Here is a 144,179-nt window from a genome sequence, read left to right as displayed (position 1 = left end):
TCTGGTTCTGAGCTTCCCCCTGGGAGGTGGAGGGAAGGCTAGGCCCCCACAGGCCTCCACCCTTCCTGCTGTGGTTTTCCCAAAGCCCTAGGCTTTGTCAGTGGCAGGTTGAGCGGTTCAAATGTGCTAATACATTCCCTGGGGACACCAGACAGTGGGACTTACCCTCAGGGCTGTGATTGGCTAGAGAGACCATGGGAAGGAGTTTGTGGTAGCAGCTGTGTGTGTATGTGATGTGTATTCGTGTGTATTTTCACACACTGCATGCCTGCTTGGGAGATTGTGTAGTATCATCCTGCTCAGACCACTGGGCAGAGACAAAGCATCTTCATCCAGGCTGGAATGAGGATTAAGCCAAGAACAAGCCATGTCCCTACTTGTTGAGCTAGTTAGGGAGCCCACCTGTCCACCTTTCCATCTTGATCTGCTGGAGAAGAATGAATGAATGGAAGGGAGACTGTACATTTAACTGGAGTGGTGTCTATTTGAATCATCCCACACTTACAAATTTTTACATTTCCTCCTCGGATTCCTCAGTAGCCCCCTCCCTCATTGAGTGTCATTTTAGCCTAGGCCTGGCCAGACATCAAGGCTGGACATAAAGGACTGTCCAGGCCTCAGGGGACACAGCTGTGACACCATCCCTTCCCACCCCTTCCCCCGCCCCCCTCCCCCGGGTTACTATTGCAGAATGCGTTTACTCTGGTCACATTTCTTCTTCCCCGCTGGTCCCCATCTGTCCTTGGGATTGGATAAGGATGAGGATGAGGATGGTGGGCAGGATGGGGGAGGGGTGCGGGGCAACTGAAGGGTGAGGGAAGCACAGCCCAGAGGGCCAGATGACAAACTGCCCTGTCCTACCTTGTCTCAGGCTCCTCAGCCTGCCTCTCCCAGGCAGGACCAATAGGCTGGGCTGGGGGAGGGGCTGGCCCCAATGAGGCCAGGCCTGCAGCTTAGGGAAGCAGGGGCGAGCCTGAGGAAGAGTCTGTCCTGAGGAGGGCCACCTGAAGCCTAAGGAGGGCTCTGCTGCACTTCCAGAAGAAACTCAGGCCAGAGTGGGTTGGGCCCTGGGAGTTGATTATAATGTAGAACTTTCCATGTTCAGTCATGGAAATGTTCTGTTGTGACAACCAGTATTATGGCTGTTGAACACTTGGAATGCTGCCTTTGGCAAACGTGTGTGTGTGTGTGTGTGTGTGTGTGTGTGTGTACTGGGATTTAAACTCAGGGCCTCATACCCTCTCAAGGCTTGTGGCTCACTTGAGCCACAGTTCCACTTCAGGCTTTTTGGTGGTTCATTGGAGATGAGTCTTATGGATGTTCCTGCTTAAGCTGCTTCAACTCGCATCCTTAGATCTTAAAATCCCGTGGAGCTAGGATTACAGCCATCAGTGTCAGGCTTTAATTTTACAGTCTTAATGGATTTAAATAAAAAAGGTCACACGTTGCTAATGCTGCCATTTGGACAGTCAGGATTTGAGGCTGGCTTCACAGGGATATGCAATGCCCTTGGGTCCAAATACTATCCCTGTCCCTCTATGACTGTGTGGCCCTAGTATGCTGTGACTCCAGGCTGTCCCAAAGGAAATGTGTGGGTCCTTTATGGTTAGGGGGTTACTTCTGCCTATAGAGTGGGCTGAGCTGTCCATGGAAAATTCTGGGCCACTAGCAGACACTCCAGTGGGGAAGGAATGACTGAGGGCCTCTAGACTTAGAGGCATTGCAAGAACTTCCTTGGGATGTCAGTACAGAGGCTTCTTGGAAGAGTGGGTGACTGGAGACCCTCTATTTCTTCTGTAAAACCAAGCTATCTGGCAGGGATGACACTGAATGCTGACTATGAAAGTTTTTGCAAACACTAGAAGGCTGGGAGGAAGAAGGGGCTTACTCTTCAAGGGTGCCGGCCCCTGGCCTGGCCTCTCAAGACCACAACAGATGGTCACAGCTTGGCTGTGGCCCTGACCGAGGACACAAGGCACGGATTTCTGTGCTGCCCTTCCCCCGCCTGGCCCAGCATGCGTGTGTGTGTGTGTGTGTGTGTGTGTGTGTGTGCGCGCGCGCGCGCGTGCAGTCCAGATTGGTCAGCTTCACTCAGGCTGACCTCCTGCTGCTTGGCATTTGACATATGAGGAGCCCCCCCTCAACCTACGCCCACCCCAGAGAGGTGCCGCGCTGGCGGGGAGGCCTCACTACCTCCAGGAAGCTGGGTCCCAAGGGCCCTGATCTCTTTACCATGTGTCTATGGCCTTTGATGGGAATTCCATCGCCTTTTTTTTTTTTTTTTTTGTCTTCTTTCAGAGGCCTAAGGAAGGTGGGGGTAACAGCAGGAGGAGGACAAAAAAGAAAAAGGAAGCCTCTGGGGTCCTGGGATGGGTGCTGTTGTCAGGTTCCAGTTAAGGTTAAGGCTGTGCAGTTTCTCTGGTGTTCTCAGAGAAAAACTCCACTATAGGTCTCTTCCTCCTTTCCCATTCTGAGATAATTCCCTGGCTTTCTCTCATATCTTGTATGAATTTGAATTGAGTTGCCCTGATGTTTTCTTTCATTGGCTGTAGAGGCAGTTTCAAGTCTCTTTGACTATATTCATCCATCCATCCCTCCATCCATCCATCCATCCATCTATCTGTTAGGAATTTACTGTATAAAACTTGTGCTAGTGGCTTACATCTAGAATCCTAGCTACTCAGGAGGCTAAGTTCTGAGGATCATAGTTTGAAGCCCAGGCAGATAAGTCTGTGACTCTCCAATTAAGCAGTGAAAAGTTGGAGGTAGAAACTTGACTCAAGTGGTAGAGTGCTAGCTGCAAGCCAGAAGGTTGAGTGAAAGTGTGAGAGCCTGAGTTCAAGTCCCAGTACCACCACCACTGAAGAAAAAAATAAGGAAAGAAAAAAAGACCTGGCTGGGTGTCAGTGGCTCACACCTGTAATCCTAGCTACTCAAGAGGCTGAGCTCTGAGGGTCAAGGTTCGAAGCCAGCCTGAGTAGGAAAGTCCTTGAGACTCTTTTTTTTTTCATATATTTTTTATTGTAATTAATAGAAGGGTTACATGATATTTGCCAGATAGATGGTGCATTAATTCCTATACATTGATACCCTTTCACATGTCTTGGTCCCTATTTCCCTCCCCCCCTCATCCTCACCCCTCTGCTTGAGACTCTTATCTTCAATTAGGCACCAAAAAAGCTGGAGGTGGAGCTGGTGGCTCAAGTGGTAGAGTGCTAGTCTTGAGCAAAAGAAGTACAGAGACCACATCTCATCCCTGAGTTCAAGCCCCAGGACTGGTACCAAAAAAGAAGAAGAAAAAGAAGGATCTAACTCTGTGCCAGGCACTGTCCTAACTGCTTGAGATTTAGTAATGAAAACAAATCTCCTGTCCTCAGGAAATGTCAAGTGGGTATACGGACAGGAAGAAGATAGGTGGGTCAGGCAGGACATGTGCTACAGAGAACCTCAGGTTGAGGGGACTGCCTCTGAGGCAAGGTGTCATTTGAGCAAAGGCCTGAAGTAAGCAGCCCATGAGAATACTAGAGAACAGGATCAAGGTCCCTGGGGTGAAAGGGAATGCCAGGAGGCCAGCATGGCAGAAGGGGATGAGAAATCCCCCAACTGTGATGGCAGCTAACAGGAACAGCTCATTCGGACCTGGTCAGCCAGGGCTTTGAGGGCTTTGGTTTTTTTATCTGAGTGCGGTGGGAGCCGCCACTAAGCTTACAGGGGTTGGGGGAGAGAATGTCACGATGAAGGAATCCCTCTGGGTTACTGGGTTGAGAATAAGTATGAGAGCTGGGAGGTGGTGAGAAGTGATTTCGTGTGGATACATTTTGGAGCCAGGCCTGTGGGAATGGTGGAGCTGATGTGAGAAAGAGAAGTGAACGATGATGAAACCCAGGTTTCTGTCTGAGACGGAGAGACAGAGGAGAGGAAGGGCAAGGAAGCCAGAAGTTTGCTATATATTTTTGGACACATTAATTGTGCTAGTTGGTAAATCCTTGTAGTGGAAGTGTCTCGAAGGTTGCCTGCAGATCCCTTCCTGGGAAAGGGCCGTGGTCAAAGCTGTGGCTTGGATGCTCTAATTGGAAGGAAGGCAAAGGCTAGAGCCCAGGCCTTAGAGAGATGGGGCCGTGGAGGTGGAGGGTAGCCAAAGAAGAAGAGGGGAGACCAGAGAGCCTGTCAGTCATGTTTCCAGAAAGGGTGGTTGATTGGGTGAGATGTTGTGTGGGAAGGAGGAGGTTAAGGACACAGGTAAGTGAAATTCTGGGTGTGAACGTTGTTGGAGGGAGAATGGGAGAGGAAGGATCGGAAACTGTGATAAGCAGCTGCTAAGCTTTCTTGGTAGGGGAATGAGGTAAACACTAGAGAGTGGAGTTGGAGTGAGATCTAGAGATTGTTTCAGCCCCTTTCTCTTCCCCTCCCCCCCGGAATAATAATAACAGCATACTGTATTATGGTTGATGGGCGTCCAGTCTGGTTGAGAGGAGGAGGAAATTGGTTCTGCAGGGAAAGGGAGAACCAGAGAAGAATGTTTTTCAGTGCTAAAAGAGGAAGGGATGAGGCTGGTGGGCATAAAGCCTCTGGCCCCCTCTCCTCATGCTCCTTCCTCATCCTCGTTGCAGCTGCCCAGTCTGTACCATTCATTGTTCCAGCCTGGAGAGAAGGGAGGACCAGAGCAGACCCTTTCCCCTTAGAAGTCTGCTCCTGGCCATACAGGCCTGGTAACCACTTGTGCAGGTGGACAGCGCTGGCCCTGAGGGAAGAGCCCCTCTTTCTGGGGCTGGCCGTGTCTCCTCTGTGGAACTGGAGCTCAGTTTTGCCTTCTGCAAATGCCTCCCTCGATGTAGTGAGGAGTGAACGAGAGCACTGGCATGGGGATGTGTGTCTTCCTTTCCTCTCAGGAGGGGCACAGCCCTGCACACTCCTATGCTGCCCACAGTCATTTCAGGAGCTGCTTGCTGCTTCCTGCAGCCCCCAATTTTCTCTTTGTTTCTCTCTCCTTATCTCTCTTTCTTACTTCCCTCCCTTTTCCCCTTTTTCGTCTGGTACTGAGTCTTGAACTCAGGGCCTTACCCTCTTGCTTGGCTATATCTCTCACCTTTGGTACTCTAGCACTTGAGCCACATTACTGCTTCTGGCTTTTTATGAGATAACTGGAGATAAGAGTCCTGTGGATTTTTCTGCCTAGGCTGGCCATAAACTATGATCCTCAGATCTCAACCTCCTGAGCAGCTAGGATTACTGGCATGAGACACCAGTGCCCTGCTTCTTTTTCTTTTTTTTCTAATACATTATAGGCCTTAAAAACAAACAGATAAACCAACCAAAACCATAACATCTATAAACTAATTCCTGTGATTCTTCATTAGCACCAGAAACTAACAGTTGTCTGTGTTCTAAAAGAAATACTGATTTTTTTTTATTTGAAAACTTAACATTTTATTAGGATTTGAACTCTGCGTCTCCTGCTTGTTAGGCTAGTTCTCTACTATTGTGCCATGCTTCCAACCTTGATCTTTTTTGCTGGTTAATTGGAGATGGAGTCTTAGGGACTTTTCCATCTAGGCTGGTTTCAACCTGTGGGCCTCTGAATCTCAGTCTCCTGAGTAGCCAGGATTACAGGTTGAGTTGCCAGCCTCCACCTCTAAAATTATTATTTTTTTGCCAGTCTTGGGCTTGAGCTCAGGGCCTGAGCACTGTCCTTGGACTTTCTCAAGGCTAGAGCTCTACCACTTGAGCCTCAGCACCACTTCCGGCTTTTTTCTATGCATGTGGTACCAAGTAATTGAACCCAGGTCTTCGTGCATGCTAGGCAAACACTCTACCACTAGGCCAAACTCCCGGCCTCTAAAACTATTTTTAAATTGACAACTAAGAACTATATATACTTGTGGGGTATGTGCTTTGATATGTATACATGTATACATATCATAATTTGTTTGGCATATTGTTTAGGGTATAATTTTTGTCAGTCCTGGAGTGTACCTAGCAAATTTTGCATTCTTTTGTCAGTATCTTCTCATTCCCTCTTACACTCTTTTTTCCCCTTATGCCCACCCGCCTGCCCTCCCCCTCCCTTCCTCCCATCCTCTCTTTCTTTTCTCCCCTTATTTCCTTTCTTCCTTCCTTCTTCCTTCCTTCCTTCTTCCTCTCTCTCTCTCTCTCTCTCTCTCTCTCTCTCTCTCTCTCTCTCTCTCTCTCTCTTTTTCATTCTTTCTTCCTTTTTTATTTTTTTTGCCAGTCCTGGGACTTGAAGTCAAAGCTTGAGCATTGCCCTTGGGTTTTTCTCAAGGCCAGAGCTCTACCATTTGAACCATAACACCATTTCCAGCTTTTTCTATGTATGTGGTATTGTGGAATTGAACCCAGGTCTTCATGCATGCTAGGCAAGCACTCTATCACTAAGGCTAAACTCCTGGCTCACCTACCTTCCTTCCTTCTCTCTTTCCTTCCTTGCTTCCTTCCTTGCTTGCTTCCTTCCTTGCTTCCTTCCTTGCTTCCTTCCTTCCTTCCTTCCTTCCTTCCTTCCTTCCTTCCTTCCTTCCTTCCGTCCCTCCTTCCCTCCTTCTCTCTCTCTTTTTCTTTCTTTCTTCTTTGGCCTGGGCAATGTCCCGGAGCTTCTTTGCTCAAGGCTAGCGCTCTACCACTTGAGCCACAGCACCACTTCTAACTTTTCCTGTTTCTGTGGTACTGAGGAATGGAACCCTGGGCTTCATGCATGCTAGGCAAACACTCTACCCCTAAGCCACATTCCTAGCCCTCTGTCGTTCCTTTCTTATTGACCAAATCCACCTTAGCTTCTGTTAGCTGTCATGTTGGTGGGCATGGATCAGTGTGATGCAATTCTGCCCCTCTAATAGCACATGGGGCTGACATCCCAGGAGGCTGGGAGACTGCAACTGCATTTTTTTTTTCTTTTTTTTTTTTTTGCCGATCCTGGGCTTGAGCTCAGGGCCTGAGCACTGTCCTTGGACTTTCTCAAGGCTAGAGCTCTACCACTTGAGCCTCAGCACCACTTCCAACTTTTTTCTATGTATGTGGTACCGAGGAATGGAACCAGGTTTTTGTGCATGCTAGGCAAGCACTCTACCACTAGGCCAAACTCCCAGCCCTCTGACACTCTTTTTTGGTTCTCTGTTTAAAACATATTGTTATTATAAAGGTGATATACACATGGGTTACAGCTATATGAGTCAGGTGAAGAGGACATTTATTTTTGGACAATGTCACCCCTTCCTTTTTAGCATTCTTTGCTCCTTCCTAGACATACAGTCTTGTCCACATTAGGGCCTGGGCCAGGTCAGGCCCAGAGCATCGTGTGGGTCCCGTTCTGTCAAGGGCTGTCCTCTGGCCTAGGCCTGGGAGAGCAGGTTCCCTTGAGGTGTGCACAAGAGCTGAGGCAGGTGACCAGTCCTCCAGAGTTCCCTGGTCACTCTTTTCTTTTATAGTAGGTGGGGGCTGGCATGAGGGGTGGGGCCCAGAGGAGGGGCACAGGTCTGATCAAGCTCTGCCAGGGGCTGCAGACCCCCTAGGGCACCAGTTGTAAGCTGTAGACAAAAAGCCTGGGACAAAAGGCCTGTGGGAGCCTTGGTGAATAGATTAATGAGATCTCGGAGCAGAGGCCCCACAATGGGATTCTCCACTCCAGCCCCTTTGTCCCAGGCTGAGATAATGGAACCAGAGGAGGCTTGCCCAGAAGGGGGCATCCGCCCCTGCTCCACACAGGCGTGGAGCTGCCTGTCCAGCTGCCCCTCCTCTCCCTACCCCTCACTGCCTTTTGGCTCAGTCTTCTGCCTCCCCAGTGGGTAACAGAATCCATGATTAGAATTTCTGTAAGATCTGAAAGGGATCTTGAGGATTGGAGGGACATGCTGACACTGTGGTTGGAATCCATTCCCATTCCTCCATGTGTAAAAAAAAATCTATCTATCTATCTATCTATCTATCTATCTATCTATCTATCATCATCATCATGATCATCATCATCATCTATTTTGCTGGTCCTTGAACTCAGGGCCTGGGCATTGTCCCTGAGCTTTTTGGCTCAAGACTAGAGCTCTTCCACTTGAGTCACAGTTCCACTTCTGGCATTTTTAGTAGTTAATTGGAGATAATAGTCCCATAGACTTTCCTGCCATGACTGGCTTCCAACCATGATTCTCAAATCGTAGCCTCTTGAGTAGCCAGAATTACAGGTGTGAGCCACAAAGCACCTGGCTTAGTATTATATACTTTTTAGGGACCCCCTTTAGGGGTTCCAGCACTTTGAGGTCCACTACCTTGGAAAATCAGCCGTCTCCATTGAGGAAGAGACTGGCACTTAAGGAAGTTGCATGTGTTGCTCATTGCCACAGTGACAGCCTAGTGTGGGCTGTAGGATGCAGGGCAGAGGGGCGCAGCCTCACCACCTTTACCAGGTCTGATCCATCACAGGAGGAGTGTGGATCTGAGGAGCAGAAGATGGAGGTTGTGGTGGGGGATGAGTTCTGTATCTCCGTCTTATCAGGATAAGAGTACTGATCTAGGCATGGCACAGAACAGGGAGCTAGGGAAAGGCATAGGTGTGTGTGTGTGTGTGAGAGAGAGAGAGAGAGAGAGAGAGAGAGAGAGAGAGAGAGAGAGAGAGAGAGAGAGAGAGACTGTGACAGAGAGACAGAAACAGAAACAAGAGACAGTACTAGGGCTTGAACCCAGAGTTTGGGAACTGTCCCTTAGCTTTTTGGTCAAGACTGGTGCTCTTCCACTTGAGGCCAGCTCCCACTTCTGGCTTTTTGGTGGTCAACTGGTATCTTACAGACTTTCCTACCTGGACTGGCTTCAAAGCTTGATCCTCAGATCTCAGCATCCTAGAATAGCTAGGTTTACTGGTGTGAGTGACCAGTGCCAGCTGGGGCTGCTCTTTGTTCTCAGGATGGCAGGGAACTTTGCTTCTTGAAAGAGGGGAGGGGTGGCTTGTTCAGCATCACTGAGCAAAGTTGGGTTTAGTTTGTACTACTTTGTACCCTCTGCTGGACTGTCACTTTCTTAAGCATATTTCTCTCTCCTTCTCCCCTCCCCTCTCTCATCATAGTCACTTTGCTTAGAATATATTGGGCCCCTTGACAGATGGAGAAATTGAAATTCATTGAGCCCAGGATCATATTGTGTCTAGGCCTGGATTCAAACCAGCCCCCACTGCTCCTCAAGTTCTAGGTCTTCCCTTATCTCCAGTTGAGTTGACCTAGGGGGAGTACAGTGTGGTCTGTGAGCTCAGCTATGGAGGGCGTTCCTCCTTGGAGATGCTTTGGCAGGAGCTGGAGGGTAGGGGAACATCATTCTCTATCCAGGCTGTCAGTAAACGCCTGAGAGTGAGCTACTGTGAGGACATACCAGGTGGCATCTCACAAGGATGCACACCTTGGAGATGGGGAGATGGCAAGGATTCGCATTTGCTATGGGAGGAGGAACCACTATTTGGCAGGGAGGAGGGATAATTGATTGGGCTAGGTCCTGGCCTGGGCCAGATCGCATCAAAGGCTGAGGTAGGTAAGCGTCTTATGTTCTGCTTGGTGAATGTAGATGTAGATAAATAAAGGTGGCAACAAAAGCCTTCATTGTTTATTCCTCTGGCCAAAATGGGGGAAAAAAAAAGACTGAGTGAAGTATGTAAGACACCCAGGTTAGGGACCAGTGGCATGGCTGGTGTCACACACAAGATGGCTCCCTCAGATGGGGCCGAATGCTGGAGAAGTGACTGGGTGATTGTGAAGGTGGAAGGATGTGTTCCGGGCTCATGGGATTCACCGGCTCTAAGGTGAGCCATTCCTAACGATGGCCAGACCAGAGTAGATGGCTTGTGGGTGAGAAGTTGGGAAGACTGTTAGAGGCCAGCAGCGAGGGACTGAAGGACACCAAATGCAGTGTGGGGCAGCTGCAGCCCATCTAGCAAGGCAGGGAGGGAAGGAAGAGTGTGTGGATGGTCCAGAGTGAGGGTCTGTTTTCACTGTGTCTCTCTTGAGAGAGGGCTGTTTTCCCCAGCTTGGCTAGTGTAAAATACATGAGGTGGATGCTGACATCCAGGAAGAGTCTCTTTTCTCCATATTTAGTAACCGGAAAAAAAAGCAAGCAAACAGCTCCAACTCCAGCCCAACCCAGTCCAACCAGCTCTGGGGTGGACGTAAGACATACTCCTTGGGTTGGTCTAACTGACATTACTTAGCATGACCCTGCAGCTATTTCTCTTGTAACTTCTGACCCCTTTTGATACCAGGTAACCCTTGCTGACCCTTCTCAGCAAAAGTCAGTGAAGGCTGGGAAGTGTTACCACTCCCCCACCCCCATATATACTCCCAGCTGATCTTTCTGCCTTTGGTAGCCCTGTCACCTCTCATATAGTAGGGAAGCAAAATCGCCTTGCTGACTTTCCCTTTGGGGGCATCAAGACCTTTGGCTCACACTTGCTTTCTGGGAAGTGGGGATGATACTAAGTCATTTGTTTTTGCCGGTCCTGGGGCTTGAACTCAGGGTCTAGGTGCTCACTGTCCCTGAGCTTCTTTTGCTCAAGGCTTGCCACAGTGCCACTTCTGGCATTTTATATGGTACTGAGGGATCAAGCCAGGGCTTCATGCATATTAGGCAAGCACTCTACCACTAAGCCACATTCCCAGCCCTCATTTTATTTTCAAAGACTGTCTTATGTCATTGATGTCTGGTCGCTGCCACAGGAAGTAGTGAGATTAGCAGAGGTGCACCTGTTGACAATCAGCTACCTGCAAGTAGGACCAATTGCAGAGCCTGAGATTTGACTCCTTTCAGTCTCTTCTTCCATCCTGCCACTTTTTGCATATACTCACCTCCAAGGCCCTAGAGACACAGAGTGGCTTGATGCATAGGCTCAGTGTGTGGCACAGAGCTTAGCACTTTGCAAGCGTCCTATTCCTGTGGGGAAGGATTCACACTGTAGACAGGGCAGATCTGTAGATTGTAATTTTCCAGAGGGTAAAGAGCAGTAAAGAGCTTCAAGGAAGGGACTGGGCCTGTCATGGCCCTGGCTTAAAAACATATTTTTTTTGGGGGGGGAGGCAGCGTATGTTACCCAGGTTAGCACTGGGCTCAGCCTTCTGATGCCGTGAGTACAGATAGGAACTGTGATGCTCAGCTAGCTCTGGCTTTTTGGTGGCTGCCTGTAATCCTAGCTACTCTGGAAGCTGAGATCTGAGGATCATGGCTCAAAGTCAGCCTGGGCAGAAAAGATTCTTGTCCTCAATTAACTAATAAGCTAGAAGTGGAGGTGTGGCTCAAGTGGTAATAGTACCAGCCTTGAGCAAAAAGCTAAAGGACAGCACCCAGGCCAAGCACTGGTGTGGGCACACACACACACACAAACTTACTAGAGTAGTTGGGAGTGTAGCTCTGAGTGCTTGCCTGATATGCAAGAGGCCTAGCACGGCAAACAAAAACTCATTACAAAAGAGAGGGGTGGGGGGAGAGAGAGGGAGAAAAGCTTGAAGAGAAACTCATCAGAAGCTTGGATCTGAGGAATACTGATCAGAAGACTGTCTTTGGGAATGCTATGGGCTCACTTTGTAATATCACCCTAAGCTCAGGCGGGCTTCCAGGCCTAGTCCATGCTTTCAGGCTCTATAGTCCGCTCACCAATGCCTTGATGGCTGGTGACAGTACAGGAAATAGCCTTGGGACGTGTCTATGGTGTCTATGATACAGATGTCAGGAGAGACATTGTTTATTACATCTCACAGATCTTTACTGAGGTCCGCAAGAAAAGTTTATGGTTTCTGTGCCAGGAACATTTTTGCTTCTTTCAAGAAATGGTGTTTTATATTGTGGGTGGCTGATCACATCTCCATTTTCATTTGGTGAGGAGAAGCTCAGAGACAAATTTGGACCCCAAGCTTTATTTCCCAGTGCTGGGGATGGAACCCTGGGAATGTTATGTTAGGTAAGCACTGTACTACTACACTGCCGGCCTGGACTTTTCCTCTCATCTCCAGAGTGTGTTTATCCGTCCCAAACAATGCTTTTACTTTGTGGGAAAGATAAGTTTTGGGAATAAGGCAGGTACAGGAGAACCTGTCAGGGCTCACATCCATTACATGTAACATAGTCCAGAGTACAGGAGCTCAGACCTCATCAGGCGCAGGCCAAAAGAAACCAAGTGGCAAGGAAATGCGCTGCCTGTCAGCACCTGGGGATTCCCAGGTGGATGAGACGCTGCCACCCTGGCAGGAATCTCTGATGTGGGGAGGAGATGGAGTTAAGAGGGCAGTGCAGACCGAGAACAAAGTATTGAAGAATGTCAAATTCCTGGGCCAGTAGGCTAGAGTCCTCACAGGCCTCACTGGTCTTTACATCATCCTGGAGCTTCTGCAGGGCCACGGACATAGCGCTCAGTGGCAAGTGTCTGTCGTCCACTGCGTCTCCGGGGTTCCTGACCCTTCCCACTGGGATCCTCCACTCCTTAGGTCCTACAGAGCAGGGCCGGTGTTGTCAACACTTTAAAAGGAAATCCTAACCTACAGGGTGAAGTTGGCAGGACCCACTTAACGCAGAAAACGAATCTTGGGGTCTAAAGGGGTGTCTGGTGGCCGCGGGGAGGAGGGCAGAGAGTGGGAGAGAGGGGGAGGGTGGCTGCTGGGCACTGTCCCGAGCCAAGGCTAAATGATGGTGGCCAGGACCTCACCATCTTCCCTTCCCTCTTGCCCGCAGCTCTGTTGAAGATGCACTGGACACCTGAGCACGCCCAGCCCCTCAACCAGTGGCCAGAGCAGCACCTGGACGTCTCCTCCACCACCCCATCGCCTGCCCACAAATTGGAGTTGCCCCCGGGAGGCCGCCAGCGCTGCCACTATGCTTGGGCCCACGACGACATCTCTGCGCTCACCGCCTCCAACCTCCTCAAGCGCTATGCGGAGAAGTACTCGGGGGTCCTGGACTCGCCCTACGAGCGCCCCTCCTTGGGTGGCTACGGCGACGCCGCCTTCCTCAATGGGGCTAAGGGGGACCCCGAGCCCTGGCCAGGGCCGGAGCCGCCCTACCCCTTGGCGTCCCTGCACGAGGGCCTCCCCGCAGCCAAGCCCAGCTCCGGGGGAGGCTCTGCGGGGCTCGGGGGCTCCCCGATCGTAGCCGGGAACCTGCCCGACACCCTCTATGCCGGCAACGCGTGCGGGGGTCCGTCGGCGGCGCCCGAGTACGGGGCGGGCTACGGCGGGGGCTACCTGGCGCCAGGCTACTGCACGCAGACGGGCGCCGCGCTGGCGCCGCCGCCGCCCCCGCCGGGGTACGGGCCCCCCGCCCCGCTCTACAACTACCCCGCGGGGGGCTACGGGGCGCAACCCGGCTATGGCGCGCTCCCGCCACCCTCGGCCGCGCCCCCGGGCCCCTACCTGCCGTCGGGCCTGGCGGCACCCACGCCGCTGCCCGCGCCCGCGCCGCCCCGGCCCGCGCCGTACTCCTTCCCCGCGGCCGCCGACGCCGGCGCGTCCCTGAAGCGCAAGGCGACCGACGAGGGCGCCGACGACCGCTACCGCAAGTACGCCTACGAGCCCGCCAAGGCCCCCGGCGCCGACGGCGCCCCCTACCCCGCGGCGGACAACAACGGCGAGTGTCGGGGCAACGGCTTCCGCGCCAAGCCGCCGGGAGCCGCGGACGAGGCGCCGGCCAAGTTCCGCGGCGGCGTCCCGCTCAAGGTGCTGGGCTCCCCGGCCTACGGCTCGCAGCTCGAACCCTTTGAGAAGTTCCCAGAACGGGTCCCGGCGCCGGCTCCCCGAGGGGGCTTCTCGATGCCGTCCGGGGAGCCCCCCAAAGGCGTGGACCCGGGCGCGCTGGAGCTAGTGACCAGCAAGATGGTGGAGTGCGGGCCCCCGGTGCAGTGGGCAGACGTGGCCGGGCAGGGCGCGCTCAAGGCGGCGCTGGAGGAGGAGCTGGTGTGGCCCCTGCTGCGGCCGCCTGCCTACCCGGGCAGCCCGCGCCCGCCGAGGACCGTGCTGTTCTTCGGGCCGCGCGGCGCCGGCAAGGCGCTGCTGGGCCGCTGTCTGGCCACGCAGCTGGGCGCCACGCTGCTGCGCGTGCGCGGCGCGAGCCTGGCGGCGCCGGGCGCCGCGGAGGGCGCGCGCCTCCTCCAAGCCGCCTTCGCGGCCGCGCGCTGCCGCCCGCCCGCCCTGCTGCTCATCAGCGAGGTGGAGGCGCTGCTCGCGGCCCGGGACGACGGCGGCGCCGGAGCCGCGCTGCAGACGCCGCTCCTGGCCTGCCTGGACGGCGGGTGCGGCGCGCGGGCCGACGGCGTGCTGGTGGTGGGAACCACGACGCGGCCCGGGGCGCTGGACGAAGCCACCCGCCGGCGCTTCGAGCTTCGCTACTACGTGGCGCTGCCCGACGGCGCGGCGCGGGGGCAGATCCTGCAGCGGGCCCTGGCCCAGCAGGGCTGCGCGCTGGGCGAGCGGGAGCTGGCTGCCCTCGTGCAGGGCACCCAGGGCTTCTCGGGGGGCGAGCTGGGGCAGCTGTGCCAGCAGGCGGCGGCTGGGGCCGGCCTCCCGGGGCTGCAGCGTCCCCTCTCCTACAAGGACTTGGAGGCAGCGCTGGCCAAGGTGGGCCCGAGGGCCACCCCCAAGGAGCTAGACTCGTTCGTGGAGTGGGACAAGATGTACGGCTCCGGACACTGACGGCGCGGGGGAGGCCCCCGGCTGCCTTCCCGCCCCCTCCGCCTGGAGGCTGGGGGCGGGGGAGAGGGGTTCTAGGCCAACGAGGGCTGAATGTGGGGTGGGGGGGCGACGGGAGGGCTCTGCCGGTGGATTTGCTTTTGGTGGGAAAGAAAAGGCTCCTGCCCAGCAGGCAGATCCATGCTCCATGCCATATGCGCCGTGAACTCAGGTTTTTCCTATTTATTGTGGACAGGAAGGGTGCCATCTCTGCCTGGTGGACAGGGCAGACCCGGCCAGGACTGGCACCGAGGGCCTAAGGAACTGCTGCTGTCTCCCCTTTTGTTTCCTTGCTCACCGAATGGCACCCTCCTTCCCCACTCCTCTCTGCCATTTGCTTAGTATTCGCTCCTGTGGTCCCCATCCCACGTTCGCCCCTCCTTCCTGTCCCCATCTCTCCATCTATCACCTTCTGTGCTTCTATGTCCAGCTCACTCTGGGGTCCCTGGGCGGGGCTCCCCTTCCCTGTGCTCCAAGGCCCCTCCCCACCTTCTGTCCCTTTCATTCACTGCAGTGTCCTTTGGCAGATCTGAAGGTCCCCCGGGGCTGGGGGGGGGGGGGAAGAGTCTCCCACCCACCCCTCACCCCCTACCCAACTGAAACCTTGGGTCTTGAAGATGGGGACTAGCAAAGAAAGAAAGAAAGAAAGAAAAAGAAAAAAAAAACCCAAAGAAGGGTATTTGTTTGTTTGTTTTTTTGAGGGGAAGTCCCAGAAATGTAGCTTGTTTAATATTTTTAGGCCTCTTATTTTTGTAAGATGTGTAGAAGTTGCTGTTTTTATTTTGACAACTCAGGAAGAAACTGACCTCAAAAAGAATGTTAGTCTTTGGCTGCTCTCCCATGTGCCCCCCACCCCACCCTAGGGGAGCAGATCTCCCAGAAAGAGAAACCCAGGACTCCGCAGAGGAAGGCCCAGCCGCCCACACACCCTGCTGTTCCTAGGACCCAAGCAGAATGTATTTCTCAGGGCTTCAGGAGGAGTGGGAAGGGCAGGATGGAGGGGGTTAGGTCTTGCTCTCTTCCTGCATCATCCCCCAGCTTTCAGCGTCAGGTTTCCAGTAAAGAGCTATCTAGAATTGGGTTATCCTTGTCCATTCCCTGCCCCTTAGAAGGTGACCCAGGCCAAAATAATAATAATAATAATAATCCCTGGCCTCTGCCTTGGTTTAGGTGCCCAGTAACAGACTAGAAGGATTTCTTCAGGAGAGAAAGCAGTGGGATCACAAGCCTGGTTGAACATAAAATCCTCGACTAGCCACAACTGCCTTCTCTGCTGGGACCCTCCGGAGGCCAGGCGTCCTCACTGGGAGGTTCTGTGGGCAGGACACCTCCCTGCTCCTGGGAGTCTGGGTCTAGAGCTCTGGGGCCTGGAGGTGGACAGGTGTTTCCTGACATCTTAGCACCCCTCTCCCATTCCAGCTTGGAGTTCTTCCTCCATATTCCTCGCCTTCCACCTGTGTCACCTGATAGGGCTTCTGTTGTTGACCTCATGAGCCCACATCCTAACTCTGATCTTTGGTCCCAAAGGGGGAATCACCCCCACCTCCTTTTCTCTCTCTCCAGTCTCCTCTGCATCTTTTGGGCTCCTACAGTTCCTACAGTCTCCTGACTTTCCTGGAAGAGATGGGGTCCATGTCACTCTAGGGTGCAGAGGGGGACCTACTTCTCCCTGGAGCCAGTCAGTTAAGCGCCAGGCTTGGTACCCCAACGTAGTGTTGTTGCCAAAGACCCCCAGAGAGCAGGGAGTGAGGAGCGCCTCTCAGGTGTGTGTTTGAGTAGCCAGAGAGTGTGGGGGAAGCAGGGTTGGGATCCTGGCTGTCCCTTCAAATCAGGCAGCCCTGAGGGTGGGTAGGAGCTCAGGGACCCAGCCCAAGGGTCCCCACTGCCTCCTCTGCTAGGCCCTTCTTGTTCCCCAGGCTTGGGAGCTTTGCACAAGAAGATAGCCCCCAGTCTATGGCACCTACCTCAGGGGCACAGGGCAGGGGGGCAGGGCAGTTCCAGCCCTGGCAGTGTGGGGGCATACCAAAGAATCCAGGGACTGGTTGTGGGCGGGGCATTCTGGCCTGCTGCTTCCCCCACTCACATTGGGCTTGGGATCCGCTCCTCCAACTGCAACCATTTCTACCTCATTTTGCTGCGTGGTGTACGTGGACGTATTTATCTCCTGTCTGATGATGCTCTGCAGTTGTGGTCTGTCTACCTCAAAAGAGACTGTATTTTAAAAGAAAGTATTACACAGTATTAAAGCAATGATGTGGTTTCCAGAGGATTTCTTGGGGTCTCTGGGCTGGGGCATTCAGTGTGGCTGTGGCTGTTTTCTGTTCCCTCAGCAGAAAGTTCTCATGGCATTCCATTATTCACTTTCACAGCCGGTAGCTCTGGGCTCTGGGCACTGCGGTCACATGAGAAGCGTTTCAGGTTAGGGACTCTTGCAGTTCTGAGCACTGAGACTAGCCAAGCTGTCTCATGGAGCTCCAGACTCTCACAGGATGAGGAGCACAGAAAGCCCCCAAGTGTGTGTGAACAAACTAAAACTATACACAGGGGAGAGGGGATGAAGAGAAGGGGACATCTAGACATCTAGAACCCAGGGCTCTCTTCCCCTGGAGTCCTAGGGTCTAGAGCTCCCAGGCCAGAGACCAGCAGGCTAGGGGCCCTTCCCCTCTCTTCCTATGCGATGCTCAACTTTAAATTCAAGGCCTGCCACTGAGTCATACTCCTAAACACTTTAGGCTTTCTTTTTCACATAGTCTCTTTCTCCCACCTCTTACTTCACTCCAACTTTGAACTCTAGGCCTTGCATCCTTATATAGGTTTCTTGCTTACAGTTGCTTTACCATTTGAGCCATATCTTCAGCCAGGTATTTTGCTGATTATTTTGAATATGGAATTTCAATGACTTTCCTGCCTAGACTGGCTTTGAACCAAGATCTTTCAGGTTTTACCCTTCTGAGAGTCTAGGATTTTAGTCGTGAGCCAGTGGTGCCCAGCTTGGGCCCCCCCTTTTTTTTTGCCAGGGCATCCTGGGACCACCATACTTCCATCTCTAGCTCCCCTGCAGCTGGGAACACAGACCTGTACCACCACACCCAGGAAGCCTTCTGAGAGCCACACTCTTCTTCCAACTAATTTTCCTTGACAGGCTCTAGTCCTGTGCCCCATCCTATTTTACAACTCTCATCCTTGGGTCACAGGGAGTCCCTGCTTCCTTTTCTGTCTCCTCCTTCAGCATCCAGCCTGTTCCTGCCTGCCCCTGGTGGAATAAAGCTAGGGTCATGCTTATTGCCATTGGGTGGAGGACAGGGTATAGTTCCAGCTGAGTTCCAGTGTTTGTCACATGAGACTGTGTCTTCCTCACCATCATCTGGAAGTCCCCAGATTATGTGTGTGCATGCACGAGTGCCAGTCTTGAGGCTTGAACTGAGCCTTTTGCTCAAGGCTAGCACTCTAGTACTGGCTTTCTTTGGAAGTTAGTGGAAGCCTCAGGGACTTCTCTGCCTGGGATAGCTTCAAACTGCAGTCCTCGGATCTCAGCCTCCCGAATAGCCAGGATTCCTGGTGTGAGCCACCAGCACACAAGCTCCCAGATTTATCTTTGAAGCTCCTGATCAAAAGGGGATGGGAACAACTAGAATCACTTGCTGAAATAGCTCTGTGGAGATGCCAGAAACTTTTTCCCTATACTTTCTTGACATGTTGGAGTGATCTAAGCACAATGATTGAAAATGCATTAGAGCTCAGGGGCAGCAGTGACTGAGCCAGGCTCTCTGCTTCAAGCATACTGCAAGCAGGCTAGAGGCCAAGTTAGCACCCTCTAAAGGGAGGGCGGGGGAGGACCTGGACCAGAGAACTGGGGGGGTTTCAGTGACCCCAACTCCTCAGCCCTAGGGGGTCCATATACCTACTCCTCCAGTTTATCATATAGCTACTGTGAACAGACACTGAATGGCACCCAGGGCACAGAAGTAGTTAGGTATAGTTGCTGAGATCCTATAGCCCAGGTTGAGAAAGCTCAGAAACATCATTTAGAAATACAAGTGGATAAGAGTGCTAGGTGAGCACACCAACCTTCATATTCTCATACCTGACACAATGATCTGATCTATAAAATACATCACAAAGACACTGACTTCCAAAACAGTGCTTTGATGAGCATGCGCAGCAGAGATCTGGACACCTGGTGGTATGCCAGGCTGGTAGCCCTGCAGTGTGGAGGCTGGAAAGAGCATGTGTGCCTCCTTCCCGTGGTGTGATGTCCGCAGTGGTGATTGGATAAGAGAACACAAAGTAGGGGCAGGAGTGGAGAGAAGTCAGATTGGAGGAGTGGGTTGGGACTGAAATTCTGAGCTGATGTCAAGTGAAGGAGGGAAATGGGGAGGAGAAAGGACATGGAAAGGGGACTCATTTGCAAGCCTTCACACCTGGCCTCAACACACCTTTACAGAACATTGAGTATGCACGAGTCTCTCTGGGGGCCAATAAGAAGACCTCACAGTTTACAGGGAGAGGCAGTAAAAAGGTAGAGCTGTTGGCTGGGGTGCCCCTGAGGTGAAGGGGTTCTGATGGGGACAAGTGGCCAAGGTGTAGACCAAGACATGAGAAAGGAGAGTCAGTTGAGACTCCATGGGGACATGAGCCAAGTTCAGGTGAGAAGGTCCCAGAGTGGGGGTATGGGTACCCAAGAGAGGCGTGCATGACATATAGACAAGAGATGAGGGCTTGCACGAGCGCAGGGTTGGAGGAGAAATGGGTCAGGTCCTCCTTAGCTGAGAAAATCCAACTGGGTCCTGAGGATGACATTGAGCAAGGGGTCTCAGGCTACTGGTGGGCAGGAATGAGGGGTGGCAAATGAATTAAGAGGGATGGAGGACTGGAGGATCTGCTTCAATATGTGGGCCCAGAATCCTAGCTGTCTAGAGAGTCTCACCCAACTACCAGGGACTGGAAAAAACAAACATCTGTCATTGCAGTCCATGCATTTTATGACCTGCAACCAATGCATGATGCACGTGTTGGAGGTTCTCTTCCCGGTCCCTGGGTGCCATAAACCCCTTCTCCAACCTAAATTGGTTTTCCTGCTGGATGATATTCACGCCTGTAATCCTGGCTACTCAGCAGGCTGAGATCTGAGGATTACAGTTTGAAGCCAGACCGCAGGAGTAGAAAAGGCCTTAAGATGTATCTCCTATTAACCAGTACAAAACAGGAAGTGGAGCTCTGGTTCAAATGGTAGAGCACCAGCCTTGAGCACAGAGAAGCTCAGGGATGCCTGGCACTGATGGCTCACGCCTGTCATCCTAGCTACTGGGGAGGGGGGCTGAGACCCGAAGGTCGCAGTTCAAAGCCAGCCCAGGCAGAAAAGTCTGTGAGACTCTTCTTTTTTTTTGGGGGGGGGGGTTCATGGGGCTTGAACTCGGCCTGGGCACTGACCACACAACCCTTGAGCCACAGCCCCACTTCCCGTTTTCTAGAGGTTCATTGGAGATAAAGAGTCTCAGGTCCTTTTGTGCCAGGGCTGGCTTTGAACCTTGATCCTCAGATTTCAGCCTCCTGAGTAGCTAGGATTACAAGGTGAGCGCCCGGCTGTCTGTGAGACTCTTCATCTCCAACTGATCCCCAGAAAACTGGAAGTGGCAGCGGCAGCATGGCTCAGGGGCAGCGCCCAGGCCGAGTTCAAGCCCCTGGAGGGGCGCGTGCGCGCGCACACACACACACACACACACACACACACACACACACACACACAATCTGTCCTCCTCCTCACTGGGGTTCTGGAATGTTCCACGCCTCCACCCTCGCACAATCCACGGGGGCTGACCCCCTCTTGGGGGCGTTCGGAGCCCCCCCCTCCCGGCCCGGCCTCTGGCGATGGCGGCCACGGCAGCCGTCCTGATGCTCTTCGGCTGGACCCTGGCTCCAGCCGGGGCCCTGGACGCCATGGGGCCTCATGCTGGCGTCCGTCTGGCCGAGCTGCTCACCCCGGAGGAATGCAGCCACTTCTGGTCTCTCCTGCGGACCCCCGAGCCCGACGTGGACGAGGAGCTGGCCCGGCTCTCCGAGGACCGCCTGGCGAGGCCCAATGGGTCCCTGACTCGGGCGGCGGCGGGGTCGTGGCGGCGCCTGCTGCGAGGGCTGCGGCGGCGGCGGCAGCGGCGGGAGGCGGCCAGGCCCGGAGCGTCCGGCCAGGCCGGCCGGTCGATGCTGTGGCTGGTGGCCTCGGACGGCTGCCGGGAGGCGCTGGCGGCCTGGCTGGCTGCCGAGGCCCCGTCCCTGCCCTGGGACCGCGTGGCCCGGGCTCTGCGGCGCTGCGGCCGCCCCGACGTGGCCCGCGAGCTGAGCAAGAACCTCCACCAGCAGGCGACGCAGCTGCTGCGCAAGTTTGGGGGGCGCTATCTGGAGCCTCCCAATGCCGCCGCCCCCGCCCCGGCCCCGGCCCCGGCCCCGGCCCCCGCCCCCGGCCCCCGCTCCCGCCGCTCCTCCGGCTCCGCACTCAACTGGGACGAGCTGAGGCTGATCGTGGAGCGCCTGCCGCAGCCGCCCTACGACCGGAGTCCCGCGGGCTGGGCCGGGCCGCTGGCGCTCGGCTTCGTCACCGGCTTCGTGGGCGCGCTGGGAGTCGGGGTGCTGCTCACCCTGCTCACGTTGTGGGTCACCGGTGGCGACCGCGACCCCGCGCGGCCCCGCGGCCCCGCCACTCCCCGCCCCAGCCTGAGGTCTGCCCGGGCGCGGGGCTGCGGGGAGGCGGAGCCGCTCCTGGGCGGCGGGCGGCTGCGGGTGGGGCTGGGAGACTGACGATTAAAGCTGTCTTAAAAACCCAAGCGCACAAGGGCTCCCGCGTTAGCCTCGCTACTCAGGAGGCCGAGATCTGAGGATCACCTTTGGGAGCCAGTCTGGGCAGAAGAGGCCATAAGACACTTAGCAAGGGAGCGAGCCCTGCCCCGAGTTCAAGCTTCGGGACACACACACACACACACACACACACACTCTTTCTCACACACCAGGAACCAATCAAAACTCCTTTAGTGGCATACACAGGTCAGTTTTGAATCCCAAGCCATCTAACCTGAAAATCTGACCCCGGAGGGATAGTGTGTGTACCAGGGTGTGTGTGTGTGGGGGGGTGCTGGCAACCATAACAAGATACACAGGTTAGTGGGGTCCCTGTGCACTTAGGCACGGCCTCCTGAAGTCCCACCTTTCTGGCCCACCTGAATAGTTAGGGAGTTGGGGTGTGTGTGTGTGTGTGTGTGTGTGTGTGTGTGTGTGTGTGTGTGTAAGCCCCATCAAGAAGCCCAGCCTAAGTGAGCCTGCCAGTACACAACCCTTCCCTGGGCCCAGGGGCTTGTGGTGAAAGAAGCCAAGACAGAATGACAGGCCAATCCAAGAGGAGAGTTGAAAACAAGATTGACGTAACCCTTTATTGCAAATTCTAAAGTAAAAAGATGTACAGTACAAAGTAAAATTGAAATTCCAGACTATAAACTTCCAATCCACTTATACATTCTCATTTCTCAAGCATTTCTGCCATTTCCGCATAAACAGAACAGGGAACAAGTCGAGGGGGTGAGGGAAGAAGATACAGCAGGGGAAAAAAAAATTAAGTGTCTAGAATAGTCACAAACCCCAGAAGCAAGTGAAAGAAAGAAAAGACGTTTTCTCGACCTGCTGTCCTGGTGATGAGAAGCGGGGGTGGTTGGAGCAGTGCAGTTTAAAATGGCTCTCAGAATAGCAGCATTTATGGTACCATTTCATCTGAAGTTCAAATAATACTTTGCCCTTTCCTAGTTCCTTTGCCTCTGTATCTCAAAACGCTTTACAAAACATTTAGTTAAAGCCTCACAACACCCCTGTGAGGTAGGTCAGTATTATTATCCCCATTTTACAGATGGGGAAACTGAGGCACAGAGAGGTTAAGTGACTTGCCCAAGGCCACACAGCGAGCCAGTGATTGAGCTAGGGATAGAACAGTGCTGTCCCTTTTCTATAACCACTGGACCACGCACCCCTTTACCTATATACATTCTTCACACACACACACCACATGTGCACATCTTCCCACCCCACCCCACTTAGCCTCTATGTACAAGCAAACAGCAGTGGGGGGGCAGGGGCAGGGGCTGCCTCAGGAGCATTTAAGTGAAGAAAATCTTGCCAGTCATGAAAAAGGAGTCCAAGAAAGCACAGAGCTGAGCCACACCGCAGACTCTGGTGCAAACTTTGGCCCCCTCCCCCTCCCAACCAGCCTTCTCTCCTGATGGCCCCCTCACTGATTAGCTGCAGTGGTTTCTTTAGGGGGGCAGGGAGGGGGAAGTACCTGAAAATGAAGGAAGCTTTTTGCAAGACTTTGGGCAACATCTGAGAAAAGAAAGCCCAGGACTCAAGTCACAAAGCATGTCACCTCCACAGCAGGCCTGGAGGCGAAGGGCCGAGGTGCCCAGGATGCGGACTGACCGACCAGCCATCTGTCTCCAGCAGAGCGACTGGAGCGGACGAGAGTGGGCACTTCGAGACCTCCTGAGTGTTCCTGGACCAGGAGACATGGCCTAGAGAGGGATGTCCCCAAAGGGGGGACACCCCGGTCCCTGCACGAAGGTGAACGGGACAGCCCTCGTCTGCTGGCCTGTCTGTAGGGGTGACGGACAGGCTGGGTGCTAGCTAGCAGAGGAGGGTGCTGGGCACTGGGCTTGCCCTCCGGTTGGGGCATGGGGGGAGGGGAGCTGTGGATTTTTTTTTTTAAACATACTGATGAAAAAGGCAGAAGTAAGGCTGGTCCGGCTGGGCTGGCTGAGGTTGTCTCTGGAGGCTCTGCCAGGTGGATTAGGTGAGAAAGGGGATTTCGTGGGACTCTAAACACTGGCCCAGGGGGATGCCACATGCAATGAGTGAGTGGGGGTCAGGGGTCAGGACCTGGCTTTTCTTTCCAGTGTCTACTTAGCCAGAATTTTTAAGAGTCTCTGGTTTCTGTCCTCATGTTCACCTCCTTTCCCCATATGTGCTAAGGTCCCAGTTCCCAGACCCCTCCCAAGACTCAAGAATTGGGATAGTCAAGCAACAAACACACACCAAGACAGGCGTCCCTTGTACAGTAAAAAGGGTCATTTTTATTTTGCTTTCTTTTGGCTTATAGTAGTGATTTACTTTTGTTTTTAAAATTTTTATTATTATGTTTTATTTTAAATCACGTCTCAGTTTGGGCAGCATTGGCCTCCATGCAGTCACTAATACACTATTGGTCTTTTACAGTTTACATTGGTTGTGGCAAAAAATAAAAGAAGCCATCTGGGTGCTGCCGCTTGCAGGGGCTTTGACTGGAGCATGTCTGCCTCAGCACAGTCAATGTCTGATGCCCAAAGCGGCTGGTTTTCTAGAGGCGGGGAGAGCAGGGTATGTTGACTTAGGAAGCTTCTCCTGTTCTCACCCTCTGATTTACATCATGGACTCTCCTCATCCTAAGCAACAAGGTTTATGGAAAGAAGGGAAAAGTGTTTTTCACACAAACCAGCAACCATGTCAGCTGCTGCTCAGGTGGCTTTGGCTCTGCATTTTAAATGAACAAAAATCACAACATCTTTTTGCTTTTTTTTTTTTTGTTTTGTTTTTTTAAAGGTGGATTGTGGAGTATAAATACTGCACCAAGGACCCGGCTACAAAAAAATAAATATTTGTATTATATTTATATATCTATATATATATGTGCAGTGATACTGTGGCTGCTGCTGCTTTTTGATTGGCTTCATTAATATTTGGCAAAGCATTGCCACTTGCCCACTCTAAGACGAGCAAAACGCCATGGCTGATTCTTTCAGTTCAGTGCCTGTTAACTGCGGGTGTAAACTGCTGGTGATGGTGTCATTTTACTACCAAAGTGTGGAGCAGGATGGGTGAGTGAGAGTGATGGAGGGAGTGAGTGAGTGAGTGACAGGGTGAAACTTCAGAGTGAGGGTGGCTTCTTTCTATGAAGCTGGCTGATGGGTGTCTGATACCAAGGTCCGGATGTTACTGAGGAGTCAGCCTCTGGGCTGGGGTCAGGAGCTGGAGGGCGCATCAGGTCTCAGAGGACTCTTGTTTCTAGGCTCTAGTAGCTGAATGACATCACTAGCATGGCTCTCGGTCTACCTAGCGGGATCAGCGCCCATCTCAAGACCTAAGAACAATTATTAAGGTTAGCCAAATCTTGCATAGAAGTGGTTAGAATTTATTGCACATTGGAACAAATACATATATACATATGTAGGTAGATATATGTATATATATTTTGTTGTTTTGGAAAAGACCATTATCAATAAAAAATTTTTTTGTCTGTCTGTCTGGTTTGGGGATGTACATTGGCTGACAGCATCTAAGTTCTAAGAAGAAAGAAAAGTATAAAAAATAAAGATAAACATGACAATGGCATAAGCCAGAAGCCATTTCCTATTTAATAAGTTAATCATTTGTATTTACAAAAAGGCATGCCAATAAAATAAAATTATATATTACAGTATTTATAATTCTCTTAAAAAGAATAACCACACATGTCAGCGTCTGTTTTGTGCTGTTTACAATGTCGCCTGTACATGGCACTATACATTCTTCCTAGCAGTTAGCAGGGTGCCGAGAGAAATGTCGGTTCCACTTGGCCTGAGGTGTGATAGAGACCCCTCTGGCGGGCTGTGGAAGCAGGCTCAGGAGGGCTGGACGGCTTCTAACGGCCCAACAGGATCAAAGCTCAGCCAACTGACCTGCTGTGGTTTGTTCTATGCAAAACTAGTCGAGTGGACTGTGAGATTACATCCAACGTGCTTCTACTGCAAGGCAGATTGGTGTGTCTGATTATGGGTTGGTTCTCTGTCACCTCTAGTATATGGTTCAGGAAGAATTTATTTTGATTTGGTTCACGTGCTAAGTCTTTCCTCACTCTCTGAGTGGACTTCTTGACACATTCGGCCGCAGCATCTTGGCTTTGAAACCTGGTCATGGATTAAGAACTATTTTGTTCATTTGTTTGTTTATAAAGCAGCAGGAGGTGGGATGGAAGATGGGATGCTCCCCCAGAAGCCACCCTGCAGTGACAGTGGGCAGGCAGGTTACTAAGCACAGAGCAGGCCAAAAGGGAAGGCGCTGGGGGAGGCTGGAGTGTCAGAGCTAATGCTGTTGCTACCTCTCCAGAACCAGTGCAGTCAGGAAAGCAAGTAGGCTTGGCTCAGAGGCCCTGTCTCTACCTCAGGTCCTACCAGTGACTGCTATGGTAACAGTACATGGAAGAAACCCCAGCCATAGCCCAGTGCTGCTGCCCTCACCCAGGTGTGAGGCTGGCAAGGGAAAGCCCTGTGCAGTGGAGAGATGTGAACCGCAGGAGGAACGGCATAGGTAAGGACTGTAACAACCCCTCTGCAGAAGAGAGAGGCCGGGTCAGCATATCTGAACCCCTCTCCATTATTGACCCGAGCCCGGAGAAAGCCACAATGCAGAAGGACATGACACTGAATGAAGTGAGCACCCCAGAACCCCCAATGAAAGGTTGCTTTAGGTTCCCCCAAATACCCCCTAGAGATAACATGCTACTCTGAATAGCACTCTTATCTCGATTCCAAGTGTCAGTTCTCCAATATGAAGGCTGAACCATCATCATAAATATTGCAAGATACAAATGAACTTTTTTTTTTTAGCCCTAGGATTTGGTTTTATAGTGACATTAATAGTACAAGCCATTCGGGATCAGAGTCTCCCCATGTACTCGACACAGAACAGCATTAAATAGTTCACTTGCAAAATATGCAACAATGGCTGTATGTTAGAGATGTCTGTTAAACATAGACACACAACGGATCCATCTGCTTGTTGGACTGTTTGTTTTTTCCCCCTTGTTGTTGGTGGGGTGGTCAATTGATTAGTTATGTTTCCCTACCCAGAAGGTGTATGAAAGACTTCTAAGAACTCAAAGAATTGCAGCCGGTATGGAACTCTTACCATTTTCTCCGAATACAGTGAACGGAGCGGGGCTGGGTCCTGTCCAGAGGCTGACCCAGGGCAGGGGACAGGAGCAGCAGTGTCCTGTGGTATATGGATCTCATGCATGACTTCTGATCACGGCATGCCATCATGCAAATCGTTTCTACGCATTGAACAAGCACAATGTTTGGAATCGGCCTGAGCAAGTCCTCCTCAGCCTGAAAAAAAACCTGATGGTTTTCCCCCACCCATCTCCAAACCACGTGAAGCCCATGTGGAGAAGATGTGGTTTATGTCAAGGAAACTGACAACTGAATGACATGGGCTAAATGGGAGTGTGTGTGTTTTCCCTTTTTGCTGCTTAGCTTAACTAATGTCAGAGTGCAAATATAGTTTGCATGAACAAACAAACTTTTTTTTTTTAAAGTAATGCTTTCTGCTTCTGAGAATCAACAAAATGAAAAAATAAAATCCATTTGGCTGCAACGGAAATGTGCTGGTCCCGGCAGCCTCTCCTGTTTTTATATCCTGTTAGTTTTTGTCCTAAGTTGCATTGACTGAATGTGGAACATGCAGTAACCACCTGCCCAAGCAATAGAAAATCTGTGAGTCCAGGGAGCAGGGTCTTTAGCCCTCGGCAGGTCACTGCTCAAGATGCAACCGTGTCACAAGGTCACGGGAAGCAGACTACGTTTGGTACAGATCTTCAGGGTACAATGTGCCCACTGCTGTTCTGCATGGATAGTATTCAGGAAGTTTGTAAACACTCTTTCACTTGCAAGTGTTAAACCGGTATATACCCTTTCATTTTTGCTCTCCTCTAACACTTGGATTCTCTGACCTCTTTTTGTCTTTTGGCTCTTTCCCGTCTTCCTTCCTCTGCCCGCTGCTGCTTCTCCTTGTCGGGTTTAGTCACACTGTCATAGGATGGGAGGGAGGCTGTGGACGGGGTGCTCTCCTTTTTCTCCCGGTGCGTGCCTCCGTTCTCCAGCTTATTGGAAGTCATCTTTTTGTAGATGAAGCCCCGCCTTGCCAAATGTCCCCGGTAGGCACGCTGCAGGACCACGGCAGACACCTCTTCCTGCTTGCGCCGCAGTGTGGTTGTGATTGGCTCGTAAGACACTTTGGAAGGATTTGATGCCACGAACCGCTCCTCCATCTGCTGGCGCAGGATGTCCAGCTCGCCGCTGTCTCCCAGGACCCGCTTGGTAAAGGCAAAAAGGATGTCCAAGCAGTGGATGCGATCGCCGCTCACCATCGGCAGATCCATGGCGATGAGCTCAATGGTGTTGGGCTTGGGCACACGGAGAGGATGTTCCAAGGCATCTGCAAAGTCTGCCAGCTTACAGTACTCGATGAACTGCGTGGCGTCAGGGTCAAACTTCTCCCAGATCTCATAGAAGGTCTCAAAGTCATCCTCGCTCAGGGGGTCTGCGCTTTCTTCTGTGGCTACACTGAAGTTCTCCAGGATGATGGCGATGTACATGTTCACCACAATCAGGAAAGAGATGATGATGTAGCTGACGAAGAAGAAGATGCCCACGGATGGGTTCCCACAGTCCCCCTTGAAACCGCTCCCTGGGTGTTCCTTGTCCAGGTTGCAGTCAGGGGGCCGGTTCAGGATGGGCAGCAGCAGGCCATCCCAACCAGCTGAGGTGGTGATCTGAAACAGGCAGATCATGCTGTTGCCAAATGTCTCGAAGTTGAACATATCGTCAATGCCAGCCTCGTGCTTCACATACGCAAAATTGGACATCCCAAAGATGGAGAAGATGAACATGACCAGGAAGAGCAGAAGGCCGATATTGAACAGGGCAGGCAAGGACATCATTAAGGCAAAGAGCAGGGTACGAATCCCTTTGGCGCCTTTGATCAGACGCAAGATGCGCCCAATACGGGCCAATCGGATGACTCGGAAAAGGGTTGGGGAAACAAAGTATTTCTCAATGATATCAGCCAGGAACATTCCTAAGAGAGGAACAGAGGAAGTTATTACAGAGGTCGGAGATGCCCTTTCTCTTCTTTCACCTGGCACAGCAGAAATAGTAAATTGAAAAGCCTTTGTAGACTGAGTGCCTTCCAGTCAATTTGAACTGTTATTAAAAAAAAAAAAACTGTTTCAAAAATAGAGGAAATAGTAGCATGGATCTCATGTGTCTAAAACACAGGTTTAATAGAAGCTGGAGTTCTACTATATTCACTTCCTTTATTTTGGCTTTAATCCCTAGAAACATCCATAATTGTGAGTCGTTCTAATGGATGTCCTAGTTTTTTTAGTTTTATTTTGTATGAACCTAAAAATGACACAGAGCATCCTATTATGTTTAGGAAATTATACTTGGGATTTTTTTTTTTTTTTTTGGCCCTGGTATGGGAACTTGAACTCGGCCTCATGCTCTTGTTTTTTTCTTGGCTTTTCACTCAACGCTGTTGCTATACCACTTGAACACACATTTCACTTCTGGCATTTTGCTGATTAATTGGAGATACGAGTCTCCTGGACTTTCTGGTAGGACTGGTTTTGATTTCAGCCTCCTAAGTAGCCTTAAACCTTTGTTGCTGTTGAAGGATAACACTCTACTGTTTTATAGGGTTAACTGGAGATAAGAGTCTCATGGACTTTCTGCCTGGGCTGGCTTTGAACCACTATTCTCAAATCTTAGCCTTCTGACTAGCTATGATTATAGGTATGAGCTACCCGCACCCAGCAAGGCCAAACATTATAATCTTTTGAGATCTGCCTATTTACAGCACTTTTTTTGTTTTTGGTGATACTGGGTCTTCATGTTAAAATAACTTTACATTCTTCACTCTAACAATGGAATGGTATTCCCTTTTATGAACATGTCCTCACTAATTTGCTTTCCTACTAAAAAAAAGACTAGTTTATTAAGTGTGCATGTACAGTTTTCCAGGTTGTTGCCACCAGATTTCCAGTTCCACAATGAAAGGAGGTCCCAATTCCCTCACTCCCTTTTAGCTTTCATGGCTTGTTCTACTGATGCCACCACTTTTCAAAGGATTTTCTTAGCTCTGAAAGAATAGCTTTGTTGTCTCATTCTCCCATCTCCCCATGCTACTTTACAAGCCTAGACAATTAAAAGGCTTTCTCAGCACTGACTTTCAACTTAGAGCTCCTGGATTTCAGACTGAAAGGCATAAATCTGAAACTAGTTTCAGCAGGTAAAAATACCACAGTAATAGTAGGATACAGAAATTGAGGGTGAACGTGTACAAATCCCAGGGCCTTTTCTATTTACAGCTTTCCACAGGCCCCCTCAACCAGGTTGCTTGTCTTTATAACCAAAGAGCAACAAGGAGAGCATGCTGGGAAATGAGGATGGAAGGGAAGTGAGGGTGTTCTCCCTTATCCCCCGATTCCTCTTGCCACCCAGCTCCCAGTAGGATGACATGAAGCGGTTAAGTGAACTATGCAAGCTGTCTCTCACCTATTAAGATTCACATAGAGTCCTTCATTTGAAGATTTAAGGCCAGGAAAGGGCCAGTGGTTGGTTACTAGTAAGTTCAGAGGAGGGGCTAGGTAATTTCTGCTTTCTAGACAATTTCTATCTCAGCCAGGACCTAAATAACTTCACAGTTTTCCTCTTTTCTTTCTTGCTTTTCCTACTTTTTGTTGTTGTTGTTGTTGTTGCCAGTTCTAGGGCTTGGACTCAAGGCCTGGGCACTGTTTTTGGATACTTTTTTTTTTTTTGGCCAGTCCTGGGCTTGAGCTCAGGGCCTGAGCACTGTCCTTGGACTTTCTCAAGGCTAGAGCTCTACCACTTGAGCCTCAGCACCACTTCCGGCTTTTTTTCTATGTATATGGTACTGAGGAATAGAACCCAGGTTTTTGTGCATGCTAGGCAAGCACTCTATCACTAGGCCAAACTCCCAGCCCCTGTGTTGGGTTTTTTTTTTTTAAAGAATTTATTAACGTTGATTTTTATATCATATTTTAAATGACAAGTTTAACATACAAGTGTTCAAGGAGGGAATCTCTATTTACAATCACTGTGACTTAGTATTTAGAACTTTATCACAATTAGGCTAAGGGTTTGTATGTCATAGAAACATTAATTTATGAAATAAAACATTATGTCTATAGGTTTTTATGTCTATATAGTTATGTTTATATTTCCATTACCATGTCCATAGCTTTGGGTATGCAGTTATTGAGTCCTCGCTCTTGTACTCTTTGGATTTAATAGCCACGTATTAAGGATACCATGCGCCTTTTGATCCTTAGGTCTTGACTTGTCTCACTCAACATGATTCACTCTAGATTCATCCACTTTCCTGTGAATGCCATTATTTTATCTTGTCTGTCGGCTATGTAGAATTCCATTGTATATATATATATATATATATATATATATATATATATATATATACCACATTTTCTGTATCCATTCATCTGCAGTAGGACATCTGGATTATTTCCATCGCCTGGCGATTGTGTTGGGTATTTTTGAGGTAGGGTCTTGTTTTATGCCTGGGCTGGCCTGGGCTGCAATATTCCTATCTGGGCACTCTCCACTTGCTAGAGATGATAGTCACTGAGTGAGATGGAGTCTCATGAATGCCTATGCTCTGGCTGGTTTCCAACCATTGTTTCTTGATCTCCTCTGCCCAAATAGCTCAATGCTCAATTTTTTTTTGGCCAGGCTTGGGCTTGGGCTCAGGGCCTGAGCACTGTCCTTGGACTTTCTCAAGGCTAGAGCTCTACCACTTGAGCCTCAGCACCACTTCCAGCTTTTTTCTATGTATGTGGTACCGAGGAATCGAACCTGGGTATTCATGCATGGTAGGCAAACACTCTACCACTAGGCCAAACTCCAGCCCCTCAATTTTTATTTGTGTGTGTGCTAGTCCTGGGGCTTGAACTCAGGACTTGAACTTAGGGTGCTGTCCTTAAACTTTTTTTTTTCCCCCCTGTCTCTCAAGGATAACATTTGAGCTATTGTTCTATTTCTGGCTCTGCGGTGATAACTGGAAATGGAGTCTCACAGACTTTCCTGCCTGGGCTGGCTTTAAACCATGTTCCTCATAGGTACTGGGGTGGTTAACAGCATAAGACTATGGGACTGGGGCCGGGAGTTTGCCCTAGTGGTAGAGTGTTTGCCTAGCATGCACGAAGACCTGGGTTCGATTCTTCGGTACCACATGCATAGCAAAAAGCCGAAGTGGTGCTGAGGCTCAAGTGGTAGAGTGTTAGCCTTGAGAAAGTCCAAGGACAGTGCTCAAGTCCTGGGCCCAAGCCCAGGACTGGCAAAAAAAAAAAAAAAAAAGACTATGGGATCGTGGCTGGCTCAGGCTAAGGGGAAGCCAGCTGACTTCTGGGAGGCACAGTTACCCCTGCAGTCACCAAAGCCTGAGGCTGGCTTCTGCTAGTATAAGTCAGCCAAGCCACCCATTCTGGATGCTCTTTAGGAAGGCAAGGGCATCCTGGGAAGTCAGTGGGCTGATGGCTTCTCTGCCTGCTGGCCAGGAGGCACACCGAGCTATACTTTGAGATGAGGAAAATGATGAACTTTGGGGCCACCTTGAGCTTTGTTTCTGTCACTTCCCACATGACCTACCTTGGCCATTTCCACCATAAAGATGATAAATTCTCCTGTTGTGGGCTGTGAACATATAGCACAGCAAACTGGCCTCACCCAATGCACAGTAAAACATTGCCATCAAGCCACAGTGGCACATCCACAACCATAGCCACTAGAATTTCCCTAAACTTCCATTACTATCCACCTGAACCACCTCATTTCATACTTGTAGTACAGTCACATTTGAAAACAACAACTTCCTTTTTGTGTTCTGTTACTCTTGAAACTCCTTGAAAGCAAAACCTAATCTGATCTTTTCACCCTCAGTCACAGCATTGACAGCCCAGCGCCTCTGGGACACTCAGGGCAATCTCACTGGCGGTGGGCGCACCCCACAGGCTCCAAAAGACCAGGAGAGACCGCAGGCTCCAGCTCTGAGGACAGTGTGCCCACACTCATATTGCAAGCCCTTGCCCCCCTCTCCCCCCCCCTGCCCCGCCAGCCCATCCTCATGCAGCACCCGGTCCTGCCCCCACTCACCCACAATGGAGAGGATGACCACCACAAAGTCAAAGATGTTCCAGCCAATGGTGAAGTAGTAGTGCCTCAAGGCAAACATTTTGAGCACACACTCACAGGTGAAAAAGATGACAAAGACCAGATTAATCCAGTAGAGGATGTTCTCCATCTGCTTGCTCTGAGTGTCTGTCTCCACCATCATTGTCACCATGTTAAGGCAGATGAGCATCATGATAACAATGTCAAAGGCTTGTTGAGTGACAAAATCAAAGACAATTCCTTGGATTTTGTTCTGCAGAGGAGGAAAGACATCACAGGATTCAGGAGCAGGCTTGAGGGAGCGGACACAGTGACCAGTGACCTTCGGCAGTCTGTCCGAAGCACAGAGTGCTTCCCTCAAAGCTTCCTCAGCTTCCTGCTCCTCTCATAAGCCCCTAACAGCAAAAACACCTAGAAGTTTTCCTACCTCCCTGGCAGTGCTTTCGTAGTCCCATCCACAAGCAATCCCTCCTACGACTTCTGTGGCTGAGAATGTCCCCACTGCTCACATGATACTTGCATACTCACCCCTTTTTTTTCACCATCTCTTCTTGACTCATAACTGTCCCAAACTTACATGTCCAAAATGGAACTGAGTCCTTCCTGCTGTCCTTATCTAACTTGTTGCTCTCTTTCAGTTATTCATCCAGTCTCTCCAGCTAGAAAGTTGAGGGTTATTCCTTCCTTCTTCCCTCCCTTCCTTTTTTCCTTTTTAAACATTTTTGGTGATACAGGGGTTTGAACTCAGGGTTTTCTTTCATGCTAGGAAACAGCCTACCACGTGAGCCATGATGGATTGATTATTTATTTATTTTTGTTCATCGTGGGGCTTGAACTCTGGGTGTAGGAGCTGTTCCTGAGCTCTTTTGCTCAAGACTAGTATTCTACCACTGTGAGCCACAGCCTCAGGCCCTTGGCTATTCTCAAGATAGGGGACTGCTTTAGGCATGAGTTGGCCACGGCATTGATCCTCCTATATGTGCATCTCTTTGTTTCTGGGATGACATGTGGTCACAACATTCCCAGCTGTGCTTCCCTTGTAGTTGGGATAACAGCTATGTGTCAACATGCCCAGACAGTGGGTTGAGATTTTGCTTTCTGAACTTCTGTTTGCCCAGCCTGACCTCTACTGAGATCCTTCCAATCTCTGATTCCCAAAATTTTATGTATTACTTTTTGCCTAATGACTGATACATAGAGGGAATTCTGTCAGGTGAAAGACAATGTGTGTGTGTGTGTGTGTGTGTGTGTGTGTGTGTGTGTGTGTGTGTGTGTGTGTGTGTGTGTGTGTGTGTGTGTGTGTGTGTGTGTGTGTGTGTGTGTGTGTGTGTGTGTGTGTGTGTGCTAGCACTGGGGCTTAAACTCAGGGCCTGGGTGCTGTCCCTTAGCTTTTTCTCTTAAGGCTAGCAGTCTAACACTTGAGTGAGCCATTCTGGCTTTTGGTTAATTGCAGATCAGAGCCTGAAAGACTTTTCTGCCCAGGCTGGCTTCCAACCAAGATCCTCAGATCTCAGCTTTCTGAGCAGCTAAGATTACAGGCATGAGAGGCACTGACACTCAGTGTGGAACACTTATTATCTATTCAAACAAAAGAATTCTACTTTTATATCTACAGATTGAGATTGCCAGGAAAGTTTTTATTTTAGAGGTTCTGCTGTTTTTATGTTTTTTTTTAATTGCTTTAAACAGGGGTTACAAAGAACATATTTTGAGGCTTATTTTCAAAACAAGAGGACACCCAAAAGGGGGTGAGGTAGAATCTCAGCCACTCAGTTCAAGAGAGGAAATAAGGGGGCCAGGAGTTTGACCTGGTGGTAGAGTGCTTGCGTAGCATGCACGAAGACTTGGGTTCAATTCCTTGGTATCACATACATAGAAAAAGCTGGAAGTGGTGCTGTAACTCAAGGGGTAGAGTTCTAGACTTGAGAAAGTCGAAGGGCAGTGTTCAGGCTCTGAGTTCAACATCCAGGACTGGCAGAGAGAGAGAAGGGGGGGAGAGGTGGGAGGAGGGAAATCAGGTGTCTTTAACTCTCCTGCTACTACCCCTCTGTTCTGACAGCCAGAAACATCATTTTAGGTTCCAGATAAACCCTGCAAAGATAACACTATTGGGTATAGATGCGGACACAGTAACAATTCCTTTTTTTTTTTTTTTTTTTGAGACAGGGTCCTACTATGTAGCCCAGGCTGGCCTTAAATTTTGCTCTTGCTGTTTCAACCCCCCAACTACCAAAATCCCATCTTGAACTGGACAGAAAGGAATTGGCTGGCATTTCATTCATTTTCCTTTGTTCTTTCTTTCTTTTTTTTGTTTTTTAGTCAGTCCTGAGCTGCACTCATGGCCTGAGCACTATCCTTGGACTTTCTCAAGGTTAGTGCTCTACCACTTCAGCCACAGAACCACTTCTGGCTTTTTTCTATGTATGTGGTACTGAGGAATCGAACCTGAGTCTTTGTGCATGCTAGGCAAGCACTCTACCACTAGGCCAAACTCCCAGACTTTTTTTTTTTTTTTTGGCCAGTACCTGAGTTTGAACTTCCAGCTTGCTCAGTTGGTACTCTACCACTTGAATCATGCCTCCAACCAGCTTTTTTGCCAGTCCTGGGGCTTGAACTCAGGGTATGAGCACTGTCCTTGAGCTTTCTCAAGGCTAGAGCTCTACCACTTGAGCTACAGCACCACTTCCAGCTTTTTTTTTGTTTTTTTTTTTTTTCTTTTCCCAGTCCTGGGCTTGAACTCAGGGTATGAGCACTGTACTTGGACTTTCTCAAGGCTAGAGCTCTACCACTTAAGCCTCAGCACCACTTCTGGCTTTTTTTTTCTATGTATGTGGTGCCAAGGAATTGAACCCGGGTCTTTGTGCATGCTAGGCAAGCACTCTACCACTAGGCCAAACTTCCAGCCCCTCCAGCAAGCTTTTTGCTAGAGATACATACAGTCTGTCTGAATTTTCTGCCCGGAACCTTTATCCTCCAGTGTCAACCTCCTGAGTAGGTAGGATTATAGGCATGAGCCACCTGTGTCTGGCTGGTTGTTTCTTAAAAGATCTCACTATCTAGGCAACAGCCAAAGTGAACATTTTAACTCTCCACGCTTACAAGGCAAAGCTGCCGTCTTACTTATCCTTTGGATGGGACAGCTAGGAGAGGACCAGCAGCATTAAGCAGCCATCACTTACCTTGTCCAAACAGTGCTCAGCCTGCTCAGTGTACTCACCAAGGGACGGGGAATGGGTTTCTGTGGCTTCTTTGAGCCCAGCTTTTTCATGGCATTGTAGTACTTCTTCTGTTCCTCTGTCATGAAGATGTCTTGACCTCCAAAGTAAAGGAGGGAAAAAGGGACAATAATCACAACTGGCTCTGAGTGCTAAGGCTGGAGATTCACTGTTACACAGTGAAAGATCAGACTTTTCCCTTCCCCTCCCAGAAGCAAGTTTAGCTGACAGAAGACCCAAAGTGAGGCACACCTTTGATAAAGACTAATTCTGAGACTCGAATTTTTAGCTTGAGATTACTGTGATTTGTCTGGTCAGGTAGCAAAGAAATGGATTTCAGACCTTCAGGAATGATAAGCTTAAGGAAAGGCTTGGAAGGCAGCCATATCTCACAGTCTAAAAAAATTATTTGTTTTGGACTGATTTCCTGATGAAATTCTGGGAAAAAAATTTCTTTAGGCAGTATGTATTTCCTTTTGTGCTAGGACTAAGGCTTGAACTCAGGGCTGTATTCTAGCTAGGCTTTCTTGCTCATAGCTGGTGCTCCATCACTTAAGCCTCACCTCTAGTCTGTCTTTGAGCCTTGTTCCTCCAGATCTAAGCTTCCTGAGTAGCTAGGATTACAGGTGTGAACAATCAGCTTCCAGCCTGAACTGGGGTTTTGAACTCAGGGTCCTACCACGCTTTTTTTTTTTTTTTTTTTTTTTTGGTGGGGCTTGAACTCTGGGCCTGGGCACTGTCCCTGAGCTCTTCAGCTCAAGGCTACTGCCCTACCCCTTAAGCCACAGCACCACTTCCAGTTTTCTGGTGGTTAATTGGAGGTAAGAGTCTCACTGACTTTAGTGCCTGGGCTGTCATGGAACCGGGATCCTCAGATCTCAACCTGCTGAGTAGCTAAGATTACAGGCGTGAGCCACTGCACCTGGCCCTAGAAAAATATTTTTTGTTTTTTTTTTCCAGTCCTGGGCTTGAGCTCAGGGCCTGAGCACTGTCCTTGGACTTTCTCAAGGCTAGAGCTCTACCACTTGAGCCTCAGCACCATTTCTGGCTTTTTTCTATGCATGTGGTGCCGAGGAATCGAACCCGGGTCTTCATGCATGCTAGGCAAGCACTTTAACCACTAGGCCAAACTCCCCGCCTCTAGAAAAATATTTTAAAAATAAAATATTTTAGAATAAAGGAATGCCTAAACTCTGGCTATTGGCCCATTTGTTTTAGATGATGATATTCAAAATTTGGCAAAAATGGAAATTCTGGCTCACACAAGACTGTTATTTGACTTGCATGGTCAGGCTTGACTTAAAATTTGTTTTGGAATGACTGCTAACCATGTGTGATGCATAAGGGAGAGGACTTCCAGAGGGAATGTCCTCAAGTGTTAGCTGGGTAGTGGCATCCAGGGCTGTGTGGACGGGTGAATCTGCCTCGAGCTGCAGCTGTTCATCTATTTCTTTCCATTGGGTCTCTGTGACAGAGAGCACTCTCTGCTTCCTTCTGGTGGGAGGCCCGCACCAGTCGTAGATGTGGAGAAAAAAGGATTGCTAGTCAATGGTAAACCACACTCTACACACAGCCCTGAACAGAAAGGGTCAGTGAGGGCTAATGCCCAGCAGGGCCAGTGCCACAGTGAGGGGCATTTTTTCTTTCCTTTGGAGACAAGGATAGAGTGCCCCTCCTGCGGGTGGTCTGTGACCACTGGCAATGAGGGGAGGAGACCTATCTTTTTCTTTTGTTGATTGAAGTTATCAATGATGACACCAATGAACAGGTTCAGGGTGAAGAAGGAGCCGAAGATGATGAAGATGACAAAGTAGATGTACATGTAGATGTTGTCTTCATACTTAGGCTGCTCATCAGCCTGGCAAAGGGCAGGAGAAAAGGACAATGGTCAGCTCAGCTCCCAGTTTGGGAATTGGGTGGGTGGGTACAGCATGTAAAGTTATCAGCCTTAACTCTTCCCACCCAAGCTGCTGCACAAGCTGGGGGTGGAAGTCTTAGATTCCTTCTGCCTGACTCCTCGTTCCCACAGGCAGCTCTGGCCTGTGAGGGTGTGCTGTCGCTGGGATGCCAGTCATGAGGCGAGGGGGAGGGAAGGCTGGCTATTAGGAACTGCACTTTCCTTTCAAAGCAGGATTAAAGAGTAGACAGCACCACTGGGGCCAAGGAAAAATCAACTGTCTACTTGTCTGGAGCCAAGTAAAGTGAGCGAGGATTTACTGAGGGGAAAAGAATCTATAATCAATAAAATGAGCAATTCATGTCCAAAGAGAAACTTTACTCCTCTTTGCTGCTCTTCCTTCTCCTCATCTTTCTTGGTGACTCACAGAGCTACTTGCTTTCTGTCCTTCTAAGATGTGTTTGATCACAGATCCTTACCTTTCGGGAATCTACAGCTGCATACATGATGTCCATCCAGCCTTTGAAGGTTGCCTAGGAAACGGAGTCAATTATTAGACTGTGCTGAGTAGGGAGTAGATGAGAGTATAGGCAGGGGGCCCCAAGGCCAGGCTTAGGGTTAGCAAGAATTCAGGGCAGGGTTTGGATGCAGTCTTACATGGACACAGCATTTTCTTTTGCTCATACAGACCACAAGAAGGCCTTAAATACGTCCTTGAAAATAACACTGAAGTTTGGTAAATCATGATAACTGTATCAACTTTCACACAAGACCTTAAAATGGCTGCCTAAGGGGAGGGAAATACACACTTATGAGTGAATGGTAAGAGAAGGTGCTTCAAACTTATGACCTCCACTACCAAGGACTTAAATAAGCAATAAGAGGCTCAGAAATTCAGTTGCATTAAAAACTAAGTAGGGCTAGAACTTGTCCTTTATTAATAGGGCTAGGCACAGTCCAGGGAGTGGCAGCACCAGTTCCACTGCAGGAGAATGTTCCAGTTCTCCTTCAGTCTACAGTAGCTAGCATGGTTCTAGAAACAAATATGGGTAGAAAATGTAATATTCTGCATGGACTATTTGTTCAACCTGATTCTAGGGTTTTCAGGGCATCAGGAGGCCTGGTTTTATTTACTGAATGGCTCTACTGCCAAACACAGTGCCTTACATATGGTAGGGATGCTCAGCACAATGTCTGACTTTGCTGGACAGTATGTACTGGTTTCTGGAGTTACTCCAATTCAGATTCAATTCATAGGTCCAATTTCTTTTTCTTTCTCCCTTGCTATGCTAGAGATAGAACTCAGGTCCTTGTTCATGCTAGGCAAACACTCTTTCACTGAACTACACCCTCAGTCTCAGGGTCCAATTTCTGTTCTGTGTGTCTGTCTCTCTCTTTCTCTCTGTCTCTCTCTCAGGCTTGAACTTCGGGACTGAGTTATATCTCTGAGCTTTTCTGCTCAAGGCTGGCATTCTACCTCTTGAGCTACAGCTCCGCTTCCAGCTTTTTGGTGGTTCACTGAAGATGAGTATCAGATTTTCCTGCCTGGGCTGGCTTTGAAGGAGATTCTCAGATCTCAGTCTTCTTAGTATCTAGGATTACAGGTGTAAGCAAGCAGCTCTAATTTCTTGAACTGGCATAAATAGCAAAAAGAGGTTTGGGCTGGGTAAAACACAGCTCATTCCATTTACTTTGCTTACGCCATTAGGTTAAGTTACGAGTTTCATCTGTATTATTGTTGCATTTAATATTCCCAACAACTGAATGATGAAGTTATGGTAATGATTATGAAAATACATAATATCAATCACCACTAAGCACTGCTATGTGCTAGGCATCGTGGTAGGAATTAAACACAAATTCTCTTAACCACATAAAGCAATGTTATCAACATTCAAAAGATGAAGAAACAAAGGGTCAGAGAAGTTGAGTCATTTGTCCCAATAAATATCAGGAATGGCTCAAAGGCACCTCCGTATGCCTAGGAACTTTCATAGCATCATATCAACCCCCCCCTCCAAAAAAGAGTGAGAGAGAAAGAGAAGACCAGGCATGATGGTATGAAATTAAGCAAAGAGATTTATGTATATAACTTGAATTTCTTACAATGACACATTCACTTGAGACCTGGGATTGAGCTGCCAGAAATAGCAGTATTGTGAGACTGTCAGATTCTTTAGTAAACTTTACTGTAAATTATCAGGATTTTCCTACTCCATCAATATAGGCTTTCTTGCTGGGCAATGGTGGCTCACGTCTGCAATGCTAGCTACTCAGGAGGCTGAGATCTGAGGATCTTGGTTTTAAGCCAGCTGGGGCATGAAAGTCCATGAGACTCTTATCTCTAACCACTAGAAAGCAGGAAGTGGTGCTGTGGCTCAAAGTGGTGGAACACTAGCCTTGAGTATAAAAGCTCAATAACAGGGGCTGGGAGTTGACCTAGTGGTAGAGTGCTTGCCTAGCATGCACGAAGACCCAGGTTCGATTCCTCAGTACCACATACATAGAAAAAAGCCAGAAATGGTGCTGAGGCTCAAGTGAGAGAGCTCTAGCTTTGAGAAAGTCCAAGGACAGTGCTCAGGCCCTGAGCTCAAGCCCAGGACTGGCAAAAAAAAAAAAAAAAAAAGCTCAATGACAGCCTCTAGACCGCGAGTTCAAGCCCCATGATCACCACCACCACTATTACCACCAATAACAAAAAAACCCAAAATCTGTCTGTCTGTCCGCCCAAGGCTTTCCCATTTTGGTCTATTGCACATATTTTTTTTTTATTTCCTTTCTTTCCCATTTACGCTCTGACTTGGGGAGAGAATGTGTCCTCTCTAGTGCTTTCTTATGCTGTATCCTTCTTTCCTTGTTGCCAAACAGAACTCTGCCTCTGAGCTCAGGACAGATCCTCTCTGAGGGAGATGTCATAGCAGTTGGAAATCTACAGGAATGGTGTATCCCTGAAACTAGTTTGGGGACTGACTTTGTTCTCCCAGCCCTATGAGTAAGAAGGCCTTAAGTCCCCAGGACTGCAGTGACAACACTTACTACTTGAAGAAGAGCCAGGTATCCTGCGCCAACATTATCGAAGTTGATCTTCACATTCTTCCACCTGATCTCCGTGTTGTTGCCTTCCATGAGCTTTTCACAGTCTGTCTTATTGTTGACAATTTCAATGTCAAAGCGGATTTCGGAAGTCTCGTTAAAGCAGTAGTGGTACTTTCCCGCAAACAGGTTGACTCCCATGATGCTGAAAATCAGCCAGAAGATGAGACACACCAGCAGCACATTCATGATGGAGGGGATGGCGCCCACCAAGGCATTCACCACCACCTGCATTGGAAGGGGAGGGTGCTGAGTGTTGGGAGCATGTGAGGAAAGCAGTCTTTTGATTTTCAGGAGGGGAATGGCATTTTGTGTGGCTTGTTCTGTTAGAAAAATGTTTTGTTCTCTTTGGAATTACAGTAACTGGACAGATCCAGAAGTGGGATCTCAAATTTCTAAGTCCAGGAACTATATTTTGGGGGAATTTTAATAAATTCCACCTTTATTTTGACAAACACAAACTCCCCTACCCAAGATGACCCTAGTCTTTTCTAGTCACCAACCTGGGACTGAAAAAACAGATTTCTTAGTCCAGTCTCCCTCGTCTTCAACTCATAAAATATGCCCCCACGGGAAAATCTGAGCAATTGCAAGCTCACTAGTCGCCTTTCAATAGACATTCCCCCTCTGAAAAACAAGGCATGATTGTTCAAAATCACAGAGAGCTGCCCTTTGGGGTGGCAGTGAATCACTCAACGGTACATAACGTCTCTTTTATGACTAGGCAAGGCCAGTTATCTTATTTCAGGCAATAGCTGAGCATGCATATTTTGCAGGCTCAAGAAAAAAAAAAAGCCATATTCCCTCTACCAAACAGTAGAAAGTAAAATCTGAACAGATGTGCTTTTCAGTCAAGGTTCATTATTCTTCAGCTTTTTTCCCCCTCTTTTTACTTCCCTGACTTACAAGCTTGTTTCTCAACCTAAGAGCTACCCCCTGCCTGGCTAATGCTGATATTTCTGCTCAGTTCAGGGCTTGACTCCATTCTTCACAATGCATTAGCCATCAAAATGACTTAAGGTGGATTGTGGTTGTTGTTGTTTTTAAAACAAAGAAAATGTGGACATATCATTAAAAATTACTGACTACAGTAAGTTCAAGAATGTTTTAAAAAGGGAGGAAATTTCTGTGTCTTTAATTTGGATTTTGCTTTACCCTAGAGGCCAGAGTAGCTAGACAACACTTGCACTGTTGTAACAGATTTCACTAGAGGAGTTCAAGTGCTTACAGAAAGAACAGTTCAGGTGACGAGACTGAAAACAGGCCTGGTTTTCTTTCTGCCCAGAATCTCATTTGCTATTGTTGTGAGCAGGGCTGTTAAGGTTCCAGTTAAGTTGTTCTAGTGTGGGAAGAGTGTTGCTTCCTTTTTCTAGTATCTATGGAGGATTAATAGAGTTAAAAATGAAAGTAGTAGCTACAAATGAAAAATGAAGTACTAGATATAAAGAAACTGTGTCTTTTTCCTTTCCTTTTTTTTTTTTTTTTTTTTTTTTTTGATGCCAGTCCTGGGCTTGAGCTCAGGGCCTGAGCACTGTCCTTGGACTTTCTCAAGGCTAGAGCTCTACCACTTGAGCTACAGTACCACTTGTGGCTTTTTTCTATGTATATGGTATCAAGGAATCAAACCCAGATCTTCATGCATGCTAGGCAAGTACTCTACCACTAGACAAAACTCTCGGCCTCCTCTTTTCTTTTCTTTCTTTCTTCCTTTTTTTTTTTTTTTTTTTGCAGTGGCAAATACTACTACACGCCTTTGCATCAGTTTTCCAATGTATTGCCCAGTGATCACCAGGGAGCAACTCTGGGTTTCTGGAGCCTTGCTGGTTTTATCACCAGTCTGGGTTTTTTACATAGATAGCAGTCACTCTTTATTCTTATATAAAAATTCCAGGGAGTCATTCTTCCCTTCAGATTAAAATGCCCCTCTTGTATGAAGGCCTTTGGATTGAGAAGCAGTTATTCCTTAATTCTTAGACCAAGAAATCTCCTCTAGATATCTCTTTTCAGGATAAAATGTATATTACTTTAAGCAAGGAAAGCCAGAATATCTGAAATCTAAAAATCCTCAATGTTACATTGGAAAACATTATTTGTTTTCATGTATTTGTGTAATTGAATTTGTCACACAATCAGATTTAAGTTTTACCTCCTCATTCTAGTTGGTCATACTTCGGTAGGAACACCCAAAACAATGAAATGTGTAAAAGAATAAGGAAAAAGGAGGAAGATCCACAAAATGGAAGAATTAATTCTCAAATAAGGAAGGTAGCCTTGTAAAGATTCACAGGCTCAAGTGTATGTGATGACATTTTGCAGCAGAGATGGGAGAGAGGATATGATCTATCTATTAGATTATGGCCAATGTGAAGTAGGGAAGTAGCCCCAGAGATAGAAACTCAGAAATGCTGTGGGTTTAAAAAAAATCTCATTTCAGAATCTGTCTGCTTTTAGAAACTCTTCACTACAGAGAATGATGGTTTCTCCTCAAGCCCTGTCTAAACTGTCTGACATGATGTCCATATATTATAGTAACTATGTTTAATATCTATAACAGGAAAGAATAATTAGCTAATCAGCTAATCTCTTTCAAATCTGCAGATTTAATCAAAGGACTCAGTACAAAGTTTACTGAGCCTGATCTCTGATACAGGTTAAGTATTCTATAAAATCCAACTTTTTAAGATGGGCACGGTAGCTCACGCCCATAATTCTAGCTACTCTGAGGATGGCGATTCAAAGCCAGCCTAGGCAGAAAAGTCCATGAGACTGTTATCTCCAATGAATCACTGGCTTTTCTCATAACCAAGAGCAAGAAAGCATATTTTTGAACTATTCTCACTAAAGGTATGTCATAAGTGGATGACTCAAATTTCCATTGATAGTCAATTAACTGAAACTCTTGTTCTTTGCTACTCTCTAGTTGTTTTGCATTTCCTTTAATCACAATGAAATCTATCACTGTTAAAAACTACAGCACAGAGATATAACTTGAAGGGCTGGGAATGTGGCTTAGTGGTAGAATGCTTGCCTAGCATGCATGAAGCCTTGGTTTGATTCCTCAGAACCACATAAACAGAAAAGTGGTGCCGTGGCTCAAGTGGTAGTGCTAGCCTTGAGCAAAAGAAGCTTAGGGACACTGCCTAAGCCCTGAGTTCAAGCCACAGGACTGACATGAAAAAAAATAGAAATATAACTTGAAGTTAGGCATTAGTAACTTATAAAAAGCTACTTTCCAAAGAAAGTTTATACTTAGTGTCACTTAATTGACAAGAAAATTTCAAATGGATTTTGATTCTTATAGCATCATTATGTTCTCTGTGATGCTTAGGATGTTAATGGTCATTATTAACTACTATAAATCTATCAAATGGCTTTTAATATCTGGCAGAGGGAACATGTCTTTAATGGACAATTACGTACTGACAACCAACAAAAATGCATGCATGTTTCATAGCACTACTATTATATACTCTCAAAAACATAATAGCACAGCAAAATCTTTAGATAAAGATTACTATGGAGGAGAGAAAAGCAAAGAACTACTTTAAGTGTTCCTTTGCCAATAGCAGGAATGTTTCAGTTTTCTGATCTTTGGTTTGAGGAAGGAGAGGAGACTGAAGCGAGTATCCCAGGACAGGCAAGGGTGAAATGCTCCCTCCCAAGTGAAGGGCAGAGCCCAGAATTGGAGCAGCACAGTGACAGTGGAGCCCATCTGCACAGATGGCATTCCGTTTGTGAAGGTTTCTTAATTAAGTTTCCAAGATAATCTCACAAGTCTTAGCAGACAGAAGAACCCAAACTACAGAGTGAAAAAAAGTGCTTCAAAGGAAAACATTTCAGTATAAAAGTATGTACCTAATTCTATTTATGACTGGGTAACTTACTGTAAGCTTAAGTCAATTCAACCTCTTCTTCCCACAAAGGCTGGGAAGCTGCAGGGCAGGAATGGATCCCTGCACTCTCTCCACCTGCCTACCCAGCCATGATCAGAACTGCTGGCTGGTCCCCACCAAATGCAGTGGCACTTCCACACCAAAGCTTCCTTCACCCAACATTACTGATTTAACTTGCTGCTTCAGGTTCAGGTTCATTCTTGCTTGCACTACTTTAATTGAAAAATGTTTGATGTTTTGCATGTAAAATCTCCTAGGCTTGGCACTGATAACTCAGACCTGTAATCCTCACTATTTAGGAGGCTGAGGTCTGAGGATCCCAGTTTGAGGCCAGCTTGGCCTAGAAAGTCTCAAAGACTCTTATCTCCAGTTCATCATCAAAAAGCCAGAAATGGAGCAGTAGCTCAAGTGGTAGAGTTCTAACCTTGAGCAAAAAAAAGCTCAGGGACAGTGCCTAGGCCTTGAGTTTAAGCTCTAGGACTAGTACCACTCCCCCTTCCCCCCCACAAAAAAAACCCCAGAAAAACAATCCAACTTTATGTCTGTCTGTCTGTCTGTCTGTTCGTCTATCTTTCTATCTTTTTGTTCTGATTCTCCATTCTGGATTTCTGGGCTTCTGAACTTCTTAGAAGTTCACAATTGTGAGTTTCTTGAGGACTTGAAGCTGAGAGTTCAGAGAAGGTGGGGAAAGGAGGAACTAAAAGGTGAGGTTACCAAAAGGGCTTCTGCATCCAGACTCCTCAAGTCATTTCCTTAGTAAACAGACTGGCAAAAGCGGGTTGATGAAAAGGGCTTCTGCCAGGGGGACAGGGGCGGCAGTAATGAGCACGCAGAAAGAGAAAGTTTCTAACAACAGTCAGGTGGGCACTGCAGAGGAGGATGCAATCTCCTTTTAGGAGATAGGGATCACTGAGGGGGAAAGTAGGGGATAGCAGGTTAATGAGCTGAGGTCCAAGATTTGCCTTTGCTGGGAGGTTTTCCAGTCACCAAAATGGACAAAACTACCAAGATTTACTTTTAAAAACAAATCTGCCTCTTATTACAAATGTTAAAAGGTGGGCATGGGGGATGGTGGAAAACTGTTTTAATTCTATTTTCAGCCACTCTATGATTATATAATCCCCCTACAGCCTGGCCACTGTCAATGACCTGTTGCATGTATTCTTACTCATGGGAGAATAAGTTAGTCTCTCAAGCTTCTTCTTTTCTTTAATTAATTAAAATAAGTGTGTCTGCTGTGGAACTGCATCCTGCAGATGGCTTCAGGAGGGCTACAGAATGCTCACATTTAGTAAACCAAACTGTGACTGTGCTACAGCAGAAAACTTGGTTGTAAAAATCATTTGTCTGAATAAAACTTAAAAAAAATACAATTCCCAAGTTGCAGTAAAATATTCCTCTTCCTGTGCGTGGCCTCATGGAACAGTGGCCAAGTATCACACTTGAGGAATGGACGGGCGGCACTGTCCTGGTCTCTAGTTTCTCCAATCAGTCTTGCTGCACGAGAACTACTGCAATTGCTCTGTTTTATTCCTACATGTGGGTATTTATACATTTAAGAACATGTCCTCTGGTTTGCTCTCCTGCATGTACTGGACATCTGAACGGAGATGAGTTTTCTTGGTCTCCTTAAACATAACAGACCTCTTTGTGTTTGCAAACACGTGTGTGCACACACGCACAGTTAGTGAAGCCAAAAGAGATGAGAAAAAGGCACCAAAAAGGGGGGGAGCCTTCTTTCTAATTTGGCAGGGTATTATTTTGTTTGGATTTGGATGGAGTATCCCCAAAGTGGGAATAGGAGGTCTGGAGAAATTTCAGTAGAACTGATTTTCAGTCATCTAACACTGTGCCCGGTTGTTGTTTTGATAGTTAGGGCAGGGGACCATACAGCATGGGCAGAGGGCTGGGGTGAGGAGGAAAGCTTTGCTATCAGACAGAGGCTGCCAGTCCTTATGAGACTGGGCTGAGAACAACAAGGTGCAATAAGAGGAATCAGAATAGAAGGAAACGCATTTCTTCTCCCAGGGCCATGCCAAATTCTGCTCCATCCCCAATTCCAGGCCTGCCATTGTATCTTCAAGCCCCTTGGCCATTGCTTTCTCAGTGACTCCAAGGCCACAGTCCCCTCCTCTGGCTGCTATCCCTATACAGCACTCTCCCTGCCTGTGGCCTATGCTTTTCAGTGGGTCTCTGGGTTATAATTCCCCTTCTTTGCACCTGGTGATTCTCCCTAGGAAATCAACAGCCCAGAAAGCCGCCCCAAGTGCTACAGGTAAGCCAGGCCAAATGAGAATAGCCAATGTTCACATGTTCTGCGATGGCATGTTGTTGGGGGTGGGGCCAATATTAATGAGATGAGGCAGTTTAATGCAACTCCCCTGCTGCATGGGACAAAGGCGGGGCAGAGAGAGTGGAGGATCCAATCAGCAACTGCATCACAGAATTGTGTTTGAAATGATCTTTCCACCATGTGATCAGTTCTAGCATGCTTAAACAGTTTCCAGTGGCATGCAGAAGGATCAGCTGCTCTTAGTATCTTACCCTCATCCCTTCAAATCGTGATAAGGCTCTTAAGGGTCTCAAAGCTCTTAGGGTCCTAAGGGACTTTATGGCACCTAGTTCCGAGTAGCCCAGGGCATTAGCTATAAGGCTGACTAAAGAGACCTACACGGAAACAGAAGAGAAAACAAAAACAAGAAAGAAAAAAGAAAAAGAAAACAGAGGTTCCAGAGTGTTAGAATAAAGCCCCTAGCACTGATTTACACAGATGGGCCCGCCCCCCCAGGCAGAGGAAGTGGGTAACATCAGCTGCCTACTTCAACTTGACTCAAACGACCTGGAAGGAAAGGTGGTTGAGAGAGGCAGAAGAAAAAACACAAAGGGAAGAGAGAATCAAGAAGAAGCAGCAGAACATATACACGAATTGGAAAGGGAAGAGGCTAAAGGGAGAGGGAGAGACTGAGGAAGTTCCATTGGAAGGAGAGGAGCCTGAAGAGACGACAAGAACCTTACCCTCGCCCTTTACAGTCTCTGCAGGTCCCAGAAGTTCCCATTAAATTAAGCCAGACAAACTTAATGGTACCTATGGAAAAGAATACAGATAAATACACATACTCCACACAAGATGCCCCTCCTCAGCTCAGTCACCATGGGATTTCCAACAGGGACAAGCTCTCTCACTCCTGGTTGACAAGAAACTATTTGAGAATCTGGTGAGTGACTACATCAACAAAGGAAACATATTCAATAAGTATCACAGATGACTTGGCAGCCTTCCCAAAGAAAAGACCAAATGCCAGATGGGGGAACTCCTTAACAGAATTTTGGCCCCATGAGCACTCACTTGAGTAGCTCTCCCCCCTCCTGTAATAACCTTAGCTGATCAAATCTGAGAATGTTTAATCTTGGATTGTTTTTACAGAACCCTTTCTCTCACATTGCACCATTCTGGGATAGGTTAAGATATTCCTGTCAACAACACTTACATGTGGTGGATACAGACCTACCAGTCTTAACTTTGAAGATTTTAGTGCAAAATTAGAGAAGAAAAAACAATCCACATCTTAGTTTCATTTGCTCTATCATGAACTCTAGGGCTTTATTCTGTATCTTTGAATGGCATGTTGCATGTGTGCACAAACACATGTACAAACACTTAAAAAACAAGATACATGATTAAGCAGCAGAACTGTAGAAGTAAAAGTTCAATGATACAGTGAGGGTCCAGGATGAGGTTTAAAAATTTCAATTTTTAAAATGGGTTTAAACTCATAATCCCCCACCTTAGGTCTCTTTTCTGGAGTCCTAGACAGTGTGAAAACAAATTTGGAACTAAATGCTGTTCCATTATGCTACCTATGTTCTTTGAAAGGTAGGTGTTAATCTGTGCCTAAAAGAGGGGCTTCAAAAGCAACATCAAAGCCGGGTACCGGTGGCTCATGCCGGTGACCCTAGCTACTCAGGAGCTAGGTGGTCAACTCAGCCCTGCCCAGCTCTGCCTTGCCCGGCCCAGCCCCTGTATTTGCCTCCTGAGTGACTCTCCCTGTTCCCTTTCCCTTTGGCTGTTTCCCACTCAGCAGCCAGGCTGATCTATTTTAAAATGTCCCTGAGCTGGGTGCTGGTAGCTCACGCCTGCAATCCAAGCCACTCAGAAGGCTGAGATCTAAGGATCATGGTTCAAACCCAGGCAAAAGTGGCACTGTGGCTCAAGTGGTAAAGTGCTACTAGCATTGAGCTGAAGAGCTTAGGGACAGTGGCCAGGCCCCATTACTAGAAGAAAAAAAAAAGCCACTAGGGTCAGGAGTTTGGCCTAGTGGTAGAGTGCTTGCCTTGCATGCACAAAGACCGGGGTTCAATTCCTTGGTACCACATACATAGAAAAAATCCAAAAGTGGGCTGGGAATTTGGCCTAGTGGTTAAAGTGCTTGCCTAGCATGCATGAAGACCCGGGTTCGATTCCTCGGTACCACATACATAGAAAAAAGCTGGAAGTGGTGCTGAGGCTCAAGTGGTAGAGCTCTAGCCTTGAGAAAGTCCAAGGACAGTGCTCAGGCCCTGAGCTCAAGCCCAGGACTGGCAGAAAAAAAAATCCACCAACCACTTCCCTTCATTCATAATGATCCAGGACAAATGAAGGTATCTTATACCCACTACTACTAAGAGCCTCCCACTCAATTCCAATAAAAATCGATTTCAATTTTACTCTTAGTGAGGTCTTAATAGGTACATCTGAAGAAAGCAGGTATCCAAGTTCAACAGTCCCCACAGGTCAGTCCTCAACACTAAGTCATGAGTGCCTAAGGACCATATAAGGTGTGAAGACCCCAGCTCTTCAAGATGATGCTGTATCAGCTATCCATCAACTCTAAGGTAGATACAGAGGCCAAACAAAGGCTGGCTCTAAATTCTTTGGACATTCCAATTTTACTGATCATCTAAGTAGAGATATCTAAAGGCAGGCTCAATAAGGATCTTAGTAGGGTTATTTCTTATAAGCTGAGGGCTGTCTTATAATTCTGACTCTCCATGTTAAACACTCACTGAGAGATAAATCAGAACATTGCTTGAAGTTCACTTTAAATGAATGAAGAAAAAAACAACAAAAAAATGAAGGATCAAAATTCAGGACATCTGTAGCTGGAAGCATAGAAGAACAACATAGCTTTTTCCAAAGAATTAAACATTTCCAAACAGAATGCTTTCAGTAGTCTGAGATCAGGATGAGAGATGTGGTCCTCATAATTCCCATTCCTGGAAAGGATATGCCAGCTCGCCTCCGCAAACAACAGAGGGAATTTTCCTGAAAACAAAAACAAAAACAAAAACAAAAAAAACGGACAAGATTCTTTCACAGGACATAAATTCCAGTGTAGCCGAGGACTAAAGAAAAGTAAAATTTGGGAATTCACATGACTCATTACTAAAGAAGAATTAAAAAAAAATTATCCCCATTATCACTTAAAAAAGTGATTTTGTTAGTTTTAAGAGACAAAATGAAAGAACAAATATCCATTAGGGCAGTGAACATGGAGATGAATGACAGACTCAGACATCAGAGCACCAGTGGAGGAAATGGGAGGAAGAGAATCTCTCAGGGATAGGGCTGATAAGGACCTATTATTAGCACCTCTTGATTGTTCTGTCAGTAGGATCAGACATTTTGCTCAAAGCAACAGCAAACACTCTTGATATAGTTCTAGCTGCAGAGGTGTCAGTCAAAGCCTTATTTTCTACTGTAACTAAAAAGGTAGTGTGGCAATCCTGATTGGATTAAGAATATCTAGATTAGTAAAGCACACTTCTGTGATGGTGTGAGAAGATTCAATTTGAGGGCTCTAATCAAGGGATTCCTTGATTGATTCACATGATGGTATTGTAGGGAGCCGGTAGAAGGTAGGCCTAGGCCTAGATGGAGGAAGGAGGTGACTGATGTGCTCTTGGGGACTAATTCCATCCTGTAGTTCCTCTGCTTCCTGGCTGCCATATTGTTAACTGCTCTGCTCTACTCCATTCTGCTCACCGTGATGGACTGAGACCTCTGAAACAGTGAGCCAAAATGAACCTTTCTTTTTAAACTGTTTATACCAGGAATATGGTCACAGTGATGAAAAGTAATTGGTACAGGTGGCAACCCTTGCAGCTATTGTTTTCTCCCCACTTCACACTGCGCCATGTGTCAGCTCTTTGTGTATGAGTCTATCTTTTCAGTGCTCGTATCTGATAATGCCTGAAATGCTCATACATCCACAGACAACAGTAATCTCTATTCATGGATCACAATGAGTTGAGAAATTATAGAGCAGAAACAACTAGCATGAGACTTTTCAGATTGTGAATGGCTCAGTAAACACTGGATAAGTGAAGAATAAATGAAGTATTCTGCTGGAGACAAGAAGTCAGTAGAAGGAAGGATCCTAGGTGAGCTCTGTTTCCACAATGTTGGGTTATGGCTGCCTAGAATCAGGCCAGAGGTGCCTTGGGAGCTAGTGTAAACCCTTTAAGGGCTGTGATTCCTTCTGGCTCTTGGACATGTCTATGTAAAGTATGGTATTCAATTTATGTTGTTCAACACTGCTATAGAAGCACTCTCTGGAGCTGATGTTAGGCATCACAGCAATGTAAGAATCTAGCAATTCCCACACACTAAGCTTAATTGGTCTCACATATATGTCATTTCTTTCTATCTACTTTTATCTCACCTAAAAAGTAATAAAAATGTTGGTTAAATAAAGGGTGATATGTAGGGTTGTGAATGTACTTAGTGGCTTACTTGGGTAGCAGAGGCCTTGGATTCTGAGTAGCTCAGCCCAGAAAGAAGAGGAGAAGAGTGATTCAGTGGATGGAAAGGTCATGGTGGGAAGTTTTGCTCCAAATCACAGCTCCCCTACAGTGGCTGGAAGGTTCAGAAAACGTTAGTCTCCCATGGACGTCCTACTAACTCTAGGTTCTAGAAATTATTGTGAAATGAAGACTCTGTGGCATTTCTTTCTCTGGAGACAGCTGGTTCAGCCTGATTCTAGTTCTCTGGGGTTTATCTCACATCTTGCCTAAGTCTTCCAAGTGCAGCTTTCTGTCAGAGGGAGGGAGGGGTCTTTCTTACCAGATTGCCTACAAAAGTTTCATTTCTGGTCCCTCTGGTACCATATCTATTTGGCTCATCTTGATGGCACGGGGTGGCTTCATCACCACATTCGGACCTAAGGCTGGCATTTTTGGAATGGGAGATGAAAATGGGGGTAGTGATCAATCTTGGAAGCAGTCGCTAACCATGAAGTGCAGACGATGTGTTGGGAGAGGAACACATTTAGGGGGCAGAAATCATTACTGGTATAGAGTACTGGATTCTTGTTACCTGAGGGATGGAGGGGGGGAAGGAGGACAGAAGAGATAAGAGAGATATTGCAATACTGCTTTATCCTACATTCTAAAGGTCCTCTATGGGCAGTTGTTCATCATAGACACAATGAAATCTCTAAGTTTCTAGCACGTAGCAGGACGTGAATTCTCCACAGTCCTGGTCCCACAATTCCCATTCATCCTTTAAATGCTGATTTGGCTTGAAGAAAAAAAGGCTGCAGTTATTATACAAAATGAAGAACAATCATTGTTAGTAAAGTCAATAAGGAGCAAGTGTCAGTGGGTGGAGACAGTTACAAACGACATAGCTTCCAACCTGAAAAATAACATGGGAAATCATGGCCAGCAAGCTTTGGAGATGGTCTTGGAACCTAGAGGGAAAAAAGGGTCATTACTCGGCAATCACTGTAAAAATCCCTGAGCAAGTGACTTGCTCAGGTGGAGTATAGGAAGTGTCTACTAGAGGCCAGGGGTGCCATGAAGACCCCACTCACCTCATCCCAGCACCTCTACCTCATCCCTTCACCCCTCTTGCGTGCAGCTGCTTTTTTGTTGGCTTGGAGCGAGAACCTCTGATACCACTTAAAATAAGAGATCTTGAGATTGATTCGTTCTATTCCTAAATCTCAGAATATAAAGTAAGCCTCACCTAGCTAAGTAAAGAGTTGGTTAGTTTCTGGAGTATCTGTGTGGTCTTCAGAATTCCTATCCCCCAATTAAGATCAGAGTGCCCTGGGAGGACTTTCACCCAAGCCTACCTCTGCCTGTTGACAACCTAGCCTCAGGGAGCTCCAGCCAGTAGAGGGAGGGACCCATATGTTTCCCCACTGAAAAGGGTAAGAAATAGAAAGCAGGACACGTACAGCCACTATGAGGAAATCCAGCCAGCACCAGGCATTGGTGAAGAACTTGACAAAGCCATAGGCTGTCCATTTGAGTAACATCTCCAGGATGAAGATGTAGGTAAAGACTTTGTCAGCATATTCCAGGATGGTACGAATAGTCTTCCTCTGCTCAATGTAGATGTCCTCGAAGGCCTGAAAGAGAGGCAGCAGCTCTTTATTACAGACAGGAGTATAGGCATGAGCCCTGACTGCCTGGCTAAATACAGACATTTAAACTGTGAAATCAAAGCAGGGAGGAGCTGTGCTCAGCACCCTGCATGTCTCATAGCTGGATAATGAAGACTCAAGACAAGGTGAATAAAAAAACCTAAGCATCATAGACCTAAATCCAAACATACACCATGTCCTGAGTTCTCCACACTCACTAGGCATGAAAGGAGTGGGTAGAGAAACATCACCTGCTCCTATCCTGATTAGCCAAAACATGAAGCATAAGAGGCTTTGGAGTGTTGAAAAAGTTTATGCAAGGAAGGTCTTAGGATGGGGCACATCAGGCAGAATCTAGTGGTAATCTGTGTGCTCATCCTAACAAAAAGGTCTTAGTCTTGAGTGGGGTCATGCTAAAGTCTAAAAAAGATTGGATATGGTTAAGTGTGGGTTCTAATCCCAAAGGCTCAAAATTCAAACCCAAAAACACTTTACTAGGCCATTTTTCTTGGGACAACAGACAATTTGTGCTTTCAGAGATGTAGAGTTTGGGCTCCATCCAGCCTCTTAACCCTGGTCTATTCCATTCCCCAGCCAACCCCTCACCACAGCATTCCCTGGCCCTCACCAGGGCACCACTGCTGAGAAGAATCATGAAGATGATGAAGGTCTCAAACCAATTGTGCTCTACGATGAGGAAGCAGGTTTTCCGTAGGATCCACCAAGACTTGCCTAGCCCCTCCTCAATGTTGACCTGGCAGCACTTGAATCGCTGGACACAACCTGGCAGCAGTAGGAGAGGCAGGTGAGACTGTGGTAACTGGCCTGCCCAGACCTGCCCCTCTCCCAGGCCCCGCCAGGTGCCGCCCCACCTGCTATATAGCAGGGATAGTGGCTGACTTGGTATATCTGAGTCAGGAATGGAGGGTAGCAGGGCTGAGGCTATGCTGCAGAGGCTAAGGACAAGGCCTTCTGGAGCCAGAATGATGCCCTATGAAGAAGCTGGGAGAGGGAGAAGAGGGTGGTCAGGAGGCAGGCACAGCATGACACAAAGAGGCTTTTCTAATGGCAATGTTCGAGCTGGTGCCAGGGAAGATGAACAAGAACAACACAAATTGTACAAAAAAAGGTGTTATATACAGAACTGAGCAGGGGAAATAATACACCCTTCTTCAAATTGGTAAGACAGGGATGCTTTGGAAGATAGCCACAGATGTGTGCCACATGCCCAGTTCTCCCCTTGTCTCATTCACCTTCTGTGAAGCAGGCGTCTGGATCCAAGTATTCCTCAGGCTGCTCCACCGGGACTTCCTCTACCTCTGGCTTGATGTCGATGGTGCTCCCTTCAGAGGAGCTGGTATCATCCAGTTTCTAGATGGGAAGGAAAAGGGAGATCAAACAGCTCTGTAGGGGCACATCTATTCATAAGCCTACCTCTGAGAGGGAGGAAATGGCTGTTTCTTTCCAACAATTCTTACTGCAGCGCATCTAATTTATGATGGACACACTGTAACTCTGGGGTCCTCAAAATTTGTGTCAGGAGTGCGTATAATGTCAAAACCTATTTAGGGATGACAGTGACCCAAATGTGGTCCTAAATTGGCCTCAGGGCTATAGATCAGGTAGGCTTGATGGCGGGGAAGGATGTGACATTTATCCAGGTACTAAGCCAAGGACATCCCAGGAAGCCTGGTAATCAAGGGAAGGCCCAGAGTGATACTGGAGCAGGTAGTTGGTTCTCAGAGTGAATCGACTAAAGCAGGATCACTTCACCCAGCTCACAGATTGGATTTCACGTAGAATCTAGGCTGGGACCTTACATCTTTGCTGCCTTCAGGATCCGACTCGCTGCTAACATCTTCTGTGTTAACGTTCTCAAAATCAGACTCGCCTACAGCAATCGGCACCCGCACAGTCAAGTTGGGATTATTGATGAAGGACATATGGTCCTCATCAATGATGTACTTTTCTACACTGCTGCCAATACCACTGGTTGTGCCATTGCCATTCTTCTGGAAGTCGCCATTTCGGTGGATGTCTGCACCAGTGTGGTTGGCAATACAGTTGGCCTTCTTTTCATACAACTCATCCAGAGGCTTTACTTCATCTGCCTCCCGCTGTTTAAAGTGGGCCTGCATGAAGGCATGCACTTTCACTTTGGTCCAAGCCACACCCTTCTTGATTCGGATGACAGAGATCTGCAGGTTGTTCATTTCTCCATCATCGTCAGTGGCTGCCAGATTGTCTGCACTGAAGGAGCTCAGAAGCAAGGCCAGAAACAGGTTCAGCACCTACATCATCAGCATCAGAGCAGAAGAGCAAGTATAGAATGGTATTAGGAAAAGTTGTCCATTCTACTAGGAGATGCAAATTAGAAGCTGACAGAATTCACATAAACACATTTAGAATTTCTGCTATGAGTGTGGTTTTGGGATTTTCCCTTCCCTCTCATCTAGTATTTTAAATGCTCATGTGGGAATTTTGTTTTGGAGTTTGACTCAGGGTCTTAGATTTGCCAGTCAGTCACTCTACCACTTGAGCCATACCCTAACTCTTTGTGCTGTAGTCATTTTTGAGACAGGGTCTTGAGTTTTTCTTCAAAGCCAGCCTGGATCATAATCCTCTTATTCCTCTGGCATAACTGGGACCACAGGCATGAACTACCATGCCAGGATTGTTGGCTGAGATGGACCTTCATTTCCTTTTAACACAGGCTGTCCTTGAGCATGAAGTTAGGATTGTAGGCACAAATCACTGCTTATGATCTGGTTTTATTTTTAATATAAAGAGTGTAGCATCTCTTTTCTTGGCTTTCAAAGTTATATATTTGATATATATATATATATATATATATGTAGCTCACAATATTATTTGTCTTATAATCACACAAAGACTGTGTTCATTTTGGTAGAGAATTATCCCAAAATAAAAATAATAGTTTGGATATAGATTACTGGCAGGGTCAAAGAGTCCACAGATGTCATGTGTTCCTGAGCAGTAGATGTGTCAAAGAAACCACGTTAGAAAAAAACCTAGGCTCTCTGGGGCCAGGAGTTTGGCCTAGTGGTAGAGTGCTTGCCTAGAACGCACAAAGGCCTGGGCCCCATTCCTTGGTACCAAATACCTAGAAAAAGCTGGAAGTGGGGCTGTGGCGCAAGTGCTGGAGCTCTAGCCTTGAGAAAGCCCAAGGACAGTGCTCAGGCCCTGGGTTCAAGCCCCCGGACTGGCAAAACAAAATAAAAACAACAACAAAAACAAAACACCCGAGGCTCTCAGAGAGCCACATTTCCATACAATGAATCAAGAATGGATTCAGGGGTTAGAGGCATAGGTTGGTGGTACATTAGCACATGCTAGACGTGAGACCCTATCCCACAAAAGGCAAGAAAAAGAAAAGGGTGTCAGCCTGCCACAGTGGCTCACACCTGTAATCCTAGCTACTCAGGAGGCTAAGATCTGAGGATCAGGTTCAAAGCCAGCCCGGCACAAAAGAACCTGAGACTCTTATCTCTAGTTCCCCTCTAAAAAATGGGAAGTGTGGCTGTGGCTCCAGGTAGCCTAAAGCTGAAGAGCTCAGGGACAGCACCCAGGCCCAGAGGCAGGGAGGTAGCCTAGAGCTGAAGAGCTCAGGGACAGCACCCAGCCCAGGCCGAGTTCAAGCCCCATGACCCACAAAAAAACAAAAACGAAAAACAACAAAACATATGGCTTTATTAAAGCCATTTAGTACAAAGAAAACAAAAACCATATGACTGACAAAATAGAGTTGGAGAGGCTTTAAAGGCCTAACCAAGGGCTTTGAATTTTATCTCACTGGCTCTCCTATTGGTTCCTAAATAAAACAGCTGCGAATTTGAGAAAATTATTCCTATTAGCTATACATAAAAGAGATGGGAAGATACAAGGCTGCTGCAGGTGTGAGTTGAGATGGTCTGGATCAGACTGCAACCTCAGCATGCACAGGGATCTTCTAAGGGAGGATACTGCTAAAGTAGGCATTTCTTCCATTTCCTTGGCCTACTGGGGACAGACATTGACTCAGCAGATGTGGTGGAAGGCCTGAGACTCAGCCCACCCTCCCCTTCCTCCTCCTCCTTCTTCTTCCTCTTCTTCTTTTTCTTTCTTTCTTTTTTTTTTTTTTTTTGGTCAGTCATGGGGCTTGAACTCAGGGCCTGGGCACTGTCTAGGCTCTTTTGTTCAAGGCTAGCAATCTACCACTTTGATCCACAGCTCCACTTGGGGTTAAGGGGAGGTAAGACTCTCATGGACTTTCCTGCCCTAGATGGCTTTGAGCTATGATCCTCAGATCTCAGCCTCTTAAGTAACTAGGATTATAGGTATGAACCACCAAGAGTTTTCCTTCCTTTCTTCCCTCTCTCTCTTCCTCCCTCCCTTCCTACCTTCCTCTGTCTCTTTACTGAAAAATAAACTCAAAGTGTTGCCCTTGCTGAGCACTTATTTATTTATTTTTTTTTTTACCACGTTTGAGCCATACTTCTAGCCTTCTTGCCTTTAGTTTGTTTTCCAGATAAGGTCTTAAGCTAACTTTTCCCAGGCCAGCGTCAGATTGTGATCCATCAGTCTTCTGGGTCAAGGGTAGGATGCATAGGGCAAAGAACAAAAACCAGCACTAACCACTAAGTTGCCAATAACCATGACCATCATGAAGACGATGAGGCACATGGCCTGGCCTGCCACCTCCATGCAGTCCCACATGGTCTCAATCCACTCCCCACACAACACTCGAAAGACGATGAGGAAGGAGTGGAAAAAGTCATTCATGTGCCACCGTGGGAGTTCACAGTCCTGGTTGATCTTGCACACACACTCTTTGTAGTTTTTCCCAAAGAGTTGCATCCCCACCACGGCAAAGATGAAGACAATAATGGCCAACACAAGGGTCAGGTTGCCCAGGGCGCCCACAGAATTGCCAATGATCTTGATCAGCATGTTCAGGGTGGGCCAGGATTTGGCCAATTTGAAGACTCGGAGCTAGGGGAAAACAAATGAACAGAGACAAAAACTAAATGATAGCCAATCAACTTCCTCACCATACAGTTAAAATACACAAAATTCCTAAGATCAGCTTATATTTGTTTAGAGCCCTTGGGAAACACTTTTCTTTCTTTCTTTTTTTTTTTTGCAAGTCCTGGCTTGAACTCAGGGCCTGAGTTCTTTTTCAGTGTATGTGGTACCGAGGATCAAATCCAGGTCTTCGTGCATGCTAGGCAAGCACTCTAGCACTAGGCCCAACTCCAGGCCAATGTCTTTTTTTTTTTTTTTTTAGGTTTTAGTAGGGATTTACTTATTTGAAGACTCCTCCTCTCAAAACTTCCTAATAGTGTCTCAGAATAAAAGGGAAGAAACTGTGAGGTACAAATAGGGAAAAACTGATAAATTTCACAGTAAATAAAAAAAAAAATTGGAGTCAGGATCTAGAAAATTTCAACTAGTTCCTTATATTAGAGACCCTGGATCAATCTTGTTAATTTTTATTTTTTATTTTATTGTAAAGGTGATATAGAGAGGGGTTACAATAATCTGCTTTTTATAAACTCATACATGCAGCCAGGTGCCGATGGCTCACATCAGCCTCCTGCTGACGTCCGAGGATTATGTTTGAAGCCAGCCCAGGCAGAAAAGCCCGTGAGACTCTTATCTTCAATAAACTACTCAGAAAAAGCAAGAAGTGGCACTGTGGCTCAAATGGTAGAGTGCTAGCCCTGAGCATAAAGAGTTCAAGCCCCAGGACCAGAAAAAAAAACAAAAAACCCAAACCAAAACACTCATACATGAACATAACTTCTACATCTACTTTGTGTCTCAAGAGATACTGCAAAGAATATGTGGTCTGCAAGAAACGAAAAGAGGACAGTAAAAGCAAGCAAGCTGGGTGCGGTGGCTCACACCTATAATCCTAGCTACTCAGGAGGCTGAGATCTGAGGATCAAGGTTCAAAGCCAGCCCAGGCACAAAAGGACCTGACATTCTTATCTCCAATTAACCTCTAGAAAACAGGAAATGAAGCTTGGCTCAAGGGTAGGGCAGCAGCCTTGAGCTGAAGAGCTCAGAGATAGCACCCAGGCCTAGTTTAAACCCTGTCACCTCCCCCCCCCACACACAAAAAAAGCAAGCATTAAAAAATTCTGGTATCTCCCCTTTGCTTTCTGCATTTCCCTTTTGCTTTTCGATTTAAGAAAAAACAAAAATCAACACGGACATCACTTTGTGGTATGCTCAGAATAACATGGAAGAAAAGAGTACACCTCCCAAATAGAGGTAGTTTCACATATCAAACATTTTATAAAAAGGGCTTATACCGTAATTAGTTCCTATCCATCAAGAATATCTGTTCTGTTATGAATGATTTCAGACAGAATTATAATGCATTAAAACCATAGTGACCTGGTCATTCCAACAATAATAATAAGTTCACTGCCAGGTATCACAAGTTAGCAAATAACTGACATGTAACAGAACAGGAATCCTGACAGATGTGGACCTCTGCTTCAAGTGACTAGTGTGTCTTATATGAGAGTTCAAGATTCACCAGCTTCTGTGCACAGCTGGAACACTCACATTGCTTACCCTGCCTAGCTTCTAATTTATTTGGAATTTAGTGCTAAGGTTTTTGTCTTCTAATCCTTCCTCATGTACTTGAGATAATAAAAGATTTCTCAGAAAGTCCAGTTGAGATTGGGGTGGGCAAGCAGTAGTTTCAGGAATTAGGCAGATGTTATTCTGGACTTGGGCCCAGTGCAATCTCTGTAGTTTCACTCTATTCTAATTCTCTTTCTTTGCTCACTGAATATCCCAGTGAAAAAGTCTGAAGTATGTTGGGCTGTAAGGGTGGTAGAATTTTCCTGATCTGGAAAGGAAAGCAAAACCAGTTCTAATGCTAGGGAAGCAGTGGAAAATTTGTGCTTCGGGTACCTAGGCCTACAGGGACTTATGTGGACATGCTTTATATCCCTGCTTTAAGGATTTCATTAACTCATCTCCCTATTATTTTAGTAATTTCAACATTAATTTAGCCACATACATTAATAAAAATTTTTCTTAGCTAATGATATGGAAAATAGATCCAGCACACAACAATTTAATAGAACTTAACAAATTACTTTATTCTCACTTTCTGGAAGGGGTCATCACAACAGAAGAAATAAGGGAAAGCCATCTTTGGACACAGAGAGGGTCTTCCTATTTCAGGGGGGATGTTTAGAAAAGAAAATAGCTCATAAGCAACCCATGTTTAGCCTCAGAAAGGTTCATGGAAATTGTCCATCTTTTAGATTATGCACTACTTTCTGAGAAATTTCCCCAATATTGATTCTGTTGCTTACTGACCTTTTATTAGCTTTTTTCTTAGTTATGGAGGATTTCATTGTTATGTCTCCATACGTGATTACATTGTATTCCAATCTGTTGCTTATTAATTGTAAAAACAAATTTCTACAGTATGCATTTAGCAGAAAAGTTTTTTAATATTTTAGCAGCTAAGTCAACTAAATGACTAAATGAAGCGGAAGCAGAATGTATCTAAGACTTTTTTTTTACAACATTAAATTAAGCTGTATATCATAGTTGCAAGATAGGAAATGTTAAAAGAAATTGGAGAAATATGGAATACCAATCGGAAAGATCGCAGCACCGAAAGCCCCTCCACGTCTGCTAGACCCAGTTCCATTAAACTGAGGGAGACAATAAATCCGTCAAAAATGTTCCAACCTTCTTGGAAATAATAGTAGGGATCCATGGCTATGAGCTTCAGGAACATTTCTGCTGTGAAAATTCCAGTGAAAACCTGAAGAAGGGAAGGCAGGAGGTAAGGAAAAGAAACAACAGGAAGAAGATGCTTTTTATCCTCTTGGGATATAACACATCCATGAAACGTAGAAGTCAGATGTCCCATGAGCACCTCACATAAGGCAGGAAAATCTCATTATCCTCTTAGATGAAGTCCGCAAGCCCAAAGTCTCTATCATTATTGCTACAGCCACTCAATTCATGCTGTTGTTCAAAGGGTAAACAAGAACAATCTAAGCAATGCTAATAGCACACAGGTTACCTGATCCTTTTAAAGAGTCAGCAGTCATCTGAATGTATATGCTTGATATCTATGCCTTTAAAAAAAATCAGTCTCATAGAAACAATAGATAATGATTATAGATGCTAGGTAGGTGAGGGGTAGAGAGTACAGGAACAGAGGGAATGAGTGAGGGGGTAGAATGATCAGAGGGTGCTCCATTTTTATAGTAGAGTGACTATCATTATCAATAATGTATCCTCCCACTTCCCAGGGCTTTATATGTCTTTAAGGCCTTAGTAAGGTAGCATGCTGGAGGAAAAGGTCAAATCCCAGGTGCAGCTTGTGACAAGCCCAATAGCCTCATTCTAGGTTACCCACATAAGGGCTTGTACTGAATATTACATTTTTAGAGACAACTTTTTATTCATTAGGTTGTAAAACTGCTGTGATCTATTTGGAAGGAAGCCTGATAAAAGTGCTGGAAGCTAAGTAGGGAAGCAGGGCACTTTGCAGGGGAGTCAGTCCTTGACCTTGAGAAGGGAAGAGATTCCACTGTAAATGAAGAGCTTGGTATGGGCTATCAGTACTGAGGAGGGGTGTCCATGCTGAGGGATCCATTAGAAGCAGTATGGTTGCTGGCAGAGTGGGAGCCTAAGCAGGGAAAAAGTCCATATGGGAGGATCTATTAGTGAGGCAGGAAGGGACCCCACAGAGAAAGACTCAATTTGGGTATCAAAACCTGAGTGACCACTCAGAGTAGTAGAGTGAGGAAGATGTGGACTGAATCAGAGGGAAGGAAGTCCTACAGAGTGAGCTCTTAGAGTGGTGATTTAGCATAGGAGTCAGGGGTCAAGCTTTTCCCTCTGCTGGGAAAAGCCTGCTGTACAGTGAGGAGAGCTCCATGCAGGGGGAGGCTCCTGGTGATATTTCCGGAGTCAAGTGGGGGTAGAAGGAAACAAGGATGTGCAGGGCCTGGGATGGGCTGCCAGAGTCTGAGAAGTTTGAGGGGCACCCATGTGAGGCAGTGGTGAGAATGCTGAGGGGAGCATGTAGCATCTATCTGTGTGTAACTTACCAGTTCCTAGTATTGGGTGTCAGAGCCTGAATGGTTGTAATAAGATGCAATGGTGGCTTTCTAATTGAATAAGTGTATCAAAGGTAGTGACAACTGGTTTCTTACTGTGGAGGAGTTACAAACAGAGGAAGAAAGAAAAGGAGAAAACCCTGTGGTGCTGGACTAGAATGGAGGTGACAGCATCCCTTCAAGATTGTTACTATGTACAGCCAGGGAGCTCTCCACTGAAGTTTGTAGCTTCAAGCAGTAAGCACACTCAGACTCCAGATCTTGACATTAAAATACTATTTTCAAGAAAAGAATGAGGTCTTCTTGAGAATTGCTGATGCTCAGCTTAGAACAGGAAAAATGCAAAACTATCCTAGAACATTTTGTGATACCAGAACACAAGGAAGGGATGAGGATATTATCAAAAGACACAGAAACCAGGTTGAATGGTTGATGACCAAATCAGAGACAGTTTAAGCATCAAAATAAATAGCTCAGTACATAAAACTAAAACTTTGAGTCTATAGTGAAATAAATAAAAGTTAAATAGGACATTTAGGTAGTATCTTCCTTAAAGACACTTATTAATTTTAGAAAAAGCAGCTGTCCAGGCTGGGAGTTTGGCCTAGTGGGAGAGTGCTTGCCTAGCATGCACAAAGACCTGGGTCCGATTTCTTAGTACCACATACACAGAAAAAGCTGGAAATGGTGCTGTGGCTCAAGTGGTAGAGTGTTAGCCTTGAGAAAGCCCAAAGACAGTGCTCAGGTCCCGAGTTCAAGATCTAAGAGTGGCAAAAAAAAATAAAAATAAAAAGTAGCTCTCTCAACATGAGAATAAATGAGTAGCATTTTTGTTGCTGTTGTTCTGGTCCTTGAGCTTGAACTCAGGGCCTGGTGACTATCCCAGAGCTTCTCTTGCTCAAGGCTAGCTAGCACTCTACTACTTAAGCCACTGCTCTACATTTGTTTTTTTGGCGATTAATTAGAAATGAGAGTTCTGAGGACTTTGCTGCCCAGGCTTACTTTGAACTGTGATCCTCAGATCTCAGCCTCCTGCGGAGCTAGGATTATATGTATGAGCACTGGTACTTGACTAAACTTTTTTTTTTTTTTGAGTTGGTCGTGGGGTTTGAACTCAGGGGCTGAGTGCTGTCCCTGAGCTCTCTTGTTCAAGTGTAATGCTCTTCCACTTTAAGCCACAGCTCCACTTCTGTTTTTTATGTGGTTTATTGGACTTTTCTGTCCGGCCTGGCTTTGAACTACAATTCTGAGATCTCAGACACTTGAGTAGCTAGGATTATAGGCATGAGCCACTAGTGCCCAGCTTACAAATATCATTTTTGAAATTATATTTTTATTATTTTTAAGTAGTTACACAAAGGGGTTGCCATTTAATGTGAATAGCATTTTTTAATATAGAGAAAGTAACTATTCGGGCTGGGGGTTTGGCCTAGTGGTAGAGTGCTTGCTTAGCATGCACAAAGACCTGGGTTTGATTCCTCAGTACCATATAGATAGAAAAAAATGGAACTGGTGCTGTGGCTCAAGGGGTAGAGCTCTAGCCTTGAGAAAGCTCAAGGACAGTGGTCAAGCCCTGAGTTCAAGCCCCAAGACTAGAAAAGCAAGCAAGCAAGCAAGCAAACAGGGAGAAGCCTGACAAATATTACCCTAATCAAGTAATCAAACCTAGACAGGGGACAAATGGAAACTACAAGAACAAGATAGCCCAATTCATGTGAAACTCCAACCAAAGTATTTAAGTCATGTATAATCATGAAGAAGATCACACTGGCCCAAAGTGAGAGAATTTTACAAAATAACTGACATTTAATCTGTAGCATTAAGGTCATGGAAGCTAAGGAATTCTTCCAAGCTGAAAACAATGTTTTCAGAATAAGAACTAAAAATATTTAAATATGCTAATTAATATATTGACAAGATAGAAACTCTGTGTGTGTGTACGGGTGTTTGTGAGAGAGAAACATAGCCAGAGAGTCAGACAGCAACGCTGGGCAGCGATCATGTTGAAATGAAAAGTGAAGACTACTCATGGTATAACTCATAAGGAACAATGAGGCTCAGATGACCTTGCAGGGGTGGGGATGCTGCCCCTGGGCTGTATAAAGTCATGTTGACGGCATCTACTGATAATTTTGTATGGCCTGTAGATGTTGCTATTTATCCAAATAGCCCTCCACAGAAAAATCCATTCCCTACCCCGATAGAGGACTCTTTCCAACCAATTCCTTACTATGGATCAAAATTCAATTACCTTCTGATTTTTGTATTAAAGAATGAAAACATATCATCTCTGAATTGTAACTATTTGACTTCAGGATACACTAACCTTTTTTTTTTTAATTAAATACTTACCTTCTAAATAACATAATCACATACTCGACTTAAGCTAACATTAAAATAAATTTGGCACAGCTTAACCAATGGCAGAAACTGGACGATGGCCCAGAAGTTGGATGTTGGAATTAAAAAAAAACCTTACCATAAATAGTTTCCATATGGATAAGTAAGATCCAACAATGCAGGCAACAGTGCAGAGATTAATACACTAGAATGATTCCCTATCTTGGAATGTTTGTTCTTAAGGTGAAAAGGAAGTGACATTTTTGGAGCAATGCAGGGATCCATGCGAGAAACAGAATGATAAAATAAAACAAAAAACAAAATCCAGAAGTCCTTGGCTCAGAATGCTGAAACCAACCCACTGTCCTTTGTCTCCCATTCTGTCACCACGGTTGGTTTCCTGACAATAGCTCCTAAATGACGTCTTCAAAGTTCTGCAGAAAGGAAACAGCCAAGGGATCACAACAGTAAGCAGAAGCGGCTGGCACTGTGGCATATGTGGAAGCATTTGTCTTCCAATTAACTATTACTTTCTTGCCAACTCAACTCCAGCTCTCCATACAGAGCATGATGTGGTAGAGGCGGAACATATTCAAATCTGAACATCAGGAGAAAGAACTCCATCTTACCAGATTTCCTACAGCCAGGACATGTTCAAACTGCGGTGTCATAGGGTGGTGCTCCATGGCCATGAACAGTGTATTTAGAACAATGCAGATAGTGATGGCTAAGTCCACAAAAGGGTCCATAACGATCAAGTTCACAATCTCTTTCAGTTTTATCCAGTAGGGATGACACTCCCAGATGAGGAAAGTATTGGCAAACTTATACCAGCATGGTGGGCATTTTCTCTGAGATTCTTCTAGCTCTGGAGTAAAGAGAAGGGGACATGCAGTACAGTCCTCTGGTTAGGTTATTATCATTATTACTAGGTGACTAAAGGCAGCTTAAATGCTGACAATTTTGTGTTTCCTTTTATGTTAGAGAAGAATAAGTCACTTCCCTCTCCATAATGGTATAGCTATAAATAAGACTCGATTCACCATATCCCAGACAGAACTTGATGGGTACAGCTTCAACTCTGGAGCCTGACTTTCTGGTTCAACTGGCTTAATACTCAAAAGTGGCACAATCTCAGGTAGCTGAATTTTCTAAGCCTCAATTGCTTTGTCTGTAAAATAAGGCTGTGTGTGTGTGTGTGTGTGTATGTGTGTGTAAGCACGCACGAGTGAGTCTTGAGGTTTAAACAGGCCCTGGATGCTGTCTCTGAGCTATTGTGCTAAAGGCTAGCACTATATCACTTGAGCCACAGCTCTGCTTCAGGATTTTGGGGGTAATTAATTGAAGGTAAGAGTCTAAGGAACTTTCTTGCTTCAACCGGCTTGGAATCACTGATTCTCAGGGCTCTGCCTCCCTAGTCACTAGGATTACAGGTGTGAACCACTGGCACCCAGAAAGGGCACTGATTATTGTAGTTTGAGGACTTTATCATGTAAGTTCAGGTCATCTAGTTATATGATTTTGATTAGGAATCAAGGGAAGTTGGGCCCTGGTGGCTCATGCCAATAATCCTAACTACTCAGTAGGCTGGGGCCGGGGGTTTGGCCTAGTGGTAGAGTGCTTGCCTAGCATGCACGAAGACCCGGGTTTGATTCCTCGGTACCACATACATAGAAAAAAGCCGGAAGTGGTGTTGAGGCTCAAGTGGTAGAGTTCTAGCCTTGAGAAAGTCCAAGGACAGTGCTCAGGCCCTGAGCTCAAGCCCAGGACTGGCAAAAAAAAAAAAAAAAATAGCTAACTGCTCAGTAGGCTGGGATCTGAGCATCTTGGTTCAAAACCAGTCTGGGAAAGGAAGTTTGTGAGACTCTCCAATTAAGCACTAAAATTGGAAGTGAGAAGTGGGGCTGTGGCTCAAGTGGTAGTATGCTAGTTTTGAGCACAAATGTTAGGGACAGTGTCCAGGCCCAGAGTTCAAGCCCCAGGACCAGAACAAAAAACATGATAATTAAGGGAGCTTCTATTTGTAAAGTAGCCAGTAGCACAATGCTTGGTCCACCCTGGAAAAATGGCCCCTCCCCTGTTTTCTCTCCATGCAAAAGCACATGTAGACTCTTCTTTTGTTCTCCCTCCATGCAAGTCTGCATATGGCCTTCCCTACAAATTCATATAACTGCCGGATGAGTGGTAACTGGCACCTGGGGGTCAGAAGGAGGTCCCCCGGCTCTGAGGTCACTTCCGCACCCACTTCAATCACTTCCTTCTTGCCATTCCCTATATAATCTCTCTCTGCCATTAGCTGGAGCTGCTACATTCTACACCCTACTCTAGAGTGTGGATTGGCAATTTGGCTCTCATGTAGCAATCTCCTTTTTTGGCAATCCTTATACCTATCGGAGAAGCTGTCAAAAGCATAGGATGAAGCTGGATATACCTGTAGGTTCTAATACCAGCTCAGATACTTACTAAATTGGGCGGTTGTGCAAACTACTTCCATTTGCTGTGAGAATTAAATGAGCTACAATGGCTATGTAGTGCCTCAGAACACCTCAGAGAGAGTAAGTGCTGTGGAAGTATTTGCTATTATTATCTGTATCAGCAGAAAAGGTACATAGTCAGCTAGCCATCACGTGAAATATATCTACTAGTCTCAAAATGGTACAGGTTATCGGCCCCACTTTCAATGAGTTTGCAGTTCACATCTAGGTTAGCAATATAAGCTTCATTCCTTTCTTCTTTTTATCTATTCTTCCTATTCCTTATTATTTTTTTTTCTGAGCTTCTTCCTCTTTCTTTTTTCTTCTTTTCAGTCCGGTTGTGGGGCTTGAACTCTTGGCCTGGGCCCTGTCCCTGAGCTCTTCAGCTCAAGGCTAATGCTCTACCACTTGAGCCATAGCACCACTTCCTGTTTTCTGGTGGTTAATTGGAGATTAAGAGCCTCATGGACTTTCATGCCCACGCTGGCTTTGAACTGCAATCCTTAGATCTCAGCTTCCTAAGTAGCTAGGATTACAGGCATGAGCCACTGGCACCTGGCTTTTCTTCTTTTCTTTTTAGCTACCTTCCCTCCCTCCCTCCCTCCCTCCCTCCCTCCCTCCTTCCCTTCCTTCTTTCGTTCCTTCCTTGGTTCCCAGTACTGGAGCTTGAACTTAGGGCCTGGGCACTGTCCCTGAGCTTCTTTTGCTCAAGGCTAGCTATCTCTTAAGCCACAGTACCACTTATAGCTTTTTCTGTTTGTTACTGAGGAATCAAACTCAGGGCTTCATGCATGCTAGGCAAGCACTCTGTAGTAACCTGTCAGGGTTAGCTGTCTAATTGTTTTTGTTTTTCTTGTAAAACTGCTTAACCTGCTTGACGGGCTGCGTGTGGTATTTCCCTGGTGAACAGGACCACCTGCGTGTGGTGCTGTCCTTTAAAAGCTCAGCCCCACGGAAGGTCGGGGCTGTTCTCTATCAGCCCGAAGGTGGAGAGCAGTCACTGCGCTGCTGTTAAACTGACTCTTAGCTCCGTTCACTGAATGTTGGTGACCCTCTTGCTGGCGGGGGCTGGGGGGGAGGTTGGGGACCCCAAAATGGCTGGGATGTAACAAACTCTATCACTAAGCCACCATTTCCATATTCTTAGTCTTTTTTTGTCTTAACTTTTTAAAAAAGCAGAGCCTAGCCAGGTGTCAGTGGCACACGTCTGTAATCCTAGGTACTCAGAAGGCTGGGATCTGAGAACTACAGTTCAAAGCCAGCCCAGGCAGGAGAGTCCATGAGACTTTTTTTTTGGTTGTGAGACTTAAACTTGGGGCTTGGGTGGTGTTCCTGAGCTCTTTTGCTCAAGGCTAGTGCCTATCACTTTGAGCCACAGTGCTACATTTTCTGGTGGTTAATTGGAAATAGGAGTCTCATGCACTTTTCTTTCCAGTCTGGCTTTTAACCTCAATACTCAGATCTCAGCCTCTGGAGTAGCAAGGATTACAGATGTAAGCTACCTCTGTGAGAATCTTATCGCCAATAAATTACTCAAAAATAGGGGCTGGGAATGTGGCCTAGTGGTAAGAGTGCTTGCCTAGCATGCACTGGGTTCAATTCCTCCGTACCACATACACAGAAAAAAGCTGGAAGTGGTGCTGTGGCTCAAGTGGTAGAGTGCTAGCCTTGAATGCAAAGAAGGTCAAGGACAGTGCCCAGGCCCTGAGTTCAAGCCCTAGGACTGGGAGTGGGTTGAGGGGTGGGGGGTGGGAAGCAGAGCTTATCCTTTTTTCCTTTCAAACAAAACCTCACGTGGACTCCAACATATAGAATATACAAACTAGAAACTATTCTAAGTAAAGCAGAAATAGGAGCCAGTCCAGTCAACAGTCTTCTTGCTCCAATCTCCAGAGTCCTAGGACTCTTAGCACACAGACAGAAGTCATATTAGATTATCTCTCAGTTTGAGATTAAAAGGAATGAGTGGAGAGCAAGAGTAGAGAACTATTCCGCCAACAGTCATACCAACCCAGGCACAAGGCCTCAAGGCAACCAAGCTCTCCTCAAATTATATATAAAATATTAACAGCCAAGATTTCAAAATTCAAGGCCCTTAACCAGAGGATACTCTTTAAGAGGGGATACTCTTTAAAAACTTATCACAATAATAAACTCCCCACCCCCCTGCTTTTTTCCCCCCCCCAAGTCCTGGGGATTGAACTCAGGGTTTGAGTACTTGAGCACTGTCCTTGGATGCTTTTTTTTTTTTTTTTTGCTCAAGGCTGGTGCTCTGACACTTGAGCCACAGCACTACTTCTGGCTTTTCAATGTATGTGGTACCGAGGAATTGAACCCGGATCTTTGTGCATACTAAACAAGCACTCTACCCCTAGGCCACCTCCTGGCCCCACAACAATAATCCTTAGCAGTAAGATATTACTTCCAAATGATCAACTTTAACAGATTCCCCCCCTCCTGACAAAATCAAAGTCATTTAGGGAATAAAAAAAAGTTTCCCAACATTTCCCCAAGAACAAGATGGTAGCCACAAATCATTCTCCTTTCCCTTTCTCCACCCAGCTGGATGGCGCCCATGGTGATGGCTTTATTTTAGATGGGGAGGTTTTGGTTGGGTATCTGATTGGCTCCCTGGTTGCTAAGAAAATGGTTGCCGTGGTTTTTCAGATTCAAGGGCCACAGTAAGCGCCACGTAGGAGTTTGCGTGGGAAAGGAAGTCTGTGAAGAAAATTTGCTTTGGCTTCTTCCTCAAAGAACTCCCTCCCTCCCCAAGGTAAATTTAGTTTTCTTCCCTAAAAAAGAAAATGAAAAGGTTTTCTTATTTCCATAAATTCTTATAGTACATATTTGGAAATTTGGTTCTCTTCCCTTAAAAAAAAAACTCCCTTCTCCAAATGTCTGCAGTTCACAGGCACATGGAAGTTGAAGCACTGACTGTTCACATTTCTGACAGATGACACAATTGTGATGCTTGCAATGCTCTAGGCTCCAAGTCTTGCCTAAAAACAGGGGATTTTCCTACTTTTGTGGCATCAAAAAGATACCTACAAGGATACTGTGTATCTCCCATCCACAGTTACCACAAAGGGGAGATCCTTGAGATGATAATCTGTTCTATAGAAGGAGAAACATGTAGAGCTTAAGAGCTATGAAAGATCATTAGGAGAACAAGAAGTTTATTTATTTATTTATTATGATAGCTGAGGGTGGTGGGGTTCTTGGTATGTAACCCACGAAGTCTTAAAATCATGGGCTCAAGTGATTCCCTCCTACTTCAGTCTCTTTAGGACTATAAGCTTGGTGCACAGAGAGATTTAGGAAACAATTTAGGACTGAAAACTCACCATGGGCTGGGAGCATGGCCTAGTGGTAGAGTGCTTGCCTAGCTTGCACGAAGACCCGGGTTCAATGCCTTAGTACCGCACATAGCTAGAAAAAGCCGGAAGTGGTAATGTGGCTCAAGTGATAGAGCTTAAGGCTTGAGGAAAGCCCAAGGACAGTGCTCAGGCCCTGAATTAAAGCCACAGGGACTGGCCAAAAAAAAAAAAAAGATTGTGGACGGTGAAGTATTTGATCTGGGGGAATAGGTGAATGAACATAAGGAGTTTAAAGATTTGTGGGGCTCCCACTTTTCCCCTGAACATTTTTGGAGATGTTTCTGCAGAGAAACTTCATGGGTATTTAGGAACTGTTTTCAGAGAGGGTCTATTACGTAACCAAGATGGCAGACCAGGAGGTTTCTGGAGAGAAGAGTCTTTCTCAGCTCAATTCATCAGTTTCTAAGCCCCTACAATGCGCTATCCTTTGGCGGTACTATCCTGATGAGTCCTCAGTCTCACTGAATCCATACTTGCACAGAACAGGTAGATACTGGAAAAGTAACTATACTACTGCTTGTAAATAAATAGTGGTAAAACACCTGTAGTCATTCCCTCTAGGGAAATCTCAATTGTTTTACATGAAAATGAGTAACACCAAGTACCATCACTAATTCTAAACTCTTCCTCTTCCAATTCCTTCCCTTTGTCCCATAGCTTTACTGCTACCCCCAAACATCCCCAAGTTTAATGGCTATGCTTGCAGTAAATTTGGCAGCGTTTATTCAATACTGCTGAACATGTTTGCAACAGAATGGTATGAGGTGGAGGAGGCAGTGATTTCTCATTTATTATAGTATTCTGGAATTCTCTACAGTGGTTTCTTAGTATATAAGAATATCCTTTCTGATAAAAATGAATGCATGAATGAATGAATGAATGTGTTAAGTAACATCAGAGTTTCCTATGTGCAAGTCTGGAAATCAGGAATTCTGGGAACCGAGTAAGGCCATGTCTAATAACTTTCTGCTGAGACAAGACAAGGAGGCAGGGAGCAAGACTTGATTACATTGGTTACGGATGTGTTATAGCTTTATCACTCTCTGCAGAGACCTAGAGTGAGGGTATATTAGCTGGAGGGACTTCCTCAGGAGGGGTTTTTTGGGGAGATTCCTGCCTTGACAAACCTGGCTGATGCGTCTGTTTGTCCTCTGGGGAAGGAGGGCTGGGTGCAGGCGGACAGTGAGCCCTCTCCTCGCTTGGCTTGTCCTGGTCGGGGCGTGTTTTCCCTATCCCTCCTGCTGATCAAGAGGGACCAGGGTAGAAGGACCCCGACAAGTAATAATGGTTCTTTCAGTTGGGGTTTTTAATGTACCAAGTAATAAATACAGAGAAATCAATGGTTAAATATAAGGGGACATTTCATTTCATTTTTTTTTCTTTTTTAGGGCAGTCCTGGGGCTTGAACTTAGCATCTGAGCACTGTCCCTGAACTTTCAAGTGTAGAGCTCTATCACTTGAGCCACAGTACCATTTCTAGCTGTGTCTGTGTACGTAGTATGGAGGAATCAAACCCAGGGCTTCATGCATAGCCAGGCAACTACTCTACCACTAGGCCACACTAACCCAAGTGGATCTTTCTTTTTTTTTTGCCATCCCTGGGCTTGAGCTCAGGGCCTGAGCACTGTCCTTGCACTTTCTCAGGGCTAGAGCTCTACCACTTGAGCCTCATCATCACTTCCAGCTTTTTTTTTTCTATGTATGTGGTACGGAGGAATCAAAGCCAAGTCTTCATGCATGCCAGGCAAGCACTCTACCATTAGGCCACACTCCTGGCCCCAAGTGGACATTTCTTAATGCCTTTCAATTCCTTCATACTAGTCATTCACTACTCTGCTTATAATAGTTCCATCCCATCAGCTTTAATAAAAGGAATCAAAGACAAGATGTTGGGATAGGAGAAATACCTGAGTGAAAAATGCCAGGTCAGGTACAGGCTCTGTGAAGCAGAGACCCTGGGAAAGGAAAAAATGTGGAATGGCTACTTATTCAGGAATACACTGCATCTGTCTTTATCCCCTAAGTGACTCTTCTTCTATTTTTTTCCCCTATATGTATGCTGATGGTTAGAGGATGGGGGAAAGAAGAAGAAGATGCTCCAAAGACTTGTACCCAGCTCAGCAGAAGAATGAACCATTACAGCTTCCAGAAAGAACGGTATAATACCAACATCCTCCACTGTTCCAAGCAAAATTCAGTATGACAACATTGTTTGAGCATCTACTTCTGTCAGACCCTGTACTAGGTAACTGTGACATCAATAAATAACTGCTGTATTGCATTGGTAGTTTTCCTGTTCTTACATCAATGGCAATAATGGAATGTACCTGTTCTCTAACAGGTTAACTTTCTTTACGAATTCTCATACATCCTCGGAGAAATTCTGTCTAGGTCTCCAAGTGAATAAAATTAATCTAGGCTCTTAAGCTAGTGTTTCATAGCTTGGAATTCTTAAAATCTGAAGTCATTTGCCTGCCACAAGGCTTAAAGATGTCTATCAGACACTGACCTCAATGGGAATGAATGAAAGTTGGAAGTTGTTCAGGCAGATGAAAGCTGTTTGTTCAACACTCCTTTTACGTGACACATTGTCAAGATTAGTGTAGCTATGGTACAGTCCAATTCCTTCACATATGTGGATACAAACACTCCTGGGGAATTCCTTCTTAGGAATTCTTAAGTATTCTCTCTCCACACACACACAGTTTGATGTGTTGGACTTTAAATGACTCAAAATACAATGTTTTCCACAGCTGGAAGATAATGTTGAAAGTCTAGCTACTGAGGGATTATGCTTAGTTCTCTATTAGCCTAGCTACATGAACTCTTAACAGTAATCTGAAGCCTTAAAAGTAGCCTTCCCGGGGCCAAGAATTTGGCCTAGTGGTAGAATGCTTGCCTAGCATGCACAAAGACCCAGGTTCAATTCCTAGGTACCACATATATAGAAAAAAGCCAGAAGTGGTTCTGCGATTCAAGTGGTAGAGCTCTAGCCTTGAGCAAGTCCAAGGACAGTGCTCAGGCTCTGAGCTCAAGCCCACAACTGGCAAAAAAAAAAAAAAAAAAAAAAGTAGCCTGCCCATATAGACTTGGTCAAACCAAAATGAATCAAGTAAAGGGGAGACAGGCAGAATTAATCAGAATCTCATGAGAAAAAGATTTACTGATTTTATGTTCCAGAGGAGCCCGGGAAAGATATATGATCTGTCTGTCTACAACTTAAGAGAGGGCTGGTATTTACCAAGGGGACAGAGATCTAAAGAAAAATCCTCAGATACTCTTTAGCATGCTACATTGTATCATGGAGAAACCACACAGCACAGAGAATTCAGCACTGGCAGCAGTATCATTGTAGACAGGCTAGGACTGCACAGTGGCTGCTCTTTCTCTGTGGCAAAAGTCCTCAAAGTAAGAAGGGTTTCAGATTACCTAGTCATGCAGCAGATATATTTATGGGTATGTGGGGGTGTATGGGAAAGGCAAAATTAGGTACAGTCTTCCTTTAGGAAAAATCAAAAGGGCTGTAAATACTTAGAATTGAGAACTATGTTGTGAGGCAGAGGCCTTTAATGGGATTCCATCACTGAATCTCTGTGGTGCTTAGTGTCCATGTCCTGATAGCTTACAATACCCAATCAGCTCCTCATGATGATTACGTGGGGCTCTCTAGTCTCTGCATCTCATTCTCTGCCATTCCTTCAGCTTTCTACTGTATCCGTGCATGATGCTGGGGCAGGAGAGCTGAATCTATATTTCATTCTTTGCCTACAGCTTCTAGACCTTGTTTTCCATAATCAGTAAGATCTATTCCAAAAGCTCACAGGAAGTTTTTCCTTTTTTTTCAAAACTGATGTCAAGGGACAGGAGTTATATTTACCACGCACACAACTTATTTACATCTCAGCAGCCGAGACGGGCATCATAGGCCACATACCTTCTACGAGTGTATTTGTAACAACACTCATTATACTGTTGATTCTGTCCTTCCGCCCATAGGAGGCCAACTGATCCATGGAAACTAAAAGAGATCCGGGGCCTTTCTTCTTAATTTCCACCTCAGTTGTTGCCTATAAAATACATAGATAAAACCAATAAATAAAACAGTTTAGAAATCTCACAAACAAAAGGCTAGCTCTTACTGGACAGACAAAATGTGAAGAATATATATGATCTGCACTGCTTTTTAAAAATCTTGATACTAGCTGGGTGTCAGTGGCTCATGCCTGTAATCCTATATACTCAGGAGGCTGAGATCTGAGGATTGCAGTTCAAAGTCAGCCTAGGCATTAAATTAACCATTAGAAAAGCAGTAGTGGCTCTGTGGCTTAGGGGCAAGGCAGTAGTCTAGAGCTGAAGAGCTCAAGGACAGCATCCAGGCCCAGAGTTCACAAAAAAACCCCCAAAAACCAAAAACCCCAAACAAAACAAAAACCACGAAAACTCCATCTTATAACCCAGAAACTTTTTCAAGTGAATGAAACAAGATGGCTATGAATCATGCTTAATTTTATAGATAAGAGCAAGCCATTTAAGTTTATGAAGATCTATGATGACCTAAAGAATCTGGCTTTTATCTGGTTATGCTGAAGCTTCAAGTAGAAAGACTAGATTCCCTAGTGATATTGCCACCAAAGAATATTCCTGTATTCCTGTCCTAGTCTCAAGCCCATTTTTTTTTTTTTTTGGGTGGGTCCTGGAGCTCTTCAGCTCAAGCTACCACCCTACCCTTGAGCCAAGCTGCACTTCCCATTTTCTAGAGGTTAATTGGAGAATAAGAGTCTCAGGTCCTCTTGTGCCTGGGCTGGCTTTGAACCTTGATCCTCAGATCTCAGCCTCCTGATTAGCTAGGATTATAGGCGTGAGCCACCATGCCAGGTTTCAAGCCCATTTTTAATTTGGCTAGAATTAATCTAAATGCTAAAATAATCTAATGCTAAAATAAGGAAAAATCATCTTTACCCAACATTTCATTGAAGTTAGGTTCCCGATAACCTTGAGTGTTAGATGTCGTTTCTTCCTTGGATAGAAGCACTCTTACTCTATTCCCTTTCCAAATGTTAGGCTAATTAAACATTAGACTAGCAAGCTGAAGTTTCTACTCCAAACTCTTCCCAGTCAATGTAAGAAAGTATGGTAAGATTTGGCATCTTAATTAACTTGTACCTTATGTTTATTTATTTTTGTGGTACTGGGGACTGAACAAAGGACTTCCCTCAGTCCGTATCCTATGTTTATGTTTCCATTTTACCATTTTATTTTATGAGTTAACTCACAATGTTCAAATGCCTAACAAAATAAAAATGGTAGAACAGGTCGCTGGATTGCTACAAAAAATTGTTACATGCTCTATTCCTGGACAGCAGTGGTTTGGTGAATTCTAGCAAAAGATTTCTTAGTGTTCCTGGCGTCTGTGTGTGTGTGTGTGTGTGTGTGTGTGTGTGTGTGTGTGTGTGTGTGTGTGTGTGTGTGTGTGTGTGTAAGTTTTACATTGGATCAAGCTTGAAGGGAAGCTTAAAACCAATGTTTCTAGCATCCACGTTGTCTCCAGTACCATGTTACCAGGTGAGCCTCACTGCTCTTTCCACAGTGCAAGCACAAGGACAAAGACAGTCACCATCCATCCCTCAGACCACAGGGAAGAAATGTTTGTGTGATACTAGGGAAACATAAGTTTGATAGACACCAAAACGGGCAGGGAAGCTACATCAAACTGCCCTCCCAACCTAAATGTTTATATTTCAATGACTACGGTCTTAAGGCTTGAACTTGGGACCTGAGCACTAGACCTGAGTGCTTTCACTCAAGACCAGTATACTAAAACTTTGAGCCATAGCTCTACTTCTGGTTTTCTGGTGGTTAAATGGAATTAAGAGTATCATGTATTTTCCTGACTGGGCTGGCTCTGAATAATTAACTTTAGATCTCAGCCTCTGGAGTACCCAGGATTACAGGTGTGAGCCACTCACTAGTGCCTAGCTGACAAGATTCATCTTGTCAAAGTGCTTTATTAGACTGCGTTACTGGTTCACACATTTGTTTGCTTAACGCAGAACTTCAGGACAAAAGGAAAGAAAAAATTTCTTGGGAATTACAGCTACATTATTATACAAGCAAATATCTGTATATGTAAGAACAAGTTACTAATCATTATCTCAGATCATAAGATATATTTCTTTGAGAAGTTACTTTTTGCTACAATTGTTAGCCTGATATGACATTTAATAAATCAGATTAAACTACTGCTTTAAAACAATGACAACTAGTTCGCACCAGGTGTAGTGGCTCACACCTAAACTCCTAGCTACTCAGGAGGCTGAGATCTGAGGATCAGGGTTCAAAGCCAGCCGGGGCACTAAAATCTGAGAGACTCTTATCTCTAATTAATCACTAGAAAATGGGAAGTGGGGCTATTGCTAAAGGGGTAGCCTTAAACTGAAGAGCTCAGGGACAGCGCCCAGGCCCAGAGTTCAAGCCCCAGACCCACAAAAAAAAAAAAAAAAAAGATAACTAACAATAAACAAAGAAAGGCTTCACGCAACAGAAACTAATTTTTGGCATGGTATTAATCCTAGATTCTTACTGAGTTTCCTCTTGTATAATCTACAGCACATGGTAGACAATTCTTACAATGTTGATCCACAATGTGCTGTAAGATCAGACTAGCTGACTCATCAAGGAATATAAAATGTATACAATATGGCTTTGATACTGAGTGTATCTTACCACTTTCTGAGATTGCTAGATATAACAAGTTGTAAATTCATCAGACTTTATTAACAACCTTAAAAAGTTTTTAAGTTTTGTAGATTAGAATGGTGATGCTTATTATTATGAATGTAAAAATGTGATTGTAGCTTTAGATAAGTATAACTATGCCACAGTACTGTGAAATATATATAATTACTTAATCGCAATAAAGAAATCTTTTTTTTAATTAAATTTTTTTTTTGTCAGTACTGGTAATTGAACTCAGGACCTGTGTATTGTCCTTGGGCTTTCTCAAGGCTAGAGCTCTGTCATTTGAGCTACAGCACCACTTACAGCCTTTTCTATATAGGTGGTACCGAGGAATGGAACCCAGATCTTCGTGCATGCTAGGCAAGCACTCTACCACCAGATCACACTCCTGGCCCAATAAATAAATCTTTGAAGGGAAATGTAGCTTAGTGATAGAGTGCTGGCTTAGCATTCATGAAGCCTTGCATTCCTTAGTATCACATAAACAGAAAAGGCTGGTCGTGGCCTGTGGCTCAAGTGGTAGAGTGCTAGTCTTGAGCAAAAGAAGCTCAGGGACAGTGCCCAGGCCCTGAGGTCAAGCCCCAGGACTGGCAAACAAATTAAGAAACAAACAAAACCCCCAAACAAACAAAAATACCCAGATTAATATCTGGGAATGGTGGCACATTTCTATAATTCCAGCACTCACAAGTCTGAGGCAGGAGAATGGTGAGTTCAAGTCTAACCTGGGCTATGGGAAGACCATGTGGAAAAAAACAAACAAGAAAAAGGTTCAATTAAAATAGAATCTAAGGGTTAGCAGCCATGGTTCAGTTGGTGGAGTGCATGGCCATGTTGCATAAAATTGTCAGACTAATCAGAACATAACTTACCAAACAATGGAAAGGATAACAATGTCTAAAAAGAATTCTACTCAGGCTGGGAGCATGGCCTAGTGGTAGTGTGCTTGCTTAGTATGCATGAAGCCCTTGGCTCGATTTGTATTTTATCAAACGGTAAAGAAGAAATAATACCAATGTTAGATGATTTTTCCCCCAAAGAACAGAGGAAGAGGGGGCAGTTTTAATTTGTTTTATAAAGCTAATAAAAGTCCTGGCATTAAATCTAACAATAACAACAACAACAACAAAACAGTATAAGAAAGGAACATTAGAGAACAGATATCCCTTATGAAGAGATACAACATCTGTAATAAAGATAAGCAAAGAGAATCCAGCAAAATAAACAAATACAACACAACCAAGAATAGAATTTAACCCAGGAAATCAAATTTAGTTTAACTCTAGGAAAAAGACAGTTATTCAGACACATTGACAATATGAAAAAGATAAACACATATGATCATCTCAGAATGCAAAAACACAGCATTGAGCAAAATTCTGTATCTCTGAAATATAACATTTATGAGAAAACCATGAATAGAATGTGGAGCTTTCTGATAAAAGACATCTATAAAAACCTACAAAGATTATCACTCTTCTTGGTAAATCCAGTTCCTTCAATACTAGAGATAAGGAAGGATACCTGTTTTTATCATTTCTATTCAATTTCCATGAAAAATTTTAGCTAGTGCAATCTAACAAAGGGTCTCCAAACTTAAGGCCCTGATTTCAAATCCTAATATCATCAAATATACATAAGGCAGTTGTCATTCATAAAAAGCATTGTTGAATATAAAATTTCTATAAAAATCCAAATCTAACAGAATAAATGTTATATTTATCAAGGGAACATGAAGCAAAATCAATATGTAAAAAGCAACTCTACTTCTATATTCTGGCAATAAACATTTGACCACTAAGATTTTAAAAATTAAACCTTTTTTGGGTAGTATCAAACAAAATGCCAAACAATAAAGGTGTGCAAGAACTCCACTGTAAAGTAGCCAATTTGCTGACACTTTAGAATGCTTAAATATATGAAGAAATATACCACATGCATAGATTTTTATTAGAATTAAAGGGCCTTCTCTTCCTAAAGTATTATCAACTCAGTGCAATAGTTATCAAAATTATAGGCTCTTTGGAAAAAACTGACAAGATGATTCTAAAATTTATATGGACATGCAATCACCCTAAAACAGGAAAATAATCTTTAAAAAACTTATAATAGCAAGACAGTATCTTATCTGGCTGGGTGCTGATAGCTTATACCTATTATACCTACTCAGGAGGCTGAGAGCTGAGGAATGTAGTTCAAAAACAGCTCAGGGGGAAAAAATCTGAGAGGCTATTACCTCCAATTAACCACCAAAAAGCCAGAAGTGGAGGTTTGGATCAAGTGAAGTGCTAACCTTGAACACAAAAACTCAGGTCCTAGATCAAGCCCAATGATCAGCACACACACACACACACACACACACACACAAAAATAGAAAAGAAAAAAAATATTGGTTAAATATTAATAATCTTTTTCATTTAGAAGGTTTATATCCTCCGTACAGGTCCATAATAATCAAGACACATATGTACTGGTAAAGTACAGGCAAATAAATCAAGGGAACCAAACAGACTCCAAAACCTGACCCGATGAATACATCAATTCTTTTCACTAAGACTCTAGCCAATTCAATAGAGCATGGTGACATGTCTCTCATTACAGTTATGAGGAAAGCTTAAATAGGAGGGATCATGGTCCATGCAGACTCCAACAAAAAGTAAGATCCTGTTTGAAAATAATGACTTAAGTGGTTGAGTGCCTGTTGAGCAAGCTCAAGGGTAGGGGCAGAGCTCAAGGGACAGATTGTCTGTCTAAGCTATAGTAATACAAGTTGGTGGTGTAGAGGTCAACTGACTCGTCAGGAACCTTGATCATTAGTTCTCAGCTTCCTGAGTAGCTGGGATTATAGGCGTGAACCACCAGTGCCTGGCTCTATGCTTAATTTTTGAGAAACTACCAGAATACTTCCCCATTTTATGTTGGAATGGAGACTGCTGATTGTTGTAGCCAAGGGGAGGGAAGAAAACCTGGAGCAGACCTAGATTTGCCCAAGTAAACCAATGAGGTTTGTAGTCAGATTCACCTAGACGTCTGCTTAGTGCTCAGCTGCTCCAGTCTCATCACCTGTGTGTAGGAGTGGGTAAGGAATGGTAGAGAACTGCCTTTTTAAGCTAGGAGGTTTTGTCTCAAAAAAAAAAATAGATTTGGAGTAAAATCATCAGTAACAAGAAGAGCAAACGAAGAAAGCTAAGCCCAGCCAGGTGCTACTTGGGAAGCTGAAGCAGGAAAATTTCACTGTGGGCAACTCAATAAAACCTTATCTTAAAATAAAAAGCTGGATGAGGGTGGCTCACGCCTGTAATCCTAGCTACTCAGGAGTCTGAGATCTGAGGATCACAGTTCAACGCCAGCCCGGACACTAAAGACCTTGAGACTTATCTCCAATTAACCACTAGAAAACCAGACGTGGCTTAAGGGGTAGGGTGGCAGCCTTGAGCTGAAGAGCTCAGGGACAGGGCCCAGGCCCAGAGTCCTAGCCCCACAACCAACAAAAATAAAAATAAAAAAGGGCAGAGGATGTAATAAGATCCATCTCTTAACCCAAATTTGAGGTTCATCAATGCACATGAGTACTGACCTTCTTCCTGCCTCCTAAACTGTAGCAATCCTCATAGAGATAGGCCACTGCAACCACATTTACTTCTGCCCATGTTTCTCTCCGTCTGCCCAAGAAAGCTCAGCTGCCTATTGATTCTAAATTGCTTTCTCTTAGAAAGAAGCATATTAACTGGAAATTTATTAGTCAGGCACTTTTCTTGGGACTAACAAGTAGGGCATGTTGGAACGTTTGCAGAGCCTAGCTATTAATCAAAGTATTCTATTTTGAACTAATTTCTATTTTACAAACACGAGATCTTCACAATCTTAGACTCAAATACCTTATAGTTGAAACTGAACACTAAGAATGCGTCAACATAATGTTTCACAACAAAGCTCTAGCAAAGGTCCTTTTATCATTTTTTTTTTACAGAGAAGAAAATGGGCTTAGAAACATTAATTTTCAGGATTAATGCTAAGGATTACATGAGTCAATAAAGAGCTAAAGCTTGAGAGTTAATGTCCTGTAATGGCTACTGGTTAAAACTCTGGAATTATATTGTCTGGATTCAAAATCCTAATTCTACTGCATACTGGGCAATCGTGGGCAGGTTGCTTTACTCCTCTTAGCCTCAATGGCAGCCTCAGAAATGCAGGCAACAGCAGTATCTAGTTCATAGGGTAGAACCATGAGAATCAAATAAGATAAAGCGTGCACATCTGCATGTTACTTCATATGGTTTCTGTGTTGTATGTGATTTCCGGACTACTGGTGGCCCCTGATCTCTTAGTGAGTTAAGAGCAGTGATTCTCACCTATTTCCCCAACTTAGAGATGGAGACATGGGAAAAGTTTCAAACCATGAAAGAAAACTATCCCACTTGATCCCACTTGATAACTGGTAAAGATGCGAACATTTCTGATGGGACTAATCTACATATCTTTATTTTTCTTAAGCATATTACATTTCTTAATTTGAACCTGAAAAAATACACATGTAGCTAAAGATTGGTGACTTATGCCTATAATCCTAGCTACTCAAAAGGCTGAGATTTGAGGATTGCAATTCAAAGCCAGCCCAGGCAAATAAATCTGAGACTCTTCTCTCTAGACAACCCAAATCAGAATTGGAAGCACAGTTCAAGTGGTAGAACACCATCCCTGAGCAAAAAAAAAAAAGTTGAATGGGAGTAAAAGGCCCACACTCAGTTCTAGCCACCAGACTGGGACAAAATAAACAAAAACAAAAAATCTGGCAAATATAACTGTAACCCTTCTATGCATTACAATTAAAAAACAACAAAATAAAAAAACAAGAACAAAAGCCCATATAGCTAGCACAGCCTGAGCATAGATGCTGTGCAGGACTAGCTCTCTACACCACTCCATGAAGCGTGAATATCTACAACTGGAGCATTCTAACGGCTCAGGTGAAGTCAAGTTAATCCTGGGGTGTAGATATATTTCACACATTTGATAGAATCACTATATCCTAGCCCAGAGGGATTACGCTAGGTTACTAATTATTATCTCAAATTTTATAATTCTGATTTACAATGATAAATTAACATACAATATTAATATTGCAGCCAGTATTTAAAAAATCCTAAAGTAGCTAATAATATTCAAGTGGTTAGAAAGTTCTTGATGCAGGTTCTACTCAGGCCAGATATTAATTTTCTTTCTGAAAAAAATGGGATTTACTGAATATTAATGAGTATAAGAATTAAATGATGTTGAATACCTCTGGGGAGACAAAAGTCAGAATTTTGAGTTTGAAGCTAGTCTGGACTACAAAGTAAGACCCTTATCTCAAAAAAAAAAAATCAAGGGCCAGGTGCTGATGGCTCACACATGTAATCCTAGCAACTCAAGAGGCTGAGATCTGAGGACTGAGGTTTGAAGCCAGTCTGGACAGAAAAGCCCTTGAAACTCTTACCTCCAACTACCAGAAAACTGGAAGTAGTGCTATGGCCAAAGGAGGTAGCATGCTGGCCTTGAACACAAAAGTTCGGGAAAATTCTCTGAGTTCAAGCCCCATGACTGACAATCAATCAATCAATCAATCAATAACTAACTAAAGATATATTAAGGGCTGGGATATAGTTCAGAGCTTGACTATCTAGGATGTATAAGGCACGAAGGCCCTGGGTTTGCCAGCACTGAAAAACAAACAAAACCCCAAACTGAAACCAAAACAAAAAACTAGAATATCATAATTTTTCCTTTCAAAGCAACTGAAGTTGTTAACTTCATCTTTTTTCCCCTTTATGTAGTCTTTATATAGATTGATCTTTTGGTTTGTTTTGTCCTGTTAATGTAATTACAAGATTTTTCCTATAGTATTATTCATTAATCAGAACAGCTTCTTTGTGGCTTCTAATAAAATACCTTTTCCTAGTTATGAAGCCCATATTAATGATAATCTCTTGCCTACCCCAGCTTCCTGCCACTTTGGAGTATGGCCTCTTAGTCTGGGGAAATCCTACATACCTAGCAAATTGTAAACACTTGGGAGATTTTCTGAAATGGCCCCAAAAGATGATGACAAGGCTAAGAGGCAAGGCAGAGCAGAAAGCCTCACTCTATGTGTTCAATTGATTCCCACGGACCAACAGGAGAAGCTGTTCAGAAAAACAAAAACAAGGATCCAGCAACAAAGGCTAGTCTAGAAAAAAGAAAAACCCTATCTCAGAAATCAGCCAGTTGTTGGTACCAGCTACCTGGGACATGAGGTAGGAGGATGATGTTTCAGGCCAGTGCTGGCAAAGGTTGCTGTAAGACCTGTATGAAAAGCAAACTAAAAGCAAAAAGACAAGGGACTCTAGGAGTCACAAATCCCAGAGTTTAATTACCACAAAACAACATCCCTCCCAAATATTCTTCCTCAAGTCTGATCATATGCCTTAAGATGAACTCAAAGCACCTTCCCGGACCCCTTCTGCATGCTTGCTAGGGGGAGGATGCAAGTTGTATTATTTGGCTTAAGTTTTTTATTTTTATTTTTTTTGTGGGTCATGAGGTTTGAACTTGGCCTGAGGACTTGGCCTTGGCTATCATCCTGCCCTTGAGCCAAGCCCCACTTCCCATTTCCTAGAGGTTAACTGGAGATAAGAGTCTCAGGTCCTTTTGTGCCTGGGCTGGCTCTTGGTCCTCAGATCTCAGCCTCCCGAGTAGCTAGGATTACAGGCATGAGCCATCTCATCCAGCTTTGGCTTAAGTATTTTTAAAAAACTGTGAGGATATCTAAATTCAGTTTGGTACTAAAATTTAAATTGCTCAGACATATTGTTATACCAATCTTCATTCCTTAGCCTTACAAAATTTTTGTTTAGAATGAATTACCAATGCAGATAAAATAAATTTTAAAAAATTTATAAAGTTGGGGAATGTGGCTCAGTGGTAGAGTGCTTTCCTACCATGTGCAAGACCCTGGGTTGAATCTCTAGCACAACACAATATACACAACACACACTACACACACAGCATAATTAGTAGCTTGTGAAAAGATATGATTAACATATTGGACAAATGATTCCCCCCCCCCTTTTTTTTGCCAGTCCTGGGGCTTGGATTCAGGGCCTGGACCTTGACACTGCCCTTGGGCTATTTTTGCCCAAGGTTAGTATTCTACCACTTGAGCCTCAGCACCACTTCCAGCTTTTCTGTGTATGTGGTACTGAGGAATTAAACTCAGGGCTCTGTGCATGCTTGGCAAGTACTCTACCACTAGGCCACATTCCCTTTAAATAAAGAAGAGAGAGAGAGAGAGAGAGAGAGAGAGAGAGAGAGAGAGAGAGAGAGAGAGAGAGAGAGAGAGAGAGAGAGGGAGGGAGGGAGGGAGGCGCATAATTCCAGACACATCTAAAATGCCTTTTGAATTTTCTTTCTCCACCCCCCCCTCTTTTTTTTTTTTGTGATGCTGGAGATGAAATCCAGAGATTTGTGCCTGCTAAGGGATATACTCTACAACAGAGCAACACTGCAGCCCTCTCTTGAATTTTTATCTGTACAGTCAATAAGTATCCCAAAGTGTTGAAACAGATTATTCTGCAATATTTCATTCATGATTATCCAGTTTTCACCCTTCATGCATCATGCTAATTAGAGGGCTGGCTATCTTCATGCTGGGTTAGAGGCCACTCTAGTGTTAGAATGGAATATAGACTGACATGCTATCTCAAGGAGCTCATATCAGCTACAGGAGACACCCAGGAGAGTTAAGGAATTAGAGGCAGGAAGTTTGGGATTGCTGAGGCTGTGATAACTAAAAAAAAAAAAAGAGAGAGAGAAAAAAGTATAAACAGCTTAGAATTTAAAGAAATGTTAAGAGATAGCTTTTCCCAAAGAGGGGAACCATTACTGAGCCCCTAGACAAGTGATTTTGTGATGCTATTATCTGCCTGCTACTTGATTACATTTAAAATTCATCTTTGCATCCCTTCTCCTTTCTCCCCCATGAACCATGTGTTCTTGCCCCATCTCCCACTTTTTCTTCTTTTTATTTCCTTTGCAGTCCCTACTAAGAACCTGGTCTGGTTTCTTAGTGGCCTCCTTAACCTTGCTTGGCTCTCCTGATACAAAGCTCCCATCTTAGGATTGGGTATGAACATTCCTCTTTGGAAAAATCACATCTCATCCTTGCAGAGAAGACAGAAATTTACTTAATATATTACTTTAAAAAATTAGAAAGAATGAGGTCTTTAAATTCCAAGCTGTTTTCCTAGCTGGGAAGGGGAAGGGAGGGGAAGAGAAGCGATGGTGGTTCCAAACCGGTCAGAGTTGGTCACTGGTAGTGGCATGGTGGCATTCTCATTCCATCCTGGCAGTCAGTCAAAGCAAGTGGGAGAAGGAGGGAACCCATGGGGCAGACTTGCAGACAGATCGAGAGAGAAAACTGAAAGAAAGAAAAGAGGGGTTCTAGGAAAGAGGGCATTGGAAACGGGGAAAGAAGACAGGTTAAAGAAGCAGTGAATAAAGAGGGGGGCAGGGAAGAAGGAGAATCACAGGGTGAGGGTGGGGCAACTGAAGAGAGACAGAAGGGAGAGAACAGAAAGGGAGGGATAGAGAGAGAGAGAGAGAGAGAGAGAGAGAGAGAGAGAGAGAGAGAGAGAGAGAGAGAGAGAGAGAGAGAGAGAGAGAGAGAGACTGAAAGGTGGGATGGGCAGGCGGCGGGCAGCGGGGCAGGAAGAGGGCGAGGAGCTGAGAGACTGCCATGCCTAGCCTGTCTACTGTGTACTTCCTTACACTGTGGTCGGGAGCTGCCTTATCTATTTTCACCTCTGGCAGGAGCCGCCCTCCGATGTGGGAGCCCGGCCCTCCGATGAGCGACACCACGCCGTTGCAGTCCACCGTGCTGTTCCGCTTGATGCTGCGCCGGAGGCTGGGGAAGATGCGCGAGGAGCGGCTGCCCTGGCTGTAGCCGCTGTAGCCGCTGTAGCTGCTGCGGCGCTCGCGGGCGCGGATGGGGATGAACAGCGAGTCCCGGCGGCCCTCGCTCTCCTCCACCGTGCTGTGCTCGTCGTCGGCGAACTCGTTCTCTGAGCCTGGGTCTCGGAACCGACCAGGGCCCCGGAAGCTGAAGATGCTGCTTTTGCTGTTGTGGCGAGAGAGGAAGGGCGAGCCCGGGATGCTGAGCAGGGACTGCAGCGCAGAAGGGAGAGACAGACAGGAGAGACGTGACCCCAGGCTGAGCGGAGGCCACCCGCTGCCCCAGCGCGGCCCACCCCAACACAAGCATTCACAAGCCGTGGGAGGGTTGCGGGGCTTCTCCTAGTATTTGTCTTATCTTCCTGTCAGCAACACGGGACACTCATCCTAACTTCACACTCGAAATGCTTCCAGCGTCGGTCTCTTCCAGTCATGTCCACAGCCTCTGATCTCAGATCAGTACATTTCCTTACCTTTTGTGCGTTTCCATGGCTGTACAGTCTTTTTCTGCCTTGGGTGTAAGTCACTTGTAAATGAGACATAAATGAGTTTGACTACCGGAGGTCACATTAAGAAAGCCTCTAAGCATAGATCATTTACAGGAAGGTCACTGTTAAATACACAGCATGCAGTGTAAACAGGCTTCTTGAAAAGAGGTTACAGGTAAGCAACCCTGACTTCCTTTAATGCTCTGCTGTATCCTAGCACTGAGAAAAGGTGGCATACCCAGAGTGTTGACTGGGTCTTGTTTATGAATAAAGGCTGTCATTGTATACTACAAGGGGACACATGTGTGGTAGGGCATCCTTCTTGAGTCACTGATTCATCCCTCTGAACCTATTCTACTGAAAGTGTGATTCACAGATCAGTGCTGGTACAAGACTGTTACTGGTTTGCAATGAGACAAGGCACGAAGATGAGAGAAACATTTAGTGATTTTTTTAAAATAGCAATTAACAATGTCATAACATATAAGAATGTGATCATTCCTAGAAATTCATTGTCGTATTTTACAATAGTATCAGTTCCTGAACAACTGGGAAAAAAATAGAAACTAGTCCTTTATCAGACAGTTTGGGAAAAATACTGTTCTACAGAAGGTAGCTGAGCTGGGCATGGGTGGCTCATGCCTGTGATTGTAGCTACTTAGGAGACTAAGTTCTGAGGATTGGGCTTTGAAGCCAGCCCTTGGCAGAAAAGTCCATGAGGGAGCCAGGAGCCTGCCTGTCTACTTGTCTGTCTGTTTGTCTCTCTTTCTTTCCTTCCTTCCTTCCCCCCTTCTCTCCCTCTCTCCCTCCCTCCCTTCCCTGAACCACTTTGTGCTCAAGGCTAGCCCTCTATATTAGAGCCACAGTGCCACTTCCAGTTTTTTTGAGTGGTTAATTGTAGATAAGAGTCTTGCGAAGACTTTTCTGGTCAGTGGGGTTTCTAACTGGGATCCTTAGATCTCAACCCCCCAAGTATCTAGGATTATAGGCATGAGCCACCAGCATCAAGCCTGTGAGACTCTTATCTTCAATTAATCACAGAAAAAGCCAGAAGTAGAGTTGTGGCTCAAGTGGTAGAATACTAGCTTGAACAAACTTGAGCAAAAAGGAGCTCAGGGACAACACCCAGGCCCAAAGTTCAAGGCCCAGCACTGGCAAAAAAAAAAAAAAAAGTGGCTGGCTAGAAGATAGTGTCTTAAGATATACAGATAGAAATGTGTGATTGTTGTTCTTAATGAACTGTTATTTCTCATCTCTTTTGTTGTCTCTTGGTATTCTCATATTGTTACAATATCTTACCTTGTTATCTGGTATATTGTATATATGTTTATTTATTTATTTGAAATAGGATAGAGAAGGGGGGAAAACAAGATGAGGGGAGGGGGTGGGGGGAGGGAAATGAGGACAAAAACATGAGAAGGCATATCAATGTTTGTGAAGTAATGTACCTTCTATCTGGTGAATAGAATGTAACCCTTCTATTAATTACATATACAGATAGAATCTGGCCTTGCTGGAACATCACTGTAATCCCACTATCCAAGAGGTCCAGAATTCAAACTCCATGACCAACCAAAAAAAAATTATTCCATGATAATATTGAGATGTTTACCTCAGTTACTCTCATTCTCTCACAAGCAAACAAATAGTTAAAGACTTTTCCTTTAAGACTGGTGGTGAGAAATATGGCAATACTGGAAGATGTACCTAACTCAAGTGAACAAAAATTACCCAAGTGTTCAATGCATGATGTTACAAATAATCCACAAGTTAAAGATCTAAGGTGAAAATAGAATGAAGGATTTTACTAGAGCAGAGTGTAAAATTAAATGATATAGTTTCAGATTCTGCATCTTAACTAACAGAAATGTGCCACTGTTGAGTTTGGAATGGCATCAAGGAGGTCCATCTAAAATGTGAAAAGGTTATTAAAACATTGTTACCCCTTTTACACTGAGTTCCATGTTGAAGGATACACTCTTTTTTTTTTTTTTTTTTGGTGGGTCATGAGGCTTGAACTTGGCCTAGGCACTGTTCCTGAACTCTTCAGCTCAAGGCTACTGCCCTACCCATGAGCCAAGCCCCACTTCCCATTTTCTAGAGGTGAATTAGAGATAAGAGTCTTAGGTCCTTTTGTGCCTGGGCTGGCTTTGAACCTTGATCCTCAGATCTCAGCCTCCTGAGTGGCTAGGATTACAGGTGTGAGCCACCTCACCAAGCTTGAATGATATACTCTTATTATAATTTCTTTTTTTTTTTGGCCAGTCCTAGGGCTTGAACTTAGGGACTGGGCACTGTCCCTGAGCTTTCTCAAGGACAGTATTCTACCACTTGAACCACAGTACCACTTCTGGCTTTTTCTGTGTATGTGGTACTGAGGAACATACTGAGGGCTTTGTGCATGCCAGGCAAGCACCCTACCACTAGGCCAAACTCCCAGCCTTGAATGACATACTCTTAAAGAGGTTCTATACCTATCTAGTAGAAATTGTTAGGGTGTTTCTAACTTCCTGCTTGCAGGGTTACTAAGACGTATCTGACTCTATGTGTAAGTGTGTGTGTGTGTGTGTGTGTGTGTGTGTATGTGTGTGTGTGTGTGTGTGTGTGTGTGTGTGTGAGAGAGAGAGAGAGAGAGAGAGAGAGAGAGAGAGAGAGAGAGAGAGAGAGAGAGAGAGAATGAGAGTGTTGTGGGGCTGAATTCAGGGCCTGGGCACTGTCCTTGGGCTTTTTCAAGGCTAGTGCTCTGCCACTTGAGCGATGGCACCACTTCTGGCTTTTTCTGAGTATGTGGCACCAAGAAATCAAATCCAGGGCTTTGTACAAGCTAGGCAAGCACTCTACCCCTAGACCATGCTCCCAGCCCCTAACTTTTCTTTAAAAGAAAAATTTTTTAGAACAAATTTTACTTATTTATGTGTTTTTTAAAATTTTTTTGTGTCAACACTTTTCGCAATACTTTGCTTTATAAAGATTACTTTTTGTAAGAAATACAATGCCAATCTTTGTGATGCTATATCATCATTTTAAACTAAATTAGCAAGTAAAATTTTTTTTGTGCTAGTCTTAGGACTTGAACTCAGGGCCTGAGGGCTGTCTTTCAGCTTTTTTGCTCAACGTTAGTGTTCTACCATTTGAACCACAGCTTCACCTCTGACTTTTTGGTGGTTAACTGGAGATTGCAGTCTCATAGACTTTCTTTCCTGGGCTGGCTTTGAACCTTGATCCTCAAATCTCAGTGTTTTGAGTAGCTAGGATTACAGACATGAGTCACTTCATGTTTTTTTTTTTTTTTTTTGCCAGTCTTGGGGCTTGAACTCAGGGCCTGAGCACTGTTCTTGGACTTTCCTCAAGGCTAGCGCTCTACCACTAGAGCCACAGCACCACTTCTGGCTTTTCTCTGTATGTGGTATTGAGGAATTAAACCCAGGTCTTCGTGTATGCTAGGCAAGCACTCTACCACTAGGCCAAACTCCCAGCCGCGCCCCCCTCCCCACCTTTTTTAAGGTGCCATTTCTGGGTGCCATACCTTGAACTCAAGGCCTGGAGACTATCTCTGAGCTTTTTTATTTTTTCTCAAGGCTAAGTCACAGCTCTATGTCCAGCTTTTTGAGAGTTTATTGGAGATAGGAGTCTTACAGAGTTTCCTGCCTGGGTTGGCTTTGAATGTTGACCCTTAGATCTCAGTCTTCCTAGTAGCTAGGTATGAGCCACTGGAGGCTGCCTGCAGAAGTACATTTTTTAAAAAGCTCTTTGGGGGGCCGGGTGTTTGGCCTAGTGGTAGAGTGCTTGCCTAGCATGCACAAAGACCTGGGTTCGATTCCTCAGTACCACATACATAGAAAAAAGCCAGAAATGGTGCTGAGGTTCAAGTGGTAGAGCTCTAGCCTTGAGAAAGTCCAAGGACAGTGCTCAGGCCCGAGCTCAAGCCCAGGACTGGCAAAAAAAAAAAAAAAAAAAAAAAAAAAAAAAAAAGCTCTTTGGGCGTCATGGTGGGTTAAGTCTGTAATCCCAGCATTTGTGAGTTACAGGTAGTAAGATCTTGAGCCTCAGCCTGGAGCTACCTCAGAAAATGAACAACAACAATTCAACAACAACAAAGCAAAGCAAAACAAAATAAAAATAAAAATAAATTTCTTTGGAGTCATCAGTGATTTTTAAAGATATAAAGCACCCTAAGATCAAAAAATTGCTCTATAGCTACAGTAATTAGAATTTGAAAAAAAATACAAGTTTCAACGTAATACTCATGAAACAGTCTGTGCTCTAAAAATAGAAATGGGGGCCGGGAGTTTGGCCTAGCGGTAGAGTGCTTGCCTAGCATGCATGAAGACCCGGGTTCGATTCCTCGGTACCCCACATACATAGCAAAAAGCTGGAAGTGGTGCTGAGGCTCAAGTGGTAGAGTGCTAGCCTTGAGAAAGTCCAAGGACAGTGCTCAAGCCCTGAGCTCAAGCCCAGGACTGGCAAAAAAAAAAAAAAAAATGGATAGGAGATATTTAGACTTAGAAGGTGAGATATAAAGGAAACTGACACATTTGAATTTTAGTTCTATGTCCCTACTAGCTAAATAACCTTGAATCAGTTAGTAAATTTCTCTTACCTGGCAAATACCTGTTTCCCAGATATCCTGAAAAGTGTAAAATAGGCTAGAGGTCCTGGTATGTGTTTAAGAAAAAAGTGAGATCCTATCTCTAGGCTCTACTTTCCCAATTCATTCTTCCAAATAAAATCTGAGAAACTGGAGGAGAGTCCTGGGACATCTAAGCAAATCTTGGCAGTCAAACACGGCCTCTAGGAATCTTCAAATGGAGAAATTACAGCAACTGAACATCTGTATGCAAAGGAGGACATCTCCAAAACCCAGTTTTATTTTTTGAGCTAGAGAGAAATCAATGCAACTCTGTGCTAAAGCTTATGGATTAATCAGAGACTATTCAATAGCTAGTGCTACCATCACTAATGTATTCCTTAAGGAGCTCAGTGATGGCTCTCCAGACAAGGACAGGATTACAATAAAGCTGCAATCAACACTTTCCCCCAAAAGAAGTGGAACTAGGAGAAAGGTGATATGAAGGTGAGACAGAGATGGTTCCAGAACATAACGCAGTCCTAGAAGTAGTTGAATCAGAATTCCCAAAGTCCAACAATAACTGAATGATGGCTATGTGCAAAGATTTTAAGAGAGGAAAGGTTATAAATGTTAAGTCTATATGTACACAGAGTACACAAACAATGGAAAGGAACAGAGAGGTACATATGCTGGGTATACTGGTATACATCTATAATATTAACTGCTCAGAAGGCTGAGATCAGGAGGGTTGTGATTCAAGGCCAGCCCAGATCCCTTCTAAATCCTCAGCATATCTGTCATATGTGGGAGGCTAAGTTCAGGAGGATAGTGGCTCCAGGCTAGCTGGGCAGAAAGTCTGAAAGACTCTATCTCAATAGAAGAAGAGAGTGGTGAAATGTACCTGTTATCCTAGCTACATCAAGAAGTATAAAATAGAGGTTCAAGAGTTGATCTGGGAAAAGTGTGATTCCCCATCTCAAAATAACCAGTGCAAAAAAGTGCTTAAGCAGTAGAACACCTGCCTAGTAAGTTCAGCATTCTGAGTTCACAAAGAGGTACATAATTTCCAATTAGGGAGGGGGTCAGGAAAGGTTTCTGAAAAGAGCAATGAGAGGAATAACTGTGACATGGATAATAAGTGCTGGGAAAATATGACATCTTAAGAGCATGTCAGGAGGAAAATACAGAGAGTAAAAAACAAACATCACAGATTATAAGCAGCTGGTAGTTTATTCTGGTTTATATACCCAGTACTTAATGGGGACCAGGGACTAGAGACTGAAAAGGTAAGGTGTGTCATGTGTCCTTATTGGAAGGGGGGAAGGAAAAGGAGGGAACTGTTATGAACTCTATACTAAAGAATTAGGACTTTATTTGCAAATAGAATCTGTTTAGGGGAATTCCTTCCTCTTTCTGTTCTTCTTCCTCCACTTTTTTTTTTTTTTTTTTTTGCCAGTTGTGGGGCTTGAACTCAGGCCTGAGCACTATCCTTGGACTTTTCTCAAGGTCAGAGCTCTACCCTTGAACCACAACACCACTTCAGCTTTTTTCCATGTATGTGGTGGCGAGGAATCGAACCCAGGTCTTCGTGCATGCTAGGCAAGCACTCTACCACTAGGCCAAACTCCCGGCCCCTCCTCCTCTTCTTTTTTTGTGCTAGTACTGGGGCTTGAATTCAGGACCTGCGCACCATCCCTTAGCTATTGTGTTCAATGCTGGCACTCTACCCCTTGAACCACAGCTCCACTTCCAGTTTTTAGCTGGTTTACTGCAGATGAGGGTCTCATGGATTTTTCCTGCCCAGATTGACTTTGAATCCTCAGTTCTGAGCCTCTTGTAGCTTAGTGGTAGAGTGCTTGCCTAGCATTCATGAAATCCTGGGTTTGATTCCTCAGTACCACATAAACAGAAAAAGCCAGAAATGGTTCTGTGGCTCAAAATGGTAGAGTGCTAGCCTTGAGCAAAAAGAAGCTCAGGGACAGTGACCAAGCCCTGAGTTCAAGCCCCAGGAATAGAAAAAAAAATTACAGGCATGAACCACCAGGACCCTAACCATTTTCTTAACTGCACTGAGCTATCAATATTTTCTTTTCTGGAATTACCAGCTTCAACTCAGGGCTCTGTGCTTGCTTAGCTGGGCTCAGAGCTCTCTACCCCTTTAACCCTGATACTTTTTTTTGAGGGGGGGGATAAGGGGTCTTGTTTATAGCCTAGCCTAGGCCATAATTTTTCTATCACCATATCCAACTTGTTATTACTTGGGATGGGTGGGACGGGGTTTCTCATGATTTTTTTGCCCAGTTTTGCCTGGAATCTTGATCCTCTTGATTTCTTTTTTTTTTTTTTTTTTTTGCCAGTCCTGGGCTTGAGCTCAGGGCCTGAGCACTGTCCTTGGACTTTCTCAAGGCTAGAGCTCTACCACTTGAGCCTCAGCACCACTTCCAGCTTTTTTGTATGTATGTGGTACCAAGGAATCGAACCTGGGTCTTAGCGCATGCTAGGCAAGCACTTTAACCACTAGGCCAAACTCCCAGCCCGATCCTCTTGATTTCTAATTCCTGCTAGGATTACAAATGTGAGCCAGTGTGACTTGATTATCAGTTTTCTTTTAAGAGCTCTAGCTCCTACATCTATGAATACCAAAGTCATGTCTGTGGTTGACTGTTCTTTAACCTGACAATAGTCTTTGAGTAACTCAACAACTCTCATGGTTCCAGTTACTACCCATTGACTCACGATCTTAATCACCAACCATCGGAATGTCTGGAAGATCTTCCTTAGTTGATTGTCTAATAATTCAAATTTGGGATGTTCATCAACACATACATACATCATTAATTTCAGTTTATTTTTTAAGCCTCATTCAGAAATTGATCTACCCTAGAAAAATCTTAGCTAAGTTTGGAACAGATCTGTACTCTCCAAAACAGTCCTAGTATAGAATATCTTAATTATGCAATGATATTGTTGATGCTATTACATGAATAGTTCTTCAGTACATCTTCAGTACTGCATTGCAAGCTTCTCAGGAGAGGGGTGATATTGAACTCCCTCTAAAAAATGCCCAGGACCTACCATAGTGCTTGACACATGGTAGTCACTCCATAAATGCTTGCTACATAATAATGAGTCACATTTCAGGGATAATCTACTGACAACATACAAACTTAAAGGAGAGAGAGAAAGACTACAAAAAACAAAACTGTAGTGGATAACTTCAGTAGAAAAGAAAAACAAACTAAGAAAAGTTTATAGGAATAAAAAGAAAGGAATGGACGGGAAATAGTTTGCTATGATAATAAGAACAGAATTGGTTAAAGAGTAAACTGAGGTAAAAGACGAAAATAAGAGGTAAAATGAATTATCTCTAGGAAAAAAAACAAGATACTGTGTACAATGCCATTTGGAATAACTGTAAAGTATTCTATACCTTTCCAGCATTTTTTAAAATGGGTGGTTAAGCTGGGCGTGGTGGCTCATGCCTGTAATCCTAGCTACTAAGGAGGCTGAGATCTGAGAATGGTGGTTAAAAGCCAGCCTGAGCACTAAGATCTGTGAGATTCTTATCCCCAGTTAACCACCAGAAAACTGGAAGTGGCGCTGGCCTCAAGAGGTAGGGTGGTAGTCTTGAGCTGAGGAGCTCAGGGATAACACCCAGGCCCAGAGTTCAAGCCCCACAACCACCACCACCATCAAAATAATAAAATAAAATAAAATGGGTGGTTAAATGGCCTAAGAATTGAATTTCTGTGGTGATCTTTAAAATCCAAAGAGATCTATCATGTGATGGTAGTTATAGAAATGGAATGTTAAATGTTTATCTGTATATTCTCCCCACTTTGCTTATCTTAGCTTCCTCATTTATTGAAGTTGGATAAAACTGTAGGCCTTTGATATACTAAACTTATCAGTACAGTATTTAGCATAATTATTTACAGGCCTTGCCATGCTCAAATAAGATATTCTGAAGTTTCACAACTCCTATCATTGCCTATAATTACATGCAAGTATTAAACAGAGACTGAGGTTTGGCTGCTGAGAGGATAAAAACTTCTTCCTGATGTTGCAGAGCTCACATCAGGCTTGTTGGTGTGATACAAATGTTAGTGAAAAACAAGCTGCCTAAGATGTTTATAGTGTGCTAGGGCTGCCTTGTGCATCAGCAGGGGAGGGGAAGGTTAGAGAAGAGAAAGTTCCCAATCTGCGTGTAGTGCTTCCTCCTGAAGGAGGGCAATGTGGCAATGTGGAGCACAGAGGAAGGCTGAGCTCAGGGAAAATGAAATCAGGTGAGATGAAGAAAGGCACGATTCCTTAGGGTTACTTGCAAGGAGTTTACCTGATTCATGATGGAAAATTTCCTCCCAATTCTGTTGTCTGGCAGCCGAAAACCCTTCTTTCTCATACCATCTTCTGACTCTGACTTAAACACCTTCTCAGGATCTCCTTTCTCCTCCCCTTCAGAGAGCTCCTTTTGCTTTCTCTTCTTTCTTCTGTTACGTCTTTCCTTGGCACTCTTTGAACTGAGCTTAGAAATTTCAGAAGAGCTCCGTGGGGAGCCAACACCATCTTCACCTTCTTCTTCAATGGCATCTTCTGAGACGGTGCCTGCAGATGTGGCCATTGCAGCAGCCTAGGAAAGGGGCCATAGCAACAAAGCAGGTTACAAGCTTTACCAGAGGCCACCCAAGACAGCCAATTATTAAGGACCACTTCTTTTCCATAGACAGAGAAAGGGAGGGAATCCCTGACTAAGGAGGATGTTGTCAGGCAGGGTGCCTCTCTTTTCAAGGTGAAATTGCATACAGCCCAAAGTGATTACAGCAGAACCAGTGGTGAGCACTTTGATGTATCCTCTGGATATTTCAGGTAAGAACCTAGATGCCCTCTTAGTACCAAAAGAAATCTTCTGCACAATTCTGGAAATGTAAGCTAAGATACTATATTCTAGTTGGATGTCAATGGTTCATGCCTATAATCCTAGCTACTCAGGAGGCTGATATCTGAGAATTGAGGTTCAAAGCCAGTCCAGGCAGGAAAAATCTATGAGACTCTCATCTCCAATTAACTACAAAAAGCTGGAAATGGTGATCAACTAACCTTGAATAAAAACAAGCTCAGAGACAGGCCCTAAGCTCAAGCCCCAAGACTGGCACAAGAAGAAGAAGAGGAGGAGGGGGGGGAAGAGGAGGAGGAGACTACATTCTGTATTTTGAGGCCAACAATGTTAAAAGCATATATATATACATATATATGTATATATATATGTATATATATATGGATAAAGATTAGAAGATTGTGTTAAAATAATGGAATCACATTTATTTTTCAGCTCCACTTTAATATTTTCTCTATATCATCTTTTTAATTAGAAATAATACTATATGACTACAAAGAATCCCTTACGGGGATTCAGATGTTTTTCTCAACAAAAAGTCCATGCTTGGGGCTGGAAGTATAGCTCAGTGGTAGAGCACATGTTTAGTCCCCAACAATAAAATAAATAACCAAACAAATAAAAGATGAAGTAGTATATAAAGTACATTGGTCACTTTTTCCTTCCTAGTCGTCCTATAAACTGAACACTGCAGAACTGAATCTTAACAAGGGCAATTAGATGGCGCTTTAGTCACCTGGGCTGGGAGAAAAGCCTGTTGCAAAGAATCACAAACCTGTGCTTCTTCCTGTTGCTTCTTAAGTTGCTCCAACATTGCTTTGAACTCAGCCTCTTTTTGTTCTGCCTCCTCTAGTGTTGCCTGATTCTGTTCTTCATAAGCCATGGCCACCACAGCCAAGATCAAGTTCACCAGATAGAAGGAGCCCACAAAGATGACCAAGACGAAGAAGATCATGTACGTTTTTCCAGCTGCTCGTAAGGTCTACAAAGACAACGCATTTAGTAAGTCGCTTGTATCAAATTAGGTAGGTTGAAACACCCACGGACCTAGTTCCTCTGTAGAGGCACACTTACAATCTGAATAGGTAGTGCTTACTACTGAACACTGAGCATCTCCAGGGGTGAATGGAATTCCTTACGTTAACTCACACTAAGCAGCAGTGGTATGTCCCATCTACTGAGGGGGAAAAATGTCTCCTACCTACTTCTTCATGAAAAATGCCTTTTTTAAAAAAAATGAAAAAAGTTTTGAGCTTAAGAATTACATTTGATTTCATCTTCAGCTGGTTCTAAAATGAGTGCAAAGAAAAAGAATATACAACTCATTGATCTACTGGTCCTCCAAGGATATTAATAGACAAATTTCATCTTTGGGATTAGGTCAGAAAGTCCCCATTTTAAGTGATATCCCTTTGTGGCCTTTTGCAATAAGATGACTTAAGGGGAAAAAAGGAAAAAGACTCCTGTTTCTTTCACTAAAACAATAAATGAACATCACAGAAGAAGTGGGTTTTAGATTATGTGAATACCACTAATTATGGAGTTTTCATCTTTATTCTTTTAATGAAAAGTATTTAAATGTTTCATATGCAAGAGTCTAACCTTTGAGAACTTCAGGCTGACAGAAAAGTAAGGACAGAAGCTTTCCTTAGAGGTTCCCTCATGTGCTAAGGCAAGGGAAGCATTTTTATTCTCAAACTAAACAAATATTGCCAAATATCAGAGTCAAGTAGAAAACTATGAATTGTGATGGGATTTCTTTCCTTCTTTCTTTCCTTCCTTCCTTCCTTCCTTCCTTCCTTCCTTCCTTCCTTCCTTCCTTTCTTCCTTTCCTTCTTTTTGCCAGTCCTGGGCTTGATCTCAGGGCTTGAGCACAGTGGGCTTTCCTCAAGGCTAATACTCTACCACTTGAGCCACAGCACCACTTCTGGCTTTTCTATGTATGTGACAGCGAGGAATCAAACCTGGTCTTCGTGTATGCTAGGCAAGCATTCTACCACTAGGCCAAACTCCCGGCTGCTGTGATGGGATTTCTAAGCTGGAAGAGCTTTAGCAATCTACACTAACTTGCCCCATAATAGCCAGCAAAATTAAAAGTTTATGCCAGTCTTCAATGCAGCCCAACAGAAAGATATTGACTATATTTGTACATGCACAACCTGCCTGAACAAGTCCAAATGTGCTTCAACCCTCAAAATGCTGATACATTAGACTTCAAGGTCTTTATGTCAAGTATAGTGCCAAGTACAAAAAAGGTCTATTATTTTTTAAACTGATTCCCTATGGATAAATGCTGCTGATGGTGAAACAGCAGATCTTCAGGACAGGTAGAGTCTGGCAAGGCTGTAAGTAATTCTGTATGTGACTGAGTATTCAAGAGAAAAGAGTGAGAATTGGGTGCATTCACTAAGCCACTCCTCAGATCCTGCTTTATTAAGGTCCTCACCAACAGTCTCTCATACAGGATGTGCCCAACCCACACATAGCTTCTTGTACACTCTATCACCAAAGAAAAAGTATAGATTCTTACCAATTGATACAAATTTTCCCAATAATCCTGGGTCATAAGGCGAAATAATGCCAGGAAGGCCCAGCTAAAAGTGTCAAAGCTTGTATAACCATAATTGGGGTTCCTTCCTGCTTTCATACACTGGTATCCCTCTGGGCATTGCCTGAAGAAAGAAAGGGAAATACAGAGGTTTCCACATAATCTCACCAAGTCATTCTCTTGAAGAACATAAACAACATAAATCTACCTACTCCATGATCTTGGAGATAGGAAATGGCCATCTATAAGGCAGGCCAATAAATCAGATAGGAAGTAGGAATTAAGTAGGATGTAGCCAGTCAATTTCTACAGAGAGCCTAGAATCAGAATCACTTGGCATATCCCTTAAAGATGCAGAGTCCTGGGCTCGGTGCTGGTGGCTAATACCTGTAGTCCTAGCTCATCCCTAGTCTCAACTGACACTGAGATCTGAGGATTATGGTTCAAAGCCACTTCCGGCAGGAAAGGCTATGAGATTCTTATCTCCAATTAATTACCTAAAAACCACGAATAGAACTGTGGCTAAAAGTGGTAGAGCACCAGCCTTGAGCAAAAAAGCATATAAGGATAGTGCCCAGGCCCTGAGTTCAAGCCCCACAACCAAACAAACAAACAAAAAAAGTAGAGACCCATGTTCTATCTAAAACCCAGGTACTGAAAGTTTTGGATAGTTGAAATCTACAAAGCCATATTTTAAAGAGATATGCTATATAATTTTATGAATGTTAAAATATGAAAACCATGTATATCAATTTACAAATCAATCGAATCCATTATAGCTTTTATCCCAAATGACAAATACCTCAAAAGTTCTTCTTGGTTATTTCTGTTCTTTTGACACTAACAGTGACAAGCTGGAGATTTTGGCACCCCCTTAAGTTATTACCACGTCTGCTTTTAGACCCACCTGATAATTGCTTTCTTTCTTCAATATGTAATTTAAATGGATTGGGCTGGAATTGTGGCTCAAGGGATAGAGTGTCTGTCTGGAAAGTGCAAGACTCTGAGTTTAAGCCCCAGTACCACTATTGGGGCATTCAGTTCTAATATACTTTAAATAATGACAATATACTTAGAATAACAACCAATATATTGGTCTTGAGAACCAAAATAGTCTACATAATGAGCAATCAACAGCTATTTACAAAGAACTTTCATGTGTGTTCAAAACTGGCTCCTTGCAGTAAGGTCTGTGAGGAAGAAAAGGCCTGGTTTATTAAGTCTATTTCATGAATGAAAGAAACGGAGACTCAGAAAGGTTAAATGCCTTAGCAAAGGTTTTAAAACTAGAAGTAGCAGAACCAGCATTCAAATCTTAGGTTGTTATCTATTTTATCCCCCATGCTGTCAGGTCCAGCACATTTCTGGGTCATGGGATGCTCAACTATCATCATGAAAATGACCTTGTTCTATATGCTAAGATGGAATGGAGCAAGTGTGTAAATCTGTAAGCTATTTAGTATTACATATTTTTCCTTATCCTTTTATATTTTTGATTTTAGCTTCAGACTCTAGGTGGTACAATCACCATTAGTAAAATGTCAATTTTGAATCTGAGTCAAGCATTAGGTCAGACCCATTTGCAAAGTCTATTATATGAGTACAAAGAAATGTGAAAATATTGTCCATTTTGACCCAACTAATAATAGGCACATTATTTTAAGGAAGAAGAAAATTAGGTGAGCTACTTACCCAGCATCAGAACTGTTCCCACAGAGTAAAGGTTCCAGCATGCCAGGAACTGTGTAAAAATTTGCTAGAAGAGTGTGAAGAGGCAGGAAATGAATAGGTAGATTTAAGTGAGTGAGAGAATAAAGTTACACTGTTCCTAACTCATCCTAGCAGAAACAGCTATTGATTTAAGCTCATATAAATCTTTCCAACAGCAGTGAAAGCTGATGAGAATTCCTTCCCATTATAGACACTCACAAAAAGTGCTACCCTAAGGCCCTTGATGCAATGTTCATTGTACTAGCACTTGACTTCCACCAGAACTTCCGATCTCTACATCAGATTCTGGCACTTGAATCAAAGTTGCTGAGTTCTTCATTCCTTTAGATAACTTTAATCTTCTATCCTTATACTTTAATTTCATCAAAATATTCTAGTTACCATATCATTTTTAATTAGAAGGCATGCATCTCTGACATCTTCATTGCAGTATTTTCTAATGGCCATGAAACTGACTTTATTTCTCAGGAGTTACGCATGGTACTATTGCTAACTTTTACATGAATTAATAGAAATACCAGTGCATCAACTTTTCCTCATTAAAAGCCAAGGACTTTAGTTCCTTAAATACAATTATTAAGAATACATGGACAGGAGCAACTGGGTACTTTGGAGACTGCCTGACTTCTTAGACTAGATAGATTACGTATGTCTCACTAGTATTAAGCAAGCTTGGATTTCATAGGCATATTCCGAACTAAATTTTTTAAACGCTCAAGTATCACAACAAGGGAAAGAATTTATATCAAACTTCCAAGCTTAAATGTTAAAGCATGTGAAAGTGATCTAGGTTTTTTTTCTTCTCTAAGGATTTATGTGACTGTGGAGAGGCAGAAATGAGAGAACACTGATGTCTGAGGGCATCTGAACACAATTCTGCTTCAAGAAAAGAGAATGTCTTTCCAATTCCATTACAGGCCTATCTAATTTGAAGCCCAGTGGTTGCTTCTGACTCCATAAACTAGGGACAGGCTTTTCCTCTTGCAGGGGAGGGGCCACCTACTTTTATTGTTGATATATTCTTCCCAATCAAAGCCCTTGGTGCCATTTTCAAGATAGCTCTCATTGAAGTTTATAGGCCACACGACACACTTGTTTCGCAGGTTCCCCATGAACAGCTGCAGTCCAATCAGGGCAAAAACACTCAGGCAGAACACTGTCAGGATCATCACATCTGACAGCTTCTTCACAGACTGAATAAGGGCACCCACGATTGTCTTCAAGCCTATGGAGATAGAGCCCCCAGAACCAAAATCACTGGAAGTCCCCTTCACCTCCCACAGCCTCCCTCTTAGCCCCAGCCACTGTCTCAATCACAGCACCTCCCCTGAATCATGGTTCTGCAACCTTACACCATGAGGGTAACAATGGGTCAGTAGAAGTACCAGTTTCTATCTGTCCATTGTTAAGCTGATACTTTTTGTTGCTGTTGTTGTTGGTTTGGGGGCTGTACCTGAGCTTTTTCCCCTCAAAGGTGGTGTTCTACCACTCAGAGCCACAGCTCCACTTCACATTTTCTAGTGGTTACTTGGAGTTAAGAGTCTTACAGACTTTCTGGTCCAGAGGCTGGCTTTGATACTTCTCAAAAAGCAAAAGAAAGCTTCTTCATGAACATGTGGTTCCTTTCTCCCATGATGTACTTTCCTGTTCAGACTACTTTTTAGCCCTCAAAATGAACCAAGTTCTGTCCCTCCTCAGGGCCTTCACACATGTTGTTCCCTCTGCTTGGATGCTTTCTTCCCCCCTTGTCCTACTTGTCTACTCCTCCTTAACTTTCCAATACTTTGTGGAGTAAATACCATTTCCTCCAGAAGGTTTCCTTGCCTTTCTAAGGCTTCTCCCTCCCTTACTAATTGTCAGTATCTTAGTAGCACCTCATACTTTCCTTTGTAGAACTTCTCACAGATGTAAACCATTCTTTTTTTTTTTTTTGCCAGTCCTGGGCTTGAGCTCAGGGCCTGAGCACTGTCCTTGGACTTTCTCAAGGCTAGAGCTCTACCACTTGAGCCTCAGCACCACTTCCGGCTTTTTTTTTTTCTATATGTGGTACTGAGGTATTGAACCCGGGCCTTCATGCATGCTAGGCAAGCACTTTAACCACTAGGCCAAACTCCCGGCTCCTGTAAACCATTCTTAATGCCTGTCTTGTTCAAAGTTCTATCTATAAAGCCTAACCTACAGTAAATATTTGTTGAATAGACAAATGGAAAAATCAAGGATTAAGGAGATTTCGGGCCGAAGAGGGAACTACTTGATCATTTAAAAGGCAACAAGAAGTAGGGAAGTATAGTTATACTCCCCCACTCCCAGCTATGAAAATGCCAATGTATTGAAAATGCTAATTATTCTCAACCCAGTATTTATAGCTTGCCTTCCCATTTAAAAATACACTTTTTGTGTACCACACACATGCCCTGATTGCTACAGTGACCTTTGTTCTATCCTAGATTTAAAACCAAAAAGATTTGCAGTTCCTTTTGACTTAGTTTTTTTGTTTTTGTTTTTTGCCAGTCCTGGGCTTGGGCTTAGGGCCTGAGCACTACCCTTGGGCTTTCTCAAGGCTAGAGCTCTACCACTTGAGCCACAGCACCACTTCCAGCTTTTTTTTATGTATGTGGTTCCGAGGAATTGAACCCAGGTCTTTGTGCATGCAAGGCAAGCACTCTACCACTAGGCCAAACTCCAGGTCCCTTAATTTAGGTTTTTTTAAATACAGAACACTGGTTCAAATTTACACTTGAAGAAGATAGCTTTCTGGATATCACAGAAAATATCGGTAACAGTAAGACATACTGTTTGGGTCAAAATCAGTCTACATGAGGCTCTCCTTGGAATGCCTGATATTAGGTTATTACATAGCCCACAAAACAGTGATACTCCTGGTGGCTACAGTCCCAGGATGAGCAAGAGGCAGACAGGCAGTGAGCTTTGACACACAAGCCTCAGGTAAGATCTAGTCCCTGCACAGTTTCTGAAGGCAAGAATATGAGGATAAAATTCAAAGGAATCTTGATCTCACCTTGAAGGTGTGCTTGTGTGGATCATCATTAAACTTAACTATATGATACAACTAACCTCAGGATCTCTCCGTTTACTCATCTTTAAAATGGAGATTCAGTAAGGCTAGAATAAATGGGTTAAGTAGCTCAATGGTAGTGTTTGCCTAGCATACACAAAGCCTTGGGTTCTATTCTAGGCACTCACAATAGTAATCATCATCATCATCATCAACAACAACAATAACAACAACAATAAATAAAATGGATATATAGGTGAATCTCATAGCACATGCAAGGATTAAGCAAGATTCATATAACACATTAACTGAAGCATTTAGTAAATGACTCAAATATTAACCATTATTGTCTAACTCTAAACTTTCTAATCTATAAATTGTTGTGAGGCTTAATCAAGACAATGAAGATAGGGGCCGGGAGTTTGGCCTAGTGGTAAAGTGCTTGCCTAGCATGCACGAAGACCCGGGTTCAATTCCTTGGTACCACATACATAGAAAAAAGCTGGAAGTGGTGCTGAGGCTCAAGTGGTAGAGCTCTAGCCTTGAGAAAAGTCCAAGGATAGTGCTCAGGCCTGAGCTCAAGCCCAGGACTGGCAAAAAAAAAAAAAAAGACAATGAAGACAAAGCATATATACTACAATGCTTGGCACTCAGTACTTGACAGCTATCATTAGTATCCATATTTTACTCCTCAAAGAGACCTGGCTGGGAAATGCCAGTGCTCATAGCTAACCTCACATAATGGTGATCTAATGAGTGGTATAGCTCTTGTACTGCTGTATATTGAAAATAACCGCTACTATTGGCTGGGAGTTTGGCTTAGTGGTAGAGTGCATGCCTAGCATGCAAGCAAGACATAGGTTCGATTCCTCAGTACCACATACATAGGAAAAGCCGGAAGTGGGCTGTGGCTCAAGTGGTAGAGCTATAGCCTAGAGAAAATCCAAGGACAATGCTCAGGTCCTGAGTTCAAGCCCCATGCCTGGACAAAAAAAAAAAAAAAAAAAAAAAAAGAAAGAAAAGAGCCACTACTTTAAAATTTTCAAAGTTAAGCCCAACAAATTTTGTATCTGAGCCAAAGAGCAGTAAACGGTTGGTAGAAGGCAGTTAATAATGTTTTTTGTTTAGCAGAGTGGTCTCTGGAGATGGTAGCACTGAAGGGATTAGGAAGAGCTTGCCTGGGCTCCAGAGACAGGATATTCTACTCTGATTCTTTTTCAACTCACAGAGTTATGCACAGAGCACTAGATGGATAACCAGAAAGCAGAGACTGTACTCCTGATTAGTGATTATTTACAACCCATTGTGTCTTAGAAAATTTAAGGTCACCTTTTAAAGAGTCCTATTTTCCCAGGTATGGAATATGGATAAACTGCACTATTGGGCAGTGAGCAGAGAAGGAGGAGGCAAAGATCTTCTCTACAAGTCTTTAAAAATAGGACAGAGATGTTTATTTGTTTGAGATTTATCAGTTGAGACTTCACATCATATTTTAAGTGTAAGGAGCCTGGAAAATTATCCTATAACCACACAGCTAGGTAAGAAGGCACTGAAGGAACAAACTGGAAGGCAGCCATCAAGAAGCAAAATGTCCCAGTAAGAATAGCAAAAGTCGTTATTATATTTGGACTAGGTGGGGCAGATCTTTATTGGGTCAACAATTCAGTATTAACTATAAACTATATATATATATATATATGTAACTATAAAGGTCTACTGTTTTCAAACTCAAAGAATGGTTTTATAAGAATATTTAGATGGGTCACTGCAGAATGGTTACAAAATTTCTTTTCCTGGATGTTTTTTCCCCCCATGGTTTTATTTATTATTTACTTGTTTGTTTGTTTTGGTGTCACTCCTGGGATCTGAAGTCAGGGCCTGCATACTGTCCCTAAGTTATTTTGCTGAAGGCTACTGCTCTACCACTAGAACCACAGCTTCACTCCTCAGCTTTTTTGGCAGTTAAGTGGAGATCAGAGTCTCATAGACTCTCCTTCCCAGGCTGGCTTTGAATTATGATTCTCAGATCTCAGCCTCCAAGTAGCTAGGACTACAAGCTTGCGCCACCATACCCAGCTTCCTGGACATTTTTCTTTTTGGTCATGGGGCTTGAACTCAGGGCCTAGACACTGAGTTCCTGAGCTCTTCCACTTAAGCCTAGCATTCTAACACTTTGAGCCACAACTCTACTTACAGTTTTCTGGTGGTTAATGGGAGATGAGAGTCTCAAGGACTTTTCCGCCCAGCTGGCTTTGAACTATGATCCTCAGATCTTAGTCTCTTGACTAGCTAGGATTACAGGCATGAGCCATCAGGGCCTGATGCTTCTGGACTTTTTTTTTTTTAATGAAGAATTTATATAGCCACCTCTTTATAGCCTTTATATACCAGATGGTTATAATTATTTTAACGGAATTGAAGAGTGCTGTAAGCTATAATAAATAAACTAATGGTTTTGTTCTAAATAAATAAGAATTCTTAAAACATATAATTTTAGCATGAGTCTCACCTCATTTTCCGAATGGGAACTCTGAATGATTTTAAGTCCACATAAAGCCAGGAGGTGCAATTATCTGACTCCTTTCTGGGTAAGCTCTCTTTATCCATCCTTGTACAGGTACCTTCTCCTGGCTACAGATGTCAGGGTGGACACCTGTCCTAAATTTAGAGCCTTCCCTACAGGAACGTGGAATATGACAAGAGAAAACTGAGTAATCTTTTTATATGGTGGGACTGGTAATATATAAATCTGTGGGTTCAGCAGCAGAAACAGTGTATCTGTGAAGTAAAGGTATTTAGTATTCAAAGAGAGAGGAAGAGGAAAAAGAGAGATAGAGACAAAGTACTTCCTGGTACTAAGGTTTTCTGTCTCTGCATTTTTGTTCCTACTTGCTTCCAGAGGCCCAAGACCATTCCAGCCTTTGGATTCCCTAAAATACACGTATGCCCTTATACTGCACCCAGAGATGGTCCACTAAGGTATCATGGTTAGTCATGGGCCTCATCATTTCTTAGAGATAGACTTGAATGCTCATAAGCAGCGGGCTTCATATCTCTTTTCCACAAGTTAGATGTCATTGCTGAAGAAATCTGGACACACAAGACCAGAAAGTTAAAAAAAAAATTCCTTCAGTTTTACAAAGTCTGTGGCTTACATCATCTTTCTGGTGAAAATGTGTTTAGCTTTCAAGAAGTTTAAAGTTGGACATGGTGATGATCCCTCTAATTCTAGCTACTTGGGAAGCTGAGATTGTGAGGACTGAAGTTGAGGCCTGGGTAAAGTTTGCAAGACTCTATCTCAACCAATAGCTGGCTACAATGGCATGCATCTGTCATCTCAGCTACTTAAGGATAGTTCAGGCAAAAACAAAGTTCATAACACTCCATTTCAATAGAAGAAGGTGTGTATGGTGGGGGGGGGTGGAGAGAGGAGAGGGAATTGACACACCCATCATTCCAATTATACAAGGAAGTATAAGACAGGAGGACCTAGGTATAGGTACAGGACAAGGCCAAAAGTGAGACTCTGAGAATAACTAGTGCAAAAAGCACTGGAGGTATGGCTCAGCAGCAGGGTGCCAGTGCTGGCAAGTACAAGCCTTGAGTTCAAATCAGTAAAGCAAAACCAAAACAAACAAACCAAAACCTTTAAAAGTACAAATTTAGTTAAAAAATGGTATTCAAAAGCTGGGTGCAGTGGCTCACACCTACTCAGGATACTGAGATCTGAGGATTGCAGTTCAAAGCCAGCCCAAGCACTAAAGTCCATGAGACTCCTATCTCCAATTAACCACCAGAAAACCGGAAGTGGCACTGTGGCTCAAGAGGTAGGGCTGCAGCTTTGAGCTGAAAAGCTCAGGAACAATGCCCAGACCCAGAGTTCAAGTCCCATGACCAAAAAATAAAAAGAAAGAAAAAAAAGAAATGGCATTCAGCTGCTTGTACTGCCTGTATTTCATAGAGATCCAAAGAAACAAATCTTAATTCAGCAAGAATAATTGCTAAATAACATTAACTACTGCTCTGTACAAAGTTTACTACCCAATATACTCATTCAGACCAAGAAGAAAATTAGAAGGCATCAAGGAGGAGATAAGATTGTACAAGTAAAGGACAGCACATGACAGTACACGAGCATTAAACATGTCACTGAACTTGATCCTGGTCTCAGCTCTTCTTCCATGTGACAGCTGTTGTCAACAGCACTTTATGGAGATGATAGCATCATTGCACTCCCTAAGCTCCAGCTCTATAACATCATTGCACTCCCTAAGCTCCAGCTCTACAGTCTCACCAGCAATGGCTGCACAACAGTAAATATATCCAAGCAAAAAGACTCCTCCTACCAAAAACAAGGTCAGCAAGGACAAGAGGGTGATGGTGGAATTTCTGCCTCAATGCTGGGAAGAACTGAAAATGACACTGCTCTGGCTATGAAGGGAAGTTGTCTTGCTTCTATTGGCTCACAATAGCACATGCCAGAACAAGAAAGATACCGACTGAAGACCGATTATCCAAAACAGAGCAGAATGCTCCTTCAAATGACTCCTACACAACAGAGTGTGCAACAGAAGCCACGTGGGGGCTAATTGGACAGCAAGAACTCTTGGAAGAGAATTCCAATATTAACTAGCTTGGTATGTGTCTAAGCAGAAGTTCAAACATTTACTACAAATCCCCCAAAGACAGCTGGATCTACAGTACAAAATGGTCAGCTACCAGAACAATGGTCAGGTGTTTCAGGAATTTGAGAAGCTGGAGAAAGGGTGGCTGCAGTACTCTATTCCTATCTATGTCCAAAGGCACCTCTGGTCCTCTTATTACCTTTCATAATGCCCAGTGATCCACTGAACAAATGAACAAAGTTTCTTAAGGCTCAGAGAAATCAACCATGCATATTAGGATCTAAGTCTTCCAACAGCATCCTGATTGTAAACTGTAAATAAGTTAATTCACCTTCCCAGGTTCATAGCTCAGATTGAGAAAGTTAAGTGGTTTGAAGCAAACTGAGTTAATTTCTCTACAAAATTAATATTAGAACAGGCCTTAGTAACAGTCTCAAGCAGTCTTCAGCCAAGGGGAAAGAATAGCTTCCCAGTTCCCTGAATCTGGCCAGGGCCCAGGCAAGTCCCAGGAGTACAGAAGAACCTTCTTACACTTTTTGTTGCATATACAATTCTCACAATGGTAGTTCTTAAAGGTTTGTCAGATCCAGAATAATTTGAAGGAGATTCTTGGGGCCCATAGATTCATTTACTTGAGGCCAGATTCACATGAAGTGTGACCAAAGATGAGATGGATCAATAGGGCAGTGTGAATCTTAAGTGCTTTCTACTTAAGAACATAGTTAAAATTCAGTTACCTTTCCCTAAGAACTAACATGAGAGAAGAAGTACAAAAGCAACAAAATGAATAACTCAAAAACTTAAAAAGAAACAAAATGAGTCTGAATAAAGTCTAAAAACATTTGTTCCATCCTCTACACTGGGCAGCTGTACTTTGCCACATTCAAAACTACACATTTAAAGAAAATGCTTTCTTTGTGAATACTAGGGTGGGAAAGAGAAGGGCCATCATTTTACTCCATTTGTTAGGAGTGAAAGTAATAGAAATGAAAGGAGGGAATTAAGATATACCAGAGACTGAAAAAAAAAAACAAGAGACAAAAAAAATCAAGAAATAACACTAAAGAGAGTGAGAACGAATTAAATCAGTAGTGGTGTGCAGTAGGTAAGGAATGCTCTGGGACAGTCACTGAAATGATGGAAATGAGAAGGAACTGGCATGTTCCACTCTCCTGATAGGGCTCTTCAGCTCAAGGCTACCACCTTACTCCTTGAGCCACACAGCTACTTCCAGTTTTCTACTGGTTAATTGGAGATAAGGCTCTCACGGTCTTCAGTGTTGGGGCTGGCTTTGAACTGCGATCCTCAGATTTCAGCTTCCTGAGTAACTAGGATTATAGGCATGAGCTATTGTACCCCATTAAGAGGAAACATTTGACAGTCACTTAGAAGCATTGGCACTTAGAAGCTCACTTTTCTGCCTAAGCCTAACATGGTTTTTATTTTATTTTATTTAGGCAGAATATTTCAATTCCAAGTTGAATCTGGCCACTTAATGCCAAAACACATTTCAACAGAGAATATGTGTACTCTGTCATTCAAGTTGGAGACTCTGAAGCAAAAAGGAAACCACAAGTGATACACTTCTAGGTATCAATTAGCAAATGCAAAGAGTCAGAATGTGGCTTTGGTCTCTAAGCTACCTAAGGTTTCTGCAGTAAATCTTTTTTTTTTTTTTTCTTTTTTGTTCTACCAGTCCTAGTGCTTGAATGTAGGACCTGAGCACTGGCCTTGAGCTTTCTCAAGTTTAATGCTCTACCACTTGAGCCACAGTACCACTTCTGGCTTTTTCTGTGTATGTGGTACTGAGGAATCAAACCCAGGGCTTGTGCATACTAGGCAAGCACTCTACCACTAGGCCACACTCCTGGCCCAGTAAATCATTTTATATAAAAAGGTTGGAATGAATGCACAACCCTTACTCTCTAATCTTCTGGAACATACAAGGTAAGAAAAATTTTCATAAATTTGGTTATTGGGGAGATCTTGCAGACCCCTAGGGAAGCTCCATCAATTGGCAAAAGCCTATTATGAAATCAGAAACAGCCACATTCTACTGAAGTGATCCATGAGAAAACTCAGTATACAAAATATGGTTTTGAATTTTACTACATGCACTATGTCACAGCCCTATAACACTAGAATCAAATTCACTTCAAATTTCAAGCAAGAGATAAGCCCAGAACAACACATGCTCACATGGTACCCCACCTTGGAAGGAGAACTGGGAAACTGGCAGGTAATACTAAGACAACAGTTGTCTGAGTACATAATAGAAGATTTGGAATTGTATATGGAATTCTCTTCATGACCAAATGATATGATTTTTCTTAATAATTCTAAAAGAGATAGCATGGAAAGCAAAAGGATTAATTGAAAGACATATCTGAATTTAAAAATTGGGTGTTGGTTTTAATGTCTATTAGGAGTAATCCTAGCTACTCAGGAGATTGAGATATAGGAAGCATGATTCAAAGCTAGCCTGGACAGGAAAGTGCATGAGACTCTTATCTTCAATTAACCCCCAAAAAGCTAGAACTAGAGCTGTGGGTCTAGTGGTAGAACACTAGCCTGGAGCAAAAAAAAAAAAAAAAAAAAGCTCAGGGGCAGAACCCAGGCCCTGAATTCAAGCCCCAAGACGAGCACAATAACAACAAAACCAACAAAACCCCTTAATGACAATGACCTATTTTACTATTTTCCATCCCAGTTAGATTCCTAAAGCCAACTGAATCGTGAGTGCTTCTAGAAATAGGAATCTGGGAATCTCTTTCAAACTGTGAAGCTGATGTACAAATCCTGATGTATACTTTTCTTTGGGGCTTATGTTTCTTCTTTATGATAATAACTGCTACTACTGCAATAATTTATGATCATTTCGGTAGGCTAGGTACTGTATTTTACACAAGTTTATGTGTGGGTGTGTGCGCGCGCGTGCGTGCATGTATCAAGCACCAGGGTATTAAATAGCATTATATTAGTCAAGTGTTATCTTATGGAAATGCCCTGGTCAAAAGTTATCCATACTACAGAGATAATGACAGAAGCAATGAGATGAGCTAGGCTAGAGATAGCATCTGCTGCCCCAGTTAGTGAACAGAATGCAGCTTTCCAATTTAATTCTGGAAGAGAAGTTTTGAGATCACAAAAACATAGAGACAGATGCCTCGCAGAGTATGCTGGGGGAAGTGAGCAGAAAACATGGGATCATGACCCAGTACAATGGCTCCTCACACCTCAAATCCCAGCTACTTAGGAGGCAAAGATTGGGAAGATGAAAGTCCAAGGCTAGCCCAAATGAAAAGTTAGCAAAACCCCATTTCAACAAAAACAAACTGGGTATGGTGGTTTGCAGCTATAATCCCAGCTAGGCAGAAGGGATTGGCAGGAGAGTCATGGTCCAACAACATTCAGCCCAAGGGAAAAGTGCAAGACCCTATCAAAAAAAAAAAAAAAGAAAGCAAAAAAGAACTTGGAGTGTAGCATAAGAGATAGAGCTGTCTATCAAGTTCAAGTCACTGAGTTCAAACCCAATACTGCCAAAATGTAATAAAACAACAACAAAAAAAATAGGACCATATTTAAAAGGGGCCAAAAGGAAGAGTGAGAAAAGAAAAAGAAAGTAAAGACTAGCAGTTCAGTTACCTCAGAAAATAAGACAAGGCCTACCTAAGGATTTAACTTTCTTGGGATTCCTGGTAAACTACAATTCAACCCTGGCTCAACCAAGATTTTATTTTGTGCTTTCTCTTGCTGTCTGATATTTATGTAATGCTGAAAGGGAGGTAAGAGACATTTCCCCCACCCTCCCTCCTTTCTCTCTCTCTTTCGGTCTCTGTTTCTTTCCCTCTCTCTATTTTGTGTAAGGGGTTTGAGCTCAGGGCCTTACGCTTGCTTCGTCTGCTTGTGTAGCTAACACTTTACCACGTGAGAAACACCTTCAGGCCAAAGTATTTCTGAGTAATCCATGAGGAGATAAACACATAATCAGAGTAGGATGCTTCTGTATTCTGCATCCCTGTTTCTACAGAACTCTTGTGAAAAGCTTACCTCTAGGAAGTCTTCCTTAAAAACCTGAATGCAACCAAAGTCCAAAAAGCAGCAACATGTATTGCTCTCTGCCATTGTATAGCCTTTGGCTGTCAAGACTAGTTGAATATTTTTCCTTCCAGATGTTGTGACTGATCTTTAGAAAGGTAAGTATTAAACAGCTGCAATGATTTAAATTAAGGGATCCTAACCTGGGGTCCATGGATAGGCATCAGGGAGGGTCTATGACCTTTCATCTGAGACTCACAGGTATCTAAAACTTTCAAAAGGTTAAGAACCGCTGCACTGGGCTAGCTCAACCAGGACCAAAAGGAAAAGGGCAACAACAAATTTTAAAGATATTGGTAAACATCTTCCTCTCATCCCATTCCCTGATTCCTTAAGTTTCTGTATTTTTTGTTTGTATCTTATCTTACCTTTGGTTTTGAAAATCAGCACCTGAACAAGCTTTCACTGGGATTGATGTTCAAGAATATCCCTGAGCATACGCATAGTAGATGTTTACTGGCTCTCACTCTAGTGAAACAGACAGCAATCTCACATGATAAGCGGAGATCATTAAAATTCTGCTCGACAACTCCAAGGATCTTAAATTTGTCTATAATTCTGGACTAGTTAACTATGTAGATCTCTTTTTTGGTAAAATAATCCCAGTAACAGTAAAAGCATAATAATTTACAGTAACAGTCAAAGAATAATTGAATAACATTCCATCAGCAAACCATGCTACAGGAAGCCTAGAGTCACAAGCAATGGAATAATGGCAAATGTTAAACTTACTGTAATTCCATGAGGCTAGGATTCAAATGATTTATATATACAAAGAGACAACTAGCTCTATGATTATTTTTTCCCAGATACTATAAAATCCAAAGGATTCTTAAGCATGTGCTTTTCAAAAGCATGGATGGAAAAAGAGCTGCATGCCTGGCAAGCACGATCAGAGAAAATTGCTTGGGTCCAAACGGCCGTTCCAGAGGCTGTCTCCCAACATGCAGAATGCAAGGCCATATCAATTGTGCTGACATCAGTTTAGAATGTGGTGGACAAAATGAATGGAGGGAAAGAGGAGATGCAGCAAAGTCAATTCTGTGCACACATTTTCTCACCTGGAATTACAGAGATAGTTTTCAAAGCTCGGAGAACCCTGAATGTTCTCAGCGCTGAGACATTGCCCAGGTCCACAAACTCTGTCACATATCTGTAGTAAGGGAGGTCACACACAGACACAAATGACAAACACAAACACAAACACAAACACCAAAGGAAAAAAACAAAACCACAACAAAACAAAAAGTACAATACGTCACGTCAGGGCCCTAACCCAACACCTAACACCAACCCCGGGCCATCTTACCTGGGATTACCGAAATAGTTTTCAAAGCCCTCAGTACCCTGAAAGTGCGTAGAGCTGAAACATTGCCTAGGTTTACAAACTCTGTTATATACCTGCAGAATCAAACCAAAGTTAACTTGTAATGGTACCACTGGGTGAGAGTTTGGGGATGGGGAGGGGGAGGAAGGGTCTTATATACAAGTTAGGATTTCATTTATTTCCCTGGAAAAGAAAAAAAAATTCAAGATATAAACATTTAAAGAGGATGTCTTTAAAAAATATATTGGGCAAGGAGAATTCAAAAGTATCTTTGAAAGAACTGATAAAATCAGGAAGTTCTAATCAGCATCAGGACTAAGAATGACTTCACTGCCACACTGCCAGGAGGTATCAAAGGCTATCCCTAAGTTTTGGGAGCAATTTGTTTCTTTCTTTCTTTCTTTCTCTCTCTCTCTCTTTCTTCCTTTTCTTCCTTCCTTCCTTCTTTCTTCCTTTCTTTCCTTTCCTCTTTCTTTCCTTCTTTCTTTCTCTCTTTCTCTCTCTCTTTCTCTATCTATCTATCTATCTATCTATCTATCTATCTATCTATCTATCTATTTATCTATCTTTTTGCCAGTCCTGGGGCTTGAACTCAGGTCCTGGGCACTGTCCTTGGGCTTTTCTCAAGGCTAGAGCTCTACCACTTGAGCCACAGAATCACTTCCAGCCTTTTCTGTGCATGTAGTATGGAGGAATTGAACCCAGGATTTCATGTATGCTAGGCAAGCACTCTACCACTAGGCCATGCTCTCAGCCCCTTGGGAGCAATTTCTGAAGAAACAGAGACAAAGTGCTGCAGCAAGAGCCCCGTAAAAATAAGCTTACATTAAAGAAGCCCCCTATTTGACAATGGCAAAAAGGCCTCAATGGCTGATACATGACTCCGAAAGCTGTAGGCATGTATTTACAATGAAGTTTTACCCCATGCCAGACAAAAGTGGGCTTAGGAAAATCCAGGTCTTGAGATCAGAGCAAATACGGGGTCAAGTGTACATTTTATCACATCTAGCAAGAGACACTTTTAAATGCATACTAATGTATCTCTCATAATGCTGGAAAGCTAGAAATTACCTTTATATAACAGAAAGTCTGTTTAATTTTAAAATATTCAGTGCATATCACTGAGTCATACTTCACAGTGGAACTGCATCTTTCCACCTGATGCTCAGGCCCTCCCTCCCTCCCTCTCCCTCTTTCTCTCTCTCTCTGTCAGTCATGGGACTTGGAGTCTGAGCCTGGGCACTGGGAGCTGTCACTGAGCTCTTCAGCTCAAGGCTACTGTCCTATCCCTTGAGCCACAGCACCACATCCGGCTTTCTAATGGTTAACTGGATATAAAAGTCTCACAGTCTTTAGTGCCCAGGCTGGCTTTGAGATCCTCAGATCTCAGTCTCCTGAGTAGCTGGGATTGCAGGTGTAAGCCACCACGCCCAGCTTTTTAGACCCATTCTTTTGCAAACAATCTCTCCTTCTCACACATTTCCAGGCACAAACGCACACACAAACACACACAAAACCTATACACTGAGCTGGAGGTGTAGCCTGTCTTGTAAGTGCAAGATCTTGAGTTCAAACCTCAGTATCCCAGAAAAATAATTAATCCTTCCTATCAAATAATAACAATAAAAAAACTCTGAAGTTTGCGATTCTAGTTAGTGATTCTTCAGGAAGAGTAATGGTCAGTATCTTGCTTCATTAAAAAGAAAAAACAAGCTTGGTGTCATCAGTAGGTCTTAAACTCAGCCTCGTACTTTTGCTTTGCTTTTTCCATTCAAGGCTGGCATGTTACCACTTGAGCCACAGCTCCAAATTAGAAATAAAGAGTCTCACAGACCTTTCTGCCTAGGCTGGCTTTGAATCAAGATCTCAGTCTCCTAGTCTCTCAAGTCTTGCTAGAATTATAGGCATTACTGGTACCTGGTTTGCTTCATATTTTGACTCTAAAATGTACTCCTGGCCAGCTTCATTAAATCACATGTGTTATGCATGTGATCGTGCTTTGATCTTAGATTCCTGGGAGGCTAAAGGTAGGACTACAGACTAAGGCCAGCCCCAGGCAAAAATGCAGGATTCTAACTGAAAAAATAACAGTGAAAGTAAAAAGGGCTGATGGTGTAGCTCAAGTTGTAGAGGATTTGCCTGGCCTGCCAAATGCAAGACCCTAAGCTCAAAACCAAAAAACAAAACACATGTGACCAGACATTACCAAAAAATACTTTTAGCTGAAGGTTTATGCATAAAATACTTCAAGGTCAGGTGCTGGGTCAGTTATTCTGGAGGTAAAGATGAGGAAAGCCACGATTCAAGACCAGCCCCAACAAAAACTTAGTGAGACTCCTCAATCAACAAGCCAGGCGTGGTGCTATATGCCCATCACTCCAGATAAGAGGTTAGCCCTAAGCAAAAAGTGAGTCCCTACTCACTTTGTGGGGGGGAACTATAGAAAAAAAAAGGGTACAAGTGGCACACTGCTCTGACTAACAAGCATGAGGTTCTAAACTCAACCCTAGTACCACCATAACAGTCTTCACAGAGGCCCCCTACTGATGGGTATACAAACCTTGGCTGATGTCACAGGGCTAATAAAAAATGAGGTTTATCCTTAGGAAATCACTGCCTATTTTCCCTCCCAGTCTTAGCATGAATACACTGCTGAAAAAAAAAATCAGATGTCCTCATAAACAAGAACCACAGGCAAATGCTCATGTCTTGACGTGGTTATCCAGTAATTGTAAATCTCTGAGCTCACCAACTCACACAACAATCAGGCAAACATACCCAGTGACTATCCCCATACATGCATGACCACACTCAGAAAAACCAATAAAGTGCAGAACTTACGCCATCATGATGACACTGAAATCTAACCAGTTCCATGGGTCCCGTAAGAAGGTAAAGCCATCTATGCAGAAACCTCTTGCAATGATTTTCACTAGTGATTCAAATGTATAAATCCCTGTGAATGTGTACCTGTCAAAAAAATGGACAGCTTGAGGTACGTCCCAAATACACAGAATGGATCCCCGGGGCCTAGAACATGCTAGACAAGTATTCTAGCCATCTGAACTATACCCCCCAGTCCTTTGGATTATATTGTACTTTTGAGAGAGGATTCTTCTAATTTAACTTTGTCCAGGCTAGTCTTGATCTTGAGACCTTACCATCTCAGCTCCCCTGAGTGCTGGGATTATAGACATGCATCATCATGCCTAGCTTAAATGAGCCTTTTAAAATAATACTTGCCTCAAGTGTGGGTACATTTAATGCAGCAGGATGGGAAAGAGGAGGACAAAGTACGTTCTAACTTAAATTTACTGAACTGCCCACACCAAGAACTGTGGGATGTTGCACTGGGGCCTGAATGGGAATCCAAAGAAGTAACATTGTACTTCCATCTAGCATGTGATCATTTTGGAGCAGGTCAGGAGGCCCCAAGAGCTGTTTTTCACCTTGGAGGAGTCAGTAAGGCACTGGCCAGCACAAGAAAGAACAGGGCAGATGGACAGTACTTTCCAGAGCATAGTTGCTCTCTTTAGAACTGAACTCTAGGGATATTTCATATTTCCACATGTACTTTCAGATCTTCTGTGAAATATAGTGGTGGTGACTTCCTTTTCCTTGGCAAAGCAATAAGACTCCATGGCTAGAAACTTTTGAAACAAACAAGCAAATAAGCACACGAGCTACTTACTCCACATTCTTGGACCAGTCAGGAGGGTTACTAAAAGTCATGAATACACAGTTGGTCAAAATAGTGCACATGATGATCATGCTAAATACTGTAGAGAAGAGTCAAGGGGAAATATACAAAATCTGGCTCCCCGCCCCCCTAGTCCTGGGCTTGAGCTCCGTGCCTGAGCATTGTCCTTGTACTTTCTCAAGACTAGAGCTCTACCACTTGAACCTCAGCACCCCTTCCAGCTTTTTTCTATGTATGTGGGACCAAGGAATCAAACACGGGTCTTTGTGCATGCTAGGCAAGCACTCCACCACTAGGCCAAACTCCCAGCCTGCCTTTTTTTTTTTTTTTTTTCTTAGAAAATAAATCCACTTTGCCCTGGGTTTCATGAGACCTAAATCAACAGCCTGAAGGGAGACAAAGCACAGAAGAGGAGGAAAAGGCAAGGCGATAGTAAAAACTGGTCACCAATAACTAGAGCCACTATGTAACCTCACCAGGCCAGAGAACTATGAGTAGAGAGGCAGAATAGTTCTTCTTTCAAAAGTGCTGTGATTTGGCCAGGCCATTTGGCTCATGCCTGTAATCCTAGCTACTCAAGGAGGCTGAGATCTGAGAATTGGGTTTGAAGTCAGCCTAGGCAGAAAATTCCCTCTGAAATTCTTATCTCCGATTAACCACTCAAAAACCAGAAGTAAAGCTGTGGCTCAAAGTGGTAGAGCACTAGCCTTGAGCAAAAGAGCTTAGGGGTAGCACCCAGGCCCTGAGTTCAAGCCCCACATTGTATACACACAAAACACTAAAACAAAAGTGCTGTCACTGTTCTGTTCCTTTTGAGTAAAACACTTCTTTCACTTAACCATTTTTTACTTCAACTCTGCAAGAAGTCTCTCAATACTTCAACTCTGAATATAGTAACCAGAAATTACCAGTGTACCAAAATCATTAGGTGAAAAAATAAAATCAGTATTATTTTTCAGTGCTCACTTATTATTAATTTTTTATGTAACTAGTTATTGCAAATCTCTATGTAAGTAATGGTTTGCTTTTCTTTCTTGTTATTCTAGATGCTAAACTGTCTTTGTAGAGCATGGTGCCAGGCAGCATGTGTGGAATGTCCACTGGTGTGGCATGTCAGGCATGGACAGCAAAACACCTTCTCCCCGTACTTCTCCAAGTGTCCAACAGTTGATGGGGTAAATCCTTCTGCTCTCATTTGGGTTCCATCCAGGAGCTTTCCTAGTCCTTTCTATGTTTGTCTACTGAGAAAAATTAAACTTTTAGGTCATCAAGAGATACTCAAACTCAAGGTGTCACTTAATAAGCATGGAATCCCTGTCTCAATGTTGCAAATTCAAGGGTGTGTGTGTGTGTTTCTTAGAGGCCTGAACTCAGGGTCTCATGCACTCATTTGACTTTTTTGCTAAGAGCTGGTGTTCTACTGCTTGAGGCATACCCCTAGTTCCATCATTCACTCCTTGTAAATCTCTATTTTTTATAGTAGAATTTTCCTTTCTTTTCTTTTTCTTTTTTGTGGGTCATAGGGCTTGAACACTTGAAGCCTGGGCTCTAAAGGTCAAGGCTAGTGCTCTACCACTCGAGCTACAGCACCACCTCCAGTTTTTTGGAGATAAGAGTCTCAGGGACTTTTGTGCCCAGTCTGGCTTTGAACCATGATCCTCAGAACTCAGCCTCCAGAGGGGCTAGTATTATAGGTGTGAGCCACCAGCACCCAGCTAGGATTTTTTTTAAAAGAAGAAAAGACTAGCTGCTGATGGTTCATATTTGTAATCCTAGTTACTGATGAAACTGGGATGATCACAGTTCAAGGCCAGCTGGGAATACACACAAGGCCCCTTCTTAACCAATAGCTTGGTAAGGTGATGTGCTACTGTCATCCCAGCTACACGGGAGACTGAGAACAAAGGGTTGTGGTTCTAGGCCAGCAAGGCAGAAAGCTTTGAGAGACTCCATCTCAATGGAAAGAAAACGGGCATACTGTCACACTTGTAATCCCAGCTATGATGGGAAGCTAAAAATAGGTGGCTCAAGAGTATGTTTGGGAAGGAAGTGAGACCCTACCTTAAAAATAACCAGTGGAGGGGCCAGGAGTTTGGCCTAGTGGTAGAGTGCTTGCCTAGCATGCACAAAGGCCCAGGTTTGATTCCTTGGAACCACATACATAGAAAAAAGCCGGAAGTGGTGCTGAGGCTCAAGTGGTAGAACTCTAGCCTTGAGAAAGTCCAAGGACAGTGCTCAGGCCCTGAGCTCAAGCCCAGGACTGGCAAAAAAATAAAAATAAAATAACCAGTGGAGAGCTAAGTGTGGTAGTGTATACCTGTAATCCCAATGACTGGGAGAGTGAGCTTGGGAGGACTGCAAGGTCAAGGTAGCCTGGGCTATACAGACACTGTCTCAAAAATGAATAAATCACTAAATAATCAGTGCAAAAATGGCTGAAGGCTTGTTTCAATGTTAGAGCAATTGCCTAGCAGCTGGTAGGCCTGTCAAAACCTAGTATCATCCAAAGGTGGAGAATTCCAGAAGACAGGAATGCATCCTGCGACCTGTCTCTAAACCTCTATGCTGAGGTTATTTCACCTGAGAACTATCACTTCTCTGTGTGTGGATATCAGTGTTTGAACTCAGGGTGTAGGAACTATCTCTGAGTTTTTTCACTTAAAGATAGTGCTCTATCACTTGAGCCACAGCTCTACTTCCAGCTTTTGTCCAGTAATTAGAGTCTCATGGTTTTCCTCCTTGGGCTGGCTTCAAATCATGATCCTCAGACCTAAGTCTCTTAAGGCGTGAATCACTGGTGCCTGGCTTTACACGTACTTTTTTTTTTTTTTTTGCTCATTGCTTAAAAAAATAGTAATAATTCAGGCAGATCTATAAAACATTCACCCAAATTATTTGTAATTTAAGAATCAGCTTTTAAAAAAGTGTATCAGATTATCTTTTCATAATTTCTCTCTTGGCAATTCTGGTTTTGAACTCAGGACTTCCTGTTTACTAGTGCTCTACCATTTCTTTAGTTATTTCTCAGACAGGATCTCTTGTTTTTGCCTAGGACTGATCTCAGACCACAGTCTCCTCCCACCCATGGCCTCAGTGCAGCTAGGATCACAGGTACATTCCTCACACATCTTGGCTTGCTGATCTGTGGCTTCAACTGAGAGTCTCACAGTCGCTGCCTCTGGAGACTACCGGCACGAGCCACCATATGTGGCCCTTTTATCGGAGCTTAATATATTAACAAGTCTACTATGGGATGAAATTACTAACTTTTTTTTTTAAATCTAAGACTTCAGTAAAAGGTCACATCTTAATTTGCCCTCATAAAAATAAAATTGGAACATTCAGTAACATCATCTTAAAAAAAAAGAACCTGCCAAAGTTCAGCTTAGGATTCGGCAGAACTTCACTCAGAAACCTCAGCTACTGGGATGGGTTACTACTGGCAAGACTTAATGCTCAACTCATTTGTCAAATACCAAAACAACATATAAGCAATTTTGCTGCTTCCACACTCACACTTGTAGAAAAGGATATGAATGTATCAAAATTTTAATAGCTATTCTTCTTATCAGGTTAAAAGGACTTAAAATGTACAAGGCAGGCGTGGCACTAAATCTGAAGAGAGTTTTCCCTCTGTTTAATACTACAAAGGTCTGTGGAAAGAAAAAGAGAAATTATTAAAGCATGAATATCAATCACCATGCAAGACAACATTTTTCTAAGCAAGAAGTAAACTCAAAGGTACTAATGTTTTTTTTTTTTTAATTCCCCAATTTGGTTTTTAATGCAAGAAACCTTAAGGTACTCTATCTCCCTTTTCTTCATTCCCTTCCCCTGCCCTGGATTATATTATAAATAGCCAGTACGATCTTAGCCATTTTACACTTGAATGATACCTAAGTTATCTAAGGCAGGTCATTCATTCATTATTTGTTTACCTCTGTAACTGTTGACTTAGCTCCCACTAGGTACTACCCCATGTTGTAGGAGCTTAGGCCTCAGCAAGTCAGTCCTGGCCTTTGGGGAGCATGAATTCCAATGGGGAAGACAATCAGTATACAAAATAATGAAAAGTAGATTCTGTAGATATATTTTTTAGATATACTTTGACATGCAGATGATGATATGTGCTATGGAAGAAAGAGAGCTTAGGGGGAAGACAAAAGCTCTGGGGGTAGAGTGGTGGTCAGGGAGTTGGGCAAAGAGTGAAAGTGAGAAAAGTGTTTCATTCAATCAATATTTACTTACCAAGTCTGCTCAATCAGGCTTTTAAGAGCTTCCAATATCAGCCTCGCCAAAAACCACTCAATTGTATTTCCCAGCATGAATCTTCCTATCAAGCTACATTAGTTCATGTCCTCGGGACAGGTGATAATAGTACATAGCTTTGGTCTTTATTCACAGTGCTCATCTACCCAGATTGCCTTGTCATGTGAGTTCAATTCAATTATTTCTGACCATCTATTTCATGCCAAGAATTGTGCTAATCTCCAGGGACACAAAACTGAACAGGGATACAAAACTGTACTTTTAAGGGAAGACATGTATAGACTAATGATTAGGATACAAGGTATGCACAATATTCCAAACAAAAATATGAGAGTCAGCAGGAAAGAGAAAATTTCCCCTTTTAGTATCCAATAGAAAGGAGAGTGAGTGGGGGAGGTATTGACAAGGGAAGAGATTTAAAAGAAAAGTAGGAATTAAGAGAAAGTATTAAGTAGAGAGGGGAAAGGGATAGCTAGGAAGAACCTTATAACTTGTATAGCCTATATAAAAAAGCACAGTAGCATACAATTGTGGGCTGCTTTCAGGAGGTTGGCAAGTCACTTCATGCTGATGGAGGATAAAACAGGGCAGGAGAAGCAGAGGTCTGTAACACTGGATCAAGAGGCTAGGCCTACTAGACCAGGAGTCCCTAAGGAGACTAGGCCAGAAGAAAATACAGAGAATACATGGCCAAGAACATGTCATAAAGTAGTTTTTAAGATTTAATTTATAGTGATGTTATGCTTATAATTTGAAACAAGGAGTATAATACCATGTTCTATCCTATTACCCAATGATAATATTTCCTGCAAGTTTTTTGTATATTCCACCCCCCCCAAATTCTCTGTATAAGTTTAACTATACAAATATATCCTAAAGTCTCTTCCTTATGGGGTACCAACAACTCACACCTGTAATTCTAGCAGTTTAAAGCCAGCCTGAGCAGGAAATTCTGTGAGACTCTTACCTCCACTAAACTACCTAAAATGTTATAAGCAGAACTGTGGCTCAAGGGATAGAGTGCTAACCTTGAGCAAAAGAAGCTCAAGGACAGCACTCAGGCCCTGAGTTTAAACCCATGTCTAGTGTGCACGTGCACACATAGGCGTGCACACATACACACACACACATCTCTTCCTCAAATGGAATTATGCTATAAATACTCTCTACACCTTGAATTAAAAAAATGAACCCCCACAAAGAAAATCCTGGGACCAGATGGTTTCACTAATGAGTTCTACCAAATGTTTAAAGAATTAACACAAATTTCCAAAAATAAGAGAAGGGGACATTTCTAAACTCATTCTATAAGGTCAGTATTATCCTGAAACGAAACCAGACAATGACAGCACAGAAAAAGAAAACTAAATTATTCTTCTTTACGAATAGGAACAAAAAAAGTCTCGAATACCAGTAACATGTCCAGCTAAATATAAAAATATTGTGCACCATGACCAAATGGGACTCAATCCCAAGTATAAAGATAGTTTTGTATCTGAAAAACCACCAATGTAACACAATAGATTAATAAACTAGAGAGTTAGGTGACCATCTTCACAGATGCAGAAAAAACAAAACATTTGACAAAAGCTATCATTTTCTCATAATCATAACTCAACAAATCAGAAATTTAAAAAAAGAAGCATCTCTGAGCTGATAAAGACCTCTTATCCTGATAAAATCCATTTAAGAGAAACCCATAGCTAATATTATACTTAAAAAACAAAAAAACTATTCCATTTAATGAGGTTTGTAAGCTTTTTGAAAGTGAGAATCAACCTCACACTTGTGCTCACAGTTTCAATGTAATACTTAGTCCATGCATTCCCATACATTGTGGGCAGACTTTTTTTAAAGTTCCTTTCCTCTATCTTCTGGGTCTTTCCTTTCTCAGTCAATTAGTCACACAAGCAGTCACAAAAGCAGTGCTAGTGCTAGTCTGGAGGCATATAGATTTTGGAAATGCCCAATGTACATTCTTTCTGCAGCAAAATATGCTGCTTCTATTGGGGTCCTCTGCAGAGAAAGCCTAATCCCAAAAGCAAGAGGAAATAATAGATCTGTGACTGACCTGAAACATGTCAAGGGCAAACTTATGGCTCCAATTCTTGGCCAGGACTTTCCCTACCCCCGCTCTCTGAAGTATTTATTTCCCTCTGTGTTTCTATAGTAACTATATGAAAATGCCAGGCCTTTCAAATAAGCTCCTTTTTCTCTTTCTTTCCCTCCTTCTCTCCTTTCTTTCTCCTGTTTTCTTTTTGTTGGTTCTGGGGCTTGAACTCTGAGCTTGGGCATTGTACCTGAGCCTCTTTGTGCCCAAGGCCAACACTCTGCCACTTGAACCACAGCTCTACTCCTGGCTTTTTCTGAGTAGTTAATTGTTTTTTTGTTTTTTGGCCAGGGCTGGCTTCAAACAGTAATCCTTTTATCTCTGCCTCCTGAATAGCTAGGAGGACAGTCATGAGCCACCAGTCCCCAGCTATAGGTTTCTCTTTCAATTTCACTATATTCCTATGAACTAAGGGTGAAGGAGGATTATTAAGCTCTATGCTCTGACACAGGTTCAGGAGAGGGACACCACCTATGAAGGTCTTGCAGCAAAAAGCAGTATGTTACGCCAAGCTCAGCCTCTTTACAGCAGCTACTGTGCCAGATGGGGAGTCAATTTCATAGCCCATGGCAGAGAATGAACCCAGTGTGGGTGAATGGGAAATTTGAGCCCCTGGGGTACCCTACATCAAGTAGCTAAGCAACAATGAAAGAGCCACTGGCCCATGTCCCAGGACCTAAAATCCACCAGGCCAGTCCTTTATGAAATCATCTACCAACCTTGAGAGACTGTCAGTGGAATTTAAAAGAAAACAAAACCTACTCTTCATCTTCCATTGAAAAAGTACCTACTCTACTGTCATTTTGATCACCAGGTTGTCAGTGTCATGAAGGTATTTGCTATCATAGGATCAATGCTTACATACAGTAGGTATTTCATGAATATTTTTCTGTTGATTAATGAACAAATATTCCTGAGAGTAAAGAGAAGAAAAAAAAGAAAAGCAAGGTTAAAAAGGTAAGATTGTTACACTTTTGCTGAGGAAAAATTAAGTAGCTAGCCTTCTGAGTCAGTATGGTGATACACTGACAAGTGAGAGATTGAAGATCCTGAAAAAAAAAAAAAACTAGGCAGCTTAAGTAAACTTTAAAACTCTATTATTTTTTCAAAGTAGAGAGGCTTTACAAGGGGCATTTTTGGGGTAAAGTAGAAATTCCACAATTTGGGAGGTGCTGCGAAGAGAATTAAAAAAATCCATCATCACCCCTTTCTAACTATTAATACCCTTTATCTTTAACTTGTATAAAAACATACCCTTTCTCTATTATTTTCTTTCCAGTACTTGGTTTTTGATTTTTGTTTTTTGCTCAAGGCTGGTGCTGTACCATGTGAGTCATGGTTCCACTTCCAGTTTTTTTTTGGCTGGATAATTGGAAATAAAGAGTCTTGCAGACTTTTCTTTCTGGGCTAGCTTCAAACTGTATCCTCAGATTACAGACTCCTGAGTTGCTAGAACTGCAGGCATGAGCTACTAATGACTGGCACATTTTTCTCTATTCACAGAGAAATAAACATAATACTCCACCTCAGTCTCCTGAAATGTAGGCACTTCCTCTATACTTTAAGTAGCAAGTTGCATTACAATACAACCTACTTTGAAATTAATTAGATTTATAGATGTGTCACTGCATTTGCAGTTTTTATAAATGCAGCTTTTGTATAAAGCAGAATAATGTTTGGACCAACACAAGTACTTAAAGCTTAGGAATTTCCTTAACACTGGTTAACACTGGTACTTGCAGTGCTTATGAGAGAGGTAGAGTACACCAGTATTGGCCAGCTCATGTGTGTATGAGCAAGTGGGAAGTGCTATAGGGTTGCAGGCTGTGCCGTCTCTGTTGCAACAACTCAACTCTGCCACTGTGGTGCACAAGGAACCAGAGACAATGTGTAAACAAACAAGAGTGGCTATGTATTAACACAACTTCATGAATCCTGAATTGCATATAATTTTCACATGTCCAACTGCTCAGAAATATAAAAATCATACTTAGCTTGTGGACCACACAAAAGCAGACGGTAGAGTTGACCTGGCCCATGGCACACACAGGTACCAGTTTTCAGAGTCACTGCATAGAAATAATCTGAAAAGCTTCTCTAAAGATGAGATTCATAAACTGCACTTCTGGGTAAATGAATCTGCAGATGAATCAAGTACTCTGTGTCCATCAAGTACTGGGAAGCAGCAGTTCACTCTTACCTTGTGTGTTGAAACACACGAGTCTTTTTTCACCTGCCTCTACCTTGCTATATGGTCTGCTTTTCACCAGATCTCCCTTTCCTCATCTATAAAACAAGAGACAGGGTTGTTGGTTGGGCTTCCCAGGCCTATTCTAGCTCTGATATTTATGATTCTACATTTTATACATATCACAGAGCATTCTGGGTGAAATGTGACAAAGCAGTAAACCATACCTTTGAAGAGAAAGTATATTGTTATGATTATTTCTCAAATTTCATATTACATTTGATAGAATTCTCCTGGGTTAGATATTTGCATCCAGGGACCGACCAGCAGTGCTTGACACTAACTTAATAACCACCTTTACATCAGCAGAGGGCAGCAGGGAGCAGTCTCTTGGCAGATTGCACTTAAATAAATACTTCTCCATGCACTCTCTCCCCTACTTCTATCTCTGTTCTTCAGGGACAGTGAACATAGGAGAGATACTGACCAGTGTTGTGATATAAAATGTCATCAAAGGCTCATGTACTGCAGGCTTGGACCCTGATGCAGTGCTCAAGCAGTAGAAACCAGAGGTATAAAGTAGTCACTGGGGGTATGTCCTCAAGGGCCTATGTTCTCCTTTGACTCTTCTTGTTACTTTCCCCATCCTGGCTCCCATGAGACAAGCAGCTTTCTTCTGTCACACCTTTCTGCCAAGATGTTATGCTTTTTCACAGGCCTGGTAGCAATGAAGCCAGCCCACCATGGACTGAAACCCCAAGACCACAAGTCTTTCCTTCCTTAAGTTGATTTTTCTCCGGAAGACTGGTGATATAATAATGACCTTTTCTAGATACATATAATTGCATTTTAGCCCATTCTCATGGCTCTCTGCCATCATTGAGACTTATTCCTTATTTGACACTGCTTCAATGCCAATCCTTTGAAGCTCCGATATAGTAGCAAGGACGGCAAGCTTTAGATTCTATGAGAATACATCTTAAGCAGATCGCTTGGTGCCCATAAAGTTCAATAGTATTTTGCCTAATCTATCCTAAATTAGATCTTTGTGAAGTAAATGCGTTAAAGGAAAATTGAAATTGGACTGTGGTTTATTGCCCAAGGGGAAATATCAGTTTATAACAACAGCCAGTGAACACATTTGAGCACAAGGCTATTAAGAGTGGTGGAACAACTCTTAACAAATTATGGCATAGAGTATTAATAAATGTGTCATGTCGGCATAAAATGAGCTTTCTAAAAACCTCAGGCTTTTCATTTCTAATTAGCAATGTGGGGTTTGGAATACACCATTCAGTGACAATGCCACTATTAAACTGGGATAAGATGTTTTCTCCTTGGGGCTTACAATTAGGGGAAGGGACACTGCATATTCACATAAATATTAAACAAACCCACACTACAAGTGTAATGCAGCAAACATACACAGTTATCACAGTACTATAGAGAAGCCCACTTAGGAGTATGTCCCCACACCCGCTCTCAAGATTTGAATAGTTTTTATCCATACAAAAAGTATTAATTAGAACAGAGCTTTACGTGGAAGAGTATTCAACATAGAGGTGGAGTATGTTATAGAATACAGAAATGTTTATTACCTGGCCTGGCTGACTTTGGGACACAGAGCCCAGGAGGGTGACTCAATCAAGTTCTCTGCCTTCTGAGAGGTTATCACTACTGTAACCCACAGGCAACTGATAACCTGGCTCTAATGCACTGCTACGGCTCTAAAGATCTAATAAGAGGGCACCTGGGGATGAAGATCTGGCCATACCCTATCTGGCCACACCATTATTGGTACTGAGTTATGACTGTCTCAAGAATCTTCATCTTAGATCTTAAAATTTTTTGGTCTCTAAAACTACCTGGCCCTCTGTATTCTTCAGCTGACTCTGAGGCCCTAAATTCTTGCCTGCCTGAACCTATCATGTGTATCATATTCTCTCAAAACTAAGTACTTCTAAACTAGGCAACTAGTCAGTTGTCAACTAATCAATGGTAATTTGGCATTCTTTTCTGAGTTTGTGTACAATATAGTGAAGAGCAAATAAATATTCTTTCAGAAGTTCTTTTGTTGGCTAGGCATTGATGACTCTAGCTATTCAGGAGGCTCAGAAAAATTTGAGACTTTTCAATTAACCAATAAGTCAGAAATGAAGCTGTGGATCAAGTGGTAGAGTACTAGACTTGAGCAAAAAAGCTAAAGGATAGTGCCTAGGCCCTGAGTTCAAGCCCTAGTACTGGCATGCATATGCATGCACGTGGACAGGTGCGCGCGCGCACGCACACACGCACGCAGTTTTTTCAGCTGGGTATGGTACATGCCTATAATCCCAGTACCTGGGAGGTTGAAGGAGAGGATCATGAGTTAGAGGCAGTGTGGACTATACAATAAGGTCAGCCTGGGCTACCCAATGAGACTATGTTTTTTTAAAAATCCTTATTTTAAAAAGAGAAAAATATAACACCAAATCAAAGCAGATTCTATTATCAGGTTATGAAGTGTTTCAGAACAAATGAGCTGTCAAGTCAAAATGACTAAGTCATGTTAAAGAGTGTTGATATCTTATTGTTGATTTGCCTAATGGCTCCCTCAAGTGAAATCATACTGCTGTACATAGGCCCCATGTGTAGCTGTATTCCTAGAGCACCTATGAAGTGGTATGACTCAGGTACCCGCAGGAAGACTAAATAAATTACAGCCAGGCACAAGTGACTCAATGCTATCAGCCCAGCTACTCATGAAGCTGAGACCTGAAGGATCATGGTTCGAAGCTAGCTCTGGAAGAAAAATTTGGAAGATTCTAGCTCCAAAGTAACCATCAAAAAGGCTGGGTTGGAGGTATGGTTCAGTGGTAGAGCTTCAGCAGAGCAAGGAAGCCAGCTGAACAAGTGTGAGGGCCTGAGTTCAGGATAGGCAAAATAAAACAACAAAAAAGAAATGCTCAACTAAGAAAGCAAAATATGATGACAGAGAAAATACCTAAGTTTATAATTCTATTTGAACTGTATGTATATTGAAAACTCTCTGATCTTTCAGATCTCTACTCCACTGAACTAAATTAGAGATTTCAAAATCCCATACTTAGAAAAAAATCATTTTTATCTGTTTTGACTTATGAATCTATTTGTTATAATAATAGCAGTATTGGGGCCGGGAGTTTGGCCTAGTGGTAGAGTGCTTGCCTAGCATGCACAAAGACCCGGGTTCGATTCCTTGGTACCACATACATAGAAAAAAAAAAAAAGCCAGAAGTGGTGCTGAGGCTCAAGTGGTAGAGCTCTGGCCTTGAGAAAGACCAAAGACAGTGCTCAGGCCCTGAGCTCAAGCCCAGGACTGGCGAAAAAAAAATAAAAAATAATAGCAGTATTTTACATTAATTATTTGATAGGCATTCTACTAAGATGCCTTATGAATGTCTGTCCCACAGCAACCACTGTATGAAACCAATACTATTTTATAGATACTAAAATTGAGGCAGGAGACATTACTTTGCCCAGGACCACACAGCTAGTAAGTTTGAAACTTAGAAGCAAAACAGCTGAATTCCAAAGCCTATACTCTTATCATGTCATCCTGCAATGAAATAAACTAAGAGTGGATTGATCAAATCCACTCTTCATTGTACACAGGGCTCTGCTTAACCTCTGTTTACAAAGAGGCCAGGAACAATACCAGGGTCCATATTTTTCAGGCTTTCAAGTAGAATTCTAGCCTCATCAGATCATCCAGTCCTTAGATCAATGAAGAAATCTTTTACTTTCTCCCTTTAATATTCACAAAAGAAGAACCCTCAAGTGCCTCAGAGAGCTAAGCATTTATGGTCTTTTTCTCTAGTTAGGATGAAGACAATGCTAGCACATCTGCATTTTCCAGCTGCTTCTGTGTACATTTCTTCATTTGGTTTGACCTTGTAACCCCATGCCTTCCGACTTACATCTGCAGCAGCTGACACTCTTCCCACCACAACCTGGTCATAGGAAGCTACACCTGGCAGAACAGCAGCACCATGCACTTGCTTCATCACTGAGTCAGCTCCCAGGGGCCAGGCAAATCTGAATCTCCTCTATAGCCATTCTTCCTCACCATCCTTCAGTAGGAATATGCCTTTGATCCTGTTCCCTATTAGCCTCTTAAGGTATATGGACTACAGTTGCTCAGAGATAGAATAAAATGCAGGTTTATTATATAAAACATACATACTTCTTTACTGAATTGATATTGTAGCCCTATCATTGCTCTCCTCTCTCTTTCAGAAAGGAGCCGAGTAGATGACCGTCAGAGGCTTGGTGTCAAGGCTAGCACTGTGGCTTACTAGCTATCACGATCTTAGGCAATTTGGGTTGCTAAGACTCTTATTGATATAATAGGGGTAGTGACTGATAGCACATTCTTTATAAGGTGGCTGTGAGGATTAAATAAAAAGGTCACCAAAAAGTCCCTAACACAGTGGCCGAGACAGATGTGACTGAGTAGATGTGACTTTAAGGCAGCTCTAAGGGTGGCATTCCTGTTCATCAGTATACCGGAACCGGACACACACCAGCAGGGCACTGTGCACAAACTAGAACAGGAATGCAGAGGACTTGGGAGGCCCCAGAAAGCTGTACTGCAGCAACATGGGTCCCCATGCTTATTTCAGACATGAAAACTGAAATGGGGAGAAAATAAAATCTGCTCAATAAATAGGCACTAATAGGGATCTAACTTATCAAACCAAACCACATCTATACTCCACAATTCAGCATTTTTGTGTCTCTCAGCCTCTGTACACACTGTTCTCCTTTCTTGACTACTCTTTTTCCTCTTCTACAACAGAATATTAAAAAAAATAAAACTTCAAAAGTTTAAGGTCCAGCACGTATATTACTTCCTATGTAAATCCAAATTATACTGAGGATCTCTTACCCAGGCAGAATACTTATCTTCAAGACAACAAACAACAAATGCTGGGCACAGTAGCTCATATCTGCAATCCCAGTTACTGAGAAGACAAAAATGTAAGGACTGAGGTTCCAAGTCAGTCCAGGTAGACAAATCTGTGAGACTCTAATCTCCAATTAGCCAGCAAAGGAGGTGGGAATGGCTTAAGTAGTGGAGTACTATCTGAGAGCAAGCAAGCACATGAAGCCTATAGTTCAAGCCCTAGTACCAGCATATACACAAACATGTACATTCACACACACAAAATGCTGTCAAGGAATAAGTGCGTGTGCATGTGTGTGTGTGTGTGTGTGTGTGTGTGTGTTTTACACTGTTAGAGGGAATGTTATTAGTGCAGCCACTATGGAAATTAGCTTGGGGATTCTTTCTAAAAAATTTTAAAATATTATATGATAGATATGCCATTCTTTGGCATATATTCAAAGGCATGAAAACCATCACATGACAGAGACATCTGCACACCCAGTTATAAGAGCCAAGCTTAGGTTCCTATCAAGAGATCAACAAATTTAAAAAAATATTAAGTACTTATATCTACCTATCTATCTATCTATCTATCTATCCATCCATCTATATACAGAGTGGCATTTTATCCAGCCCTAACAAAGAACAGAAATTATGTTATTTACAGGAAAACAGCTGGAGGTCATGTTAAGCAAAATAAATCAGACTTAAAGACGCCTGTTTTCTCTTCTATACAAGTCTAGATTTAAATATTTTCCCTCCCCCCTCCCTCTCCCCCCCCTCTATCCAAGGCTGAAATCAATTGACCTGCAGTTATATCATGCCTTTTGTTAGATGCCCACCTAGAAGTATATGGTCACTTTTTCTCTTCTCAGCTCATGCACCCATAACAATTCTTTTTTTTTTTTGCCAGTCCTGGGCTTGAGCTCAGGGCCTGAGCACTGTCCTTGGACTTTCTCAAGGCTAGAGCTCTATCACTTGAGCCTCAGCACCACTTCCGGCTTTTTTCTATATGTGGTACCGAGGAATCAAACCCGGGTCTTCATGCATGCTAGGCAAGCACTTTAACCACTAGGCCAAACTCCCGGCCCCCATAACAATTCTTTTTACCTTGAAATGTTTTCTCACCTTTTCCATGCCTCAGATATTACAGTGAAGATGCGGTAGGAAACAAATACACTACATACAGCCACTGCATTAACTTGCTATTGAAGAAATGGAAAATGACAGACAATGCTTTAAAAATATAAAACAAAGTATCTTTCTGCACTATCTTCTATAGAGATGAGCAGAGCACAGCAGAAAGACCACAGCTTTAAATTCACACAGGCTCTACCACGGATTAGTTGAGGAAACTTGTACAAATAAGCTAATATTTCTGAGCTATATTTTTTAACTTGTTCTTAAGTATATACATCATTCTACTGTATGCATCTCCCTATCACTGATGATTTTCAGAGTTAAAGGAAGATGGAGAGTTAATAATGGTAGCCAGTATTCTCAATTAGGACAAAATTATATATATATATATATATTTTTTTTTTTAAAGGTAACAGAGGAGAAAATGGATTCCACTGTGAATATGCTGGGTTATTTGTAGGAAGTCCAGACAGATGTGACTAGGAATGTGCTGCATCCTGGAGAAGCATCTTAGACTGGAGATAGGGTCAGGAAGCCCCTAGGGTATGGACAGAAGGGAGGAGATCACCCAGAGTGACAAGTGAGAGGATCCTGAGTCAAGGACCAAACCCTGGGTCAAGACAGAATGTAAACAGTGAAGGGAAAGGTGGGAGGAGAAAAGAGAAAGAAGGAAAAGAATCTGGGATATAAGGAGTTAGGCCAAGGAGTGGCAAGAATCAGGGATAATAACTAATGGTGTCAAGCACGAAAGAACTGCTCAATGAGATAAAAGCTTAGAAAATGCCCTAGATGTGTCTATCTGAGATTTCACCTTATCCTGAAAACATCATGAAGGACAAGGGAAAGTCAGATTGTGAGGACTAAGGAGTAAGCGGGATATGGAATAGCTTTGTGTATGTTCATAGATTACGGGAGAGGGAACTAATGGGGGGGGAGAGAGAGAGAGAGAGAGAAAGAGAGAGAGAGAGAGAGAGAGAGAGAGAGAGAGAGAGAGAGAGAGAGAGAGAGAGAGAGAGAGAGAAAAGACACAGAAAGGGCAGGAATGTGGCCTAGTGATAGAGTGCTTGCCTAGCATACACAAAGCCCTGGGTTCGATTCCTCCGTACCACATACACAGAAAAAGCTGGAAGTGGTTCAAGTGGTGGAGTGCTAGCCTTGAGAAAGCCCAAAAACAGTGCCCAGGCCCTGAGTTCAAGCCCCAGGACTGGCAAAGGAAAAAAAAAGACACAGAACTTGGAAGGTCCTGAGCAGTAAGAAGGCACAGTGAAAAGGCAGGGGACAGGAATTCAAATTTAACATTATAGAAGGCATCCTATACCTGTAAATGGAGTAGTTTGTTCAAACATTTTCTACAGGTAAAAATTTTACAGTCTCACCTGGGTCTGGAACAGGAATGCATCCGAAAATTCTACCGCAGAATTGAACTCAAATGCCAACCCTAGTCTTAACATGACTTAACTGGGACTGTATAAAAAGAACCACTTCCAACATTTCTGTGAATTACGTAACACTTAGTAAAAGAAGTCTTAGTCTCCTTGTCTAGGGAAGGACTTAACTACAGTTAATTATTGGCAGAAAACTATCAATATCATCATTGAGACATTCTCCAACATTAAAATGGGCATTATGAAATAACTCTACTCAAGCCAAATTTCACAAAAATAACAGAATTCTATAATTCACATCCTGGAGAAGCCAACAGAAACTAGCTCCTGAAACTAGCCACCTGTGAGATTTTGTAGCTGTGATCAACTGATTTACATCATCCCAGAATTCAAATAAAAGCTGTAGCTCAGAACTTTGAGATCAAAATTTACTGCTTATAGAATGCTTAAGAAGATTTGAGACTCTTGTTTGGGGAAAATACTAGGTTTATCTGCAGGTACCCCACAGCTCACACAGATTCTAAAACATATCAGACTCCTACCCATGTAAGAATGGACAAGTTGTAAAATCAGAGTGAAAACATTGGCATTTAAGCAACTCAGAATACCTCCATTTTTTTTTCTTTTTGGCTGGTTAATTTAAGGTGAGAGTCTCATGAACTTTCTTGCCTTAGCTTTGAACTCAATCCTCAAGATCTCATCTTCTTGAGTAGAAAGGTATACAGGCATGAGCCATGGGCACCCTTGGGTTCTTTTAAAGACTATAATTTGCTATTTGTTAGACACCTATTTAAGACAGTGAATATTTGAGAAATCACGTATCTTCTGCTTTTAATGGACTCTCCAAGTTCAGTCTCTGTGCCATGATTTTACTTCTTTTTGCATGTTTATTACGTTTCCGTAACAAAAACTAAGTTACAATAGTACATCAACTTCTGGTTTGTTTCTGAGGGTATGGAATCCCCCCACAATCAATCACAATTTCCTACCACAGTATCTCTGTACTACTTCTTAAACACATCTATTCCCCTTAGTTCCCAATTTAGACCCTCATTACCACGTAGCTGGCCTCTCTGTCACATATGTAACTCATACAAAAAAAAAAACAGTAAAACAATGAACAATGGGATGTGCCTAACAGAAGGTTTGTGTAATAGACACATGTATTAACAAGACATTCAAGACATTCAACTAGAGGCTCTCACCTGGTGACAAAATCCTTTCTAAGATTCTATAGTACAAATAGTAAGCTTGTTGCCAACTAACACTGATCTAGCCTTCTGAAAATGTACCTAAAACATCTGGAAACTTAATTTGATCCTAAACATAACCCATTCTTAGAAGGAGAAAAGAAATCATGTTGGTAATTAGTCATTTATCTCCTATAGTACAATTCATTTTGGAAGAGAGGAAAATTTTCATTATGAAAACGTTGCAATATCACCTTTCATATCCACAGTACTTAGAAAAGTATTGCCTCTATATACATTATCTCATAAGGTTAATTAACTTATCTAACAAATATTGATTGTCTGTTTACTGGAGAGCAACCATTGCTCCCACTGATGAAGCTATAAGAAAATCCCCCAAAACAAAAAACAAACAAATATGCCATGTATAAATGTTAAGTCCTATGAAGAAAATGAAGCACATTTGGGGTAATTTGACTATTTAGTTTTATTTAAGCTAGTCAGAGATGATCTTTACAAAATCTCTGTAAAATAGGTAGGATAGCAGTTATTTGTATAATCTTAATCTTCTAGATTGGTGACTCTGGCTAAAAGACTTGTCCAAGATCAGCTGGAATTAGATGGGAATGGAATCAGAAATAAGATTTTCCAATTTTTGGTCTACTGCTGAAGGTGTAAAAGAGGAAATCTGACTTAGGAATGCTTAATTTCCTTTCCCTCTACCTAGTCATGTTTGAATTGTGAACAAGAACCCTATATATGTAATCATTCATCAAACATCCTGAAAACAGCCCACTTCTCACAGCCCCAGAGCATTTGTTTCAATTTGATTTGATGAATAATGTTAACTGAAATACCCCTTTATTTCCTTGAATCATTGAAAGAAATCTTAACCATAATATAAATCAAAGTTTTACAAATATGTAGTTTTAAATTTAAAAACAGAAAGCAGCATTTAGGCTGTGCTAAAGCAGGTAATAGAACAGATCATTAGTAATACCCAAATCATGCCTAATGGACATAAATCTCCCATTAACAGCCTGGCTCTGCTCTGTACACTTGGTGAAAGTGTGTAAAATAAGAATAGGAAGGAACATCTGCCAGTACCTCATGGAACTGTGTGGGGAGGTGGTGACAGAGAGAGAAAGGGAGGGAGGAGAACAAAGAGAAGAAGAGAAAGATTGAGAGACTGAGATTTATGAGTTTTTATTTGAGGAAGTTGGTGGCATTAATATTAGTGAGGTAAGGAGAAAATTGTAAAGACTGTTGGGAAAAGAGGTATCTTAAACTGAGTGAAACTTAAAACCACCTTTTCTTCTGTGATGAGATTAAAACCTAAATGCATTATAAAAGTTCAGAAGGACTGGGAGGGAAAACCAGGGAGAGAACAAAGGAAAGAGCAACACTGTCCCCAAAGAAATGTACTCAGATAACTGTAACCATTTCTATATCACCTTTACAATAACAAGAAAAAGAGAAAAAGAAAGTTCAGAAGGAGCAGGTATCAATTCTGGTGCAGAAGCATCAAGTTAGACCATAAAATATGGAAGTGAATATTGGACTGGGCCTAGACAAATAGAAAGAATTCCAAATGGTGGAATTAGAAGAACATAGTACATTCCAAGAAGAAATTAAGACCACAAGGTGAAGACACAGTAAGGAAACAGAAAGCAGTTTGCCATACCTAAAAAACAACACTTGATAGGTAAAGGTGTGACATATAAGCTGAGCGCCAATGGATCACACCAGTAATCCTAGCTACTCAGGAGGCTGAGATCTGAAGGATAAAGCCAGTATAGCCGAAAAGCCTGAGACATGGTCTGCAAAGTAACTAGCAAAAAGCCGGGCTGGAAGCATGGCTCAAATAGTAGAGTACCAGTTGAGCAAGTTAGATAAGCAAGCAAATGCCAGTACCATTTAAAAAAAAATGTGACAAAAAGCGAACAAATGCTAGACATTATGTTGAAAATGGACTATATAACTGGGGGAGGAGGGTCAAGGGAAAGACTAGGAGAATATGAGGAAAGAAGTAACACTGTTCAAAAATAAATGTATTCATACAAACTTTTGAAAACTTAGTTGACAAAATTTTGGATCAACTGAAAAAAAGCATGACTTTTGAAATCTCTGAATGCCTTGGTTCTAAGTATTATCATTTTTTATTGAATTTATTTCTTATTAAAGTATGTAGCTTTTAAGACTTAAAAAAATAAATGTATTCATTACTTGATTTATGTAACTGTAACCCCTCTATACATCACCTTTAGAATAACAATAAAAAGTTAATTTTTTTCTGGACGTGGGCACTGTCCCTGAGGTCTTCGGCTCAAGGCTACTGCCCTATTGCTTTGAGTTACAGCACCTCTTCTGGTTTTCCAGTGATTAGTTGGAGATAAGAGTCTCATGTTTAATGCCCAGGCTGGCTTTGAACCTCAATCCTCAGATCTCAGCCTCCTGAGTAGTTAGGATTATAGGTGTGAGCCACTGCGCCCAGCTTAAAGTTAAAAATTTTTTTTAAAGATGTGAAATACAATTAGTAAAACAAAGACATGGGTCCATTTTATTGTAGATAATGAAAATGAAACACAGAAAATTTAAATGATTTGGCCAGTTGGGGAAAAACTGAAGCTAAAAACAAGGTATTTTTTCCCATTATACCATTCTGGGACAGACTATTGTAAAAACAAACTTTCTTTAAAAAGTCATAGTAGGCCAGGAGTATAGCCTAGTGGCAGAGTGCTTGCCTAGCATGCATAAAGCCCTGGATTTGATTTCTTGGTACCACATCCTCAGAAAAAGCTGGAAATAGCACTGCGACTGAAGTGGCAGAGCACTACCCTTGAGCAAAAAGTGTCCAGGACAGTGTCAGCAGGCCCCGAGTTCAAGCCCCAGGGCTGGCAAAAAAAAAAAAGTAATAATAAAGGTGGGTGGCTCACACCTGTAATCCTAGCTACTCAGGAGTCTGAGATCTGAGGATCACAATTGAAAGCCAGCCCAGGCAGAAAAGTTTATTGAGACTCCAATAAACCACTTAAAACCTAGAAATGGAACAGGGTAGAACACTAGCCTTGAGCACAAAGAGGCTTAAGAACAGTGCTCAGGCCCTGATTTCAAGCCCTACAACAAACAAAAAAATAAATAAAATGAAAAATTAAGCTGGGCCCTGGTAGTTCATGCCTGTAATCCTAGCTATACAGGACACTGACATCTAAGGATCAAGGTTCAAAGCCAGTCCAGGCACAAAAGTCTGAAACTTTTATCTCCAATAAACCACCAGAAAATCAGAAGTGGTGCTGTGGCTCCAATGGCAGAACCCTAGCCTTGAGCTGAAAAGCTCAGGGACAGTGCCCAGGCCCAGAGTTCAAGCCCCACAATTAAAAAAAATAATGAAATAATTATAAAATAAAGAGAAACTAGAAAAATGTGATGAATGGAAAGTTAGGGGCATGAGTTCTAATACTGGTTCTAGCACTAACAGTAGTTCTGGCTTTTAACAAACTGCTTCACCTCATAAAATTCATAAAATGAGGAGACTAAATTAAATGATGTCTAGTACCATCAGATTATAGTTTCCTATAACTCTAATTGGACTTCCCTTTGCAGGCAGAGGTCCATATGAAGAGCTGAGGATAAACTGAACTTTGGGAAGCCATATAAATGCTGAATGCAATAAGAATGTGTCACATCCACCAATCCTATAATTTGGATTTTTTTTTGTTTATAAAGCTTTCTTTCAACAGAACACAACTATAAAATAAAAAGGATAAACCAATGATCAATTCTAAGAAGTGGGGAAAGAGGTATAAACCAATTAATCCTAACCCTTTAAGTGTGTGTGTGTGTGTGTGTGTGTGTGTGTGTGTGTGTGTGTGTGTGTGTGTGTGTGTGTAAGGCTGTGTCTCCATATTCATAGCCCAAGCTGACTTTTAACCCACGTCCCCTGGTCTCTGACTTCCAAGTGCTGGGATTACAGATACGTGTTACTAAGTGTGGCATTTTAATCCATAGACTTTCTTACTGCCTACTCGACAGTTGCTAGAATTAAAGTTGACCATTTAAAATTTAGTAAGTTATTTTTAAGCATTAGACAGTAATTTGTATAATAAAGAAAAATTCTGAGCAGTAGATAAAAAAACTCCTTGATTGGATTCACTAAAAATAGTTGCAGAAAGAGGAAATGAGTTGAGAATTGACACTGATAAACTTAAGATTTCATAGTATGACAGAAGATAACACAAGGAACAAAATTAAGATGGAGGCTTTAAGAAAACCATGGGAAGAAAACCATTAATAAAGGTGTTTAAGTAAAGCTCCTGAAAAAAATACATATTTTCTTTGTATTATACATAAAGAAATCCTGGAAGACTATTATCAGCACATGTGCAGGGAGAAAGAAAGTGGGCAGATGAGGGACAGGTATAAAAGGCAGACATTTTACTAAACATCTTTTCAAACTATTTAAATGTTCCTTTGGAACAAACATCTAACAAAAAAACAAAGGAGACAGATAGATTAGATAGATAGACAGACAGCTAGATAGAAAGACAGACAAACAAGCAAGCAAACAAGCAGCAAGCCAAGGAAAGGAGGCATTACAACAGAGTATCAAGAATTGCAAAGAAAATAAGAAAGGAATAGTTCTGGGAGGTAAGTCTGAGGTTGAGTCAGCCAGGAAAGTCAATATGAATCCAAGAAAGATCTCAAAAGCTAATGAGAGCCAAGCAGAACATCTGAAAACAAAGAACAGTATCTTGAAAGTGGGATACACAATTTTTTTTGCTTTGCTTTTAATTTTAATAAAATAGATAATTTCATATTACATAGAGAGCAAGTCATCCACTCATTGTTGATAAAATTTAGAAATATTTTCTATAAAAAGCTTAGTATTTGGCTGGGAATTAAAGAGTTATACCATTTCTATAAGTAGAGTTCCCACCTTCAACCCTAGTCTTACTAATTTTGAGAAAAGTTAAAAATACAGAAAAGTACAAAAAATAAGACAAGGTTATCCATATACCACAATCCAGAATGAGCCATTATGGCCATATATTTACTTGCAGTCCTTAAAGAGAAATGAATAAATCTATGAAAACTGAAGCCCTCCCCACCCAAATTCCCATACTCCACAGGTTGACACTAACAATCTTGGCTGAGGGATACACAATTTTTATGGCTACTGGTTCCTTAGGGATGATCTATTATGAAATTTTGACTAGTAGGGAACTGGTTCTCTATTAGTCCTGCAAGAAAGAAAAGAAAATAAGAAACTAGTTTCTATGACAGTCACAAATCCGAGTCAGAAAGTGAGGCTGGGCTGGGCAGCCTGTAATCCTAGCTACTCAGGAGACTAAGATCTGAGGATTGCAGTTCAAAGCCAACCTGGGCACTAAAATCTGTGAGACTCTTATCTCCAATTAACCACTAGAAAACTGGAAGTGGCGCTGTGGCTCAAGTAGTAGGGCAGTGGCCTTGAGCTGAAGAACTCAGGGATAGGGCCTAGGCCTATGACCAACACACAGACATAAAAGAAAATGAGGCTGGAGGAAAAGGTAAATGTTTCCACTGGTATCATTTAGTAAAAAAGAAATCATATCTTGCCAAGAATTATTTAAGGCAAATCTTGAAAAATAAATGTAAAGTAATGTCCTCTTAAAGCCATTTCCACTCTTAGGATTTTTTGATTTGTGGGTTAATTCCCAGTGTGCTTCTATGGAGGGGAGGCCTTCTTAATTTGGACTACTGCAAGACCTAGTTATAAAAACTATTGTAATGTAGTGAGGTTCTGCAAGGGCACATATGTATGTGTACATATACATTGAATATATAAAACAATATACACACAAATACACGCTTCTGTTTTTGTTTTTTTTTTTGTGCTGGTACACAGGACCTTTGCTCTCCCTTTGCGTTTTCTGCTCAAAACTGATGCTCTATGATTTGAACCACACCTCTACTTCAGGCTTTTTGCTAGTTAAAGTGGCTCAAGGACTTTTCTGCCTGGGCTGGCTTTGAACTGCAGTCCTCAGAACTTAGCCTCCTGAGTAGGTTGGACTACAGGTGGTAGCCACCAGCAGGTGGATTAGCATATTGTTGTTGTTACTGTTATTATTTGGTACCCATACTCAGGCTTAAATTCAGGGGCTAGACACTGTTCCTAAGGCTTTTGATCAAAGCTAAAACTCTACCACTTGAGCCATAGCTCCACTTACAGCTTTTTGGAGCTTAATTGGAGATAAAGATCTAAGGAACAATCCTGCTACGGCTGGTTTTGAGATACAATCCTCAGATCTCAGGATTATAGGTGTAGCTATCAGTGCCTGGCTAGCATGTTCTTTTCAAACAACTGAAAACTTCCTAATTAAAAGAACTTTTGAAGTGCTAGCAATGCTCTTTATCGCTTGCTTTATGATAATCACTAAGCTATATATTCATGCTTTATAAACTTTTGTGCATGCTAGCATAATAAAACATTTTGACTCAAAAATATAATTAAGGTTCTCATTACCAGATGCAATTTACCCTACACGGAAACCAAAGGCTAAAGTTAGACTTTCTATCATGAAGAGTCACTCCCTTAATAGAGCTCTGTCAACAACAATTTGGCCTGCCAGAGAAGGATATTCATCAGGGTCGGGGACCCAGTCTTTTTAAGGACTCTGACCACAAGCCAGGCCACTGAATCTGGGGCACTAGGAACAGAAAGAGACTAGTACGCAGGGCAGGTCTTGGGGAAAAAAAATACACAAGGAAAATAGAGCTCAGGCAAATAATAGGTCTATTTTTCTATCTTGTCAGGTTTAATAAAATTAAATTTAACTTGCATATTAATTGGAAAAATAAACAGTTGAAGGCCCAGACAAAATGCCTTAAATCCCTTTCGTGAAGTTCCTTTTTCTTCATTTATTCTGTCCTACTAAATTATTTGTGGTAACTTAATATGCAAATAAACATATCCTATTTTATTTTATCATGTTTTATTCTTTTGTGCAAAGAATGTTTTTTAACTACTTTCTCTACAACTACAGCTAGATCTTTTTCTTCTGCTCCATTAGCAAACCACAGAAGCTAAATTTTCTTCCAAAACTAAAAGGCTAAAATGCAACTTAAAGACAAATTTATAAGGGATGAGATAGTTAAGCTTTATATTTGTAAATATGCAATTAAATAAGCTCATTTCCCCTCCTCTCATCTTGAAAATCTTATCAATCTAAGTCTTTAAATACCATCTTGAAAAAGTGGTCCTCTAACACAGGGTAGGATGTCAGTCCTCTTAATGGCTAATTACTTGGCTGATCAATCATCCAGGAGGCTTCGCATCTCTATGTGTACTTGTTTCAGGAGAAAAATCATAAGAAAAAAAATATCTGGTCAAGTGTTTTTTTTTTTTTTTTTAAGTTTCAATCCATTAGCCAAATGAAGACTTTTTCTTTCGCCTGTGTTCCACAGGAGTAGCAGAATTAACACTGCTACAACAATCTACAGGCAAGTGCATCATCAAGACCAAAGGCTCAGAGTTCTCCTCCTTGACCCAGTGCATTTCATTCTATTCCTCTCATCAACAGTAATACTCTCACATCACAAAGAAGACAAGAGTATGATCTCACTACTTCTACTATATTAACCACAGGCACTGCTGAGACTCCATGGTTCTATACTGTCTAAGCTTTTTTGGACTCTAATAATAAATGATACTTGTTTCATTTATGGCCACTTTTTCCCTTCCTTCCTTCTTTCCTTCCTTTCCCTTTCCCTTTCCTTTCCCTTCTTTTTTCCCCCCTGCAATGTTAGGGTACCAGGGTTGTCACATATGCTAGATAAGCGGTAAGTACTATACACCTAGCCACTACTCCCAGCCTCTATATTTTCATTTTCTGATCTGGCCTTGAGCCCAATCCAGACAAGCAGGAAGAACTAAAAATGAGCCTTACCAATAACTAAATAGAAAACTTAACTCCGAAAAGCAGACCTGAAAAAGGCTAGCTACTGCCCCACCTCTAGCAGAGATACCACTTCTTCCCCTTTCCTGCAATCTGCCAGGAAAGGGGCATTTGCAGTTGTGACTCCTCCAACTCACTTTCTGCGTCAAATAGTATGGGTCAAAGTCCTCCAGGGGAACTGCAACCAGGCCTTGGGGGATGTCACCATAGATGAAAGGCAAACTCTTCCCTGCTTCCAGGTCACTGTTTGGCTTGGGCTTGCTGTCCTCATCATCTTCCCGATGACTGCCATCAGCCTTTGGTGGTTTCTTGAGCTTACTCTCAGCAATGCGCCTCTCGATGTTTGCCAGTGACTCAGGGGTAAAAGGCTTGAAACTATCAGGGCCTGGTGGTGCAAGCAGCTGCGCTGCCATCTTCTCATCCTGCAGCAACTTCGTTAGTTATGCTGCGTCCAGGACAGGTCAGCTCTAGAAGAAACAGCAACACAGGCAGCATTAATCAATCACTGCTCTAGAAAGTCAGACTAAACCATCTCACTCTCAACCTTTATTCCCAACCTTTGCAACATATATTTTCCTCCAGGACATAGTTTTTGCTTTTTTTTCCTTAGGCAATGTGCAATATGAATGTACTAAATGACATTCACAATTGCCCCGCAAGGGAATGATCAGTCAGGGAGATTGAAAGATAGGAATCTCCTGGATTGCTAACATTTACTTAGATCATTTACTTAGATCCAGCTCTCAATGAGGAACACATACACTAAGGAGATGTGTTCCATATCCTCCGGGAAGGTCTACTTTAAACTAATAATGCATGATTAATATTCTGAAGGGGCATATGTTTCCTTAGGAGCCCTTACACACTCAGGTCACTTTCCACTTAGAACGATTTCTATCCTTCCCCCCCCACCCCCACTCCATGGGCCAAGGGAAGTTTTCCTTTAAGGGCAGCACAAGGGTAAATTGTTCCTCTTCTCAAATTTCACTTCCTGAAAACAAAATTAACTCTTTAAAATCTCACGATCATAAAATATTGATGAAACAGCTTCTACTTATTTTCATCCTTCCGTTTCAAGTTAAATTTCAATTCACCAAGCTGTATAAAATCTACCCAGTATAAAAGCCCAGGAGCATTTTCAATGATCAAGCTCCTACCGAGGACAAATAAGAAACATGTTTTTCCATGGAGAAGACAGACACTGCTCTCAGGACCTCCTGCTTAGCAAAGAGAAAAGACAAGTGGGTAGGGAAGCCCAGAGACCTTCCTCTATCCAACAGCTCTGCAGGCTCAACAAGGCCAAGCAGAGGAGCCTGCTGGAGGCTTCTGAGAGGGGCTCAACCAGGAGGGAGAAATGGGCAAGCATGGAATAACGAACCAATTCCCTTTCCTGAAAAGAAAAACTACAATAAGGCCACACAAGAACCAGTCATTTCTAAGAAGTATATTTGAAAAGCCTGATTAAATTAATGCAGATCCTAGATTTTTTTTTTTTTTTTTGGCCAGTCCTGGGCTTGAGCTCAGGGCCTGAGCACTGTCCTTGGACTTTCTCAAGGCTACAGCTCTACCACTTGAGCCTCAGCACCACTTCTGGTGCTGAACCTGGGTCTTTGTGCATGCTAGGCAAGCACTTTAACCACTAGGCCAAACTCCTAGCCCCATCCTAGATTATTTTTATACAAACCTTGATATGGAGGGGCTCTAGCATCAAAGTAACAGTGCACAGCTTTGTTGGTCCCCAACGGGCAGGGCAGAGACTCAGGTTTTCCTGACAGCTTACCTGGTACTCCCTGAGCCCCTTTCTTCCTTCAGTTCTAAAGCAA

General features: G+C 43.5%; 3 protein-coding genes across 6 annotated transcripts; 2 read left to right on the top strand and 1 right to left on the bottom strand.

The window, feature by feature from the left end:
- Positions 1–12,704: 12,704 nt before the first annotated feature.
- Fignl2 (fidgetin like 2) lies at positions 12,705–14,645 on the top strand. The gene has a single exon (XM_090355839.1). It carries the CDS (start codon positions 12,705–12,707, stop codon positions 14,643–14,645), a length of 1,941 nt encoding a protein of 646 aa, XP_090211965.1.
- Positions 14,646–20,544: 5,899 nt separating this feature from the next.
- Tmdd1 (transmembrane and death domain 1) lies at positions 20,545–21,473 on the top strand. Its single transcript, XM_090353322.1, has one exon. The coding sequence runs from the start codon at positions 20,550–20,552 to the stop codon at positions 21,471–21,473; it is 924 nt and encodes a 307-aa protein (XP_090209448.1). The 5' UTR covers positions 20,545–20,549.
- Positions 21,474–26,665: 5,192 nt separating this feature from the next.
- On the bottom strand, positions 26,666–142,817 carry Scn8a (sodium voltage-gated channel alpha subunit 8). Of its 4 annotated transcripts, none has more exons than XM_090325960.1 (26): positions 142,494–142,817; positions 120,763–120,881; positions 117,220–117,309; positions 116,370–116,498; positions 113,511–113,602; positions 101,466–101,687; positions 100,424–100,487; positions 98,714–98,855; positions 96,959–97,165; positions 95,626–95,919; positions 86,082–86,444; positions 74,461–74,593; positions 65,305–65,543; positions 60,853–61,026; positions 57,858–58,214; positions 55,043–55,513; positions 54,476–54,593; positions 53,851–54,005; positions 53,034–53,207; positions 47,356–47,478; positions 40,862–41,146; positions 38,305–38,358; positions 37,649–37,786; positions 35,931–36,035; positions 32,696–32,966; positions 26,666–28,580 (listed from the first exon to the last, which is right to left on the bottom strand). In XM_090325960.1, the coding sequence occupies exons 1-26, from the start codon at positions 142,767–142,769 to the stop codon at positions 27,433–27,435; spliced, it is 5,943 nt and encodes a 1,980-aa protein (XP_090182086.1). In that variant the 5' UTR covers positions 142,770–142,817; the 3' UTR covers positions 26,666–27,432. The 4 variants fall into 4 exon arrangements, with proteins under 4 accessions (XP_090182086.1, XP_090182078.1, XP_090182092.1 ...); XM_090325952.1 differs by lacking the exon at positions 113,511–113,602 and adding an exon at positions 113,263–113,354; XM_090325966.1 differs by lacking the exon at positions 47,356–47,478.
- Positions 142,818–144,179: the final 1,362 nt, after the last annotated feature.

Source organism: Megascapheus bottae, chromosome 2 (genome assembly GCF_031878675.1).
Source record: "Megascapheus bottae isolate mThoBot1 chromosome 2, mThoBot2.hap1, whole genome shotgun sequence".
In the NCBI taxonomy this organism is placed as follows: domain Eukaryota; kingdom Metazoa; phylum Chordata; class Mammalia; order Rodentia; family Geomyidae; genus Megascapheus; species Megascapheus bottae.
Note: the sequence above shows the minus strand (reverse complement) of the source record. Positions and strands in the feature narration are given on the sequence as shown.

What these genes read in the sequence shown, in the direction of transcription:
- Scn8a (XM_090325960.1), bottom strand. Translation starts at nt 142,769, where the DNA reads ATGGCAGCGCAGCTGCTTGCACCACCAGGCCCTGATAGTTTCAAGCCT. An exon ending in AGAATATATCAACAATAAAA is followed by an intron (nt 100,488 to 101,465) that starts GTAGGTGGCCCC and finishes ACACTCTTCTAG; the next exon opens with CAAATTTTTACACAGTTCCT. An exon ending in AGCAACAGGAAGAAGCACAG is followed by an intron (nt 95,920 to 96,958) that starts GTTTGTGATTCT and finishes CCCCTTTCCTAG; the next exon opens with GCTGCTGCAATGGCCACATC.
- Fignl2 (XM_090355839.1), top strand. Translation starts at nt 12,705, where the DNA reads ATGCACTGGACACCTGAGCACGCCCAGCCCCTCAACCAGTGGCCAGAG.
- Tmdd1 (XM_090353322.1), top strand. Translation starts at nt 20,550, where the DNA reads ATGGCGGCCACGGCAGCCGTCCTGATGCTCTTCGGCTGGACCCTGGCT.